Below are 119,303 nucleotides of genomic sequence, written 5' to 3' on the forward strand. Positions count from 1 at the left end.
TTAAATCTCCAATAATAATCACTTCCACATTAGTTATCTCCTTTTCTAGTTTTTCAAAGGCCGGACTGAGTGGCTCAGAAGGTTGAAGTGCTGGCTTTCTGACCCCATTTTCGTAGGTTTGATCCTGGCTCAGTCCGGTGGTGCTTGGAGATGTTCAAATACGCCAGCCTTGTGTTGGTAGATTTACTGGCACATGAAAGAACTCCTGTGTGACTAAAAATCAGCACCTCGTCACCTCCGAAAACTGTAAAAGTAGTTAGTAGGACATAGAGTCAATAACATTATTATTAGTTTTTCAAGGAATTTCTCAAAATCCTCCTCTTTGTTCCCTGTTTGTGGTGTATACACTTGTATTAAGTCCTTCACTTCGTTTCTCATTCCATAAACTTTACTCCGAGGGAGTTACAAAGTTTTATTTCCCCAGCGACAATATATATAATACACTGTTGTTATTATTGGGGAACAGTATGATGTAGTAGCTTAGCTGCTTGCCTGTCATCACGGTGACCATGGTTTGATTCCTGGTGTTGCTGGGGAGGGATTTTCAGTTTTCAAGTATGGTATGCGACCTTACATGCCTGGCTGCAGCTCTTTCATGTCTCAGTCCATGGATGGACCCTGAGCAATCAGGATAAGCTGCAGAAGATGATGAGACAATGGTGATTATAGTTAATATAATTTGGCACCAAGCAACAATCGTTTGTTATTTCTGGTATAATCGCAGTATACTTGTCCTTTGGGAATACAAAAGTAAAATAATTGGATTTTGGGGGTACGCCAATCAAAAAGTTTGAATACCACTGGCATAGGGTATGCACAGTGTAACAGAATTTATAGGCTGGGCCAAGATAGGTGGCTGTATGAAGGAGTTGCATGGTCATAGTACAATAGGTTATAGGCGTATCTCACACGTGCATTTTGACCACTTTGAAATCTGCTCAAGGACTTGTTTTTATTATCATAGGTAAATTTAAGTAATTTGCCAGTATTAGTAGCCTCCTCTATGTAGACATTATATTCAACTGCCTTTACATACTGCTGACTGAATACTTTGGCCTTCTGAAAAGTCCTCATGTATACACTCCCCTTATTCATTAATGATCCCAGGAATGTCCTTCCAGGAACCTGTTTCTGCCTTAAAAGTATATATACATGTCCTTCCATTGCTCCCTAAAATTTATGTGTCTCCCAGTTATGTTTGCCATCATGTTATCCTTAGATGGTTGTGTTTTTTTGTTTTGTTTTTTTGCTGAAAAAAGGTTGACCCTCTTATCTATTTACTTCTTATAATTGCACTTCAATACGGAACAAAAATGAAATTTATAGCTTATAACCAGTGCAGCTCATTGGTTGAGCCTATGCCACACTGGGGGAAAATACTGATAAATTTTGACTGTTTAGTTTCCTGAATTTTATTTAGCTATCTCAATTGGAAGCCATATTTTTTGGCCAGCAATCACTCTTAGTGTATTAGTCTGTAAATTAAAGGAATTGTATCCTTGTTTTCCCTTCCACATTACAGTGAAAAATGTAGACTATTTTAGTTATTTATGAGATCTGAATAGAAATTGAATTAATGCAACATTGACGTAAAAAATAGCAATGAATTTATAGAATTGATAGAGAGGTTTTATAGATATATATTTACTAGATATTGTAAGAGGAACTGAATCATGGCTGAGCGATGATATTATGGATGCAGAAATTTTCCCCTGGAACTGGAGTGTTTATCATAGGTACAGGTTATGAACAAAAGGAGGGGAGTATTCATACTGATGAAAGAAAATTTTGTAAGCTACAAAAAGTTACCGATGAAAAACATGAAATTCTAGGTGTAAGACTTATCTCTAATGATAATAGGCAATTTGATGTTGTACAGAGCTGGCAAGGCTGGTGCTAATGCAGAATCATTTGATAAAATAATGGCTATGTGGGGAATGACACAGAAAGCAATGTTATTGTAACAGGTGATCTGAATTTACCAAACCTTAACTAGAAAGGGAATGCAAACAACAGAAAGGGCCAAAAAATGGACAGCTGAATCAAAAAGAGATGGAACAGAATAGAAGGAAAATTTTTCTAGATGTGATGCTTATAAAATCCAATGACCTCTGAAACTGAAGTGACAGATGGTATAAGTGATCATGAAGCTATTTCCGTCGTAGTTAAAAATAAATGTGATAGAAAGGAAAGTTGTAAAGGTAGGACTGTTAGGTAATACTGTAGGTTGATAACAGAGGGAGGAAGGAAATTTTAAAAAGCAATTATGATCAATGGAAAATTTGAAGAATGAAGGTATCAGCAAAAGGAAAGAAAGGGTGATGAAGGGCAGGAAAATGAGACTCCCTAGGCCTAATACCATCAGGTTCAGAAAAGAACAGGAGGTGACCAACGTGGCCAGATAAGGAAGATAAAGGTGATCCTGGCACAAGCGGAAGCAATGATAGACTCAGCTAGTGGACCTGTGGTCATGAACCTATGCTCAAGATGGAAGCCCCTGGGTTCCCTTTAAGTAGCCTTTTAGGGCAGGCAGGGGATACTGTGAATGTATTCTACCAACCCCCATCCACAGAAGGGGAAAAGAACAATAAATTGGGAGAATGACCAGAAAGAAGTGACTGATGTTATGAGAACAGTGGGATTGTCGGCCCCAAGCTACCATATCAGTTGTGTCATGAAATTGATGACTTCTTCAATCAATCGCTACTGATCTGCATTTAGGGCAGTCACCCAGGTGGCAGATTCCCTATCTGTTGTTTTCCTAGCCGTTTCTTAAATTATTGCAAAAAAATTGGAAATTTATTGAACATCTCCCTTGCTAAGTTATTCCAATCCATAACTCCCCTTCCTATAAACAAATATTTGCCCCAATTTGCCCTCTTAAATTCCAATTTTATCCTCACATTGTCATCTTTCCTACTTTTAAAGACACCACACAAAATTATTAATCTAAATGTAAGGCAAACAGATAAGAGAAAGAAGAATACAATCTAGTTACTTATACTTTACTGGACTTTATTATCAAATTGGCTGATGTTCTAGATCAGCAGTGCCAAAACGCTGCACAGTTCAATGCATACAGTTACCACACACTGACTTCGTATGCGTGAAGAGCTTGCTGGTGTGTCCACTCTCGGGGAGAGAGAGACGTAATGTGGTGGGGAGCACTGACCATAGAGCTGGCCAGGTGTACTGTATGAGTTTGATGGTTAGGGAACATAGCATACATGGTTCAGGATGGCACTTCGTTGGAAGTGCTGTTGCAAATGCGTTGCATTATGGAAAGTACATCAAAAAAGAGAAGTGGCAAAAATTTGTAATCCTTTAAAATGGATTGGGAATTGCATTTCTTTTTCACACCCAATGGAATCAATTCTAAATGCTTATAATGCCATCGGACTATCGGTGGACACCAGAAATTTACTGTTGAGCGTCACTATAATGTTGTCCACAAAGAAGAATATGACACATTAGGAGGCAAAGAACACGAAGCAAGGCTTAGGGATCTGAAAACGTGTGACCATAGTCAACTGGCAGACTTCGACATATGTTAAACATTTGAAAACATATTTTAAGATCCAATCTTCTGTGACACAACTGCAGTATGTTCAATAGTGTCCTTCTCTCCTCCTTTCAGAAAGATGATCTTGACATGCCGGCATTAAGAGCTAGTTACAACATAGTGCTGAAAATAGCTAGATTGGGAAAGCCATTTGCAGATGGCGAAATGGTGAAAGAGTGCTTGGTTGACACAGTAAATCTTCTCTGCCCCACAAAAGCCAGCACGTTGGAAAATGTCCGTCTTTCCCACCAAACAGTGACACGTCACATCTGTGCCATGGCCAGTAATGTACGTCAACAATTAATCAATGCGGTGAAGGATTTCTTTGCCTTTTCAATCACCTTGGATGAGTTCACAGATATATCGGATACTGCACAGTTAGTTACTTTTTTCTGAGGAGTGGACAGTAAGCTCAGCATGACCGAGGACCTTTTAGATATGGTGTCCATAAACAAAAACACCACAGGTATAGATATCCTTAGAGCCATAGAAGATGTCATCAATGCAGTCTATTTGGATTGGCATAAATTGGTATTGGTTATGACAATTTTGTAAGAAGTTCAACCGTCAGTGCGGATTTAACATGAGATTCATAGTCTGTAGATGGTGCATTGTAATGCAAGGCAATAAAAAAGGATTCATTGCCTTGTTATGAAATAAACTTGGGCACAATGAGACCCCGTTGCCCGGCATTCATTGCATGATGAGAAAGGGGGAGGGTTGTCAAGGGTCGCCGCCTTGATGTGAAATTGGCGAACCGAGTGGCTGCCGGTAGAAGCAACCTACCTCTGAGCTCTCATCTTTTGAGGGTGGAAAAATGGCTAGAGGATAGGGCACTTCCGTGATCATAGCTCCTGAGCAGCATGACAATGAGCCTGGCAAGGAAAGAAGCAGGGCTTCCCAGGTCATTAACAAGCGAAATCATTGCTTGAAAATAGGAACCTGGAATGTTCAAACTATGCTTCATATGGGCAAACTAGAAAATGTTTAAATGGAAGTGGAGCGATATGGACATACTTGGAATACCTGAAGCATGATGGAGAGAAGAAAGTGAATTTTTAAGTGGGAATTACGAAGTTCTATGTTCGAGTAGTGAATAAAAGGACAGGGTGGTGTTGCTCTCATTATAAATAAAGTTGCTTCAAATGCTCTCCTACTTGTTGAAGTGGTAGGCAACAGGCTAATTATGGCTCATTTTTCAGCAGCTCCTGTGGATATAGTTACCATCCAAGTTTATATGCCTACTTCAACCAGTGATGACGAAGAGGTCAAAGTAGTTTGAGTCATTTGAAGAGTTATTGTTGAAGACAAAGTCCAATGACAATGTTATAATAATGGGAGACTCGAACACTGTACTTGAAGAGGGAAAAGCTGGAAATATAATGGGTAATTTTGGTCTTGGCACAAGAAATGCACAGGGTCAATGCCTTCTTGATTTCTGCAAACAACAACATTATGTTATATCTAATACTTAATTTACAGCATCTGCAAGGTGTAGATATACATGGAAGATGCCAGGGGAGATCCATCACTACCAAATAGAATACATTCTAGTTAAGCAACAATATAGAACCCATTGCCATACTTTGACGGAACCTTCCGTCCTGCAATCATAAGGTGGTAACATATTTTGACCGACACTTCCGTCCTGGTGCACAGAACATTTATAAGTTCATTATCACGGGTAGCTGGTCAGAGAGATTTATTCTGTTTGTTTTGCAGCCTGCGCGATAGATGTCAGATTATACCTGAAGCTATTTTCTCTGTGTAAATAGTAACTCTGAGCTGAAATACGGAAAATAAATAGCACCTCAGTTTTCCGCTAGTTGTAAACAATCATGGCGTCATTCAAGCACGGCATGGATGAGGCTCTTCATAATTGACTTGAAAATAATGATGTTGAAAGTGGAAATGATTCTCTGGAGAGTGAAAATACTTCTTCTTCAACTGACAGTAATGAAAGTGATTTCGATTTCAGTTCCGAGATAATAGTGCCAATTGAAACTACTGAACAAAACCAGAATGCAATAATAGCTGGTGAGAACTCTTAGTAATGATACTTGGAATTGGGATCTTGTTGACAATAAGCCTGTTTCTGTAACATGCAAACCAGTTTCTGGAATTCACTCAATAGTGAGGAGGAGGTTGGGGAATAATCCAAAGGAAATGGACGTAGTAAATGAATTTCTTAACCCCACAGTTCTGGGATCACGTTACAAAGGAAACCGATGTGTATGCCTCTACATTTCTTGCTAATTTATGAGTTTCCCTTGAAACCAGTAATACTTACAAAAAAACATTGGTTTCCTGTTACTATAGACAAACTAAAAGCTCACTTTGTTTTCAGTATTCTTATTCTTATGTATGTGATTCATTAAATTTATGCTAAAGTGACTGAAAAATAAATGGTATGTAAGGGAATATTTTCTTTCACAAATATTGGTAGGCCAAAGGGTTAAAAAATCTTTAGCATTTGCTGGAACAGATGTAGCATCAGATGACTCTCTGGTAGTAATGTGTGCCCAGTTGAAATATAAAAGACCTTTTAGGGAAAAAATAAGGATGAAATGGAATCTAGATTATTTCGTGAAAAAGGAGACCAAAAAGGAATATAAATTGACCACTGATAAGGAAATATTAAGTGCCAATTCTCACCCAAGTGTTGTAAACCAATTTTGGACAAGGATCAACGTTGCAATAGAAAAGGCTACAGGCAAATTTGTGGGATCAGTTAAAAGAGGTAGTTTTAAGCCATGGATTATGAATGAGGTACTTCAGAAAATGGATGAAAGGAGGAAGTACAAGAATGATCCTTTTCAGATGAAGAGAGAAAGAAATATTGAATGCTGAAAAATGATAGTGACAGATCATGCAGAACACTGAAAGGAGAGTGGTGGAGCTTGAAGTGCCAAGAAATTGATCATCTGGAACAAGAAGGCAAATCAAATTTAGTTTACAAACAAATTAAGAAAACATCAAGGAATTAAAAAGGATTTTGCACAAGGTTGATGAAGGATAAAAATGGTGTAGTGTTACTGAACAGTAATGAAAATGAGTTATGGAGAATGTTTGTGAAGGATTTGTTCAGTGCAAATGTTCCACTTCCTTGGACACCAGTAACACTTGATGGCAGAACACTGGAAGAGGTTGGTATAACTAGGCAAGAATTTGAAGTTTCCCTGAAATATCCACATGAGGGAAAATGTCCAGGGGTTGATAATATTCCCATGGAGCTTATTAAGAACAGTGGAAAAATAACAGTAGAATAGCTTTTTGAATTAACTGCAAAAATGTACAAAGTGAATGGCCAGAGGACTTTTGCTCTTCAATCATCATACCTATTCAAAAGGAAACAACTCCTATGAGTTGTAAAGACTATAGGACAATAATTTTGATCACTCGCACATCTAAGATACTCCACCATATCATAAAATGCAGAATGGAGAGTTACATTGAGCAGAACCTTGGCAACACTCAATTTGGTTTCCACAGAGATTTGTCTACACGTGATGACATAGTTTCACTATGCTGTATGGGTGAAAGATTGTTGGGCTGCAGAAGGAATTTGTATGTATGCTTCATTGATGATGAGAAAGCATTTGATAAAGTGCCACTTCTGGTTGAGATAGGTTGCTCACATTCCATGATACAGCTGTTATACAATTTATATAAACATCAAAACGTAGTTATCAGATTTGGCAATGAACTAACAACCCCTATACAGATACTGAAAGGAGTGAGACAAGGCTGTCTGCTTTCACCATCCCTGTTTTATGTCTTTGCTGAGAAAATCATCAATGAATCTCTAACAAAAACCAAGCTTGGGGTGAAAATAGGAGGGAGACTAATGCAGACCATCAAATTTGCCGATGATCAAGCTATAGTTGCAGTTAGTCAAATAAATTTATCCAAAATGTTGCTAAAGCTGAATGAAAAAGCTAAGGAATTTGGTATGAAAATCAGTATTAATAAAACAAAAGTCATGATGTTTACTAGGAACCCATGTCTATTGCATGTAAGGATTAGTGGTAAGCCTGTACAACAGGTAGCACAGTTCAAATACCTTGCCCAGATCATAACAGAAAACTTTCAATGTCAAACTGAAATAAAAATACAAATAGCAATAGCAAAGCAAGCCTTCAGAGTTATACAGTAGTGATGGGCAGTCTGAGATGATGTCTCGAGATTTCTCGGGATTTCTCCGTAAATACGTGTCAACAAGCAACTAGAGTGTTCATTCTCATTTCTAGCAATGTCTATTTTGATGCAGCATAACATAGTTATAAAGGATACGCAATCTGGCATTGTATACAGTGGTAAGTACATGAATGAATAGGCTAAGTACAGAAACTGACGACGAGTGGAATGTGAAATCGCTGGCCCCGTGGTGTAGGGGTAGCATGCCTGCCTCTTGCCCGGAGGCCCCGGGTTTGATTCCCGGCGAGGTCAGGGATTTTTCTCCAGACCTGAGGGCTGATTCGAGGTCCACTCAGCCTACTTGATCAGAATTGGGCAGCTATCTGATGGTGAGATGGCGGCCCCGGTCTTGAAAGCCAAGAATAACGGCCGAGAGGATGCATCGTGCTGACCACATGACCCCTCGTAATCTGCAGGCCTTCGGACTGAGCAGCAGTCGCTTGGCAGGCCAAGGGCGTTAAGTGCTGTGGGGAGGGCGGGGGTTGGAATGTGTAATCTAAAATGCTTCAGTTTGCTCCAATTCTTTTGACAGCCTAGGTGTACATCGTTATCAGACCCCACATTCAGTAACATATGACCACTGCTTGTGTTTACCGATATTTTGGTGACAAAGGACATAATTCCTTACAATGTTATAGAGTATTTGCATCATATGTAAAGTTAGCATAATTACCGAACAACAACAAGAGTACAACAAGCAATTCCACGGAAAGGAAATATTACAAGAAGACTACTAATTTAACATTCTAAATCCACCATCATCATACACAGATTCAGTATTTCTAGTGCTTAACACTATCACTTACAATACTAGGCCTATAGGTTGAGCTTTTTACTAGCTTAACATTACAAGTGATAATAAAGTGAAGTTAAACCATCGTTACCCTACAACTATAACAACAACAACAACAACAACGAAAGAAAATATGACAAGAAATACTACTAGTTTAACTTTCTAAATCCGGCATCATTATACACAAATTCACACACAACTTAAGTATTTCAATTACCTAACACTATGGCTTACAATACTAGGCCTATAGGTTGAACTTACTACTAGCTTAACACTACAAGTGATATTAAAGTTAAAACATAACTACCCAACAACTACAACAACAAGAGTGTAACAAGCAATTCCATGGAGAGAAAATGTTAAAAGAAATACTACTAGTTTAACATTCTAAATCCAGCAGAAAATCACAAATTCAGTGTCCGTCGTTTACAGCTTTTACTTTTCACCTTACACTAGCACTAATCATCTTAAACAATTTGATACCGGAAGAGAATCTATCAAAGACTGCTGCAGGTAATTTATTCCAATCCCTTATGGTCCTGTTTATGAAGGAAAACTTGTTTATTATTGGTTATTATTGGTTATTATTACACTACTACAAGTGACCATTCCCACCGGAATATTTCCTATTTGCGATATATTTGTAAATAATAATAATTAGGTACTTTGGTATATGACAGTGCAATGTGTAATTGTGTCTAGTTGTACGCAACAACTGTGTTGTTTATTCAAAAGAAGTAAAATACATTGGAAGAAATACTTCTGGGATGATCCGACACTTAAAAACACATAATATAAATGAAGAGGAATAGTCACAGAACACCTCTGGGCCAGTCTGAATCACAAGAAGCTACCCTGCCGACAACGATTGTCAGCCATCCAGGTAGGTTTACATCCTAATAACAGTTATTAACAAATTATACCGGTTATTCAGCTAAGAAGTCCACCTGAAATATCTCGTGAACAGTTTAAGATACCGGAATTCTGTCTTCACTTTCGTTAATGGTATTAAGGAGCTCATAGTTCAACATGCAGTGCTTTCCTAGGCTTTTGACAAAATTTATCGTCACACAGTTTCCATATGAGAACTGCTGATGATAACTATCAAGCTTACACTCGTAGCTACTGTGATGTCGCACAGCTTGCAGCACACGAGAATCGGTCTCCAGAGTGTTGCCCATCACCCCTGCTGAAAGAATTGGAGCAAAGTCGGACATTTTAGATTACTCGTTCCTCTCATGTGTAATGGGGGATGCATATGTGGAAAGAAAAATTCCTTTCATTATTAGTTGACCTGTTCAATAGTATTCACCGCAGTGGAAACATTCCTCGAGACTGGCTCAAATCGACTTTCGTAATATTGCCTAAGAGAGCCAATTCAAAATTCTGCAATGAACATAGAACAATTAGTTTGATGAGCCACGTTCTGAAAGTATTCCTAAAAGTCTTGCATGCAAGAATTCATCATGAATGTGAGGAGAATATTGGAACCTCGCAGTTTGGCTTCAGACATGGTTTTGATACTAGAGAGGCATTATTCAGTCTGCAGGTATTAGTCCAACGGTGCCGAGATGTCAATGTTGATGTTTTTGCTTGTTTCATCGATTACGAAAAGGCCTTTGATACAGTCCGCCATGATGAACTTATGAACATTCTTCGAGAATTAGGACTTGATGGACAAGACATTCATATTATTGGTAATCTCTACTGGAACCAGTGTGCTGGCATAAGAGTTGATGGTCGTGTCTCGGAAGAAGCCTCAATTATGAAAGGAGTTCGCCAAGGCTGTATTCTTTCCCCCATGCTTTTCAACACCTATTCAGAAAAGATTTTTCGAGATGCTCTTTATGGAAAGACTCAAGGAATCATAAATAACATCAGGTACGCCGATGACACTGTGCTACTTGCAACCAATCTCCAGGATCTATAGGAACTACTTAATGCTGTCACTGAAGCCAGCAGCACAATGGGCTTGAAGCTTAATGTAAAGAAGACCAAGTGGATGGTTATAAGTAGGAAAGAAAATGGCATTCGAGGTAATCTCACAACAGCGAAGGAACAGATCGCGAGAGTGGCAACATTTAAATACCTGGGATGTCACATCAATGATAACTGGGACCTTACTCATGAGATCCTATGCAGAATTGAGCAGGCCAGAACTTCTTTTCAGAGACTTAGAAAACTTTTGACAAGCCGTGACCTTTCCATTTCACTACGGACACGACTACTCCGGTGCTACGTTTTCAGCATTCTGTTATACGGCGTTGAGGCATGGACACTAACTGAGACCATGTGCAAGAGATTGCAAGCATTTGAAATGTGGATGTACCGAAGGATGCTGAAGATACCTTGGACAGCTAAAATGACCAATATAGACGTTTTGCACCGTATGAACAAAGAACCAGAAATTCTCGCTACCATCAAGAGAAGGAAGCTAGAATACTTTGGTCATATGATGTGGAACTCTAAATACCACCTTCTGCAAGTAATACTCCAAGGGAAAATTAATGGAAAACATGATCCGGGAAGAAGGAGGACATCATGGCTCGGCAACTTGAGCCAGTGGTTTGGGATGACAAAGCTTACTCTGTTCAGAACAGCTATGAACAAACAACAGATCATGCTACTGATCGCCAACATTCTGCGAGGACATGGCACATGAAGAAGAAGATATGTAGCAAAGCACATCTTCCCCATCTCAAGTTCGAATAATGCACGTCTCTAGTATCCAAGTAGGTGTACATCTATATATATAACATAAGAGTTTTGTCTGTACATTGCTCAGAATTTGAAAAGGATGGTATTTCTGTATCGGTCATGTCCACAGTAACCAGGAAATGCACTTTTTACTTTTCTGTAATTTCTGTCTGTCTGTCTGTCTGTCTGTCTGTCTGTCTGTCTGTCTGTCTGTCTGTCTGTCTGTCTGTCTGTCTGTCTGTCTGTCTGTCTGTCTGTCTGTATGTACACGCATCACTAGAAAACGGCCAAAGAGAATTTAATGAAAATCAGTATCCGGGAAATAAGTCGCTACAATCTAGGCCATAAATAATTTTATTCACGCTGATAGAAATGGTAGTTTAGGGGAAGGCCTAAAATTTAATTTTAAAATATTTATGTTTTTAGTGGTCCTATCTTCATAAACGAGAAAATAGGTTAACAGAATTTAATGAAAATCAGTACACAGAGTCAGAGAATAAGAAACTACAGTCTAATTTATAAACAATTTTATTCACCCTGGATGAAATTGTAGTTTAGGGGAAGGCGCCTAAAATATTTTTAAATATCTATGTTGTTGGTCCTATCGAAAAGTACTACATAACAAAAGTTATAGAGAATACAATTTCCTGTCATTTATGTTTTTTTCTTTTTTTTTTCTTTTTTTGCTTTACGTCGCACCGACACAGATAGGTCTTATGGCGACGATGGGACAGGGAAGAGCTAGGAGTAGGTAGGAAGTGGCTGTGGCCTTAATTAAGGTACAGCCCCAGCATTTGCCTGGTGTGAAAATGGGAAACCACGGAAAACCATTTTCAGGGCTGCCGACAGTGGGGTTCGAACCTACTATCTCCTGAATACTGGATACTGGCCGCACTTAAGCGACTGCAGCTATCGAGCTCGGTTATTTTAGTTTTAACGTACCGATTATGATAAGAGTGGTATTTCAGAGTCGGAAGGAAACTGAATGCGAAGGCCTACAATGTCGAAAGCGCATAACATTGATCAACAATAACATTACATTGACTATTGTTTGTTGTGATGTTCTTTGTCTCTTATGCTGCCTCTCAACTTCGATAGATGGGATTACTGCTGCGTACCGAGTACAGTATAATAGCCTGCCTGAATATTGGCAGGAAATAGCCGGGGAGTTAGAAAACTTTCTTCTTTAGCATGCCATGCCTCTGGTTCATACATTTTCTGATACAGCTGGTACGTAACACACTGGTACATCATAGTATTCCAGCTATTCGATCCCTGCTCTGACGTGGTGTTTTGAATGAGCAGTGGGCATACGTAAGGCAGAGTAGGGTTGTAGTAGCCCTAGTCTAGAATAACATTTAGGGCTATTCCAAATTATAGCACCACAATTCACTAAATAACTCAAAATTCAACCCTGAAAAGAGCTGTTTCTTAAGAAAATCTTCTTCCTCTTCATTTTTATTAAATTCTACATTCATTTAATTCCAATTTAGCGATGAAGAGGGGGTTTCTCCTCTGGCTAGAGGGAAAATTTGCCTCCAGTTCAGATAGATTTTTCCGCCGCCAGTGAAGTCAATTGATACTTTCCGACTCATCGGGTACTCGTAGGAAAGGGCATAGTTTTTGCCCTGGGAGTCTCCACTATTCGATCCCCTCCCCGCCGAAAAGTGGCGAAGAGTGTTCACGGCTTACGGCAGTCTGTGGGATGGTCATTCCAGCTGTGGAACTTTGGACTGTTAGATCGACAGCTTAGTCCTGTTCGTTAAAAGTGAGAAAATGTATGGTTTTTCATTTAATCGAGTGTTTCATATGGAAGTATTGCTTTTAATCACGCCATTCCTACTGACTTGTAATGTATGTTCATTTCAGTTGGGAAAACCACTAAGACAGTCTTTTTGAGGATGTAAAAAGGCAGGTGGAGAGTGTGTGTCTACCATTATAATAAAGCTCCCCAACCTGATTGTGACTGATGGTATGCAAGCGGGTCTACCATTACAGTGAAAATTTCCTAACTCAGTATTCATATGAGAAAAGATGTTTGGTGACTTCCCCGTCCAGTTTCTAGGGCAATGTTAAGAGCTATACAATTTCATACAATCTTGCTCACAACGTGTACACTACCTAACCTAGACTTCTGTATACAATGTAGAATTCCGTAGCGAAGCACGGGTACATCAGCTAGTCCTATCTAGAGTTATTCACAAATTATGCACGGTTAGTCAGCTAAGATGCCCACCCCAAATAAGTCGTGAACAGTTTAAGATACTGACATTCTGTTTTCACTCTCATTAATGGTATTAAGGAGTTCATAGTTGAACATACAGTACTTTTCAAGGCTTTCAACAAAATGCATTGGCTCATACGTGTTCATATGAGAATATTATTTCATGCAATAACTGCCAATGATATACTATCACGTTTACAGTCGTAGTTATTGGTACGTCACGCAGCTTGCACTACAGGAGGATCAGTCTCGAGATCTGAGACGTCATTCTCGAGAGTCTCAAGCGAGAGCGTTGCCCATCACTAATATACAGTCCCTTCTACATTAGAAAACAATGTCCCTCACCTTATGTAAAAAAATAATAGAATCTTATGTTTGGTCTGTTGCACTGTATTTTGCTGAGACCTGGACATTAACCTAGAGTGATATTAAGAGGCTAGAAACCTTTGAGATGTGGTGTTGGCATCAACTGCAACAGATAAGAAGACCGACACTGAGGTATTGAATATTGTCCAAGAAAAGATACAGCTGTTGAGTCATATCAGGAAGAGACAACTTTCTTGAATGGAAAATAGGCTTCAACATAGGAATGTGTTGATAGACTTTTTGGAAGGCAAATTACCAGGGAAACACCTCCATGGAAGATCAAGAAAGACATTCATGATGACATTTTTTGTGAACTGAGGATGCAGGAGCTATGCAGACGCAAAACGTACTGCACAGGGTCGACCTAGTTAGAGAAGACTCATTGCAGGGGCAAACCAGTCATTAGACTGAATTACTCAAGGAAGAAGTGCTTTGTGCAAAGTCAGCCAAGTTAGGAGATGTCATGGAAGTTGTTGCACACACTGTAAACTATCTAAGGTCCCACGGCTTGATGCACCAGCAGTTCAGGAAATTTCTGAGAGGAGATGAAGAGTATGATGATATTATGTACTACAGTGACATCCGTTGGTTTAGCCACGGAATGGTTTTTTTTTTGCTGGTTGCTTTACATCGCACCGACACAGATAGTCTTATGGTGACGATGGGACGGGGAAGGGCTAGGAATGGGAAGGAAGCGGCCATGGCCTTAATTAAGGTACAGCCCCAGCATTTGCTTGGTGTGAAAATGGGAAACCACGGAAAACCATCTTCAGGGCTGCCGACAGTGGGGTTCGAATCTACTATCTCCCGAATACTGGATACTGGCCGCACTTAAGCGACTGCAGCTATCGAGCTTGGTTGGAATGGTTTCAAGCAGGTTTTCTAAGTTGAGACTTGCAATAGTTAACTACTTAAATGAGGAAAACGAACATTAGAAGATCCTCAGTGGATAGTACACCTTGCATTCCTAGTTGATATTACCAATCATATGAATGCTCTCAACATTGCTATGCAAGGTGAAAACAATGTAATATCTGATATGGTCGAGAAAGTGCAAGCGTTCAAGAGAAAACTTGTACTTTGGGAAAGGCAGCTCAAGTACGGGAGTGCATTGCATTTTCCAATGTTGGACTCTGCTCGTGAATGTGCTGCATTTGAAGAGTATGTTGCAATAATCATAGACATCAAGAGACAATTTACGATACAATTTCAAAATTCTCTCTCCTCTACAAACATTTGCAAGATCTTTCACTGTTTCAGTTGATGAGCTCCTGTTCATTTGCAGATAGGAGTTATTGATCTCCAGTCTACTGCACACCTTCAAGAAAAGTTCTTCCTCATCAAATGTACGAAAGAATTTTATGAACATTTCCTGCGAGTAGACTTTCCATGCCTCCATTACAAGGCTGCTAAAGCCCTCTCAGTATTTGGTTCAACATATGTTTGTGAGAGGTTTTTCTCTGTAATGAAACTTCACAAGCCACGGTTGTATGCGAGATAATCTGACAAAAGCTTGCTAAAGAGCTTGCGCTTGTCTAGGCGCTGTACTTTTGTATCCGACATTGGTTTCACCATTAAATAGAATGTATTGTCACACGTTTACTCAAACATGGACATATCGTATGGATTTGTATGTATTTATTTATTGTATATGACATATAAACCACAATAAACAATGAAACAATGTGCGTTGTGAAATTTTCAGACTCTGAAAGGGTGACTGCTACAACTAGATGGCTGGGGTGTCGTACTGTTGTTAATCGGTGGGAAGGGAGAACAGGATTTCCCTCCTGAATGGTTAGTTGAGTCGGTCACTCTGGGAGGAGCAGTTCCAGGGTGGTGGTAACCTTAATATACAAGCATGAGACCAGGTCATCCCACAGCATATCAGTGTGCTGCACAGTTGCAACACTCCTGGCCACTGCTGTTCTAGACCACGGGTCATCAGTTTGTTGCTCTGGGAAGCAGGCGCTACTTGCTCCACTTCCATTGGATCATGTGGAATGAACAGAATACAGATCATAGAGTATAACATGAGAAGAAAATGATTCATAGACAAAAGAAAAAATAATACAGTATTTCCTTAATAAATTTGTCATTAAGTTTACAGATCAAAGTTTTAGGACACTAATGGTATTTTTATTTCATGAAAATACAATTTGTTTACTTATTCTTAAACAAACATACATTTTAATGTCTTTTGCTCTGTTGAACTATCTTTCCTGGTGAATGAAATATTTTGTTCCAATTGGACTTTAACATAGCATAGCATAACATAACATGGATCACCACTGAGCTTCAGTACACATGACATCTCGAACTTCCCCTCTGTTTCTCACTGAACTGCTCCTGTCTCTATAAAGCACCAAGCAGGTTGACTCTGTACTGTAGGTATTTCACTCTGAGTTGATAATACCTCTGCTAGACAAGGGATCGATTCGACAAATCTGACCATTTTTGGTCCCTTAATTGGTCCGTATTAACTAGTTTCATATAATATACTACGGGTGATTGTTTGGTACGCCCTGTCAATATATTATCAATTTAGGAAACTTCCTTAATAAATATATATAATAAAACAATCACCTGTAGTGTATTATATAAAGAAAAAACAAAGAACTTGAATAGCTGCTGCTGACTTAATTCTTTGTTGTTATTCTGGTATGGGGTTCACAGTTTCTTGGGGTCAATTGGTCTCTATCAGACTATCTAAAGTGATTTTTTATTACAGCATCTTATTACATAATAAAGCTACACTTGAGACACTGAAATTTTCTTTATCTAAATGGAGCAAACTGATTATAGACATAACAGCTATGTAGATGAGAGATTACCTTGGCATTAACATTCAGGTTTCATTATCAGCAGTTTCATTATGAAATTAAAGACTCTGTATTATTCTTCTTATCTTTTTGCCTTACATTACAATCTAGTAGCTTATTTTTACTGGCTTTTATAATCAAATTGGCTGATGATCTAGATCATAGGTCATCAACTTGTTGCTCTGGGAATAATTACTCCATTCATGGTAGCTGCCTTCTGAGGGAGAACAGAACAGCAGACTGGTCTCTTGCATGTAGTGTAGGTACTTGCAGTAATCACATGGAGATAATGCTACCATATGAATTTGTTTATGCATGTTGTTGTTGACATAATAATTGAGCCACCCATTCATTAGAAGGACATCCTTTCTTTTTTTAATATATATAATGTGAAAGTTATACCCTGTAAAAAAAATGACAAGCAAGAAGTGAAAGGCAAGGCAGAGCAGTATGGTATAGTTTTGCACAAAAATTGAGCTGAAAATATTGGACCCTTCAGGTACATACATACATACATACACACATATCCCACATCGTTCCATCTATTCGATAGGTCGGCGAATGAAACCCCTCCACCAACTTCTGTCTTTGTACTTTTCTCCTTCTTCGATATTGTCCCAGTCCCCTCATCGTTGCTGAATGTCGTTTTTCACCATGTCTGTATATTGCATTCTTGGCCGTCTTCTTGGTCTTGAATATTTTAACTGCTGATCATACATTTTTCTGGGTATGCAATCAGGATCCATCCTTCGCATGTGACCATACCATTTGAGTCCATGCAGAGTTAAGTTATCCTGCATTCTGCCAACCTGAGCCATTTCCCTGATGTTCTCATTACAAATTTTATCTCGTCTTGTTTTGCCAACCATCGCTCAGACGAATCTCATTTCAGCTGCCGAAATCCTTGCTTCATCCTTTTTCCTCATGGTCCATGTCTCACTACCATATGTCAAAATTGGCATGTAATAAGTCAGATAAATTGCTCGCTTGCATTTCAGTGGTTTTGGGTTCCATATTAGGTCTCGGGCAACTCTATAGAATGTTCCTCCAGCTTGAATCCCGCTGGTAAGTTCCTCTTCAATGGAGCATGTTGCTGATATAATGCTTCCAAGATATTTGAATTTGTTGGACATCTTGTTTACCCTCTATTTCAATGTAACCAAACACTTCACTTTTTTCCTGACTGAATCTTAGGCCGTACCCTTTAGCTGTTACTGTCCATGCATTGATCTGATCCTGAAGTTCCTCCTTGGAATCTCCCCAGATACAGATGTCACCAGCAAATAGCATGACTTTCATTTTGTTGTCACTAACGTTTTGGCATACTTGTTGTTGAAACTCATTCATTAATGAAGAGAAGAGGTGACAGAACTCCACCTTGTCTTAGGCCCGTAGTTATTCTAAGGGGTTCCGTCATTCCTGATGGTGTCTTGACGCGACTACTGATGTTTTCATATAAATTCTATATTTGTTTTATTATTTCATTATTGATTCCACTTTTTCTCAGCACTTCCCAGACCTTGTCCCAGCTTACAGCATCAGAGGCCTTTCTCATATCCAGGAAGGCCAGCAAAAGGACCTTATTATGTACACAATACTTCTCCATATTGACGCAGTCCAAATATTAGATCAACTGTCGATCTGCCTTTCCGGAATCCAATGATGTTCATCTGATAACTTTAATTCTATCAATGGTCTTATTTTCCTTTCTAAAATCCTTTCATACAGCTTTCTCACTTGGGGAGTTAATGTAATTCCTCTGTAATTCAAACATTTCTTCCTGTCACCTTTCTTAAAGAGTGGAATGATGATACCTTTTTTTCAATCTGCTGGTATCTGCCCATCCTTCCATATCTTGTGAAAAAGTCTATACATCCACTGCTTTCCTGCATCACCCATAGACCTGACCATTTCACCTCACACTTCATCAATGCCTGGATATTTTCCTGTTTTGATGTATTTCCATGCATATTCTATATTATTCCATCTCAGATCTGTTATAGTGTCTTCTATCCTTCCATCATTAACTAATCTATCTAATGGAATGTTTGTGATATCATTCACATTTAACAGCTTATCAAAATAATTATTCCATTCTTCTTTGATCTCTCTGTCATCTGTAATGAGATACCCACTATCACTAGTCAGATAATTAGTCTATTCTTTGTCCCTCCTCCTATTCTTCATCATTCCATACAACATTTTTCTGTTGCCATCTACATCTTCATTTAGTTTATCACTCCATTCATTCAACCATTTTTCTCTTTCTGCTCTGACAACCTGCTTAGATTCTTTTTTTGCCAACTTATAGAGTTCTTTGTACTTATCTGTTCGACTTTTGAAATATTTTCTGTAGGTATTGTTCTTTTTAAGGACTGTGTCTCTTGTTTTATCATTCCACCATGGTGTCTCTTTCCATTTCCTTTTGCCATTTGTTCTTCCATACGTCTCCTCTGTTGTCTTGACCAAGCATGCCTTGAAATTTTTCCATTCTTCTTCAACTGTTCCAGTGTCTGCTTTTGGTATTCGCTGCTGGATTTTTTCTTGATATTCTCTGGTGGTGGTAGTGATTATTGTTTTAAGAGGAAGTACAACTTGGCAACTATCCTCTATATAACACTAATCAGAGAGAAAAAATGGAAGGGAACTGAATCTTTGAAAAATGAAGAAATTGGCCAAAGGAAGACAAGGGCCACGGGGGGCGTGAAAATGAAAGACTCCCTAGGCCTCCATACGTAATACCATCGGGGTTGGAAAAGAACAAGAATTGACAAAGAGATGTTGGATAGGAAAGTAGAAGGTGAGGAGCCAGGCACAAGTGAGTGGAAGCAATGCCAGGACTCAGCTGAGGGCCCCGTGGTTGCCAACCCACTCTCCAAAGTTCAGAGCCCCTGGGGCCCCTTTTAGTCGCCTCTTACATCAGGCAGGGAATACCGTGGTATACCACCCCCACCCACAGGGGGTTGATATTCTGTGGTCTTCTCTTTATCCTTCAATTTCCGTACCTTTAATTTCTTGTCCTGGCTGGTTCTTATTTCCTTCAACGTTTTAAACCTGAAACAGCTAACAAGGATCCTATGATCACTGTCGCGAGACACACTTGGGATCACTTTCACATCCAGCAACATTTCTTGTATATGTTTATCTACCATTATATAATCAATGATGGACTCCTGTTGCCCATTCCATCCATATCTGGTGATTTTGTGACTTTTCTGTTTGTGATACCAGGTATTATCAATAACTATGTTATTTCTCAGACAGAAATCTAGGAGTCCGCTTCCCTCAGTGTTCCTTGGTCCCCATCCATGTGAGCCCATGATGCTCTCATAACCTTGCCTATCAGATCCTGCTTGGGCATTCATGTCACCAATAACAATGGTTCCTTCACCTCTAACTTGCTCTTCCAAGGATTCTTCAAATAGGTCTTTCTCTGAACTATCACAACCTACTTGCAGCGGATAGCACTGAATGATACTAATGTTCTGGGTAGGGTTTAATTTTAGATTGACTTGGATAATCCTGTCAGATTTGAAGTTTATGTCTATTACATGCTGTTTCATTGAATGGTCGTCCGCCTCCGTAGCGTAACGGTTAGTGTAATTAGCTGCCGTCCTCGGGGGCCCGGGTTCGATTCCCGGTACTGCCAGAAATTTAAGAATGGGAGGAGGGCTGGTATGTGGTTGAAATGGTACGTGCAGCTCACCTCCAATGGGGGTGTGCCTGAAAAGAGCTGCACCACCTCGGGATGAGGACACGAGTTTACTTTTACTTTATTGAATGGTCCATTATAACACTCACCTCCATTCTTAGCTGAACTTCCTCCTGACCAATATAGATGGTAACCTTCTCTGAGTTCTTTTGACCCTTGTCCCTTCCACTTGGTTTTACTCAGTCCTAGTACATTAATATTCCTCATTTTCATCAAATCAATACACTCTTCTATTTTCCCTGTCAAAGTAATAATATTCAGAGTCTCTTGCTGGATATTGATGGAGCATCAAGCGTTGAGCTGTCATTAATATCAGTATCAGGAGAACTTGCGCCCTTATTGGGTTTGTTAACACTCCGAGGCTTCTTTTGGTTTTGAAAGCAATAAAAATTTCTCTCTTCCACTGACTTGCTAGGCCTAACGTTTCAGAGGATTTTCTGTCAGGGGTTGTCTCCCTTAGCCTTTGGCAGTCCCCTTCCTCACTGCAAGGCAACAGCTGATGAGTTTATGTGTCATTTTCTACACAAAAGTCTCACCTAACCTTCTAAGGGAAAACTCCTCCACCCGTAGCTGTTTGTTTTCCCCTAGTTTGTCGAGTTTGGTATCGGCCGCCCAACCCTCGGCCAGACAGTCGCAGGTAGTACTGTCTACTGTTGCATACGGTAGCAGAGTCCTTCCTGACCTGACCTGACCTGACAACCCTTCAGGTGATGAACCCAAATTTTACTAATTTACAGAAAGATATGATGATAATTCTACAAGGGGAACACACTTAGCTCAGTGGGTTAGCTGCTAGCTTCCCACCCAGAAGGTTAAGGTTTGGATCCTGACTACCGGGCGAGTTGGCCGTGCGTTTAGGTGCGCGCAGCTGTGAGCTTGCATCCAGGACATAGTGGGTTCGAACCCCACTATCAGCAGCCCTGAAGATGGTTTTCCGTGGTTTCCCATTTTCACACCAGGCAAATGCTGGGGCTGTACCTTAATTAAGGCCACGCCCACTTCCTTCAAACTCCTAGGTCTTTCCTATCTCATCATCGCCATAAGACCCATCTGTGTCGGTGCGACGTAAAGCAAATAGCGAATCCTGACTGGCCCTGAGTTGAGATTTCCATTTCAAAAACAACATGTTGTCAGGGTTTAAAGCCTTACATCCCAGCCAAAACCAAAATGAGCCTGGGTGTGTCTAGCAATCCCAGAAATACGTTGAAGAGAGATTTTTATGACAATAATTCTTCTAGACCAACCTCCTCCTCCTTCTGTCATGTCTGGGTGTTGATTTGTGCTCTTCATGTAATGTAGTGTACTGGCCCATTATTGTTTTGGTAATGTGTGTGTGTGTGTGCGTGCGTGTGTGCGTGTGTCAGCAGGTCTGCTAGGTCAGCAGAGCTAGTTGGATTAAAGTTTTAAATTCATAATGAAGGGTATTTGTAATTGAAATCCAAGTAACAGTGAGACATGAAGGAATTAATCAGTAAATGAAGGGTAATATTAAAAGTCCAGGCAGAAAAAAGTCCATTGGTGCTCCATGTTGTACGATGTCTGTATGTGATAGATCTCTGACTCGATGTTTACCTGACACAGATTGCCAATAAAGATCTGTTTATCTGCTGTCTGATAGAGTAAAACAAAAATTCAAAATCGATGTGTAGGCAACCTAAGTGTCATCAGATTAAAATGTCTGCACATGGTTGCTGAGGCCATATTATTATTATTATTATTATTATTATTATTATTATTATTATTATTATTATTATTATTATTATTATTATTATTATTATTATTATTATTATTATTATTATTATTATTATTATTATTATTATTATTATTATTATTATTATTATTATTATTATTATTATTATTATTATTATTATTATTATTATTATTATTATTATTATTATTATTATTATTATTATTATTATTATTATTATTATTATTATTATTATTATTATTATTATTATTATTATTATTATTATTATTATTATTATTATTATTATTATTATTATTATTATTATTATTATTATTATTATTATTATTATTATTATTATTATTATTATTATTATTATTATTATTATTATTATTATTATTATTATTATTATTATTATTATTATTATTATTATTATTATTATTATTATTATTATTATTATTATTATTATTATTATTATTATTATTATTATTATTATTATTATTATTATTATTATTATTATTATTATTATTATTATTATTATTATTATTATTATTATTATTATTATTATTATTATTATTATTATTATTATTATTATTATTATTATTATTATTATTATTATTAACTTTGGCAATATTGATTTGTTTGATATTCCCTCTGATGCCACTGGTAGCTGCCTTGGTAGATAGCACACATAGTATCCGCTAGATAACAGTACAGTCGGAACATCAAAATAGGCAGGCTTTAGTTGGCACCACTTCAGAAGGCCTGCACCCCTGTGGTTGAGGCCATTTTAACTCTCTTGGTGCCAGGCGGTAGTGCAAGCACCTGGCCTTTAAATTGCCAGAGCCGATCTGCACGTGATATTTTTTCAGCAGGTATTGATGACAATAAATTAATGCAGTATTTGGAACAGTGCGAAGTTAACGCTGCACCATCCTGAGGGGTAGTTTCATGCTTGCACCATATTGGGCGATCATTTTTAATATGAACATTAACTTGGGTAACAATTGCTCCGGCTATTTTTTTCCTCGATCTTCCATCATCCTAATAGATCATCTGATGGATGAGTGCACTATTAATTTGATGCTGAGTGTCGTTGGCTAAGTTCATTTTAAATATTCATTATATTCGCAGTTATTGCCTCAAGGAAATCTAGCGGAATCGTAACTTAGAATTCTCCTATCGGAATATATACGATATGGTAATCCTAACTTTGCCTGGTGACACCTCTCAGGGATAATGAAATTACTTTTTCAAAAAAAATACTATTTTAACGTGAGGTCAACTGAGGCACCACATCTCAACATCAACAAATTATTCTCGATACCATTCATTATCCAAAATCATTATTATGTTTTCCAAGTCCAGTCATCCGAATATAAGTGAAAAAAAAAAAAAAAAAAAAATATTTTTAATGGATTAATTCAAAAATTACCTAAATCATAATAATATCAGCCTATCTCCTAAAATAATAACCTCTAAATTAGAAAATCTATATTTTATTTCTTGATTCCGGAATCACAAAAGAAAATAATATTTATCATTATCAATTATCTTCTTCTTCTTCTATAATAAAGAAATCTTTTGGTTGAAAAATAAGTCTGAGTCCCTAATCCTAATTAAATTTCTTAATACCATTATTTAATTTAAGTCCAGCAGTTCTTGTTACTTTTATACATAATCAACTGGTAATTAAAAAATTAATAAAAATGATTTGAAGAAAAAAAAATGCTTATTTTCGTCACTATCATATCAACATTATTTCATTATTCACTCTTTTTGGCGTCTTAACGTTAGTAATCACAGGTAAGTTCCAAATTATTTTGGCCCAAAAATGGCTATTTCAAATATATTTTGTTCTTAAAATGAAAAATATTGGTCTCCTCGACGGTATCATTAGGTAAAAATACTCAAATACCACCTTAAATAAATGTAGGTATCGTTCAAAGTTCAATCATAATCGTATTTCTAATAGAAATTGTACCAAACATGTTTTAGGGTTTAGCATTTATTAATCAGGCATCCCTGATTCCGTAGACATGCATTTGGTTAATTCCTAAACGTAATCGCAGTAAAGGTTTTTGAATTATGGGATTATTATTTGAATTAAAATTCATTCTTGACAACAAACTTCCAATGACATTTATAACAACGTTGGTATGAATTAATTATAAAGACGACAAGTTTCCCTTCATATATTTCCTACCTGGATATTTCTTCCGAAGACAGTGTAAGGTAACCTAATTATATGAAATATGCGGTGTCTTGCAATGTACGCGTGTACCATTAACCCTAAATACCATTCATAATCATTTTATTATTCTGCCGCGAATAGTAATCATCACCATCGGCTCATATTACGTCGTATTTACCGTCCAAACTACTCATAAATACATCTATCTCTCCATCTACTACCGTTAATTACCATCATATCATATAATTCAATCTCATAAACACATTACGACGAATAATTATACACGTTTGCACATTAATGTGCCAATCAAACCATAAATTCTCTATGTAAACACATATCATCACCAACATGACGGCAAATCATTCCAACATCATATTACTTTACCATAATAGTACACTTTTGGGTTATAATTCATATATCATACGCGTAAACATGCTAGCTTAATAATAAAATGCATATATAAATTAAATAAGTTGATATCTACTCACTTTTCATTGCGTCGAATCGGCAAACATATTCAGGTTATACGTAAATCAACTATCTTCTTCAAGAATATTTAAGGTTACGTTATTCAAAATATGAAGTTTTCGTCCCATAATAGTTATAAATTCCAGTCCAAATCTCTCCTGGTTTTGCCTTACGCTTTCCTATATTATGTCATAGACTGTAGAATCTGGAAGAAGTACCTATTCCCCTATTAGTAATAATAGCTCAACATGGACAATTTCATTTCGAAGATAATAACGTCTGTGATTTTATCACGAAGAACTAGGTTAAATACCGTACCAAATATACACTATAATATCATTACAAATTTACTACATATCAATTTCAAGAAAATAAATATCTCTTTGGAACTTATCTTGTGATTACTGACGTTAGATGGTCGGCCTCGGACTGGATGTTGTCATCTAGGGACTGCGTCGAACGGCATCTCCCTCTGCTACGTCCCCATTTGGTTGTGACTCGGGATTCGGGATAGCAGTAACAGCTGGGCGGCTTCCGTCAGACAGTCGGCTCCATGTCCCGTTTAGCCTTGCATCATGATGTTGCGGTCGATCATAACAGAAAGAAATATTTCCAATCCATGCATTAGTTTCATATCCATACTCTCAAGAATAAATTTCAGGCTTGTAATTAATGTCAGGTTTTAAAATAATACTTCAATATTGATCTTTAGTAAGAACTTGACAGTTAAATTTTTGCAAGTTATTCCTGTAAATATTCTCTTTTCTATACGGCTAATCACTTTATACTTCGTAAAATTTAACTTGGTTACTTGTACGGACTTGAATATCCACTTCGACTACTGTTAGGGTATTTCCTAACTCCCTTCACGATATTCTTTTGTGAACGTCTGTTTTGCGAATATTCTCTTACTTCGCGAGCTCTCCAGCAAGTAACTTGTATAATATCTTCCTTCTGTCCAGACGAATACTGACTATATTTCGTGAGGATAGTTTATTTCGATTTTACGTTGCGGAATTTTTTTTATTGTTCAGCTTCTTGTTCTTCTTTTAACAATATTAAAACCTTCTATTATTTTTCCACGGCCGTATGGATCCTTGACAATTCCCCGTCTCGGTCCGTGATCTAGGCATCATTAATTTGTCGAATAAATATCTTTGCCGTCACGTGCACGGCCTTCTTGAATATATACACGCTCGTAAAATGTAAACACTTCGAAATCATGGCCTAATTTATTTAATATGTGCATTCCTTTGTGACGTATGGCCCAATTACGTAATCTTCGCGATTACTACCGTGCATGGCAAACTTATAGCTTCGTATGACGACCTTCATCCCGGAATTAGGACGATGAAAACGGTACAACGCGGATGATTTATCGGATAGCGATAGGGAAGTTAGTTCAGAGAGTAGCGACGAAATTATACCGGACACGTCCGTGGAATCACCGCAGCTAAAGAAGAGACGTTTAATTGTGTCTAACAGCATTAAAGCTACTCTGAATATGGTGGGAGATGAAACTAGTGATAATGAATATGATGATGTCTCTGGAGAACATTTTGTGAAAATTTGTACCAATGAACCCGACAATATTCCTCAACCTCCTGTGTCCTTCAAGGAAGTTCTTAGACCTAAACATGCCCTACCGTCTGATTCTCCGCCCATATCATACTTCAATTTACTTTTCACTTACTCTCTGCTAAACCTTATAGTCACATATAGTCCTCTATCATTACCTAAATGCCGGTCTCCGCGGGCCAAGTGTAGCGTGCCTGTCTCTCACCCGGAGGTCATGGGTTCGTTCCCGCCTAGGTCAAGAATTTTCGCCTGGTCCTGAGGGTTGGTTCGAGGTCCACTCAATCGAAGTGACCCTAAGTGATTGCAATTGAGGAGATATCTGAGGGTGAGAGGGCAATCCCGGTCTGGAAAACCAAAAATAATTACTGAGAGGATCCGTCTCACTGACCATGATTCACCTCGTAAACTGCAGGTACCGTACCGAACTGAGCAGTGGTGGCTTAGTAGGTCAAAGCAAATCACGGCTTTAGTGCCATACATTTCTTAATTTCGTAAATTCTGTTGTATTGTAAAATTATTTTTCTAATATATACTGCAACAGAAAAAACGAGAAACCATTTTTTGTGAAAACAAAAAACTATAATATCAACTACTATTTTTTACTTATTTAATAATTCAGAATTATTCTAATACTGTGTTGTCCGCACGTAGAAAATTTGTTGTCAGTATTTGCCAAACATTGATACATATACGCGAATTTTATCGGTGAGTAAAATTGTCTTGTTTTTACTAGTGACATATGTTTGAATTTTTATTTTTTACGTTTTTATTTTTCTCGTTCAAATTAGTTATTCTATAGATTTGTATTTAGAAATACATTATACATAATTACGTATATTCTTTTGTATCGTAAATTATTTTTTCAAAGTAGATATTGATAGAGAACTTGCGAAAATATTTTTCTCTTCCTAAAAATAAATGTTATCGTCAACTATAAATCAACAATAAAACGTCTTTGACTCTTTATATCACTCCAAACCAGTTTCTTATTCTACGTAGTCGATATGTAGAAAATTTTATGCCGGTATTTGCTATACACCAGTAGATATACGCGAATTTTAAAATACATGTATTTCCACTGAAAACGGCCTGGCACTTTACAGTAGTAGAGTGGAGGCGGAGCTCTGGCCTCTTCCAGCTGATGGGGAGCGGCTGACCAGATCGGCTCTTGGCTCCAAGAGGGTTAAATTTTTTATTTGCAAAATTATCACTGAGGATCAGGCTACAGTTTCATTTTTTCTTTGATGTTTCCTCTTCATCCAGTACTCCTTCATACGGACGCTATGCTGTTTGTTCTGTTCATCCGTCCAGGCTCTTCCTGTCTTTGCAGTACTTTCAACTTGAAACCCTTCCAGATTTTGAATCATGGTCCAAAATGCTCTCCTGTCTAACATCTGAACTTCCTGGATGTTGGACTTCTCTAGATCTTCACAGACTTCCTTAATCCAGGCCATCATTGTCTTCTTGTTCCACAGGTAGTTGAATAACTTTTTGGTTAGTCTGGTTTTGTCCATTCTGTAACAATGTCTGAAAAATGATAACCTTCTCTTTTTCACGGTCTCTGAAATTTTCTCCGCACTTTTGTAGATTTCATAGTTTTCTGAGGTTTCCAGCCAGTTTCTGTCTGGATTGGGCCCAAGATTTTCTGTATTATTCTTCTTCCTAGGATCTCCAGCTTCTCCAATTTGTAATTCATCGAGAGGCATTCACTGGCATACAGGCATTCTGTTTTTACTACAGCGCTGTAATGCCTTATTTTGGCATTCCATGAGATTCATTTCTTGTTGTAGATGTTTTTAGTTAGTCTGTAAGCTCTCTCCATTTTTGAGATGCGATCATTTACAGCAGCTTTCTCTAGTCCGTTCTCTTGTATAATTTCACCAAGGTATTTGAAAATTTTAACCCTCTGAATCTGTCCAATCTCTGTTTCAAGTAATTGTGGTCCATGTTTGTCATTCATGATGAACTTGGTCTTCTCTTTTGAGATCCTAAGTCCCGTCTTGCTAGCGATATTTTCTAGGAGGTTGATCTGTATAGGTGCTTCCTCTAGGTTTTCTGAAAGTATCGCAAAATCATCAGCGAAAGCCAAGCAGCTGACTTTGATTCCTCCTGATTTTCTTCCTAAGCAAATCAGGGTTATCCCCTCATTTTCAAGTTCAGAATTCCAAATTCTCACATTCTCCAGGACAGAGCTGAATAGTAATGATGATAATCCATCACCTTGTCAGACACCTGTCTTAATTTCAAATGACTGAGACAATTCTAAATATAATTACTTATAAAATATTTTATTCCACCCATTCAATACTATACATTATTTGCAATGCCTATGCTTATATCACAATGCATTGCTAGGTACTAGTTTCGACCTCAATTTAGGTCATCAGCCTAAAATAATTACACGTTTCTATCGGATGTCCTGGAACATTACCCTCTTATGAAGTAATAAAAACTAATAGGGTAAACTACATGTACATTGTGATAATGTTCATTATAAAATGTGGTTGAATTCATGAATGAGATTAAAATAGATCGTGATGCCGATGATTAGATAAAAACAGTCAATGAAAATGTCTAAGTTTAAAGTACAAAATATTGTCTATGAATCTGTAAATTCAAATGTACATTATGTTAATTTTACGATGATATTTAGGATATTACATAAACAATACTTAATGTTTATGTAATATCCTAATATCATTGCAAAATTGATGTAATGTACATTTGAATTTACAGATTCATAGACAATATTTTGTACTTTAAACTTAGACATTTTCATTGACTGTTTTTATCTAATCATTGGCATCACGATCTATTTTAATCTCATTCATGAATTCAACCACATTTTATAATGAACATTATCACAATGTACATGTAGTTTACCCTATTAGTTTTTATTACTTCATAAGAGGGTAATGTTCCAGGACATCCGATAGAAACGTGTAATTATTTTAGGCAGATGACCTAAATTGAGGTCCAAAACTAGTACCTAGCAATGCATTATAATATAAGCATAGGCATTACAAATAATGTATAGTATTGAATAGGTGGAATACAATATTGTATAACTAATTATACTTATGATCTCAGTTCAATACGAAACCGATAATGAAATTTATAACCCATGAGACGATTCTCCCATGAATTTCACCTTTGAACTTATGCCTGGTAAGGTTTCTCTGATAATGTAGCCAGTTTGGTTTTGACCCCAAATTCTCTGATGATCTTATCTAGGGTCTCTCTGTCCACTATATCAAAGGCTTTTTTGAAGTCAATGAAAGAAACCACTATATTTTTGCCGTTCAGCACTCTATGGTGAATTATTGATTTCAAATTAAGGATTTGCTGAGCACAGGAGTGGCCTTTCCAGAACCCATCCTGGTATTCTCCTAGTTGCTTATCTAGGATTCCTTCAATTCTGTTCAGAAGTATCTTGGAGAGGATTCTGTAAGCGACTGGGAGTAGTGACACGCCTCTGTAGTTGTTAACATCTTGTTTGTTCCCTTTCTTATGGAGTGGGTGGATTAGCACTGTTTTTCATGCATCTGGTAGCTTTTCTATCTCCCATATTTGCTAGAAAATATTGTGCAGGTCATCCAGGATTTCCGGTTCAGCCCATTTTAACATTTCTGCTGATATTGAGTCTTCTTCACTGGCTTTGTTGTTCTTGTGACTTTTTAGGGATTCTTTTATTTCTTCTTTTGTTGGTGGCATATCATCTTCTGGGTTCATACGAGGAGCCAGAAGTTCTAGTGTGACCGAGCTCGATAGCTGCAGTAGCTTAAGTGCGGCCAGTATCCAGTATTCGGGAGATAGTAGGTTCGAACCCCACTGTCGGCAGCCCTGAAAATGGTTTTCCATGGTTTCCCATTTTCACACCAGGCAAATGCTGGGGCTGTACCTTAATTAAGGACACGGCCGCTTCCTTCCCACTCCTAACCCTTCCCTGTCCCATCATCGCCATAAGACCTATCTATGTCAGTGCGACGTAAAGCAACTAGCAAAGAAAAAAAAAAGGAGAAAAGTTCTAGTGTGTTGGAGGTGGGCAGTTGAAGAGTTTCTCAAAATATCTGGTTAATATATTGCAATTTTCTTTATTGTTCAATCTAATTTTGCCTTGTTCGTTTTTGAAGCTTAAATTTGGAAGTTGGTATACTTTGAGCTCTTTCTGAAAGGTTTGGAAGAAATCTCTGGTATTATTATTCCTAGTGAAGTTGTCCTGGAGGTTTTGTAACTTTGCATTCTCAAATGATCGTTTGGTCCCGTGGAATATCGCTAATGTTTCTTTCCTTTGTTTTCTGAATTGTTCCAAGTGTTTCGTATTTCTTTCCATTTTCTCCACATGTCAGATCTCTTTTTGAGTGCTCTCTCACATTCTTCATTCCACCAGATTGTACAGTTTCTCTTTGCTAGGCTGAGTGTTTTCTTAGTGGCTTCATTGATCTCTTGACAGAGATGTTGTCAGGTCTTTGTTCTTGGAGAGCGGATTTCTTCTCTGAAGTTATTCTTTGATGTTCATGCAGTTTGTGTTGTATTTTTTCACTTTGGGCAGATCTTTCTTTGTTTCTTGGTGGAAGAAAATGTATTTTAACTTGGGAGAGATAGTGATCAGATTAAAATTTACTATTTCTAATCACTTTAACATTCATCACCTCCCTAGTGTTTGTCCTGGTTATTGCTACATGGTCTAATTGGAAATCTCCTAGGTTAGGATTTTGAGAGACCCCTGTTTTTGCTTTTCTTGGGAGTTTCCAAAAGTGAATTGACATTGGATTCAACTGGAAGGTTTTGCAAAGTTCAAGAAGCCTTTCTCCATTGTTTTTTGTCCCCCTGTGTGCTGCGTAGTCTCCTATTATGTCTCTGTATTTTCTTTCTTTCCCTATTTGTGCGTTGAAGTCTTCCAGAAGGTTTTTTTACATGGTTCACAGGTATCCAGGATATTTCTGTTTCCAAGAGGTCCCAGAATGCATCAAACTTTCTGTATGTTCTTCTTATTGTCTTCGTTGATAGGAGCATGGTAGTTTATGAGAGTAAACTTTTCGTTTTTAGACCTAATTGTCAATAAGGGTAATCTTTCAGTTTTTGATGAGAAGTCTGTGACACTATCTATTATGGTTTTGTTTACATAAAAGGCAGTCCAAAGGAGAGGGTTGTTAGCTATTATCTATATTGGTGGCTTTCCTTTGAATACTCTGTAATGTTGTGTATCCATGATGTGGTCATGTAGGAATCTAGTTTCTTGTACAGCCAAACTCTGGATTTGTTGGACATCCAGGAGCTTTTCCAGTTCTTTCTGTTTTCCAAGTCGGAAGAGTGAGCTGACGTTTATGGTCCCAATGAAGTATTTCTTCTTGAATTTCAATTTGGAAGGTGTTTCAAGAAGCTCTGACTCAGCTTGCACGCAGATCACTCCCCAGAATCCTAGGTCCCGATGCTTTGGGTACTGCAATGGTGGATTTCTCTTTCAAGTTGCCACCTGGGGTGGTGCTCTCATTTAGCGACATTTCCATTCTGTATATAAAATTGTGTCATGTAAGGGTAGGAAATAAATTTCAAAATAAGATTGGATTGTTAGTCCGAAATGAATGTTTCTCGTAGTTTACTTTACTAGGTTCTTCCACTCTCTCTGCCATTGGGAACTGAAATTCCTCATCCGCCTTTGAGACCATTGACCGTGTTTCACCCTCCTCCTTTCTCAACCGGGCTTGGGACCAGCTATGGTGGATTTGTTGTTATTATTATTGTTATTATTATTATTATCTATGTAGTTATGTACGGACTTTATTTGGTATAAATCGTGCTCGTATCATTTATTATTTGTGTGTTGTATGATCTGTCTTGTGAAACAAAACATGTGAGGTTATATCACGACATGTCTGCTGTATGTATATTAATATGACTTTATTTAATGTGAGAACACATAATTAATGGTATATAATTTATTATTATCTGTAAATATGATATATAAATCTAATGAAATGTTGTGTAACACAAGGTAATAGTCCAGACCAACGCATTTTTGTCACTAGAGGTTTATAGAATGTTCAATCCATTTGTACATAGATTATTGGAGACTCGAGAAGATTCGAGAAAAACATGTTAGGCCATACTTTTCTAGAAGCCTGGGCAGGCAATGTATATAATGGGGCAGTCTTGGGAGATGGTGTAGACTTGTTAGCGAGATTTGTTAGTGAAAGTCGTTAGTCGAGTGTGTGAACTCATTTTGTGATTTTGTTGTGTTGGTAATCAGTTGACATGTAGCAGTCAAATATTTGTCAAGATGGTGGTTCATTAATGTGTGTATAATGGGTATATCATTTGTAAATAAAATAGTGTACACAATTGCCTTATCTTGGCACCTCCATTTCACCCACAGTCCAATGGAGAAGCTGAGCACTTCATCCAGACGTTCATGAAGTCCATGAAGAAAGCTGACCACTCTGGTCTCCACAAAGACTAGGCTCTACTACAGCTTCCGGGAAATTACAGGACCATCCCTGGACCTGATGCTCTCAGTCCAGCACAGAAGCTGCATGGATAAACTCACAGAACTTTGCTTTCTCTTTTGCAGCCCGTCAAACGGAAGACATTCAGCACCAACCACAAGTTCCAACCTGGTGACAAGGTCTATGGCAAAACTTTCTGCCAGCATTCAGCCTGGGTAACTGGTGTCATCAGACGTCCTTTGGGAAATTGACTGTGTGAGGTTCAGGCAGCCAGCAGGATTGTATGTCAAAACCAAGGTCAGCTCCGCAGGCGCTACCCTCCAACTCCGGAGGTAGACTTAGCCCCTCTACACCGATGATCTATCTCAGAAAGAGCATTAGACCAGTTCATTATTATGGGTTCTTTTCCAGGCAAACCTGCACTGCTGCAACAGCACCACCATGCAGCCACCACAACAAAGATGGCCAGCGCCCCAGTCCAACAGCATTACCGCCGTAGACATCTGAGCCACACCTCGCAACCTGCTTGTCTTATTTTCATATTCTTCAGGTACCGCATTTTATGCAATGTCTTATGTCAGTCTGTCGTGGCTGCTTGGCATCATGTATGCCATGCCCAATGTGTAATTTATCCCTATTTAGACAGATAGCAACTCATGCTATGAGGATCGCCAAAGCATTTCTTTCTATCTTATCTGCATGTTGTGTGATCTTTGACAGTCGGATGGTGAGAAAAAATATAAGATGGAGACGGTGTTTTGTGATGTGACTTTTGTCTCTTACAGAAGGTATTATAAATGTTTTAAAATGTTATCCTGTACGACTCTCAGAGTTTGGAGTCGGAAATACAACTACTTTTTCTCGAGGTTATGTTCGTTCCTATCATTCTCAATTTGCCATAGTTATATGAACTTGTTTATAAGGAGGTCTCTTGTTATGTGTATTATTTCTTTTATATCTTGTTGTAGACTTATTTTCCGTTACCTCCCTCTCTTTACATGTCTGCTTATGTGTGCTCATTTCGGCTAAGAGTGAAAGGAGCCATTGGCCCAATTGTTCATGTGCATGGTGGCTTTGCTTGCTGTATTTGATTGGAGACCTTTAATTTTTCTTTATCTTCGATGTTTTGGATCAAGTTCGTGCTCTACATTGTGTTTTGTCGCTGATACTGTGTGATTCATGTTCATCTTTCTGCACGATATGAATACGTGTTATGCAGTGAGTATGTTGTTTACGTTGTGTATACTGGATGTGCCATACCCCTTTTGTGGTAATCCAGGTTTCTGATCTGTGCTTTCAGATCGAACTCATGAGCCATTTACCGAAGCATTTTATGCTGCACAATTCTTGTCGTTGTGTGTCGAATCATTGTACTTTATATTTCGTATGCTGAGTCTCTAAGTGTGTACATGAGTGTGATGTGGTTACCGGGCCTATGCTACTTTTCAGTACCTAGTTATTATTTATTATTATCATTGTTCCCATTTTGTCTTACTTTCATTTCTGGCCTTCCTAGCCAATTTATCTGTTTGTTTTAGATTTTAACCTCATTTTTATGCCTTTCTGCCGTGTGTTTATTAATTTCTTGTAGCTATGGCAACCCTTTTCTTTACTCTTTTATGTTCCATGATTGTTCTTTTCAGCCGGTCTTGATTTCGCTGGCATCTCTGATTTTATTGGGGATTTAATCTCCATGGGGATTGTCAAGAAAATCAAATAAAAGGGAGAGTATAGATTCTGATGATGTAAAAAGCCTGTTACCTTCTACCTCGGGATTATTATTTTTCCTATTTCGAGAAAGAAATACTTTGGAATCTAATCTTAAGCACTGTGCTTACTGTGGTGAGAGAAATATTATTTCACAAATCAGATTCCTCTACCATGCTTTCTAGAGGTATACGAAAGAATTACGAGAATGAGTAACACTCCCTTTGGATGGACCGTTGTTGAACATCCTGCATGTGAGTAACTGACTTCCCATATCCCTATTTATTTGTTCTTTTATGCCAGTCTTGGACTGATTTCTTCCCAGTTTATGTTAATAAATGTGTTTCATTTAAATTAACCCCTGATCTGCATTATTTTGTTATTTTTTTGGGACATTCCTCTTTCACTCTGTTTACAGTATGTCTAAGAGGCCCAGATTCAGCTCCTGGTGATTTCCTTAGCCAGTTAATAAGCATTATTTGTAAATAATGTACATAGTTATTCTTCATGGTCACTAGCAAGAACGACCTTTAGTTTCAGTGTAATTTAAAGTGAATGAATTCCTGTAAACTGGTGAAACAACAAAATTAAATTTGTGTTTGTACAAGTGTTTGTTTTTGTACACAACAGCTATGTTTCTAGAAAATAGAACTCAGAGAATTAGAGTAGGCAAAGATTTATCTGACCCTGTAATAATTAAGAGGGGAATTCCTCAAGGCAGTATTTTTTGGGCCCTTAGTTTTCTTTTATATATATATATATATAAATGATATGAGTCAAGAAGTGGAATCAGATGGATGGATGGTGTGCAGTCAATCACCACTAGCTTCCATCACCACAGCATTTTCCATGCTTTCTTCAGGAACAAGTAAAGCTCCATGTCAGCAGTAAAGGTTGCCCCATAATTATCCTTCTGCCAGTGTAAGTCTGCCTTTATTACTGTCAGTTATTTCCAATACTCTGATGAGTTTCTGTTGTCCAAAGAGGCCAGATTAACCTCCCTTTTCTCTTTTGCAAGGCATTTCATTTTGTTTGTATTATCAGACATACTTGTTTATACTTCTCAGACGAATTTTGTAATCTGAAAAAGCCTTCTTATAGTTATTATTTTCCTCCAGTATGTTGTCGTAGTCAGTGATGCTATTTTATCTTTATTTCTGGGTTTTTTGGCTCTCATATAACATTTGCAAATTAGTGCCATTAATGGACTCTGCTCAATTTTTCTGTTATCAGCAGTGATGGTGGTTTCCTGTGTAGTGGTTTGGTGTTTCCCCAAAACTAGAGTGATCAGATCCAATATTTGCTGAGTTAAGTGTATGCACATCCAGTACTTGTACTAAGTGAACAGCCCTATTTTTTTAAAAATAATATAGCTGGTCCTGAATATTCACCTTCGAGTATTTGAACAGGTGATCTTGTGTTGTGGTTTATGGTAAAGAAGGTGGTGTTTATTCTTCTTTGCCATGAAGGAGAGGCTGAGTTATTCCCTATCATCATAAATTTATTGTTCATTCAATATTTGCTTTACTGTGTCTATTACGGCATTGCTAATTCTAGCATTGAAATCCATCATTATGAGGATTTTGTGATCTGTCAGTAACTTGGAACAAGCCTATGCACAATGCATATTTGAGTTATTTCCAAGGTCTTATGATATTGAGGGAAGAAATATGATCATGGTTTGTTTGGAAGCCGTGAGATTCAGAGTTAAATATACTTGCCATAAAGTAGTTTTGTTGCACAACCAGAACATATTTAAAAGGTAAAGATCTTGGAAGTTATATCAGGTACTTGAAAAGTATCAGATCAGTTTATATTCATAAGATAAGATGTAAAGTATAATTGGGTGCTGATATTGCTCATGGTCAGGAACAAGATGTACAATATAATAGGTTAGGATCCACCTTTCAATACTCCGTAATAAGATGGTAAGAAGTAGTTACAACCTGTTTAATGGGACCGGTTTCAACACATTTTAAGTGTCATCATCAGCCAATTTTCGAAGATCTTAAAACAACTAGCACATTGAATACAGGCAAAAAATTAACAATGTATCATAACGTAGCAATTCAGTAAATGTTCAAAACACAATTATTGTGTTTTGAACATTTACTGAATTGCTACGTTATGATACATTGTTAATTTTTTGCCTGTATTCAATGTGCTAGTTGTTTTAAGATCTTCGAAAATTGGCTGATGATGACACTTAAAATGTGTTGAAACCGGTCCCATTAAACAGGTTGTAACTACTTCTTACCATCTTATTACGGAGTATTGAAAGGTGGATCCTAACCTATTATATTGTACATCTTATTTCTCTATTCAATACGGAACAATAATGAAGTTTTTAACTTTAAATGGTCAGGAACAGTCAAGCCAAGGCTATGGATCATGGGGGGAGATTTTTAACATGTAAAAGTAAATCTACTGATCACAATCACTTACAGAAACAGATTGTCATCATATTTTCAAATACTCCTACACCCTGAAACATTACAGTTCAATACTATGGCTAAACATCTTCTGTAAGGTTGAATTTTGTGCAAATTGTGTCAAAAAAAATTCTTGCCATGAATGGTATATCATTGGTCAGGATTTCACTGACAAGTTTGTGTAAGCAAATTCAACATTTTACAAATGATATAATTTCACACATCAGCTGAGTACAGTACCACAATACCATATTCCATCAAGTTAATAATAATGTTATTAGATGTCCAACTATTTTTATGGTTTTGAGAGCTGAGGTGCCAGAATTTTGTCCCACAGGAGTTCTTTAGTATGGTGGTAAATCTACCAACACAAGGCAGAGTGGTGGTGTTATTGTTTTAAAAGGAAGTACAACTAGACAACCATTCTCTACATAGTACTAATGAGAGAGAAAAAAATGGAAGGTTCCGACACTTTAAAAAATGAAGATATTGGCCAAAGAAAGTCAAAGGCCACTAAGGGTGTGAAAATGAAAGACTTCCTAGCCATCGAATGCTCTAATAGTGTCAGGGTGGGAAAAGAACAAGAGTTGACCAAGGGAGGTTGGAGAGGATAGATGAAAGTGACGAGCCTGGCACAAGTAAGTGGAAGCAATGCAAGGACTCAGCTAAGGGCCCTTTGGTTGCCAACCCACACTCCCAAGTTGAGAGCCCCTGGGGCCCCTTTTAGTCACCTGTTACGACAGGCAGGGGATACTGTGGGTGTTATTTTACCCCACACCCACCTACCCACAGGGGGACAAGGAGAAGTAGAACTGGGCAACCATCCTGTATTAACACTAATCAAAAAGAAAATGGAAGAGGTTTGACACTTCGAAAAATGAAGGTATTGGCCAAAGAAAGACTAGAGCCACAAAGGGCATGAAAATGAGGCTCTTTAGGGCTCAGAAAGCTGAATACCATTGGGGTTGGAAGCGAACAAGAGATGACCGAGGGAGGTCAGATAGGAAAGATGAAAGTGAGGCACCTGTCACTAATGCCAGAACTCAGCTAAGTTGCCTGTGGTCTCCAACCTACACTCTCAAGTTAAGAGCCCCTGGGGCCCCTTTTATTCACCTCTGATGACAGGCAGGAGATACTGTGTGTGATATTCTACCACCCCCACCCACAGGGGTACATGAGGCTAATGTGTTTGAGCACCTTCAAAATACCACAAACTCAGCCAGAATTGAACCTGCCAGCTTGAGCTTAGAATAGAAGGCAGGCGCTCCACCATCTGAGCTGCTCAACCTGACATATTTTTTCTATCGAAAACATGCTTCACTCTCTATTATCCATCCAGTATATTAAGAACAAGAATACAGATGAATAGATTTTCCATGAGTACCTCCCTATTACTCATTATTTCAAGTCATTTGGAAAGAGCTGTCAGTAAAAAACAATAATTCAAAAAAGCGTGAGGGGTGCTGTGTGGTATATGTCCAACCCTTGCCCATTTCTCTACGGGGTCAGGTATGAAGTGAGATGAATCTTCGTAGAAAATTTTTATGACCAAATGGCCTTCCTGATGTCAACCTCATCAGAGGAGTTAACGAAATAAAATGAATGCTGTGATATATGATAAAATGAAGGGAGGGAGAGGGTGAAACCCAGTGAATCCAGGTGTTAGGCATGCAGTCTAGTGATTAGCAATTATATATGACCACCTCTCCTACCCTGTTGGCCAATGTTCTGATGGTGAATATTTTTCCAATCAACGGGACTCAAACGGGAACCGTGGTGTCAGATCATGCAGACATGATGCTTAACAATCATGGCCACCATAGAGGCTTAGTAATAGACAGTGCATTAACAATTCAAAAAACATTTATGTACAATAGGCCCATTTACACAGACAGGATTTTTAGGTGCTTTTGAAGCATACACTCCAAGTTGCGCACCAGAACTACCACTTTAAATGTTCAACCAGCAGAGGCACAAGGAGCACAATTTTGTTACCCATGCCCGTACATGGAAATAAACAGCCAACCTTTCGGTTTAATGCATCAGTTCCATTCTTGGTGGTGTTTCTGATACATGAAAATAAATGACATAAACAAGGAAAAATACAAAATATGTTCATAAAGCTCCACAGAAGTCTTCCCTAATGAACTGAAAGTCATGTGAAGAATACAGAAACTGTAATTTACTGTGTTTATGAACTATTATCAGACTTTCTGAGCAAATAAAGGCTTCAGTATTAAAAAATCCAAGGCATTCTCAGATCCTTTTGTAGGAAACTAAGAACAATTAATGAAATGAAAAAGAGTGGTTGTGCTGAAGAAGATCCCATAAACCAAGTCTTAGGTTTTTTGACTTGCTACTGTAAACCGAAGACAAAGAAAGAACCTACAGACAGTCTAAGTAATATCGACAAAATAGGCAGCAATCTGATGGCACAGAGGGTTTTTTGCCATCGCTATTGAAGTATTCCGTATAATTATTTCAATTCTGAACAGCTTCCACAATCAATTAACTTAATTTTTTAATATTTTTTAATTCAGGATCAGCAACAGCCAAATTACAAAGATCCAAGCTATGTACAATAGATATTAATAAAAAGTGAAATGTATATAAATATTTACGAAGGACACAAATATACACAATAAAAACGTTAATTTTAAGGACACTTCCTCTAAAGCATTACTTTGTCAATTTATATATTTTTCATCTAAACAGTGTTATGTGGCTGAAGATGTTGATAATATACGAAACATGTACCACTTTTGACCATTAAAAATTGCGTTAAGCAATCATTGTATCGACTAGGTGGAAAATAAATAAATACTTAATTGTGAATCTATTGAAGTGCGATACGGACCATGAAGCTGATTTTATGTAATAAAGCAATTTGTAAAAAAAGCAATTTGTATATCTCTGAGGTTGTTGAAAGTGGGGTGTGTTAAAATCCCCAACCAGACCAGGACTCAAATCCAGGACACTGAACCAAAGGCCATGATTGCAACCTTTCTGTCATGGAGCCAGGCATGGAAAGTTGTTTTAAAGAAAAAATAACTGACTTTCCTCAGACAAAGATATCTTAGTGGTGCTTAGAATCAGCCTCGAAGACTTACAAGAAGTTGATATTTTCTCCAAGTTTGCCGAAAGAATATTCTTTCCATCTTCAAAATTCCGGATTTGTACTATCAGAGCAATGTCATGTAAGACTGATGTTACAGAAGACATTCAAGTCTTCTTTGTCATAATGGCTACCCATGTAAATGGAAGCAATTAAATTAATATAAAATAAGAAAAGAATAACTGATTTTATTGCAACCTTGTACCCCATTATTAGTTGTATTTTTTTTTTTAAATATGCATTAGGCCAGATTCAAACTTAGACCCACTACTTATAATCAGGTTGTTACAATTTTCAGTAAGAAGAGCCCTCTCAAGAAGCATGACGTTATAGTCGAGATAAGAGTCAACGATAATCTTGATAACTTTTTGTATCTCTTAATGATTTCCATTGTATTCCATTCTTAATTTATCAGTCCAGATCATTTCATATTTTTTTCCCCTAAGGATATCTTCTCATTAAGTTGTTATCTTGTATTATAAATTCAGACCACTTCCCCATTGAAACCTCATAGTCTTCACCATGGGCATCATTGTTGTTTCTATATTTCTCCTGTTGACACTTACAAACTCCTGGAGTGTGGTATGTATTAAGATGACTCCTTTATTTTTTATTTTTCTAATGATTAATTGAGACTGTCTAGCTAAGCTGATAAGGAAGTGCTTTGGTTACTCAGAAGGAGATGGGTTCGATTCCTTATGAGAATGATAAAAAATTTAAAAGAATGACTTTCATTTCTGGAAAGACTTGCTCAGCCTGCAAGAAAATTAATACCAGGTTAATTCCTGCAGGCAAAGGTGGCTGGGACAGAGAGCTAAATACTTTAACCCACTTAATTCTAGGCTTTCAGGATATTGCAATAAGCTGGTTTCAAACTTAGACCCACTTCTTCTAATCAGGTTGTTACAATTTTCAATAAGAAGAGTCCTCTCAAGAAGCATGACTTCTTGTAGTCGAGATAAGAGTCAACGATAATCTTGATAACTTTTTGTATCTCTTAATTAATTCCATTACATTTTTCTATGGGCATTCATGACCTGTACCAAGATGAAACAAAAAAGAAACATACATACATTATCATTAGAGACCATTATGCCTTTCAGCATTCAGTCTGCAAGCCTCTGTGAATTTACTAAACATCACCACAATCCTCTATTTGCAACTAGTGCTGTGGCCTCATTTAGTTCTATAATCTTTAAATCGTTAGAAACTGAGTCTAACCATCATTGTCTTGGTCTCCCTCTACTTCACTTACTCCCCATAACAGAGTCCATTATTCTCCTACATAACCTATCCTCCTCCATTCGCCTCACATGAGTCCACCACCGAATCTGCTTTATGCATACAACTTCATCCATTGAGTTCATTACTAAACCAGCCTTTATCTCTTCATTGTGAGTACCCTCCTGCCATTGTTCCCACCTGTTTGTACCAGCAATCATTCTTGCTACTTTCATGCCTGTTACTTCTAACTTATGAATAAGATATCCTTAGTCCACCCAGCTTTCGCTCCCGTAAAGCAAAGTTGGTCTGAAAACAGACCAATGTAAAGATAGTTTCGTCTGGGAGCTGACTTCCTTCTTACGGAATTCTGTTGATCGCAACTCCGAGCTCACTGCATTAACTTTACTACACCTTGATTCAATCTCACTTACTATATTACCATCCTGGGAGAACAAACAACCTAAATACTTGAAATTATTGACCTGTTCTAGCTTTGTATCACCAATCTGACATTCAATTCTGTTGAACTTCTCACCTACTGACATCTATTTAGTCTTCGAAAGGCTAGTTTTCATAGCATACTCATTGCACCTATTTTCAAGTTCCAAGATTTCATACTGCAGGCTTTCAGCACAATCTGCCATTAAGACCAAGTCATCAGCATAGGCCAGACTGCTTACTACATTTTTACCTCACTGAATCCCTCCCTGCTATTTTATAGGTACCTTTCAGCAGATGATCCATGTGAACTACGAACAGCAAAGGTGAAAGATTACAGCCTTGTCTAACCCCTATAAGTACCCTGAACCATGAATTCATTCTACCATCATTTCTCAATGAAGCCCAATTGTTAACATAAATGCCTTTGATTGATTTTAATAATCTGCCTTTAATTCCATAGTCCCCCAGTATGGCGAACATCTTTTCCCTCGGTACCCTGTCATATGGTTTCTCTAGATCTACGAAACATAAACATAACTGCCTATTCCTTTCGTAGCATTTTTCAGTTACCTGGCGCATACTGAAAATCTGATCCTGACAGCCCCTCTGTGGTCTGAAACCACACTGGTTTTCATCCAACTTCCTCTCAACTACTGATTGCACCTTCCCTTCCAAGATGCCAGTGAATACTTTGCCTAGTATACTAATCAATGAGATACCTCGATAGTTGTTGCAATCCTTCCTGTTCCCTTGCTTATAGATAGGTACAATTACTGCTTTTGTCCAATCTTTACCAACACTCCATGCTAATCTTACTACTCTATGAAGCCATTTCATCCCTGCCTTCCCACTATACTTCACCATTTCAGGTCTAATTTCATCTATTCCTGCTGCATTATGACAATGGAGTTTATTTACCATCCTTTCCACTTCCTCAAGTGTAATTTCACCAACATCATTTTCCTCCTCCCCATGAGCTTGGCTGTTTGCAACACTACCAAGAAGATTTCATTTTACGTTGAGAAGAGGTTCAAAATATTCCCTCTACCTCTCCAGTGATTCCCTGAGATCTATTATCAGTTCACCTGAATTACTCAAAACACTGCTCATTTCCTTCTTCCCTCCCTTCCTAAGATTCTTTATTACTGTTCAGAAAGGTTTCCCCGCTGCTTGACCTAGCCTTTCCAGGTTATTACCAAAATCTTCCCACTACTTCTTTTTGGATCAACAACTATTTGTTTCGCTCTGTTTCTCTCATCTACGTAAAATTCCCTGTCAGCCTCAGCCCTTGTTTGGAGCCATTTCTGGTAAGCCTTCTTTTCATGTTTCCAAGCTGCTCTCACTTCATCATTTGACCAAGATATTCGCCTTTTCCCATCTTTACACACAGTTGTTCCTAGTCATTCCCTTGCTGTTTCTACTACAGCATCCCTGTATGCCACCCATTCTCTTTCTATATCCTGAACCTGCTCACTGTCAACTGTTTGGAACTTCTCACTGATCGTATCCACGGTCTAATTTCCTCATCCTGGATACTTTCTATCCTTATTCTTTTGCATACAGATTTCACTTTCTCTATCCTAGGCCAAGAGATTCTTAGTTCACTACAGATCAAATAGTGGTCTGTATCATTAAAAAATCCCTGGTAAACCCATACATTCCTAACAGATATCCTTAATTTGAAGTTGGTTAAGATATAGTCTATTATGAATCTGGTACCCCTAGCTTCCCATGTGTAGCGGTGAATAGCCTTATGCTTGAAGAATGTATTCATAACTGCTAAACCCATACTGGCACAGAACTCCACCAAATGCTTCCCGTTTGCATTAGCTTCCATATCTTCCCCACATTTTCCAATCACCCTTTCGTATCCTTCAGTTATATTTCCAACTCTCGCATTGAAATCATCCATTAGCACTCTCCTATCCTTGCTGTTGACCCTGACTACGATGTAGCTCAATGCTTCATATACTTGTCAACTTCATCCTCATCTGCACCCTAACATGGTGAATACATGGACACAATTCTCACCCTAATTCCTTCAACTGCCAAATCTACCCACATCATATGCTCATTTTCATGCCTAACAGAAACTATGTTGCACGCAATGGTATTCCTGATAATCTGCCCTTCCCTTTCAAACATCCGTCAAGTACACTTTATGATGTCCTATCTCTTCCTCGTTATCTTCCCTTACCCTAATATCACTTACTCCTAGCACATCCAGATGCATCCTCTTTGCTCACTCAACCAGTTCTACTTTCTTTCTTCCATAAGCCCCATTAATATTGATAGCTCCCCATCGAATTCCATTTCGTTCGCCAAGTTGTTTCCAAGGAGTCCCTCGCCTGTCAAATGGGAGTGGGACTCCATTACTCCTATAGGTCTGAGGCTTGCTTAAAATGTTCTGAGCTTGGTAAGTTCATGAAGCAGGATGCTACCCTACTTACACATAGTCCAAGTGAGGATGTCTCCTCTAACGGGTTATGCACCACCGGTGAATTGTATAGTCCTAGCCGCCTGAGCAAAAGGAGGGCCATGACTCAGAATATGTCTGAGATGCCTACTCCCATTCCATAGCAACTGGTACCCAACTCTCAGGGTCACTTACTAGGCCACTCAGCCGTTGCCCTTTGTTCACGAACTAGAACGTGAGAAAAAAAATAAAAACAAAAAGAAAAGAGAAAGAAAATATTTAGATTGATGCTTTCACAGCCTGTATAGATAGACATGATATTATAGCTTTGGGCTTTTGCCATGTCAAGAAAACAAGGAGAAATTCTTTACATTTCAGAAGGAAAACTTGTTCGTCCATGAGGAAGACTTCTCTAATGATGATGGTTATATTTGAGAATACTTTACCATTGGTCTATTGTAAGTGATGCTCTCATTTGTCACCAGATGGCTCACTGTGTGCTAGCCTTCCAAGTGGGAAGCTCCAATTAAGTTGTTTCTTGTACCCATTAATTGGAGTTCCAATTCAAATTTTTTCCTTTTCTTGTTAATTAGAGCTAAGATGGGGACTCAACTTGCTAACCATAGTGTCAGATCACAGAGACTTGATGCCTTAACCATCAGGACCACCAGGTGCTCTTCTGGTGCAGAGCCTATTAATTTCACTGCCAGTAATGTCCTGATGGATTGGTAGCTGATGGCTGTCAATGGTCTGACAATATATGGTGGTGTTGTTAAATACTGTATGATAATTACTTCATCCCAAAACCCTACATTTCATATTCAACATCTGATCCAGCTCTCTAATGACATATTATATTTACCAAAGCAAGTAAAATTCTATGTAATTTGTTTACAAATAAAAACAAGGTCAGTGTGTAGTGCATACAGCTTACCAGGACAACTCCTGCCAGACAGTCTGCAGATGATGTGGTGTCTCTTAATCACTGTAAAATTTCCCTCACCTATTTTACTCATATTTCTTGACCAGTATTTATTGTACAGCTAAGAAAAATGCTTGAAATAGCTTTAATTTATTTTTAAAATATTTCGTTTCACGAACAATTTTAGGTTTTTGTATTCTTCATAAAATGATAATGACACACACTAAAATACAACATTTTTTTCATCTTCAACAATAAAGTTACTTATCTTTGAAGACATACAAATGCAAATGAAACAACTTTTAAAAAATTAAAGTTGTGGAGAAAACAACATGGTGTGATCATTGTTTTAAGAGGATGTACAACTGGCCAACCATCCTCTATTAATACTAATCATAGGGAAAAAGAGAGGAGGTCCAAGCCTTTGAAGAAAGAAAGAAAGAGAAAGACCACAAAAGGCATGAAAATGAGACCCTGTAGGCTTTGCAAACCTAATACTGTTGGGGTAGGAAGAGAACAAGAGTTGACCATGCAAGTGTGGATAGGAAAGTTATAAATGAGGAGACTGCCACATGTAAGTGGAAGTAATGCCAAATTCAGTTAGAGGGTTTGTGGGCAACCTAATCAAGAGGCTGTGGATGTCCTTTTTTCAGTCACTTCTTACAACAGGCAGGAGATATCATGAATGTACTTTACCACCCCCACGTACAGGGGAAGACATTCAAACTGAAATTATTCAGGAAAATAGGGGTAAAAGTGAAAAGAAAGAAAGGAAAAACTGAATCCATCAATTGATTGAGAAGATGAGGATGGCCGAAGAAATTCCTCAAAACAGAAAATCCAAGTTTGACATGCCCTTTACAAAAAAAAGAAAAAGATGGTGCATGATGCATAACTATTTCAAGCGCTATATAAAAGGTTCTTTCAAATATTGTAGATCAAACTCAGTCATCTAAATTGTTGACCTTCTATTGCTCCCTCTTCTGACATTGACCTGTCATTGTGTTTATCGTGTTACCTGCTCCTTTTCATGTTTCTATAAATAACCAGAATTTGCACTTGCTTGTTCCTTAAAATGCAGTTATGTTTCCTTTTGTTTTCAGGGTGCAGCAGACCTCCTTCATACAAAAGGTTCGTACATTATTCTCTGTCTTACATTCATACAGATTTCATTAACCTTCTTTTGTTGCTATTTACACTGCCTTATGTTAGTTTGTATTGTATACTGATATTCTGGAGGTCACAAAATACATGTCCCTCTAGCATTAGATTAGAGCAGGGCCATCCAGCTATTGCGCTCCGAGAGCGCGCCCGCGCTCGGGGAGCACTGGGCAGTCAGACTAGCGCTCCTTCCCCTACCACCACTACAGTGTGGCAGCGAGGAGACCTGAGACAGACGATGTTCGGACCGCGCTAACTAGATACGTACGTACAGTCGTTCGTCCGACGGCTTTTGTGGGTTTGTTGACATCATATTGATAGGGCTGTTTTGCCATAACAAATATATCGCATATACAAATCGAAAGATACTCCGATGTATGGAATATGCAGGAAACGAAATCAAGTGTTAAGTAAAGAATACAGTAATGCGATTTATTCAAAACTGAAATTTGAACATACCTGAGAGGAAAATTCAACAAAATTTTACCAATATTATACCAATATTCTTAAACAATTACGCGAGTTTCTATCGCTCATCGTTGCACGGTGTTTACTTTTGGTAAGCTTAAGAACCGGAAATAAACGCTCACAAATGTACATTGAGCCGAACATTGATAGAACTTTATATGCATGTATATATAAAAGGGGGTATTCTTCTTGCGGAAAGCCACTATAAAATTCTTCCAAACTTCGTGACATTAGAAAGCGGTCTTTAAGACGAACATTGCACTGCAGTTCAAGCTACTCTAATTGAAATAGCTGTGGAGCACTGTCTGCGCTAAGAGAAAATGTTCGAACAATTGCATCTAACACCGCTTGGGGTTCTGATAATTCAGAAAATCTCTTTTCAAACTCTTCTTGTAATTGGCGAATTGCCTGCAAGTACTCATCAATGTCGACACCTTATTTCACTGCTTCAACCAATGGAAAATGTCCTGTGTTCCTTGCACACAACTGGTTTTCCCACAAAATCAATTTTTATTTGAACTCTTGAATTTCTTCCACCAAATAGCAGATATTGTGCTTTTCGCCCTGAAGCGTTTTTTTTTTTTTTTTTTTTTTTTTTTTTTTTTTTTTTTTTTTTTTTTTTTTTTTTTTTTTGCTATTGGCTTTACGTCGCACCGACACAGATATGTCTTTATGGCAACGATGGGGCAGGAAAGGGCTAGGACTGGGAAGGAAGCGGCCGTGGCCTTAATTAAGGTACAGCCCCAACATTTGTGTGAAAATGGGAAACCACGGAAAACAATCTTCAGGGCTGCCGACAGAGGGGTTCGAACCTACTATCTCCCGAATACTGGATACTGGTCGCACTTAAGCGACTGCAGCTATCGACCTCGGTAAGCGAAGTGTTCAAGGTATTCAGATGGACAGTAATGTCACTTAAAAAGGCCCAGTCCGCCACCCACTTAAGATTACGCAAAATAATTTCGGGCCACCCTTTCATGTCATAAAAGGTATCTGTTGCATTCCGCAAGCTAAAAACTCGATGAAGCACCTTCGCCTTGCTCAGCCATCTTACTTCTGCATGGTACGGGATATCCGGATATTCCACTTCGATGTCATCCAAGAACTCTTTGACTTTATTTTTTGTTGCTATTTGCTTTACGTCAAACCGACACAGGTAGGTCTTATGGCGAAGATGGGACAAGAAAGGCCCAGGAATGGGAAGGAAGCGGCCGTGGTCTTTAAGGTACTAATTAAGGTTCAGCCCCAGCATTTTCCCGGTGTGAAAATGGGAAACCACGGAAAACCATCTTCAGGGCTGCCAACAGTGGGCTTCGAACCCACTATCTCCCGAATGCCAGCTCACAGCTGTGCGCCCCTAAGTGCACGGCCAACTCGCCCGGTATTCTTTGAATTAACGGCGCGTGAGTCCATGGGATCGAATAAAATTTACCACTCGCGCAACTGTTCCGATTACGTCTTTAAGTTTGTCGACTTTTGCACAGATTGCCTCCTGGTGTATCAAGCACTGGATCGCCGCCATTAGGGTAGTACCGCTCTCAGTCATTTTTAATTTTATATAGCTGAGGAACCCCGTGCGTAGACTACGTAATGCAGGAGCTCCATCCGTCGTTACACTCGTGAACCGCTCCCATTTTAATCCCATTGACTCAAAAACACACTCCACTGCTTTGAAAATATCGAAACCGGTAGTGGTGTCTTTGAGAGCTACCAAGTCTAGGAAATCCTCGGTGAGCCGAATATCGTCATCCACCCTCGAAAGAAAATAACGATCTGAGCTGTGTCCGCAATGTAGGTTGATTCATCGAGGGCGATGGAAAAGGATAAAAATTTGCTGCCTTCTCCATTAATTGTTGTTCCATATCAACGGCCATATTGTCTATTCTGCGAGGTACAGCGTGAGGAGAAAGAGAGATTTTGTGAAATTTCTCAACTAGCTCCATAGGACAAATACATGCCGCCGCGTCCATTAGGCACTCCTTGATTACATTCCCTTCCACGAAGGGTTTCCCAGCTTTGGCAATTTGCGACGAACATTTGTAGCTTGTTCGTAAAGTGGGTCCACCAACCTCACTCTCTTCAATCTCCTGTCAGACAAAAATACGGCAAGTCACAACTTTAGTGTTCTTCAGATAATTCAATCATTTATACATTCCAGTTTGTAAATAAGCATTTAAAAATTAAAACAATAATATCTACAGAACAGTGCTGCTTGAAATTTTCTTTCAATTCTTCCAACTTCGATTAGCGACTGGCGTCTGTCAAATCACCGTAATAATCCGTGTGGTTGGCACTGTAATGCCGTTACAAATTGTGTTTTTTTAAACATAAAATCTCAGTGGCACACTAAAAAATCGGATGCTCTCTTCGGCCCGGCGGGCAGACCGCTCGCTCAGCTAGCCAAGCTCCTCCCACCACTACCGAAACTACCTTCCCTCAAAGCGCTCGGAGCACTGGCTTGGAGCGCTCGGGGAGCGCTGTTTGGATGGCCCTGGATTAGAGGGATGCTTTATTTTATGTAACAATATTTCAAAGCATTAGAATTGCCATGTTGTTTTAAATTTAACAAGTGGTACATGAAACTGTATTTTATAAAGTTCCTAGAATTGTATATTTTCTACACTAAACATAATTTTTTAAAATACCTCAGCCTTCTGGGTTTCACAGAAATGAGTGAATGCTATCAAGTTGATCACACATTTGAACAAATACATTACAGCTCAATGTTCTTTTTTATCATATCTATCAGCTAGTATCAGTGATTGTGTAATTGCTCAGTAAATTTGGCTGAATATACCTTGTTAATATTTTGGTTCATTATATAATGTTTGATGGATATTGGCAAACTATTTAATTAAAATCCTTTGATGTTAGGTAACATTGTCCAAGAGATTGTTTTATTTTTAATTTATAGAATTAAATAATGGTAGCAAATTATACAGGCACTTTCTTTTCCTAGTGGTTTAATGTCACGTAAACACACTTAAGATTTTCAACAATGCAAGGATGGGAAAGGGTTAGGATTGAGAAGAAAGCAGCCATAACCTTAATTAAGGTATAGCCCTGGCATTTGCCTGGTGTGAAAATGGGAAACCACGGGAAATCATCTTTAGGGCTGCATGGTGGGATTTGAACCACTATCTCCCGAATGCAAGCTCACAGTTGCTTTCAGCTGTCTTTATCAGTAGTTCATGTCAGCACATTTGTATTAACAGGGGATTATAATCTCAAATACATTAATATTTCAGAAATTTGTAGTTGTTTCAAGATACAGATAATGTCAAATGTACTTTAATCAGAGGATGAGAATAAAATGTATCAACTCAGAAGTCCTGAATAGCATGGATGAAGATGTTTGACCCATGAGAGATCCTCTAAGATGACAAGTCTTTATTGTTTAACTCAGAAGGTTGCATGCCAGGGAAAAGACTGGTGTTTTGTTAAAGTTAGTATCACTACAAATATGAGTGACAGATAATGATCACCCTCTCATATGGGTGAATAGCTGATAGTGGTATTTAGGAAGTGATGGCAGCAAATATTTCATGGGTATGGTGCTTTAGACTGTGTGAGAGCGCCTGCATACTTATTTTGTACGGTCATTTCCACCACACGCGACTTCTAAAGTGACAGGAATTATTGACAGAAATAGATGAAGACAGAATATGAAAATTGGTGGACAGTGTCAAAAAATAGCTTCATTCATTCATTCATTCATAGGTTGTTCTGCCATCCGGCAGGTCCAGTCATGGCTGTGACTTCCATATCTCTCGATCTTGTGCCCTTTTCTTCACTGCTGCATAATCTTCCTTTTTTTTTCTAATGCTGTCTAATAACTGGTATCGTGTCCTTCCCCTTCCTCATTTTCCTTTTATCATCCCTTCAATTGCTACTCGTAGTAAAGTGTTGTGTCTTAGATTATGCCCTATCCAATTTTTCTTCCTATTTTGGATTATGGACATCATGCTCCTCTCTTCTCCCACTCTCTTCAGAACTTCCTCATTTGATATTTTATCTTCCCACTTTACTCCTTCAATTCTTCACCAAATTCACATCTCAAATGCCTCTATTCTTCTCTGTTCTTCCTTCCTTAATGTCCATGTTTCAGCGCCATATAGAGCTATACCCCATACGTAACACCTTGCAAGTCTCTTCCTCAGATCTTTCCCTAGTGGGCCACAAAGCAGTTTTTTCTTCTTGTTGAAGCTTTCCTTGGCTAAAGCAATTCAAGCTTTTATGTCTGTTATAGAGTGAAGGTCTTCAGTCACAATACTTCCAAGATACTTAAACTTATTCACCTGTTCAATAATTTCTCCCCCTATCTTGATTGTTGCTTTTTCACCTTTACCTCCAAGTATCATGAATTTGGTTTTCTTTTTGTTTATGCTTATTCCATACTCTTCACACTTTTTGTTTAATTCTCTCAGCATTTTGCGGAGGTCCTTCACATTTTCAGCTATTATTGAACATCCCTCTTGGTAAGTTATTCCAATCCCTAACTCCCCTTCCTATAAATGAATATTTGCCCCAGTTTGTCCTCTTGAGTTCCAACTTTATCTTCATATTGTGATCTTATACATTCAATTCTCTTGCCTCCAACGTTGACACCTCTTTTACCATCCAAGCATTCACAAATAATTTCCTCCAAGTAAATATTAAACAAAGTTGGTGATAAGCAGCAACCCTGTCTAACACCTTTTCCCAGTCTGATTTCTTCTGTTAATTCACCTCGTATTCTCACTCCTGCCATTTGGTTGTAATATAATTCCTTGATCAATCTTCTCTCTCTCTCTCCATTCCACTCCATGTTTTTTAATTATCCCCAAGAGTTTATCCCACCTCACTTTGTCAAATGCCTTCTCTAAGTCTACAAACACTGTGTATACTTTTCTATTCTTCTCTATGTACCTTTCTCCTATGACTTTCAGTAAACCAATGGCATCCCTTGTGCCTACTCCATGCCTAAACCCATTTCGTTCTTCACTAATATAATTCTCCATTCGTCTGTAAATCCTTCTGTTTATTGCTCTTAATAGTATTTTAGCTGCATGAGAAATTAAGCTTAGTGTCCTGTGTTCTTCACATTTCTTACTATTTTTCCTTTTTTCTATTGGTATTATTATATTTTCCAGAAAATCTAAAGGTACCAAATAGACTATATTATGATACAACAAAGATATAGGAATGGCTTAAAAAATGCAAAATATTATCCAGGAGCAGACATATGTTCTGATCACAACCTAGTTGTTGCAGAACTGTGCATTAAATTAAAAAGAGTTAGGATAAGTAAGAGCAATGAAGTCAATCAATCAATCAGTACTGATCTGCATTTAGGGCAGTCGCCCAGGTGGCAGATTCCCTATTTGTTGTTTTCCTAGCCTTTTCCTAAATGATTTCAAAGAAATTGGAAATTTATTGAACATCCCTCTTGGTAAGTTATTCCAATCCCTAACTCCCCTTCCTATAAATGAATATTTGCCCCAGTTTGTCCTCTTGAGTTCCAACTTTATCTTCATATTGTGATCTTTCCTACTTTTATAAACGCCATTCAAACTTATTCGTCTACTAATGTCATTCCACGCCATCTCTCCGCTGACAGCCCGAAACATACCACTTAGTCGAGCAGCTCTTCTTCTTTCTCTCAATTCTTCCCAACCCAAACATTGCAACATTTTTGTAACGCTACTCTTTTGTCGGAAATCGCCCAGAACAAATCGAGCTGCTTTTCTTTGGATTTTTTCCAGTTCTTGAATCAGGTAATCCTGGTGAGGGTCCCATACACTGGAACCATACTCTAGTTGGGGTCTTACCAGAGACTTATATGCCCTCTCCTTTACATCCTTACTACAACCCCTAAACACCCTCATAACCATGTGCAGAGATCTGTACCCTTTATTTACAATCCCATTTATGTGATTACCCCAATGAAGATCTTTCCTTATATTAACACCTAGATACTTACAATGATCCCCAAAGGAACTTTCACCCCATCAACGCAGTAATTAAAACTGAGAGGACTTTTCCTACTTGTAAAACTCACAACCTGACTTTTAACCCCGTTTATCAACATACCATTGCCTGCTGTCCATCTCACAACATTTTCGAGGTCACGTTGCAGTTGCTCACAATCTTGTAACTTATTTATCACTCTATAGAGAATAACATCATCCGCAAAAAGCCTTACCTCCGATTCCACTCCTTTACTCATATCATTTATATATATAAGAAAACATAAAGGTCCGATAATACTACCTTGAGGAATTCCCCTCTTAATTATTACAGGGTCAGATAAAGCTTCACCTACTCTAATTCTCTGAGATCTATTTTCTAGAAATATAGCAACCCATTCAGTCACTCTTTTGTCTAGTCCAATTGCACTCATTTTTGCCAGTAATCTCCCATGATCCACCCTATCAAATGCTTTAGACATGTCAATCGCGATACAGTCCATTTGACCTCCAGAATCCAAGATATCTGCTATATCTTGCTGGAATCCTACAAGTTGAGCTTCAGTGGAATAACCTTTCCTAAAACCGAATTGCCTTCTATCGAACCAGTTATTAATTTCACAAACATGTCTAATATAATCAGAAAGAATGCCTTCCCAAAGCTTACATACAATGCATGTCAAACTTACTGGCCTGTAATTTTCAGCTTTATGTCTATCACCCTTTCCTTTATACACAGGGGCAACTATAGCAACTCTCCATTCATCTGGTATAGCTCCTCCGACCAAACAATAATCAAATAAGTACTTCAGATATGGTACTATATCCCAACGCATTGTCTTTAGTATATCCCCTTAGTATATGCCTTGAAAATTTGAAGGAAAACAAAAATGTTGTAGAGTTAGAAGAGAGGCTTGTTGAAAGATTACAAACTAAGAATGAGGCTAACTGTGTTAATGAAAAATGGGAGAGATTTAGAAACAATCTTAAAGAGACAGCAAAAGAAGTTCTGGGAACAAAACGGAGGAGGAAAATAAGAAAGGAATGGGTAACTGAAGAATGTTGGACAAAATGGAAGAAAAGAGAAAATGGAAAAATGTAAACACTCAAGAAGGAAGAAGGCAGATAGAAAATTAAATAATGAATTAAGAAGGGAGACTGAACAGGCTAGAGAAAAGTGGATCAAAGAAACCTGCAGCAAAATAGAACGGTTGGAAAGCGAAGGTAAATATGACATTATGTACAAAGAAGCTATGGAATTAACATTCAAGGATAAAAGGAATGGAAGTGGAATGACTGAGATTAAAACATTGGATGGACAGTTAATAAGTGAGCCTGAAAAAGTCAAGGAATGATGGAAAGAGTACATAGAATGGTTATATGATTGGAACAGCAGACCAGACAAGAGTAGTATAAATTTGGAGAAGGAAAATGAAATAAATGAAGATCAGATTGGGTTCAGTATATTAGAAGAGGAAATTGAGGCAACTATTAGGGAAATGAAGAATGGTAAAGCAGTTGGTGTAGATGAAATACCAGTTGAACTACTCAAAGTACTGCAGGGGAAAGGAAAATATATATTTGTAAAACTTTGTCAAGAAATATACTTAAAAGGGAAAGGGCCAAAAAAGAGCTGCAGGAGAATAAACATCTGCAAACTAAACAGGATTTGGTTAGAAGACAATTTTTCAAGTAGAGGAATTCGAGGAAGATATAAATTTACCTGAAGAAGTAGATGATGAGACTGATAATATAGAAATTAGTGATCATGACATCGCTTCTAAAGAGTCCGCGGAATCCGAGAATGAGAGTGCTCGAGTGAACACCCAAAGAAGATCAACTGCTATTAGAGTACACTGGTGGAAATAGTGAAACAAGATGGCATTATTGTCCGAATTCTAGTACTGATAGGAGAAAGGCAAGAAGAAGGAACTCTGCAATGCATCTGCTAGGACCGATAGATCAAGCTCAACATGCCAAAACTGTATAGGAATCTTGGGAGCTACCGTATTTTTCCCTAACAGCATCTTAGAGAAAATTGTGAACTTCACAAATATTTGGATAAGAAAAAGCAGGGAAAATTACTCTAGGGAGAGAGATGCTGGTGATGTAACATTGGCAGATATAAAAGCTGTGATTGATCTCTTATGCTTGGCTGCAACAATGAAATGTCCTCATACAATTTTCAAGGACTTGTGGCCAACAGATGGAATAAGAATCGAGTGCTTCAGAATTACAATAAATATACAAAGATTTCAGTTTATTTAACCCCTCAATGCAGTGGATTTAGATGCCCAGTCATCTCTGTGCTGCAGGGAGTGCTCTGAGTGTGGTGTTTAAATTTTCTCAGATTTGTTCAAGACTTTGTTCAAAGCAACATAACTTTGGTACCACTTTACGGATTTCGATAATACTTTCACATGCATGTTTAGAAAACTACATTCTTTAAAAAATATAATGCTATCTTACCTTAATAGTTGAGTTTGGTGTGGAACATCTTGAAACATCTCTCAATGCAGAGATCTGCTTTGCAGTCTGGTCACCAAAACACTGTCTCTCTCTGAATTTTCTGCTTGTAGCACATGACACATCATTTGGATGGCCTACTCTTTCTCTTAGTTGGTAGAATTCTCTTATGGAAATGTCTTTAATTTAGATGGAGCACATTTTTGTCCAAAGAATGACGTCCAGGCACCTTTCTTTCAAATGAACCTGAATGTTCCGTAAGCAGTGCCTGGGCGACATCCACTGTAAATTTCAAATGATCTATTCTAGACTTTGGTGAATTTCTCTGGCAAATGATCATTGCATTTAGAACGGCAACATTCATTAACCTCCTGAATAACTTGATATACCACTTTTCCCTCTTGCAGATCGACTTCACCTATGTGATCACTAAAGCCAGCAACAGAAACAGGCTTTTCTTTTTCCTGACCTTGCTTTGTTTTCTTTGTAATGGTAGAAATATCACACCACTTTAGGACAGAAACCTGGTTGGAATGTTGAGTTATAAGTTCCCCCTTCTTTAGTTTTGTGTTGATCACATCTTATGGGATGTCCTTTCTGTTGAGGCGCAAAATTCGTACACAGTCCAGGTTTATATGATTTTTAACTTACGAGCTAAAGCACGTTAATTTAAAAGTTATCCATCCACAATATGTATCCTTTGTTGAGAAGTGGCTCCACAAGCGATAAAACAATAGCATAAGTTTTTGTTGTGTCTGTTGATGTATGGCTTGAAGGGCCATGGCCTACCAAGAGACCACTGCTCAGCCTGAAGGCCTGCAAATTTGTATGCATTTATGCCAAATTTTGCAGATTTTAGAGGTATATATTGCCTAAAAGACAACATACCCCGCCATAGGATTAGTGAAATGAAAATGTTAAAGGTCCACCTTTTCAATACCATGAATGTTTATTGAAGTTAATATATATCACATAACGTCTAGAGAAGGTTGGTACTAGTTTCGACACTCATTGCGCGTCATCATCAGCCAACAAATCAATTGAGCAAAATGCAACTTATCGAATAGCAATATATGACACATGATAGCACCTACAAGACAAATGTTAAACTATGACTAGTTGAAATATAAAACACATGACAGCAAATACAAGGATTAATGTTGAAAGCTAAATTGTCAAAAGTTTAAACAATGAAATCAAAACAGAGAAGGTAACAATAGTTAGGGTATGATACACGAGAAAGTAGTCCAGCTTGAGGTTTGTAGAACATAAGGCATATCTATATACAACATTTAAATGCACCAATTAAGGCAAATTTTAAATGTAACATTAAAATATGAGGGTATGGTGTGTATAACCATCTAAAACATATGATAGCACCTATAAAGTCACTGTTGGATTATAATCTAATCCCAGTTCAATACGGAATAAAATGAAGTTTCTAACTTTCAATAGGATTAGTGACTCATCAGCTGCGATGTTCTGTTCTGGTAAGTACAAAGTCTGGAATTTATTTTTGTGGTAGGACATAATCAGATAAATTTTGAAAAGTTTAGAAGGTCCCTGATATGTATCATCTGACTCATTGTTGTTAAAATGCATAAAATGACTAAGTGATTCAAATCTATCCATTAAAATAACAGACCCCAAAATTGGCATAGACAAAATAGAGTTTTTAGAAAAATAGCTTTGTAGTTTAGGCTTTTGTATTATACCCATAAGCATAAAAGAACAATTACAACTTATATCTCATCCTTCGTGACTGGTTTGCAATCTTGCATTCTGGAACAAAGTGGTAAGCCCCTAGATGGGATTCTTTCCTCAGCATACCGTATATATTTGTTTCATGAACTATTAGTTTCACTAACTCATCCGTAAAGAACATCTTAAAACCTTTACACACAACTGCTTCAATCTGAGGTCCTGGGTTCCTTATAAACTATTCTACATAATTAGACATATTTTCCCATCGACATGTATTAGCCGTGTCGTGCACATTGCCATTCTGTGTACTATCACTCATATCTGATTCCGAACCAAGGACTTCACGTACAGTGACATCATCCATATCACTCAAATCACCATCTGAATCTAACAAACTTTCATCAGAATCATTCAACTGTTCTAAAACATCCTCTGTTTCCACACTCGATGACCTACACTTGCTTGTAGAAGCCATCTCCGTTTACAGAGGTTCCAACTATTACGGATTATCCATAATTATTACGGGTTTCACCCCACGATTACGGCATCACGGTCAAAGGGGAAATTATTACGAAAAAATGACAATATCACAAAAAATAATTTTCTATGGGACAAAAGAGGAAAGCAGGAAAAATGAATTCTTTTGAGAAATACTGCTCAACCCTCCTCGTTTCAACACTTGTGAGTGGGCAACGATACTTCGATTGTCACTTCCTTTTGCTACCCGTGAGCATTGAAAATTCATTGTGATTGAAAGAGCTCTTCTCCATTATGAAACCTTAGGTAATATTTGTATTTGCATGTTAACTCTTCCACAGAAAGAGTTTTCAGTGTTGATAGGAAAAATCGGAGGGAATTCAGGCTTACATTGAGCACATCTACACTGGAAACTCTTATGGTTCAGAAAGCAAAAATGCCATGCTTCGAGAAAATTCATACTGAAAAGCTGCTGAAGGGTGCAAAACAAACTACAAAGGATGTTTTATGACAGAACTAACTGGTAATGTGCAAATTTCGTTGTGTAATATGAAATACTTCGGAATAGATTGCTGTTGGGAAGGGCATAGGGGGTGTCATTATCCAGAAGGTAGGATATACTTTGGATTTGACTCGAAAATATGCTGCCGTGCAGGGGAGATTACTGAAAACCTACTTCAAAGGTTGGCAACTCTGCATTCGTGACCGACGGAATGTAAGATACCAGGTGATAAGGAAAAAGGATGGGAAAAAACAGTCCCAAGAGAGCCTTGAATAGACAAAATTTATGATTATGTTGATAGTCTGGTTCTTCCCCAAGAGGAAAGAAAGTGAGAAAGTGCTAGAAGTGTGCATAGTAGCCACCAGATAGTAGCCAAAAACAATGCTTACTCCTAGTGGCAGAGATAAACATTCCTTGAAATATTGAACACAGTATATATATCAATCAGTCACTACTGATCTGCATTTAGGGCAGTCGCCCAGGTGGCAGATTCCCTATCTGTTGTTTTCCTAGCCTATTCTTAAATGATTGCAAAGAAATTGGAAATTTATTGAACATCTCCCTTGGTAAGTTATTCCAATCCCTAACTCCCCTTCCTATAAACAAATATTTGCCTCAATTTGTCCTCTTGAATTCCAACTTTATCTTCATATTGCGATCTTTCCTACTTTTAAAGACATCACTCAAACATATTCGTCTACTGATGTCATTCCACGCTATCTCTCCGCTGACAGCTCGGAACATACTACTTAAAGTCAAAGAAATATTAATGTTTATTTTATTCCACCTATTCAATACATAAAGAGTGATTTTAATTAAGAATTAAAACTTATGAAGAAAATTGTAGGGACATGTTTTGCCCTTTATTTAAGGGCATCTTTAGCCTTAATCTCAAACCTGAAAGATAATAAATCAGTATCCTGATTGTTCTTAATTGTAGTTTTTTTTTTTTAAAGATAAATTACAAATTATAAAAGTGTGGATGATGTAGGTATATGCGTCAAAAGATGAGCGAGAGGGATGACAGTATTTAAGATATTCTTATAATAAAGCCTTAATAAAGCCATTTCATCCCTGCCTTCCCACTATACTTCACCATTCCAGGTCTAATTTCATCTATTCCTGCTGCTTTATGACAATGGAGTTTATTAACCATTTTCCCACTTCCTCAATCATAATTTCACCAACATAATTTTCCTCCTCCTCATGAGCTTACTTGTTCACAACACTAACCAGGAAGATATCCTTTTATGTTGAGAAGATTTTCAAAATATTCCTTCCACCTGTCCATTGATTCCCTGGGATCTATTATGAGTTCACCTGAATTACCCAAAACACTGTTCATTTACTTTTCCCCTCCCTTCCTAAGATTCTTCATTACTGTCCAGAAAGGTTTCCCTGCTGCTTGACCTAGACTAAAATGTTTCCATGACTTCTTTTTGGATTCAGCAACTATTTGTTTTTCTCTGTTTCCTTTATCTATGTACAGTAACCTGTCTGCATCAGCCCTCATTTGGAGCCATTTCTGATAAGCCTTCTTTTTATGTTTACAAGCTGCTCTCACTTCATCATTCCACCAAGAGGTTCACTTTTTCTCATCTTTACACACAGTTGTTCCTAGACATTCCCTTCCTGTTTCTAATACAGCATCCCTGTATGCCACCCATTATCTTTCTATATCCTGACCTGCTCACTGTCAACTGTTTGGAACTTCTCACTGATCGTATCCACGGTCTAATTTCCTCATCCTGGACACTTTCTATCCTTATTCTTTTGCATACAGATTTCACTTTCTCTATCCTAGGCCAAGAGATTCTTAGTTCACTACAGATCAAATAGTGGTCTGTATCATCAAAAAATCCCTGGTAAACCCATACATTCCTAACAGATATCCTGAATTCGAAGTTGGTTAAGATATAGTCTATTATGAATCTGGTACCTCTAGCTTCCCATGTGTAGCGGTGAATAGCCTTATGCTTGAAGAATGTATTCATAACTGCTAAACCCATACTGGCACAGAACTCCACCAAATGCTTCCCATTTGCATTAGCTTCCGTATCTTCCCCATATTTTCCAATCACCCTTTCGTATCCTTCAGTTCTATTTCCAACTCTCGCATTGAAATTGCCCATTAGCACCCTCCTATCCTTGCTGTTGACCCTGACTATGATGTAGCTCAATGCTTCATAAAACTTGTCAACTTCATCCTCATCTGCACCCTAACATGGTGAATACACTGAGACAATTCTCGTCCTAATTCCTCTAACTGCCAAATCTACCCACATCATATGCTCATTTACATGCCTAACAGAAACTGTGTTGTGTGCAATAGTATTTCTGATGAATAGCCCTACTCTGCACTCTGCCCCTTAAAACAAGAAGCATCATCAGCAACCCTTTTTAACACCCATTAAGTACACTTTATAATCTCCTATCTCTCCCTTGTTATCTCCCCTAACCCGAGTAGCATTTACTCCTAGCACATCCAAATGCATCCTCTTTGCTGATTCAGCCAGTTCTACTTTCTTTCTTCCATAAGCTCCATTAATATTGATAGCTCCCCATCAAATTCCATTTTGTTCGCCAAGTTATTTCCAAGGAGTTCCTTGTCTGTCAAATGGGAGTAGGCCTCCATTACTACCATAGGTCCGAGGCTTGCTTAAAATGTTTTGAGCTCGGTAAATTCATAAAGCAGGATGCTACCCTACTTACACATAGTCCAAGTGAGGATCTCTCCTTTAACCGGTTAGGGGCCACCAGTGGATTGTATAGTCCTAACCGCCTGAGCACAAGGAGGGCCATGACTCAGAATATGTCCGAGATGCCCACTCCCATTCCATAGCAATTGGTATCCCGACTCTCAGGACCACTTACTACGCCACTCAGCCGTTTCGCATGGTTTGTGAACTAGGACGTGACTACAGTAAGCCACACCATTCATTCATTCATTCATTGAAAAACACGAGACAATTACAATTTATTTTTTGGTGTAGTTTCCTGCTTTGGAAATGTATTTGTCCCAGTGTAGGGGCAACTTTTCGATGCCCTCATATTAAAAAAGAACAGGGTCGTGTCACCAGCCAGTTGCACATGAAGACTTCCACACTCTCGTCATCTTCAATTCATTGCCCTCCAAGTGCTTCTTTAAGCTGTCTGAACAAATGGAAATCGCAGGGCGGTAAATCCGGGCTGTAAAGAGAATGATCAAGTGTAGTCCAGTGCATTTCCTTTAGCTTGGAGACAGAGCTGCAGTATGGGGCTGTGAATTGTCGTGGAGGTGGATGACCTGTCGAATCGGTTGGTCTCATCTTTTGCGGCGATATGCAACCCTTGCCTTGTTCAACAGCTCACAGTAGTAAGAAGCATTGATTGTGCGTCACTCATGCAAAAATTCAATCAGCAAAATGCCTCGCCGATAGAAAAAACGGTTGCAAGGGCCTTGCCAGTTGACAGTCGAGTCTTGGCTTTCACTGATGCTCCATCTCCTTCCCTCCGCCACTCCTTACTGGCTTCTTTGGATTCGGGAGTATAGTAGTGGACCCGTGCTTCATCACAGGTGACAATCCAACTCAAAAATGCATCACCTTCTTCCGCAAACCTTGCTGTAAGCTTCTGACAGACGTCCAAACGTCTCAATTTCAGATTTTTGGTCAAAAGGCGAGGGACCCATCTGGAACACACTTTACGGAACTGTAGGTCGTTTGTGATGATTGCTTGACAGCTCCCATAACTGATTCCGACTTGTTCTGCAATTTCTAATACTCTTGCTCATCAATCATTGTCAATAATATCTTTAATCGCACAAATGTTTTCGTCTGTAATGCTGGTCCGAGGACGGCAATCGTGTTGCTGATTTTCCACATGTTCTCGTCCTTCCTTGAATTTTTTATGCCAGGCAAGCACACACGTCTTTAACAATGTTTGATCACCAAACCATGCAGTCAATCTCTGGCAAATTTCCGCTACTGTAACTCCTTCACAAGCAAGAAATTTTATAATTATGCCTTGCGCAGTGGAGGGGTGCACCTGTTGCTCTGATATCGTGAGCGTTACTGGTGAAACGGCGGAAAATATCTAACAGCACGCTCTTCCAACTCCTAATGGTCCCACCTAAGCATAGCAGAAGCGCAGGGCCTATCCTATCAATTGTTGATGTTCAGGAACAAGAAAACCTGTATATAGTCTATTTGATCGACCTTCATACAATATAATGAAATGTTTATGATGAAGATGAACATATATAAATTAATTACTCTAGATACACACACACACACACACACACATGCATAAATGATGAAGTTACATGAATACACACTTATTAAAATTGATTACTGAATACATACAGCTTTCATGTCGTCTAATGACTGAGATGTTGCATTATGTAGGTATGAAAAGTTTTATTAAATGTGACCTGTTATTTGTTTAGGAGGTGCTGAGCATCCCTGCTACCGGGCATGTGATGGCATTCCACAAACCTGTACATACAACTTCACTGTGCGTGAAGTGGTTACAATGAGTTCAAAGTGTGGAAGATGTCCTTATGTCCGAGAGAACTGTTTCAATGCGGGGTGCATAACTGCAGGGGGGTATGTTCGACCGGTTTCTGTCATAAACAATGAGCTGCCAGGGACAAGCATTCAGGTAATTCATCTATACTATTAATAAAAAAGTGTTAGTGTTTGTTTGTTTGTTTGTTTGTTTGTTTGTTTGTTTGTTTGTTTGTTTGTTTGTTTGTTTGTTTGTTTGTTTCCAATTGACTCAGAAATTATAGGACCAACTGAGCTGAAAATTGGTAAGAATAAAGCTTGAAATGCTGAGTCATGCAAGGGATACTTTTGATTTTGATACATTTCATAACTTTGAACTAGTAGGAGATTTTACAGAAGAATGTTGCAAATTTGAACAATATTTGCTGTACATCAACTAAAATAATGGATAAATGACTAGCCCCATTGAAAAATGAAGTGCACCATATGGCCTTGAAATTAAATTTTACAAGAAACATGATATGCATTTTCTTTGGAACTCTAATCTATGCAGCTAAATCTTTGAAATTCTTAGAACAGCCTTTAGCTACTGTTGTAAGTTTACTGTACAATGATTAACTGAAATTTATGTTCTGAGTAAGATATATGTTTCTCTTCTCCTTTCAAGCAATGTGTAAGAACATAAATATACTAACTGACTTATTGTCAAAATTTGGCAACATACGGTATTTCAAAAACTAAATGAATGCAGGTAAGAAAGCCAACAATAGCGATATACTGTATATAGGAAACAGATCAATCAATCAATCAATCCTGGTCCTAAATTTTTCAATAGTTCTGCGATGATTCCGTATTCTCCTGATGTCTTTCCATTCTTGAGTTTTTTGATGTTATGATGAATTTCTTCTTGCATTGGTGGTTTGGCTTCGGGTCTTATGTGTTCTGGGACTGTGTTTATGAATCGCTCAGGTGGTTCAGGGCGATTGAGGAGGTCAGAAAATAACATGCTAGTTCTTCACAGTTTTCTTAGTTAGTGAGCGTTTAGACTTCCGTCTTGTTTCTTGAAGGTCAAATTTTGCGGTACGCAATCTTTAATTCTGTTCACGAAAGTTTTATACAAAACTCGACTGTTGTGATTTCTGAAGTCATCCTCGATTGATTGAAGTTGCTTAGTTATATAATTATGTTTAGTTGTCCTGATAGTTCTAATTGCCTGTTTGCGGACATTGAGAAAGTGTTGTAGGGCTTCTGGAGATTTATGACTATTGTATTTTTGAAATGAAACTCGGCAATCAATAATAACTTGATCACAGTTGGAATTCCACCAGGGGTGTTTTGCTTTCTTTTTTAGTGGAATCAGTTCTTTGGGTTTTCTGACAATTTTGCTGCAGAAGTTGGTCCAATTGTTCACTGGTTCTTTATCCCATTTTTCCGCAATTTTTGTTTCTTGAATTTTTGATGCGTCAAATTTTGGGATGTAATGTTTTTTTTATGGATTATCTTCAGCGAAAATTTCATTTTGATTCTTGTAAGGTAATGATCCGAATCAATGTTTGCCCCTCATCGGACTTGAATGTCATGGATGGTTCTGTTATGGGCATGGGAGATGGCAAATGATCAATCTGGTATTCACCGAGATGTTGAATGGGAGATCGCCAAGTTTTCTGTTTGTGTCCAGGTTTCCTGAAGTGGGTAGACATAACTTTGAGGTTAAATTGATGACGAATGTGTACCAATCACATGCCATTGGTGTTTGTGTTTTGGTGTGTGGAAATTTTGCCGATGATTTTTCGATAGATTTTTTTCTTTGCCAAGTTGAGCATTGAAATCTCCCATCAGGATTTTCACGTCATCTCAATGAATGTTATTGATAATTTTCTCTAGTCTTTTCCAAAAATTTTCAACATTTTCAGGATTTTTCTTATTGTCGATATTAGTAGGTGCATGAGCATTTCTTGTTGGCACACTGGATGCGCATGGTCATGATTCGATCATTAATGAGTGTGACTTCTTTGACAGAGTTAATGATGGATTTGTGGACAAGAAAAGCCATTTCAAAGATTGGTGTACCTTTCGTGACTCTCTGTAATGTTTTGCTCTTGAAAATGTGGTAATTTCCGTAGTCTATAGTTTCATTGTCAGACATCCTAGTTTCTTGAAGAGCGAGAATGAGAATATTTTGTCTGCCAATTTCTTGTGTGAGATTGTGTAATTTTCCTGTTTTCTGTTTGTATGGAAGGTGACCAGAGATCTCCGACACTCTCATGTGTGCTTGCCTGGACTCCCCAGAATCTGAAAGTCTAATTGCCGCCCGTTGACAGGTGGATTGTGTACCATCTGGGGTAGAGTTGTGTTTGCTTGCACAGTTCATGTTTGCTTGTACTTGATTGGTTTGGCCTGGTAACTGCCAGGACCAGATAGGACAAGAGGTTGTTGAGGCCTTTGGAACATGGTATTTCCAACTGAGCTCACTGAGCTAACAGATGCTGACTATTAGCCGCTGGATACCAGTACAGAAGCTAATGAATTTAAGTTGCATCAAAGATAGTTCTTCCACCTTCTTCGCTGTTGGAAATTATATTCCTCTTCCACCGTTGTAGCTGTTGACTATCTTTGCATTTCCCCAAAAAGTAATCAGCTCGCCGACCTGGCTTACCGCTGGGATTGATTACCCAACCTTCCACTATTATTATTATTACTTAATAATTGATTAATATTATGCACAAGTATAAAAATCATCAATGTTAACATTCATGTACACCTTCCTATTGTGTTTCCCCTCTCCTCACTGGTCCAGCTAGATCTGCAGTGCACTGACTTTGGCATCTGGTCAGCTGGCTTGTTTACCAGCAACTTTGTGTTATGTCACGTTCCGGTGATGTCATGGGCTTTTGCGGAACTATACATGTAAAATATCAGCTAAGGATAACATGCAGGCAAACATAATTGGCAATAATATGAATTTTAGGGAGCTATGGAAGGATATTATAAATATTTTAAGGCGGAAACAGGTTCCAGGAGGGACATTCCAGGAATCATTAATGAACAAGGATCGTGTATATGAGAAGACTTACAGAAGTATTCAGTTAGCAGTATGCAAAGATGTAAGTATAATGTCCAGATAGAGGAGGCAACTAATACTGGTGAATTACTGAAATTCACCTATGGTGATAAAGATATTTACAACAAGATATAAAAATTGAAAGCTAGAAAAGCAACTGGGATTGGGTAGATTTCTCAGGATATATTGAAGGCAATGTGTTAGGATATAGTGCCATATCTGAAATACTTATTTGATTACTGTTTGATGAAGGAGTGATACCAAATGAATGGAAAGTTGCAATAGTAGCTCCATTTTACAATGGAAAGGTAGACAAACATAAAGCAAATAATTACAGGTTAGTCAGCTTGACATGTGTTGTTTGTAAGTTTTGGATAAGCATTATTTCTGATTATATGAGATATATTTGCAAAATTACTAACTGGTTTGACAGAAGGCAGTTCGTATTTAGGAAAGGTTATTCTAGTGGGGCTCAACTTGTAAGATTCCAGCAAGATTTAATAGATATTTTAGATTCAGGAAGTCAAATGGTCTGTATCACTATTGACCTATTCAAGACTTTTGATAGGATAGATCATGGGAGATTACCGAAAAAAATGATGGCTATTAAACAAGACAAAAGAGTTGTAGAATGGGTGGCTAATTTTCTAGAAAATAGAACTCAGAGAATTAGAGTATGTGATGTGTTATCTGATCCTGTAATGATTAAGAGGGGGGGGGGGGGTCCTGCAGGGCAATATTATTGGATCTTTATGTTTTCCTATATATAAATGATATGATTGAAGAACTGGGATCATAGATTAGGCTATTTGCAGATGATGTGATACTGTAGAGAGTAGTAAATGAGTTGCAGGATTGTGAGCAACTGCAGGGTCACAGCCCCAGCATTTGCCTGGTGTGAAAATGGGAGCCCACGGAAAACCATCTTCAGGGCTGCCGACAGTGGGGATTGAACCCACTATCTCCCGGATGCAAACTCACAGCTGCGCGCCCCTAACTGCATGGCAAACTTGGCTGGTAGGTAAACAGTTGATAGGGAATCTGCCACCAAAGCAACATCCCTAAATGCAGATCGTTGGAGAGTATTTAGGGGTTGTAGCTCGCTGAAATGAATTCATGATGATGAATAAAAATGTAAAGGAGAGGGCGTATAAGTCCTTGGTAGACCCAATTAGAGTATGGTTCCTGTGTATGGGATCCACACCAGGACTACTTGGTACAAGAACTGGAGAAGATCCAAAGAAAAGCAGCATCATTTTTTCAGGGTGATTTCTGGAAAAGGAGTAGTGTTATAAAAATGATAAAAACTTTAGGCTGGGAGATAAAATACTTGATTATGTGGTATGTTTCAAGTTGTCAGTGGAGAGATAGCATGGAATGACATTAGTAGACAAATAAGCTTGAGTGGATCTTTTAAAAGTAGAAAAGATCAAAATATGAAGATAAAGCTGGAATTTAAGAGGACAAATCAGGGAAAATATTCATTTATAGGACAAAGAAAGGGATTGGAATAAATAATCAAGGGAAATGTTTGATAAATTATTCACAAGTTCTTTGAAAACTTTTAAAAAAAGCTAGGAAAACATTTTTAAAAATTTGCTTTACATCACACTGACACAGATAAGTTTTATGGCGACGATGGGATAGGAAAGGCCTAGGAGTGGGAAGGAAGTGGCCATGGCCTTAATTAAGGCACAGCCCCAGCATTTGCCTGGTGTGAAAATGGGAGCCCACAGAAAACCATCTTAGGGCTGCCGACAGTGGGGCTTGAACCCACTATCTCCCGGATGCAAGCTCACAGCTGCATGCCCCTAACTGCATGGCCAACTCAGCTGGTAGGTAAACAATTGATAGGGAATCTGCCACCAAAGCGACATCCCTAAATGCAGATCATTGGAGACTGACGATTGATTAATCTACATTGAGGAACTGGATTAAGGAGAGTTAACTGTTAATTGTGCATCAATTTAATGTGAGACAAACCTAAAAGCCAGAGAAATAACAAAATATAACTACAGTATGTTCAGTCATTCCTTTTTCACATTGATAGTGAACTCTTGTAATCACAGGAAGTTAATACAAGAGGTTTTTGTAAAGTATAGCAGTATTTCTAGGAACAGCAGAATAAACTCTATGTGGATAGGAACAAAAAAAAATAAAAATTAAAAATAAAATAAAAGATAAACATGAAAGAGCATGGACAATCTCCACACCATCATGCACAGATGAGTTCTAAGCTCATCAGCCCCAATTCTTCTTCTTCACCCATTTATCCTCGGCTCCAACTACTTCATTTCTGCTTCCCTGCAATGTGTGTTCTGATGTGTGTCCCTATTCTATTAGAGCTCTGGAAACCCATCACATTTTCCCATCTGATCTTGCTTACTACATGTGCTAGGGGCTTATTTCATCCTGTTGTGAAGCATGTGCTGTCCTTCCTGTACTGCCTGCCCCTACACCATGATTTCCCTTCATTTCCTGATCCTGCCCATCCTGTATATTTTTATAGTAAGAGGACAAAGGTGATTGTGAGTAGGAAGGTATTGATTTGAGGTGATAAGAGATATATAAAGCTGTTACCAAAGGGAAGTACTCATTTTCTTATGTATGTCACTTGGATGCATAATGTTTGAAGAGTTTCTTTATTGATTTTAGAGGCAAAACCACATTTAATATCATGCCCATCCCTTTATAATGTTTAATGTTTTAATTGAGGGTACCGGTACTTTGAAAACATATACTGTCACAGTTGTCATGAGTATCCTCTATCCTGTCAAAATTGCTATACAGTTTTCCATAAACATAAGACCTAGCATCGGTCCTGCTCATACATCGCATCATGTCCTACAACCAAACTGGTCATTACAATTGAGCTGTCCTGTCTTATCCTGCACTAACCCGCTTTCTATCAGCCTATCCCATACCCATTTCTGTGAAATAATGGGCTGCTTCAAGATGAGTACAGCCCACTATGAGATCCCGTGCAGACCTCTAGTCCCTATTCAGGTTCTTATCTTTCTATGCGTGTCTTTAATAACCACTTGTTTGTCCCTTTTCATTACTGCAAGAATAACAAGTGGCAAACATTTTACAGTGATAATAATGGTAGAATAGGCTTTGAGGATAAGAGTACTTGATGTAAAAGAAATCCTAAATATTTGTCATTAAACAATGTATGTTGCACTTGAGAAATAATGTGGTCGTATATTGTCAATCCAATTAAAGGAAGTTATTTTAGTCAGTCAACTTGCTAGCTTTGACAGCTGTTCAAAGAAACATGCATGTAGGCTGACCCAAAACTTTCCTTTCTTTAATACAAGGTAATACTGAAAACTTATCACCTGTCTATGATTACAGGTTTGTCTTGGTGATACTGTTGTAGTGAACATGATGAACAGCCTTCCCATTGAGGGCATTACGATTCATTGGCATGGTATTCATCAGAATGAGAGACCCTACATGGATGGTACTCCATATGTTACTCAATGCCCCGTGTCTCCTCATGACACTTTCCAATACAAGTGGAAGGCTGATACTCCTGGAACACATATGTGGCACTCACATGTTGGTAAGCTCATTGTTCGATGAGACAAGTATTAAATTGCCATTAGAAAATGTATTCATGGACATTGTTTTATAATTCATATGCCTAATTTACACAATGCCAGTGACTGGTATGCCAGGTGGACAGTATTGGATATGCAACTTGCATCCAGCAACTGGGACGTCATAGTGTAACAGTTAAAACTGCCAGACTTTAAGATCGACAGGTTGGTAAGTATCTAACTTTGAAGCTACACCCGGTCTGTCCGATGTATGAGGAAAAACAGTTACTGCATTGAAAACGGTAAACACCTGACTTTGCGTAAATGTTGGATCTGTTAATTGATTTGGAATTGTGAACTATATCTATGTTTCTATTGCTGGTTCTGTACGAAATTTTAATATTATGTTTCTTGAAAACGTTCGTTACACTGTGTATGTTTTCATTAAAGGTGAAGGTGGCGAATAGGGCAGGGTTAGGTCTTTCTTTGGCAAAGTCAGGTGTTTACCGTTTTCAATGCAATAACTGTTTTTCCTCATACATCGGACAGACTGGGCGTAGCTTCAAAGTTAGATACTTAGAACACGTCAATGCCATCAGGTATAATAGATTTTCTGCAATAGGCCAACACATACATGACTTAAAGCATAATTTTACTACCATAGAACAAGACCTAGAAATCCTCAAAAACATAAATAAAGGTAGGTAAGTAGTTAAAAAGGTACATATAGCTTGCCTCCATTGGGGTTGTGCCTGAAAAGAGCTGGATCACCTCAGCACAAGAACACAAATTTACAATTTGAAGCTCCCTCTGTGGATTAGTGGTAGAGTGTCAACCTCCAGATCCACAGATTACGAGTTCAAACCCAGCAGAAGTAGTTGGATTTTTGAAGGGTGGGAAAAAATCCATTCAAAACTCCATGTCATATGATGTTGGCATGTAAGAGATATCTGATTACACATTTGATGTGCACCCGATAAAATTCATTTTTGAAAACTCAGCCACAGTTGCCCAAGATAATGTTGAAATTGATGTGTAGCCAGCCTAGATGTTGTCAAATTAAAATTTGTTTACATGGTAGCTGAGTAATAATAATAATAATAATAATAATAATAATAATAATAATAATAATAATAATAATAATAATTGTTATCATCATCATCATCATCATCTGGAACAACTGTTAGACTGGCCATCACTGTTTACATGGTTCCAGCAAGATCAAAGACCGAAGAGCTGGCATTCATGTGAACTTCGTTCTACTGTCTGAAGATCTGAAGACAGAAGAGAATTATTCTGCTTTGATATTGTATGATGAATAGAGCCTCCATGGCTTAGGCAGCAGCACACTGTCCTCTCACTGTTAAGTTCTGTGGTTGTCACTCCATGTGAGATTTGTGTTGAACAAAGCAGAGGCGGGACAGGTTTTTCTCTGGGTACTCTGGTTTTCCTTATCATCATTCATTCCAGCAACACTCTCCAATATCATTTCATTTCATCCGTCAGTCATTAATTATTGCCCCAGAGGAGTGCGACAGATTTTGGCAGCTGGCACAATTCCTACCCTCACCGCTAAATGGGGGCTTTATTCATTCCATCCCTGACCTGGTCGAATGAATGGAAACAGGCTGTGGATTTTCAATTTCATTGTATGATGAGGTATTGGATTTGTTGACTGAAGATAGAGGACAAAAAGACAAAGAATATGAGTATGAGACTAGATGTATAAAATAATTCTGGGAGCTTCAGAAGGTAAGAGAGCTACAAGGTCATGATCCTTAGGAGAATAAAGCTGTGACAAGGCTTATACCAGTCCAGTTTCAGGAACCATTGCACTCAACAACAACAATTATTATATGTTCTGATACTGCAATGCACCACGCATTGCCAGCAAGAGTGAAGTTAGACATTTCAGTAGCTTTTCTAGCTTCAAGAACCAATATATAAGTGTTATCAGTATTTTTTGGTTCTCTTAATCATTTATATCAAATGTAATTCCTGGAAATGTTTACACGAGACCAGTCACTAGTGTGAACTTGGGATCACTGGTGGAGGAAGGAATACCAGTTTGCACTCAATTCAAACATGTTTGATTTCACCAGTCTGGACAGTTGCACAGTTGCTGGCACAATGGCTTTTCCAGTGGCTGGACCCTGCTGGCTTTCAGTGACTGGCAACAACAATGACTGGCATCCTGTAAATTAGACTTAAGTTGGGCAAACTCCTTATAATATTTTGTAATGTTTTGATTTATGCATTCATGACCTGGAATAATAGACGTTACAGTCTTATGAGTTGATGCTGTGTGGGAAAAACTAGAAATTGTTTGTGAATTTGTTTTTCATTGAATAATTCCCGTTCGTATCAATATACTCATTTTATTATATCATATTTGTCTAATTCCCTGCCAAGGAAAGATCAAATGCCATGCAAATATAGCACCGTGAACTACTTCTCTGTATATAATGTTGAATATTAAGTCATCTGGTGACAAATGATGCTGTCATCTGATCTGAGGAGAAACAATGAAATTGAATTAAAACCTGTTCTGGATGATTTCCGATGTGGAGTAACATTACAAAAATGTTGCAAAGTTTAGGCTGGGAAGACTTGTGAGAAAGGAGATGAGCTGCACGACTAAGTGGTATGTTCTGAGCTATCAATGGAGAGATGGCCTGGAATGACATTAGTAGATGAATAAGTTTGAATGGTGTTTTTAAAAGTAGGATAAAGTTGGAATTCAAGAGGACAAATTGGGGCAAATATTTATTTATGGGAACATGAGTTAGGGATTGGAATAATTTACGAAGGGAGATGTTCAATGAATTTCCAAAATTTTTGCAATTTTTTAAAGACTAAGTAAACAAGAGATTGGCAATCTGCCACCTGGGCTGCTGCCCTAAATGCAGATCAGTGGTGATTGATTGATTGATTGATTGATTGATTGATTGATTGATTGATTGATTGATTGATTGATTGATTGATTGATTGATTGATTGATTGATTGATTGATTGATTGATTGATTGATTGATTGATTGATTGATTGATTGATTGATTGATTGATTGATTGATTGATTGATTGATTGATTGATTGATTGATTGATTGATTGATTGATTGATTGATTGATTGATTGATTGATTGATTGATTGATTGATTGATTGATTGATTGATTGATTGATTGATTGATTGATTGATTGATTGATTGATTGATTGATTGATTGATTGATTGATTGATTGATTGATTGATTGATTGATTGATTGATTGATTGATTGATTGATTGATTGATTGATTGATTGATTGATTGATTGATTGATTGATTGATTGATTGATTGATTGATTGATTGATTGATTGATTGATTGATTGATTGATTGATTGATTGATTGATTGATTGATTGATTGATTGATTGATTGATTGATTGATTGATTGATTGATTGATTGATTGATTGATTGATTGATTGATTGATTGATTGATTGATTGATTGATTGATTGATTGATTGATTGATTGATTGATTGATTGATTGATTGATTGATTGATTGATTGATTGATTGATTGATTGATTGATTGAGAAAAAAAGAAAATCTAATTATTACACCTAGAAGATCCTTTACTGAAAAACAGCAGCTAGAAGCTACATTTAAAATCAAATCAATATTAATATTAGGGTTTTGATTCTTAGCTTTGTTGTTTTTATTATGTAGTTTATGTTTTAATTTTATGTCATTGTCGTGCTACTGTAATTAAGCATTGCCCCCAGGATATCTCCCAACTGCAATGCGTTTGTTGTTATTATTATTAAATAATAATAATAATAATAATAATAAAAACCAAACCCAATGGCGCAACAGCCCTGAAGGGCCTTGGTCTACCAAGCAACCGCTGCTCAGCCCAAAGGCCTGCAGATTGTGAGGTGTTGTGTGGTCAGCACAGCAAATCCTCTTGGCTGTTATTCTTGGCTTTGTAGACTGGGGACGCTGTCTCACCATCAGATAGCTCCTCTATTGTAGGCTGAGTAGACCTCGAGCCAGCCCTCAGGTCCAGGTAAAAATCTCTGACCTGGCCGGGAATCGAACCCGGGGCCTCCGGGTAAGGGCGGGGTATTGTACCCCTGCACCATGGGGCTGGAAATAATAATAATAATAATAATAATAATAATAATAATAATAATAATAATAATAATAATAATAATAATAATAATAATAATAATAATGTAGTACTATATTAGTTTTAACCCAGGAGTGGTGGCGCAGGATCTTTGGTGACCTGGCGCAAATTTATTTTGTTAGATTGCAGGTATTTTTAAACTTTGGCTGCCCTTTCCCCACTTCCTTGCCTTTCGTCTGAGGTCATTGACTTTGTAGAGAAGGGTGTTGATTCTTAGAAAAAGGGATTATTGTCAAGGGGTGTAATAAAGTGGCTCATTAGACCCTGTGCCGCCAGTCCCATTTGTCGGAAGGACGACAGTAGCAGTGTTGAGTGTACCCAGTGAGTTACTTGTGTAATCATGTTAGGGCTTCATTCAATCAATACCTTATGACTGAAATGAGTTATGAGTATGAGGCAAGGGCGTTATCACATTTACAGACAGTGGAAGAGGAAGAAGTTTAGTGAGAATGAGGATGAATTAGAAGTAGTAGACTCTAACAGTGATACGGGGCAGAGTGCTAACGAAGAAGTAGTAAATATTAGTGATGATGATCTTTCTCAATGGTTTTCGACCATAATGAGAAAGGATGGTGTTACAAAATGGACATAAATTTCTCCTCCTAACAGCTCACGTACTCGAACCCACAACATTGCGCTCATTTACCGCGAGTGATACTCGTAGAAGCTTGGAGCATTTTTTTCACAAATGATGATATGTTGGAAATCATTGTAAACTCTATGAACCTGAAAACTGAAAGAGTCAGAGGAAATTGCAAACAAATTATTTATCACAATTTTATGGATTGTCATGAAGAAGATAGTGATTTCCAGTAGTATAATTATTTTGCGAGGACCCCTCCCCATCACCCAGGGATATACTGCAGGAATTACATTACATAGTTAAGCGAATCTGAGCCTGTCAGCTGAATTCAGCAAGATAAGGTGTTCAATAAAGATTATTCCTGTGCATGACATATTTTTACTTTTACAATACTCATATGCTGTGAAGCTAATTAGTATTTGATATATACGTTTAGTTTTGAAAACATATCATGCTATTGAATTAATAAACCTAATACATCAAGATATGATACATAAAAATTAATAATTTTGTAATTAGAACAAGTTCAATCATAGTGGTCAGAAAATACCCTCACGCCACCTCTCACGTTGCATCAATGAGCATCACTTGTCCAGGGTTAAAAACAAATGCTGAATGTGGGAAACAAATCAAAGATTTCTCTTGGTAATTTGTTCAACTCTCATATTCCTCACTTAGCAAAATAATATATTTTATCCAAGTATTGCTTTCAAATGGCACTAATAACTTGTAATAACAATCTCATTTTCCTAAATATATTTGTTCCAAATAAACTGTTTCCTGAAAAAGTACTTTTCTATGATTTCTATCCAGCAACTGTCCTATACAATCCAATAAGCCTTGCTATTTCCCTTCTAGTTGTTTTTGTTGCTTGATAACAAACAACATTCTTACCCTATTCAGAGATTGCCATGGTTCTTTCCATGACAGTTTCTCTATCATTATCTCCACACTACTCTCTGGCCTAAAATCACCCACTACAAATCATGCTGCCTTTCACTGTGCAGTTTCACAGTTTTACATTTCATATTATAAACTAATTCCTGATCATTCCATGTAATAAATTAAGCTTAGTTTTCATTAATTCTGTTTCTCAGGTTTTGAAGAATCTGATGGTATGTTTGGTTCACTGATAGTCCGTCGACCACAAGACGAGGAACCCAATTCAAAACTTTATGACTATGATCTACCAGAACATGTTATAGTGGTATGGCACCTGTTTTCAAAGCCTACAAAAGAGGTGTTGACTAAAGCATTATTTGTCAATCAGCAGGTTTCTGGAGAAGGTCTTATTGTTAATGGAAAAGGACACATAGTGAATTTTACTGCAAATGGCACAACTCATTCAACGCCACTAGAGATATTCAATGTTACCAAGGCAAGTGTACTACTTTCTCTTTTATGTTAAGTCTTTTTTTCGAACTATAATATTTAAGATCTTTTTAAACCTGTCGTTAGTTGCTATATGAGCATTTTGCTCACAATGAATTTTAAATTGCATTTTACAGAAATGGTAAAGGTCACAACTTTGTTTTTCTTCTATCTGACTTTTGTAATGTTGTCATCTATTGTTAGGAATGTATCAAAAGTGAATAGCTTGTCTTCAGAATGCTACTTGTTTCAAATGGAGCAGATGTGCAAACATTTCACTCATGATGGTATCATTTTACTCATCACGCGATCAGTGGTATCACTATCATCCTGCTTCATTATTTCATGTTGAATGTGTAATTTATTTTAATACTATGCATCCAGAAGTAGCAATATTATTACAACACTTTGCATGCCAGTGTGCCACTGTTAGTAATACTACTACCACAAAATCTGAAGACTTCATTTTGCTTCTGGATGAAAATTTGTTGCCAACAAACCAGTCCTTCTTCCATAGCCTCCAGTTTACAGAAGTAAATCTGTCTACGAAACTCTGAATACTTACTTAAGTAATAGAAATCCTAGTCATCATCATCATCATCATTATCACTTTCTTTCATATGTGATTAAGTGCTCTAAACATATAAGTAACATTTCCTTTTTCTCAGTTGATATGTCTTTTCCACATTGTAATTTTTCAAGTGTAAAAGGGTTGTTCATATTGTTGCTCCTGTCCTTCTTAAATTATATAAGTGATTCAGTAAATAATTTAGAAAGTACAACCTACATCAGTACTGAAATACAGCATGTGGAAAGGGAATCAGTTCACAGTGGTCAGATACACAATCCTAGGAAGGCACCAAAGACATTAGTAAAAATATTAGCTGAACACTTTAGAGGATATTATCAAAATGCTAATGCAAAATGCAAACCAACTGAACTCAGAATTTATGTTTAACTGATTATGACTTTTATGATGTGAATAAAAAACAAAGTTACATGATGAAATTGGTGACGAGGAACTAGGACTTGAGACATATTCAGTTTTCAGATGTGACAGATCTTCTTTAATGAGAACAAAAGCATCCCATGTGGGTGTTGATCTATATTAGTGTGAGGTTTAAACCTATTGTGATACCATATAATAGCACAGTTGAACAGTTGTTTGTGACCCTGATTTTTAACACCACAAAATTAATCACTGATTCTGTATACATTCCACCCACATCTCCTGTCTGAAAATATTTTGACCGTTATGTTGTTGATTCATCAACCTTTGATGAACAGGGCTAATAAAGATCTGCCTGTTATACCACCATCGTACATGGTCAAGAAATAGATCTGTTCTCTTCTTCAGCAATAATAAAATATCATGTCAAAATCCCTAAAGAGATGCTTGAATTTACAACACACAAAACCTACAAATAAAATATCTACTTTAAAAAGCACATTAAAATCCCAACAGTTCTATTCTTGTCATTGTCCAAAACATATTTTCATTTTTTTTCTTCAGGAAAATTGTTCAATGTTACGAGAATACGGTCATGAATCATTTTCTCGAAACATGTATAATGGCGGTACAAATTAAATTAATAAGCAGTATATACTAATTGTATAATCAATTGTATTGATGGGCAGACCTTTATTAGCCCTGTTTCTCACAGGTTGATGAATCATTAATAGTTAATATGAATCTAATAAGAACCAAAAATGGTCAAATTCATTAATACATTGTGTTGCTGTCAAAAACATTGTCTCAAATATCAACAACCATTCATTACTCCTTTTTGTGGAGACTACAATCTACCACATATTAATTGGAAAGAAACTAAACCAAACCCCATGGCACAACAGCCCCGAAAGGCCATGGCCTACCAAGCGACCGTTGCTGAGCTTGAAGGCCTGCAGATTACGAGATGGCATGTAGTCAGCACGATGGATCCTCTCGGCCGTTATTCTCGGCTTTCTAGAACGGGGCTACCATCTCACCGTCAGATAGCTCCTCAATTGTAATCACGTAGGCTGAGTAGATCTCGAACCAGCCCTCAGATGCAGGTAAAAATCACTGACCTGGCTGGGAATCAAACCCGGGGTTTCCGGGTAAGAGGCAGGCATGCTACCCCTACACCGCGGGGCCGGCTAAATTGGATAGTAAAAAATGAAACATTTCCTGCCCTTATATCAGTAGGTAACCACACAGTGCAATCCAGTTTAGTTATAGACATATTTTCTCATCTCTGTTTAAATCAGTTTGATAATATCCCAAATTTTCTGAATAATTTTGTTGATTTTATTTTCAGTAACTCCAGTTCCATTGAATTAAAATCTAGTAACGAAAGCATTTCTCCACTTGATAAACATACCCAGCATTAGAGATTTCTTTACCTTTAAATGAGATATACAATTCCTTATCCACTAATCGTTATTATTTTTACTTTTTAAATGGAGGTAGTCATGGATTAAATTATTATCAGTCACAATTCAGCTGCATGGTGATGTTCAGAATGTATCAATTGATAAAGCAGTAGAAATCTTCTCTTCAGTACTACAGTATGACATGGAATTTTACATCCCTCAAATTCTGAAAGTGATACAGTCATAAATTAAAATCACTGATTATTGAAAAGAAGAAAGCACATAAGTTATAGGCTACAAAACATCAGGTCTTAATAGTCATTATGAGCATTTTTATATTTTAAGAAATGAATGCAAGTCTGAAATTAAATCTTGCTATACAAACTGTATCTCCAACTGTGAATAAAGTATTTGTTCCAATCTGCAGAAATTCTGGCAGTATCTAAGTTCTAAAAGGTCAGGGAATAATATTCCTTCATCATTACATCTTAATAAAGTTACAGCAGACACTAGTGAGAAGATTACCAATTTTTTTGCTGAAGACTTTTCATCTGTTTCTTCTACTTATCAGAATAATATGGCATAAGATTATACTTTTTTGGTCAATGTGTCAGTTATCAACATACATAAGGCAGAAATTTTCAACAAACTGATATGTCTTGAATTAAAGAAAGCTGTAGGTCCCGATGGTGTTTCAGCTTACCTCAAGAATTGCACATTTATTTTATGTGAAGCACTCTTTTATCTGTTCACCTTATCATTAAACCAAGGTGTTTACCCTTAGGAATGGAAGAAAGGATTCTTTACTTCAGTATTCAGAAATGGTGATAAAACTGACATAAAACTATATAAGGCAGTTATAATTCCTTCTCATATTTCCAAAAATTTTACTCATTAATTCTCGACAAAATCACACCTATCTGTAGAAATATCATAATTGATGATCAACCTGGATTCTTTTTGGATGGTTAAATTTACAAATCTTCTTTTATTCTATCAGTTCCTCCTAGATGCAGTAGAGAATCATTTTAAGTGGACTGCATTTATCTCGACTTCTCAAGAGCTTTTGACACTATTGACCATGATATCTTGCTGCAAAAACTAACAGGTTATGTAATTAATGGAACTCTCCTCTCTTTATTTGAATAATACCTTAAAAATCAATGGGTTGAAACTTCATCATGGCAAATGTAAAATAATATATATTTTTAAACCAGAAGAAAATATAATTTCAGGAAAAATTTAGTAATTTACTTCTATTTCACAAGTTAACGATGTTTTTTAGTGTTTTATTGTTATAATCTATCATTCAATGAATATATTAGAAATATTTGTAAGAAATCATTACAAAGACTGGGTTGTATTACTAAATATTCCAGAGAATTTTCTAACTTAGCTACCTATTGCTTTCTGTATGTGTCTACAGTATACCCTATACTTGAATACAGTACACCTGTATGAAACCCTTCTCATCACACTTCTATCCATAGATTAGATTCAGTACAACATAAAATTTTTAATTTACATTTATTTAGAGCTGGGTTCCTGTATGATAATGTTGATTATATAGCCCTATAACAGTCATTGCATGTGCACAATCTGTCACAATGCCATAAATTCCTGGATACACTTTTCGTTTTTCAATTTTTCCACTCCTCGATGAATTGCTCACAACTGCAAAAAAAAAAAAAAAAAAAAAGTGAACTTGCAAGTACCAGACAAGCACACAAGGTTTATTCATACTGTCTACAGATTGGCACAGAACTATGCATTCCATGGACCAATTAATTGAAAGAATGTCAAGGTTGCAAAAAAACAAAAAAACAAAAAAAAAAACCTGGATATTGATCTATTTAACTGCTCATTGTAAAAATTCAGAAATCACTTACACAATCTCCCGATGTTATTGTTACTTTCCTGTGTTTACTTGTACTATAATTTTTGTATTTGTACATTTTTTAAAAATTATTCTTCACCGATTCTTTTCTTCCTTTTTTTTCTCTTAAGTTGTAAAATGGTTTTACTGTTAATAAAGTGTTATTAATAAAGAGTAGAATTCATATAATCTCTATCTTATTGTCTCTTTTCTCTTAACCAGGGTAATCGTTACCTATTCCGTGTCATTTTCAATTCGGCTCTGCCCTGCCCAGTCCAGATGTCAGTAGAAAAGCATTCTCTGCTTGTGGTTGCCAGTGATGGAGCAAGTGTTGCTCCATTTGAGGGTAAGTAGAATAATAATTCAATGAAATTTTGTATTTCCATGAAACTAATACTAAAATAGTGACATGTTCTGTGCAGTTGACTCGATTATGGTGAATGGGGGTGAGCGATATGACATTGTTCTGAATGCTGACCAAGAAGTTGGTAATTACTGGATAAGATTCCGTGGAGCTGGTACCTGCTTTGCTTCTCAGGTTCACCAAGAGGCAGTGCTGCATTACAATGATGCTACAGATGTGCTACCAAATGGAACGCCCACTTACCAGGAAGCAGCAGTTCCTGGGAAGGTGAGAGGAAGATCTTTAATGGCATGAGTTACCTTATTTTATTTTATTTGATTTCATTTTGTTTTATTTTATAACTGTTATCCTCTTCAGTCTGCTGAAACTAACTTTGCTTAAATAAATTTATAAACTACCAGAAAGAGAAAACATATGATGGTAACAGTAGTATATATGCAAAAGAAATAAACAAAAAAAAAAAAAAAAAAGAATGATGTTTCATATGGTTCATGTTTGTGGGTTACTGTAGTCACGTCCTAGTTCGTGAACCATGGGCAATGGCTGAGTGGCCTAGTAAGTGGTCCTGAGAGTCGGGATACCGGTTGCTATGGAATGGGAGTGGGCATCTCGGACATATTCTGAGTCCTGGCTCTCATCGTGCTCAGGCGGCTAGGACTATACAATCCACCGATGGTCCATAACCCGTTAGAGGAGAGATCCTCACTTGGACTATGTGCAAGTAGGGCAGCATCCTGCTTCATGAATCGACCGAGCTCAGAACATTTTAAGCAAGCTTCGGACCTATGGGAGTAACGGAGTCCCACTCCCATTTGACAGGCGAGAGACTCCTTGGAAACAACTTGGCGAATGAAATGGAATTCGATGGGGAGCTATCAATATTAATGGGGCTTATGGAAGAAAGAAAGTAGAACTGGCTGAGTCAGCAAAGAGGATGCATCTGGATGTGCTAGGAGTAAGTGATATCCGGGTAAGGGGAGATAATGAGGAAGAGATAGGAGATTATAAAGTGTACTTGACAGGTGTTAGAAAGGGAAAGGCAGAGTCTGGGGTAGGACTCTTTATCAGGAATACCATTGCACGGAACATAGTTTCTATTAGGCACGTAAATGAGCGAAGGATGTGGGTAGATTTGTCAGTTGGAGGAATTAGGACTAGAATTGTGTCCGTGTATTCACCATGTGAGGGTGCAGATGAGGATGAAGTTGACAAGTTTTATGAAGCATTGAGTGACATCATAGTCAGGGTCAACAGCAAGGATAGAATAGTGCTAATGGGCGATTTCAATGCGAGAGTTGGGAATAGAACTGAAGGATACGAAAGGGTGATTGGTAAATGTGGGGAAGATATGGAAGCTAATGGGAATGGGAAGCGTTTGCTGGACTTTTGTGCTAGTATGGGTTTAGCTGTTACGAATACATTCTTCAAGCATAAGGCTATTCACCGCTACACATGGGAGGCTAGGGGTACCAGATCCATAATAGACTATATCTTAACAGACTTCGAATTCAGGAAATCTGTTAGGAATGTACGAGTTTTCCGGGGATTTTTCGATGATACAGACCACTATCTGATCTGTAGTGAACTAAGTATCTCTAGGCCTAAGGTAGAGAAAGTGAAATCTGTCTGCAAACGAATAAGGGTAGAAAATCTCCAGGATGAGGAAATTAGACAGAAGTACATGAATATGATTAGTGAGAAGTTTCGAACAGTAGACAGTAAGCAGGTCCAGGATATAGAAAGTGAATGGGTGGCATATAGGGATGCTGTAGTAGAAACAGCAAGGGAATGCCTTGGAAAAACTGTGTGTAAAGATGGGAAAAGGCGAACATCTTGGTGGAATGATGAAGTGAGAGCAGCTTGTAAACGTAAAAAGAAGGCTTACCAGAAATGGCTCCAAACAAGGGCCGAGGCAGACAGGGAGTTGTATGTAGATGAAAGAAACAGAGCGAAACAAATAGTTGTTGAATCCAAAAAGAAGTCATGGGAAGATTTTGGTAATAACCTGGAAAGGCTAGGTCAAGCAGCAGGGAAACCTTTCTGGACAGTAATAAAGAATCTTAGGAAGGGAGGGAAAAATGAAATGAACAGTGTTTTGAGTAATTCAGGTGAACTCATAATAGATCCCAGGGAATCACTGGAGAGGTGGAGGGAATATTTTGAACATCTTCTCAATGTAAAAGGAAATCATCCTGGTGGTGTTGTGAACAGCAAAGCTCATGGGGAGGAGGAAAATGATGTTGGTGAAATTATGCTTGAGGAAGTGGAAAGGATGGTAAATAAACTCCATTGTCATAAGGCAGCAGGAATAGATGAAATTAGACCTGAAATGGTGAAGTATAGTGGGAAGGCAGGGATGAAATGGCTTCATAGAGTAGTAAAATTAGCGTGGAGTGTTGGTAAGATACCTTCAGATTGGGCAAAAGCAGTAATTGCCCCTATCTATAAGCAAGGAACAGGAAGGATTGCAATAACTATAGAGGTATCTCACTGATTAGTATACCAGGCAAAGTATTCACTGGCATCTTGGAAGGGAGGGTTCGATCAGTCGTTGAAAGGAAGTTGGATGAAAACCAGTGTGGTTTCAGACCACAGAGAGGCTGTCAGGATCAGCTTTTCAGTATGCGCCAGCTAATTGAAAAATGCTACGAGAGGAATAGGCAGTTGTGTTTAAGTTTCGTAGATCTAGAGAAAGCATATGACAGGGTACTGAGGGAAAAGATGTTCGCCATACTGGGGGACTATGGAATTAAAGGCAGATTATTAAAAGCAATCAAAGGCATTTATTTTGACAATTGGGCTTCAGTGAGAATTGATGGCAGAATGAGTTCTTGGTTCAGGGTACTTACAGAGGTTAGACAAGGCTGTAATCTTTCACCTTTGCTGTTTGTAGTTTACATGGATCATCTGCTGAAAGGTATAAAATGGCAGGGAGGGATTCAATTAGGTGGAAATGTAGTAAGCAGTCTGGCCTATGCTGACGACTTGGTCTTAATGGCAGATTGTGCCGAAAGCCTACAGTCTAATATCGTGGAAATTGAAAATAGGTGCAATCAGTATGGTATGAAAATTAGCCTCTCGAAGACTAAATTGATGATATAGATGTTGATTCCCAAACGGAATCTAAAATGTTTGTCCTGAATGAGTAAATTTATAATACCAATATAAATGGTCCATTATTGGACATTATAAATTTTCCAGCTAACTCATTCTTGGTTGCCAGCGTTTCGCCCTTGTGTGCTAGGGTGAGCTCATCAGGTGGTACCTAGCACACCTACCAATACGCTGGCTAGTGCATACCAATAACGGACCATTTATATTGGTATTAAAAATTTACTCATTCGGGACAAACATTTTAGATTCCGTATGGGAATCAACATCTATATCATCTGATGGCCAAGCAGGCATCAATTTTTGGTAATGAGACAAAGTCTCTTAGTGCATTGGCACTGCAGGTGGCTCCAAGTAGCCTACGCAGTGGCCTCCACGGTATGCACTAGCCAGCGTATTGGTAGGTGTGCTAGGTACCAACTGATGAGCCCACCCTAGCACACGAGGGCGAAATGCTGGCAACCAAGAATGAGTTAGCTGGAAAATTTATAATGTCCAATAACGGACCATTATATTGACTAAACTGATGTCAGTAGGTAAGAAATTCAACAGAATTGAATGTCAGATTGGTGATACAAAGCTAGAACAGGTCAATAATTTCAAGTATTTAGGTTGTGTGTTCTCCCAGGATGGTAATATAGTAAGTGAGATTGAATCAAGGTGTCGTAAAGCTAATGCAGTGAGCTTGCAGCTGCGATCAACAGTATTCTGTAAGAAGGAAGTCAGCTCCCAGACGAAACTATCTTTACATCGGTCTGTTTTCAGACCAACTTTGCTTTACGGGAGCGAAAGCTGGGTGGACTCAGGATATCTTATTCACAAGTTAGAAGTAACAGACATGAAAGTAGCAAGAATGATTGCTGGTACAAACAGGTGGGAACAATGGCAGGAGGGCACTCAGAATGAGGAGATAAAGGCCGTTTAGGAATGAACTCGATGGATGAAGCTGTACGCATAAACCGGCTTTGGTGGTGGGGTCATGTGAGGTGAATGGAGGAGGATAGGTTACCTAGGAGAATAATGGACTCTGCTATGGAGGGTAAGAGAAGTAGAGGGAGACCAAGACGATGATGGTTAGAACGGTTTCTAACGATTTAAAGATAAGAGGTATAGAACTAAATGAGGCTACAACACTAGTTGCAAATCGAGGGTTGTGGCGATGTTTAGTAAATTCACAGAGGCTTGCAGACTGAACGCTGAAAGACATAACAGTCTATAATAATAATGTATATATGTATGTATGATGTTTCATTCTCTGGAGTAGAGACAAAGGAGGCATAATGTAAGAGAAGTTCAGATTTCAATCAATCAATCAATCAATCAATCAATCAATCAATCAATCAATCAATCAATCAATCAATCAATCAATCAATCAATCAATCAATCCCGATCTGCATTTAGAGCAGTCGCACAGGTGGCAGATTACCTATCTGTTATTTTCTTATCCTTTTCTTAAATGATTGCAAAGAAACTAGAAATTTATTGAACGTCTTCCTTGATAAGGTACACCAATCCTTAAATCCCCTGCCTATAAATTATTTGCTTTTTTTTTTTTTTTTCGCTAGTTGTTTTACGTTGCACCGATACAGAGAGGTCTTATGGCGACGATGGGATAGTGGATAGGAAAGACCTAGGAGTTGGAAGGAAGCGGCCGTGGCCTTAATTAAGGTACAGCCCCAGCATTTGCCTGGTGTGAAAATGGGAAACCACAGAAAACCATCATCAGGGCTGCCGACAGTGGGATTTGAACCCACTATCTCTTGGATGCAAGCTCACAGCTGCGTGCCCCTGATCACATGGCCAACTCGCCCGGTGCCTATAAATTAATGTTTGCCCTAATTTGTCCTTTTGAATTCCAACTTTATCCTCATATTGTGATCTTTCCTACTTTTAAAGACACCACTCAAACTTATTCGTCTACTAATGTCATTCCACATCATCTTTCCACTTACAGCTCGGAACATACCACTTAGTCAAGCAGCTCATCTTTCTCCCAAGTCTTCCCAGCCCAAACTTCGCTACTCTTTTGTCGGAAATCACCCAGAACAAATTGAGCTGCTTTTCTTTGGATTTTTTCCAGTTCTTGAATCAAATAATCCTGGTGAGGGTCCCATACACTGGAACCATACTCTAGTTGGGGTCTTACCAGAGACTTACATGCCCTCTCCTTTACATCCTTACTACAACCCCTAAATACCCTCATAACCATGTGTAGATATCTGTACCCTTTATGTACAATCCCATTTATGTGATTACCCAATCAAGATCTTTCCTTATATTAACTCCTAGGTACTTACAATGATCCCCATAGTGAACTTTCACCCCATCAATGCAGTAATTATAACTGAGGGGATTTTTCCTACTTGTGAACTCACAACCTGACTTTTAACCCCTTTTATCATCATACCATTGCCTACTGTCCATCTCACAACATTATCAAGGTCATTTTGCAGTTTCAAATAATAATAATAATAATAAATTTACAGTAAAACACAGTTAAATAAACTTAAGGTTCTACCAAAGCGATGTGCTATAAAACGTAAACAACAGGTTGGGAAACATGACAACTACAAAATGGATGTGGAAATTGGCACGGACCCTACGAGATAAATGGAAATTATCCATTGCAAAGGTCAAAATATGATTTAATTTATTTAAAGTAAACAAAACAAAATAAAAAGACAAAAACTCAAAGATTTTGTTATAGTAAATGTAGGTGTTAATTGCGCCTGAAGATATGTGCATTGTGCCAACAAAATTTAAACTCCCCTTAAGTATCCAACTATACATGATGATTTAAATGAGGGCTAATCCCAGTCTACACAAATTAGGAAAAAAATAAAGAAATAAAATCCTAACACAAAGGCACAGAAAACTTCCATCACTATCTAAAACGCTTCCAGTAATGAGAATAGATTTTAAGTGCATATGTTAGGTGTCGCAGAAGTACGGAAGGCAAACCTGAGAAAAAGGTTAAATTACATGTTAGTTACAAGGTTAAAAAGAAAAGGGAATTGCCTCCGAAACAAAATGTAAGTTACATGATCTTAACTCAAAAGCTAAGTCATTTCAACAATCTTAGTGGTGAACGTGAATCTCAAGGATAAACTCCTGGTTATTACATTTAAATGAAGTTAATGTCCGAAATAAAAGAAGAAACAGTGCTTACCCCGAGACAGGTATCCCAAAACAGGACCGATGGTGAGCGTGTCCGCTCTCTAGGATGCTCAAGAATCAAAGACGTTGCGACTACCTTGCTCCCACCAAAGGTCCCCCTGTGGGTGGGGGCGGTAGAATAACACCCACAGTATCCCCTGACTGTCATAAGAGGCAACTAAAAGGGGCCCCAGGGGCTCTGAACTTTGGAGTGTGGGTTAGTGACCACGGGACCCTCAGCTGAGTCCTGGCACTGCTTCCACTTACTTGTGCCAGGCTCCTTGCTTTCATCTATCCTATCCAACCTCCCTTGGTCAACTCTTGTTCTTTTCTGACCCTGACGCTGTTAGGTTTTGCGAGGGCTAGGGAGTCTTTCATTTTCACGCCCTTCGTGGCCCTTGTCTTTCTTTGACCGATATCTTCATTTTTTGAAGTGTCAGATCCCTTCCATTTTTCCCTCTGATTAGTGTTATATAGAGGATGGTTGCCTAGTTGTACTTCCTCTTAAAACAATATTCACCACCACCACCTCCCACCAAAGGAACGGATGAGATCAAGAAACAGGAAATGGTACAACCACCAAAGTAGCCAATCAGGATACGGAATTACCCTTGACTTTCATATTCGCCAATTGTATTTGATCTTATTTTCACCAATCAGAGGTCTATTCATTTTTTGCTGACAAATATTCAAGAGAGTTCTTTTACGCAACAGGAAATTCGCTCTAGAACGGCACATGTAGGTACACATTGTCTTGCAATTTTAACAACAAATTTAAAATTCACAGATAAATGATCCAAAACAGAATTCTTCCAAGTTCAAAGGTCCAAAACAGATAATATCTTATACACACCAAAAATTTTTTTAAACAATAAATTAAGAAATTTCCATCAATTCCTCACTGCTGTCTTAATCCTGCCACAATAAGAAAACAGAAGTCCAATAATATTGCCTTGAGGAATTTCCTTCTTAATTATTACAGGGTGAGATAAAGCTTCACGTATTCATAAGTATTTAAAAAGAAATAAACATAAATACCTGGGTGTAATTTGATAGAATCTGATGATGTTCTTTAAAGAATGAAACATGTCATTCTATTTCAATTATGTTGTTTCTTTTGTGGGTGTAATACTGTTACCATATGTCTTCTCTTTCAGATAGTTTATAAATTTATTTACTAAAAGTTAGTTTTGGCAGACTGAAGAGCCTAACAGTTATAAATTAACTGAGTCAAAACCAAAAAGAGATGGTTTCAGATTTTTTTTTTTTTAAAGTGCTACCTTATGCGTGAAGTTTCTGAAATGCAACACAGTTATACAGCCCATTTGCTATAAGCAAATAATATCTGATATAACATACCTACCTGGATATATTAAAAGAATGCATTAATTTATATACCATAAATATGGTATACCTGTAAGGAATATAACATGCATTCACAAATTACTGAAAAACAATGGTGAATTCTGTCATACACCACTATTGTAGGTTTACAAGTGAAACACATTAAGTAAAAATCTTATTTCTGAAAGTCGGGTTGAGTACAACTGGGCAACCATTCTCTATTAACCCGCCAGGACGCACGCTCTCTGTAGAGATGCAGTGGTGCACGGTGGGTGAAAATGACCAACAAGCAAAAATCTCCTTAATTCTAAATTGTAATTATTGTAAACCATGTAAATGATGATACTTTTATGTAGTAAATCAATTGTAATAATTTTGGAGTAATTATGGCAATATGCAACTTGTGATAATATGAATGGATACTGAAATATTTATGTTCCCATAACTTATACACTGGCATCACTCAGTTGTTTATATTACATTATTTACTTTGTACACACCTTTTCTGTATCAAAAGAGTCACATATGATAAACACCATTAGGTATAGAGGGGAGAGCAGAGGGTAAGAACTGTAAAGGATGTTCAAAGATGAGACTTGATTTCACTTCACTCCTGGTCCATTACTTCCTGTTGCGCGTTCACTTTTCCACACATTCTCCACACACTGGCTTCACATGCTTCCAGCAAATTAGTTTTTTGCACATTACACAACGCATTGTGTTTTTTTGGGTCTTTTTTATTTCCGTGGTCTTCCCATCATCCTGCTTGACACTTTCTGTGGACTGTACTTTTCCTTTCCTCAGATTTTCCAGAAATCCACTGAACATGACTTCAGAGATTTGTTGGTGGAGTGAGTATTTTACTTCTTGATGTCAAATGTTCCTTTGAGAGATCAAGGACAGCATTTTCAAGCTATTTCAACAGAAAGTATGTTCAGAGTTGAATTGACATTGTTTGCTTTATAGATGACTTGAGCATTTGAAATAGGATACAATTGTCAATTACTAATTCCTACAGAGAAAATAAACATATGAGGAACATACCTGATCAATTTCTTTGACACTGTCAATTTCTCAGTCATCACTAGTCATGATGTTGCTGTCTGTCTTGGGAGCAACAGGTTTGTAATTTCGTTCTGTGTCATAGACTGATACATATTCAGTTTCTGGAATTCACTAAATGTTGTGTAAACTTGCCAAAAAACTGCTCACGTACTATAAATTAAAATTGTCTAATAATAATTTCTGCACTGTTTGTTTGTCTGTAAAAACAAAGTAGTTAACAATAAACAAGAATGACATTATGAAATGTATGAGCACGCGTACAGATGAAATTTACCCAGTCAATGTTTTTCTCACACTATGAACGGAACCAACAAAGCCAAGAAGCTGATTCAAGGTCATAGCATTTGGAAGGAACCACTCGAAAGGTGCTGAGAAAGGAGGCCTGAAGAGCATATTAGGAATAACTGAAGTATACTGTACATTTCAGTTTCGCCTGGGTAATTTTTACCCATATGCACGTCCTTATATCAGAGGAGAATATGGAAGAGTGAAGATATCGATAAAGGAAAGGGAAGGAGGGCATAAAAATGAAAGACTCCCTAGGCTTCACAAACCTAATACTGTCGGAGTTAGAAGAGAACAAGAGATGAAAATGAGGAGCCTGACACAAATAAGTTTAAGCAATGTCAGACTCAGCTAGGGGACTGTAGTGGCCAACCCATGCTCCCAAGTTAAGAGATACTGGTCACCCTTTATACCCAAACCCCATGGCACTACAGCCTTTGAAGGGCCTTGGCCTATCAAGCGACCACTGCTCAGCCCGAAGGCCTGCAGATTACAAGGTGCCATGTGGTCAGCACGACGAATCCTCTCAGCTGTTATTCTTGGCTTTCAAGACCGGGGCTGCTATTCCACCATCAGATAGCTCCTCGATTTTAATCACGTAGGCTGAGTGGACCTCGAACCAGCCAGGAATCGAGCCCGGAGCCTCCGGGTAAGAGGCAGGCATGCTACCTCTACACCACAGGGCTGGCGGTCACACTTCATGCATAATTTAATATCCTATTTATTACCTTACAAACAAAGAAATAGCCCATATTTATAAAATAAATAATGAAAACTAATACAGTTCATACCAGCATCTATACAGTAGACAATATGATACATACTGAAGGATGTAGAATTTGTCACTGTACATCTAAAGTGAGCTACTTATTAACATACCCTTTTCTTCCAATTCTCATGTATCTTTTCTCAATTAACAATATAATTTTTTTTTAATTTTTTTTTTTTTTTTACTAAATTTACTTGGTGTTGTTTCCAGTTATTAAACCCATCTGAATCAACAGTTTCCACTGCCAATTATACAAATAATGAGCTCATTTACTTGAGTGAACTTACAAGTAATGAACAGGGACGTCTTGATATCAGTGGAGTACCTGACTATGTCTTCTACTATGATTTGACCGAATTAGTATATGGTAAGTGTTGAATAATTATTGCAATCATTTATATTACTTTATTTCATTAATGTGTGTTATACCATTGGTTTATCTGTTGAACAGCCGATGCTGAGTTTGCTGCAAGATATCCACAAGTTAACAATGTAACATTTGCATATCCAAGTTTTCCTCTTTTCACACAACGTGAAGAAATAACTCCTGGTGCTTACTGCACCAATGAAGATCTGCCTAAGATATGCAAACAAGGTCAATTTTGTCAATGTCCATATGTGTTTGAAGCTAAGAATGGCAGCTTAGTGGAGGTTGTCTTTGTGGATTCAGGTCAGTGTTCTTTAAAAATTTTTTGTCCTTGAACAATTACTCATTACACATTCAGTTGATAATTTATGACACTACACTCAATACTGTTAAATTTAATTTGTTGGGGTGTAACATTAGAGTGACTATCATTGGCAACTGATGCTCAGAACAGGATCTCTTTAGGATCTGTAGTTTTGCTGCTGGGTTGTTGTACAGTTAATTATGCTTGCTGATTAAAAATTTAAAATGTTGGTGATTTAAATTAGTACCATTGTTATTCTCTTAACCACAGCCTCTGCAACTCCGGTGGCAGTGTGCCAGCCTATCACCTCTGGGTTCTGTGGTTCAAATCCCTGTCACTCGATGTGAGATTTATGCTGGATAAAGCAGAGGCAGGACAGGTTTTTCTCTGGGTACTCTGGTTTTTCCTGTCATATTTAATTTCAGTAACACTCTCCAATTTCATTTCATTTCATCTGTCATTCATTAATCACTGCCCCGGAGGAGTGCAACAGGCTTTGGCAGCTGGCACAATTCCTATCCTTGCCACTAGATGGTGGCTTCAATTCATTCTATTCTTGACCTGGTTGAATGACTGGAAACAGGCTATGAATTTTCATTCATTTCTTATTCTCTTAACCCATATCTGCCTGAAGTATCTCTTTCTTTAAGAGAATGATAAATCTAGTATCAACTAATTTATTTGAATGTCATGATCTTGAAATAATTCTACAGAGCTACAAACTATGAGTAATGCCCAAAATACAGATAATTAAATATAATGTAATGTTAGGTAGAACATGCGTTTTAACTATACACACCAAAGTGCGTATGTGTATGGACAGTCCACAGACTTAAGGCTGGTTGGATCCTCAACAGCTCCGCCATCAGCTGTCATAGATGGCCCAGGCATCATTGAAGAGGCGTACTAGGGAAATGAGGAGTGAAGTAGCTTCCCGTTGCTTTACTTACCAACGCTAGAAGTTGCTATTACATATCATATATTATTATTATTATTATTATTATTATTATTATTATTATTATTATTATTATTATTATTATTATTATTATTATTCAAGATCGACATCTGCATTAGTTACCCATGGGTGAGAGAATATTGTTTTCAAGTTATACCTGTCATCGCACTTGTGTCAATATCCCCCCCTCTCTCATAACTTGAAACAATATCCACACTTTGTCACACTCCTCAACATTGCCTTGGGCGTAGATTGTATCTTCTTTCTTCCTCGATGTCGCTGGATGTGCTCTCCTCCTCTTCTTGACCAGCTTGTGCCATGTTGGGGGTTGAGGTTGCCTCGCTGCCAGCCTCTTCCTCAATGATAGTGGATGTCAATGTGTTCTCCTTCCGATGACCAGATGGTGCTGTGTCATTAGTAGCCTCTCCTCCAGGCTTACTCTGTATGCGCAGCGGTTGGGTGACTCCCCGCAACTCCGATGCATGGACCTTGACAGGAGGGTTGATCTTTAGTAAGTAGACCCCATGGCCCAGCTGTTTATCCACCTTGATGGGACCAAACCACTTAGGTGTGAGATCTGCGTGAAACCCTCCATTCTTATTACTGACTGGGAGGTTAAGTCGCAGTACTTGTTGGCCTGGTAGGAAGATCTGCATCTCTTCAACATCTTGAGCCTTGGCCTGGCTAAGGAATCTCTTCTCAGCCAAAGCTTGCTTCTCCTTGATGTTCTGCTGCTGCTGCTGCTGCTGCTGCTGCTGCTGCTGCCACTGCTGCCACTGCTGCCACTCTGCCAGGGAAACAGCTGCATGATCTTGACCCGAAGTGGATGGTGGACGAATCTCCCAATCTCCAGTGCCGTACAGCTGTCGACTAAGAAACAGCTCTGCTGAAGAATAGCCGGTGACACAGTTGATGCGTCGTCACAGGGCAAAGAGTGACTGTGGTATCTGACGGTCCCACATTCGATGTTCTTTGTTTATAAGGTGGACGCACAGCATACTTTTCAGTTCCTGGTTCTGTTGCTCTCTCGGATTTGCCGTTGGGTTGTAGATAGGGGTGGTCCAGTGCTCCACACCCCATTCTGTCATCATTTGCTGCCACTTTATTAACGTGAACTGACTCCCGTTGTCTGACAGAATGCACGGTGGATAACCGTAGCGGCTGAATACCTCGTCTTGTAGCAGGCTTCAGGTATTGGAAAGGCCTCATTCCATCTTGTGAAGAGGTCAGTGATTACAAGGAGTCCTGTTTTACCCCGTGGTGTTCTAGGGTAAGGACCCATCAATTCCATGGCTACGACCTCCCATGGGCATTGTGGATGTCTTCCTCATTGGCTGGAATCTGCCTTTCTCTTGCTCGCCTTGGTGCAGCCACAGATGTAGCACTCCTTCACGTAGTCCAAGATGTCTTTCCGCATGTTGACCCAGAAGAATCTTCGTCGGATGGACTGGTATGTCTCTTCGCCTCCTGGATATCCGGCTTCCATGCTGTTGTGGAACTTCTCGAGGATGTCCGTCGTGTGTTGTCTGGGAATCACCACTACTGCAAGTGTATCGGCGAGGTGCGACCTGTACATCAAGAGTCCTTTGTCAACCCGGAAGTTCTTATAGCACATCTTGAATTCCCTCGGGACAAGTCGACTATCGGTGTTCTGTCTCCTAATCCACTGCATCATGGTCCTACAGGGCTTATCTTGTTCCTGTCACTGTTTGATCACTCCCAGATCAAGTTCCTTCTTGATGGTCATAAGGACAAGTTTCTTAGGCTCACTCTCAAATTTTTGTGGTAACTCCCTCTCGACAATGGTGCTTCTAGCTTCAGGTTCCATAGCCGGGTGTCGAGATAAGCTGTCTGCTTCTATGTTCGTCAGTCCTGGGACATGACACACATCAAAATCAAATTCTGCAATTAACAGAGCCCATCCCATCAATTTAGATTTTGAGCCAGAGACTGAGTTCAACCATTTGAGAGTGGCATTATCGGTGTAGAGCTGGAACTTCCTTCCCTCCAAATAGCCTCTGAATTTGCCCATTGCCCGCACCATGGCCAAGGCTTACTTCTCGGCAGTGCAGTAGCATTGTTCAGTGGGGGATAGCTTCCTGCTGGCATACTCGATGATGTCCCTTCCGCTGTCACTCCTCTCCTGGAATAATACTGCTCCTAAGCCGGAGTCGCTGGCGTCCGTCTGCAGGCACATCTACCGTTGAGGGTAAGGATGGGCTAAACTGGGAGCGTTGCATATTGCGGCCTTAATGCCTTCGAATGCTGCATCTTCCTTGCTGGTCCATCAGAACAGGCGGTGGTTATGGAGTAGATCGGTGAGTGGTATAGCCTTCTCTTCAAAGTGTGGCATGAAGCTACTATACCATCCACACAAACCAAGGAACTGAGATATTTGTCACTTGGTCTGTGGGCGTTCAGCTTCTTCGATAGCTCGGTTCTTCTCCGGTTGCCTTTCTAAGCCTTCAGAGGTTAGAACATGGCCAAGATATTCTACACGGGACTGGGCGAAGTGGCACTTCTCCATTTGGCAAGTCAGTCATTAATCTTCAGCCATTCCAGCACTTTCCTCAGACGAACAAGGTGTTCTTGAAACTTCTTGCTGTGAATTAAAATGTCGTCAAGACACACTTGGCAAAAATCTCCAACATATTCTGATAATACTTTATCCATCAGTCGTATAAAGGTGGGAGGAGCATTCTTCAATACAAAGGGCATTACTGCAAACTGGTACAATCCTCCAGGTCTCATGAAAGTGGTCAGTGGTCTAGAACATTCCTCGACCTCCACTTCCCAGTATCTGGAGTTGAGATCCAGCGTGCTGAAAATCCTAGACCCACTTACTTGTTTCAGCGAGTCTTCCAGGTCAGGCATGGGGTAGGCATCACTAACGGTCTTCTCGTTCAGCCTGCGAAAGTCCACACATACTCGATACTCCCCATTCTTCTTCTTCGGTTGGATGATAGGTGAAGCCCAACAGGATGTAAAGGGTTCGATGAGACCTTGCCCTTCCATCTCTTGAATCTTCTGTGTGACGAAGTTGCATTTATCCGGCTTGATTAGTTATGGACGTTGTTTTATAGGTGAGGAAGAGCTACGTTCAATGGTGTGTGTTACCATAGTAGTCCATCCTAGTTTATTGGTGATAACTTCCAGAAAGTCCTTCAGGGTGTGTCTCAGCTCCTCTTCTTCACTCGGTCGAAGATGTGTTAACTGGATATCTCCCAGGTTTACGTCAACTTCCGTATCCTTGTGAGTCCGGAGATTTCCATCGTGCCAGGCGACCCTCAGACATCAGTTTTTCCCAAAAAGACTTCATGAGCTGCATAGTCTAGGATCATCTTGTATTCTACCAGAAAGTCATGACCTAATATGATGTCCGGTATCAGGTTCTGAATCATTGCAACATCAATTACGATAATCATGTTCATGCATTTAGCGGTCAAGTTAGTCTGTCCTTGGATGGAATAGGTTACACCGTTCGCTGCTCCCACTACCCTTTTGAGATGGTGAGACTTCATATGCGGTAGTAATCTGGCAACAGTCCCATTGACAAATGAATGGCTTGCTTGGCTGTCGAGTATGGCTGAAAACATCTCGTTGCCAATCCTTAAGATGATAGCTGGGCAGGGTTGGCCTATTCTACTCACTATCTGACCAATCCCTCTCCTACTGGACCAGGGTTGCTTATCTGTCAGGTCTTGAGGAACATTCCTGTTCCCGGTCGCATCCCCCCTCAATCCAGAATGGGCCGGACATAGTTTTCCGACGTCAAGGCTGGGCACTTGTTCTTCAGGTGTCGCGCACTTCCACACTGGTAACACTTCCTAACTGCGCTGGGCTCTTCCTTATTAGCTTTGCTCTTATGTTCCTCCTCCAGCTGGGCGATGATTCTGTGTAGATCATCAAAGGATCTGGGTTGTGATTTTTTTTTTCAAGTTGCTTTACGTTGCACCGACACAGATAGGTCTTATGGCGATGATGGAACAGGAAAGGGCTAGGAATGGGAAGGAAGCGGCCGTGGCCTTAATTAAGGTACAGCCCCAGCATTTGCCTGGTATGAAAATAGAAAACCATGGAAAACCATCTTCAGGGCTGCCGACAGTGGGGTTCGAACCTACTATCTCCCGATTACTGGATACTGGCTGCACTTAAGCGACTGCAGCTATCGAGTTTGGTTGTGATATTTTTATTAGGGGCCGAAAGGGCCGAAACTTATCATGGAGTAGCTCTGTGATGTCTGGTAAGATCTCGTTTTCGCTCTCTTCCGGATGCAACGCTTGAAGAGTTGGTACTTCTGTAGGACGAAGGCGCTAGCTCTCATGTCAGTGGGTTGTGCCTCAGTCAGTAGCTTCCTTTTCACGGAGTTCTTCACCCCTTCGTAAATAAACCTAGCAAGGAATTCCTCTCTTGAAATCCGTCCAGTTTAGACTTAATCCCTTTAAGTTGTTCCACCAAGTAGCGGCTTACCCCTTTAATTGTGGTGTGATGAGTTGCACAAAGATGTCCTCTGGTATATTAGTCCTTCCCAATAGATTGACCGATCCCTCGACAAAGCTAGTTAGTCGGGTTCTCCTCCAGTCGCCTGTGGAATTCCGGAAGGCTCCCTATAATCACCTTCGGGTTTAGGTGTCCTGTATTGCCGGTTAGGTTTGAGGAGGTTAGAGGTGGGGCGGTATGTCCTGTTTGAGTCAATCTATTTTCTACTGTGTGAAGGATGCTTTCCCTTATATCCTGCACATCTCCCTTGATGGTCGAAATCTGGTTTTCTATACTTCCTTCAACAGTAGAAATACAGCTCCCAAGATTTCCCTCAATGGCAGATATACGGCTATAATTTGCATACAAATTTGTATTTTTTATTTTTCTATTCCACCTTTTTAATACAATTGATTTTGTGTTGTTAGAAGTTCACATTGCTACAACACTACATTAAAAGGGACATTTTTTGCTTGGTTTCAAGCACCCTCAGCCTTTGTAATTTATCTCAAGATTAAGACCTGTCATTGTTAATTTGCTTATAACTAATTTGTACTTAATTATGATTCTAAAAACTAAGTGGTAAAATACATAAACATAGGCATTTGTAAACACATTGGACAATTTAACAATTTAAATGACAGTGCTAAAATTGGGATATTCGTTAATTCTAATAACATTGACGTCCAAAACATAGTAATATATTCACAATAACGAGATTTGGCTAAAAACATGTCAAGTTCTTTGTTTTTTAAAAACAATTGTTAGTTGACTTATTGTATTAAAATTTGAGTCATAAATTCCATTAAAACTCAATAGTGTCTAAAGCTTAAAATCTTAAATGCATCAGAAATATTCTGCTTCATGTGTTGATTTGAGGCATACTTCTGCAATCTATTAGTTGTAGACGGTGAAATGCAACTATTAGTCGTTGCCTCGAACTAGTCTTGATTTGACGAGCAGATTTTACATTGGAAGTAGATCATTTTTATGAGAGCTTAGTCAAAAGGGTCATCAATCTGAGAATCTTGAGGTGTTGATGTTTTCTTTTTACAATATTTAAATGATGGTGCGTCACTTTGACTGCTACACAGTGCCTCGTGGTACTTGTTACATTATGGTGACTGCTTGCTTGCACTGAAATAAAAACACGTATCACTTCAGTTTCCCTGAAGAGTTCATCTGGTTTTATCAACACAGTATTCAAAATATTCTTTCTAGTTGGCTCCATCACTTTCTGATTCAGCTGTCCGTCCCATATTAACTATTTATCATTTGTTGGTGATGATTCCTGTCATTTGCATTAACATCCCAATTAACATTTGGTAAACTGAGGTCATTCATTACAGTCAGGTTCCTTTCTGTGTCCTTTTCCACACAGGTGACTATCTTCTTTGATAAGATTCCACATCAGTGTCTGCACCACCTTTCCAGATCTGTACACTTCAAATACATCAAATTGCCTTTATCTTTAGAAATGAGACTTATACCTAGAATTTTATATTTCTCACTCTTAAAATTTCTGTAGCTTAAAAATTCTTCTTTCACCAGTAACAATACTCCCCCTCTTACCATTTCCATCCTGCCTATATGATAAACACTCTAGTTCTGTGAGAAACTGCTAATAAATTGTACAGCTCCAACATATAATGGATCAATGTTTTAATGAACAAACAAAAGAGTATTTTAATGTGTTTGTCTTTGTATGAACTTTTCAATTTTGAAAGCAATGCAATAGAATCACTTTGCCATTAATTCAAGGATTTTTGGATTGTATGACATCACTTTATTGCTTGTCTTTGCAATGGCAGTTTCACATCTTCTTGATTAATTTCTATAACTAACATGTAAACACATATGAAATGTAGTATCTTCAAAATGTTTAAATATAAACAATTTGTAAAAATGAATTGTTTAATAATGTTATGCTTGGATATTATTTGCAGGCCGAACAAGCCTTTATAGTCACCCTATGCATTTACATGGTTACAACTTTGAGGTGGTGGCAATGGGTGCTTCCAACGACTATGTTTCACTGGAGGAAATCCAAGAAGCAAATGAAAAAGGGCTCATTGAAAAGAAGTTTACTGGAGCTCCTGTGAAAGACACAGTATCTGTTCCAAACAGAGGATATGCTATCATCCGTTTCTGGGCAAACAACCCAGGTAAGTCAACTTTTAAGTATCATACAATTCAATAAAGCTGTTTTCATAACTGTGTCTTATGAGGAGATAAAAACCATTAAGTTCTGTAGTTCAAGTCCAGGCCATAGAAACATTTCTCAGTCTTTCTCGATAGACTTTCCTTGCACACTCTTAACAAAGACAGCAATTGTTCCTTGTATGAGGTCAGAGGACTTCAGGACTCAGATGGCCTTCACTTGAACTGCACTGGTACATATAAGTAAGGGTGATTGTTAAGAAGAGTTATAGGGAGGTACATTCAGGGAAATGGGGTGGACTAGCAAGCAGTGATGAGAGTATGGGCAGCTGAAAGTCAGGAAAGGATGACATAAAGTTGTTAGTGTTAAACAGCAAAAGTACTGTAAAGTAAGGAAGAGAATTAAGTATTATATGTATAAAAGCCAAATACCACTCACTGATCATGAAATCTCCAGATTCAAGAGACCTAAAAAGCTGAAATTAGGAACATAGGTTCATTTTCTGCCCTGGAGGTGCACTAAGAAAGGATTTTACAAAATTCAACTTCTGTCCTAGATTTAAGCCTTTTGCACAGTAGCATAGGCTACTATAGGCAAAAACTGAATTTGTCGTACAAGGACAAGACAAACCTCATTTTAAGTCTTAGGACGCAAAGAACAAATCTCGGTTTCCAATTTTCATACCAGGCAAATGCTGGGGCTGAACCTTAATTAAGGCCACGGCCGCTTCCCTCCCACTCCTAGCCCCTTCCTATCCCATCATCGCCATAAAACCTATGATCAGACGTGCTTCTGCGTGCTGTAGTCTCATTTACAGCAATAAGATCAGATGTGCTTCTGCATCCTATCAGACAGCATTGAACTAACATTTATTCATCATACACATCTTCTTTTCTTCTTTTTTAAATATCTTCCTTCTGCCTTCTATTCTTAATACTTTCCACTTTTCTGACTCATTTTGGTCACAATGCGACGATTGTTCTACCAGGTATTTCTAGAGCTCCTGTATACTGTAGTTCCTGTTTCTCATCACGCTCCATCTCTGTAGCATATCGGTTAGTTTCTTACAAAATTGTACAAAAAGCTATTTTAATCCTCCTAGTCAATACTATATTGTCGTTGCCAGGACAAAACCTCCTATGTGATAATATGTTTGGAGATACGCTGACCCACAGCACATACATTATGAAGAGTGAGAATGTCTTGACAATATTCACACAGTATTGCACTTTAGATGACAGAACCTTATGGACCAAAGTTCTAAGCTAAAATATTCCACATAGGAGGTTTTGTCCCGGCAGCGACAATATATTTTTACGTCCAATGAAGATGAAAGTTCACACATAGATAGACATGTTTCCACTCAGCATTGGGTCATCCTCAGTAAGACATGTATGATGCATTAAAAACATAGGAAACACACCAAATTAAATGTTAGTTAAAAAGTTTTTTAAAAAAGCATGATGAAAGTTAAAAAACTGAAATGTTGATCGTTAAAACAGTCTTGAGCCTGAAGTCTTTCTGTTTCAATGCTTTTTGTTATCCTTTGATGTGGATCAACTGGTATCTGTATAGTACTGTTGGCTTGGTTTTTATGTTCCGACATGGGCTGATGTACATAAGCATTATTGAAGTTGAACCGTCTGATTTTGGTGTTATATGGCCCGCTTGTATCACCCGTGTTTTCTGATTATGGAGTCCAGCTCAGTTGAGAGCATTTGCCTGGTGTGAAAATGCGAAACTATGGAAAACAATCTTCAGGACTGCCGACAGTGGGATCCAAACCCACTATCTCCCAAATGCAAGCTCATAGCTGTGCAACCCTAACCGCACGGCCAACTTGTTCAGTGTTTTTTCTATTCCCTATCTTACTTAATGTACTGTACAGCACTCACTCGTTCATATCCCAGGTGTGGGTTAGTGTCGTACAGCACGTTTGTAACAGCTGGCAATGGTTTCAAGTATTTACTATGATGCCATATACAGAACCATCGTCGAGTACCATGCTTACATGTTCTTTCCCAGCTCATATGTCAACCACTGAAAAATTGTGGCTGCTGGTGAAGTATCATATATTCTTGAATACCACCCGCCACCGAATAAGACCCGCATCCTTATTTTGAAAGAACAAAATTTAAAAAAAAAAGTAAAGTCAAAATTATTTAAAATCTTTACTAACACACATCAAATGATTAAAAAATACAAATAAAAGTAAATAAACATTTCCAAAACAATATCCAACGAGTTCATTCATCATCTTCATCATCAGTACCAACTTCGGAACTTTCATCACCATCACCTTCCCACAAAATGTTGTCATCGCTGCCATCCATAGCATTAGAAATGCTTCATTTCCTGGAGCTCTTCCGTATGAGATCTCCAGGGATACGATTCCATGCCATCAAAATCCACGAACACAGCAGCTGAACTTCCGGATGCTGAATGCGACCAGTTGGTGTCAGTGTGTGATTAACAGCTACCATCCATTCTGTATAGAGCTGTTTCAAGGCTGCTTTAAATGGACGGTTCATGCAGACATCCAGTGGCTGTAGCATAGACGTCATCCCACCCGGAATTACTGCTAGGTCGATTTTCCCATCCTTGATATATTTCTTCACAGCATCTGTTGTGTGGCCGCGGTAACTGTCGAGAACAAGCAAGCTCTTTTGTCCCAATAATGCACCAGGGCGACGTTGCCAGACACACTTTACCCAGTCTTCCACAAGTGAACTGTCCATCCAGCCAGAGTTCTGAGATCTGACGATAACACCTGTGGGTAGATTTTTAGGAAGCGTCTCTTGCTTGAGAACAATGTATGGTGGCAATTTGGTTCCATCGGCGAGAATACACAATATTATTGTACACCGTTGTTTTTCATTACCACCTGTTCTAATGGTAACACTTTTCGCACCCTTAACATTCTCAGTTCTGTCCACTGGCATTTCAAAGTAGACTGGCGTCTGATCTGCATTGCCAATTTGGGAAAGCAAATATACATTTTCCGTCTGCAACCGAATTATGTGATGCTGAAACGACAATAACTTCTCATCTTAGGCACCAGGTAGACGCTGTGAAATTGAGGTACGCCTTCATACGCTCAACCCATTTCTTTTATAAAAATTACAAACCCATCCTCGGTTTGCCTTAAACCCTTCTGATCAAAGTTCCTTTGCAATCTCTAATGGCTTTAGCCGACACATTTCGGTTGACACACTATATCTCATTCCTGCTGTTCTGTCACATATTTATAAAGTTTTTTTTTTTTTTTTCAAATTCTGGAAACTGTACACTCAGTCCATGAAAAGCTCTACGATCACCACTACATGTTAATAGCACATTTTTTTTCTTTCTCCAATTGCAAATACATGACTTGTCAATATCGTATTTCCTACCGGCGGCACGATTTCCAATAAAGGCTTCCCGAACTACTTTCAGTTTCTCACTCGCAGTAAAAGATCGCAAACGCTTTGTGGAATTCATGTTGATAATCCGAGAACATGCGTGAGACTGACGCCAAGCACGAAAGTACCATATACTGCGAGTGGAGAGAGCATTGTTGCTAAGCCGCACCGGCGGTGATGCCCGATTTACACGCATTTGGAAAGATAAATTTCCCAAAATTTTAAATAAGACTCGCACCCAATTTTGGAAGCGATATTTTCGATAAAACAGTGCGGGTGGTATTCGAAATTACACGGTATACTCTTACCATCTGGTGGTGTATCAGGAAGATAATGTGCTAATATAGCCTGAAGAACATGTTGAGGGAAGGATTATATTATGTTTAAAGTGTTCTGGTCCCATGATGTATGAATAATCGCATCTTGAAATACTCGTACCTCAATATGTCCCTCCTCATAAACAACCACCCGCTATCATTAGCCCTGTCCTTATACCACTTAATGTAATCAGCCCTGCAAATTTTTTTATCCAGTGCTCTGTCAATGACAAAATCAACAATTAATTTTCTTTCACTGATTATCATCTTTTTTCCTAAAAACAAGTGTATTTCTGTTGTGCCTGATGGTGATCTAAATTCTCCCTCTGACACAAAAAATGGTTCAAAAGGACCATCATCTAATGAAAACCAAAGAGAAAATAAGTGATGCACTAGATTCACTGATAGCATTAAGGTAAAAATCATAAGGACTCTACACAAAAATAATTACTAAAAGAAAACCTGATGTTATTAGGGAGGCTCCAGGAAATACACAAAGAAAAATCCTGAAGTCATTCCATAAGCTGTTAGGAGATACAATGAAAGTAAATGACTGATCCCATGGAAAACAAGATCTCTATTGGGATTGAAGCATGACTGCAATACAGATTACAGTAATGAGATGGTTGTTGCTATTGGCCAGAAAGTCGATTGCAAGTGGTGTCACGCAAAAAAAAAAAAAAAAAAAAAAAAAAAAAACAGGAAATAAGAAAGGCCCGGTTTGTGTTGTAGAAAGAAAGGTACATCTTCCTCGTATTGAAAAGTCTCATCCTCTACACAACCTCGTTACTAATGATCATCCTGAGTCTGAATATTGTTTTGAGAAACATTAGGAAGTATAATGGATGTTTTCAAATGACGTCCTTTGGAACTAAGAAGGCACATGAGGGAAATTTTCCACCAACTTCTAAAGTTCAAGATCAAGTTTACTTCAGAATAAGAAGTTTGTTACCTTCATCAAAAGAAAAACACTCATTTTTGAAATATATTTTGTTAGCACTGGTGAAAAAGAGTTAGAAATTTGGTCCACTAATATCTTCACTGTTGTAAAGTCTTGGTTAATTTTAAAATTTCAACAGCTTATGCATAATCACAGTCCTTACGTACAAAATTTTAAAACAGCATTGGAGAATGCCCCAGAAGGTCAAGAGTTTAAAGTTGTGATCCATCTGGACTGACAACTATCAGCTGAACATAGGGGTTGATATGATGCACCTCTAATGAGCGAAGTGGCTTTGTTTATTGTAGGACAGGAGTTTGAAAACGAGGACTTTGTTCTTCACAGCAGAGACACAAAGTTGGTGCGGATGAGTGAAACTCCCTGTGCTTTAGTACCCTCTTATGTTCTGTCATGGAGAAGATGAGCATTGGAAGGATAGGGTCAAGAAAACTAACCTTACTCCAGGGCAGTCTCCTTAATCAGTATTTAATGTAAACTCCCCCACTGGATCGTGACTTCAACATCAACCTTGGACAACATAATTTGAATGGCAGTAGGCAAGGGGATCTGTATTTATAATGACAGCAATGCAACTCAGCTGCGACTGGCCTTTATAGTAAAAACTGCCCATATCTTATTGTGACTGGCAGTAGACAAGGAGACCTGCCGTTATGATCTAAACTCCCAAAGTCGACCGTGACTGGCAGTAGGAAATGGGATCTGCCTTTGTAATGAAAATTCCCCAACTCGGACTTTATGTGAGAAATGACATATGGGGATCTCCCTATGGTGTTTCCTGGGTAACGCTAAGAGTAATGCGAACTAATTAAATCTTACTCACAACGTGTATAGCATTTTACCTAGAATAGAATTCTGTAATGAAGCATGGGTACATAAGCTAGTTTAATGTGTATATATATTTTCCAGACATTGTAACAGGAGTTGGATCATGGCAGAGAAGTAATTTTATGGATGATAGAGACAGGATAGGAAACATGATTGGCAGTCACATGAATTTTAGGGAAAATTGAAAGGTATGTATAGGTACTCTAAGGCAGAAACAGGTTCCAGGAAGGACATTCCTATATCCATAATCATGAGATAAAAATTTATAACTTACAAAATAGGTTACGTATGAGTGAGAAACATGAAATTCTAGGTGTAAGGCTCATCTGTAAAGATAATAGGCAACTTGATGTTTTTGAGATGTACAAACTTGGGAAGTAGAGTGCTGACACTGATGCAGAATTTCTTGATAAAAAATAATCAGCTATGTCAAGAATAACACGGAAAGGAATGTTATTGTAGTGGGTGATCTCAGTTTACCAAAATTATCAAATCAAACACTATATGTGATGATCTGATGATTAATGATACTAAACATTCTAAGCAACAAACTAGAACAGGAGTACCACAGGGCTCATTACTAAGTTCTATTCTATTTCTGATGAATATTAATGATATACAATCTTTAACACTAAAGGAAAAATGTAAATTATTTGCCGATGATATCTTAATAAATTATAAAGGACTAAGCGAAACACAAATTATGGAGAATTGTGACTTGAACAAGTTATCAGACTGGGCTTTATCTCAAAAATTGATCAAAAATATGAGTAAAACAAAATATTTACAAATGATCAAAAATGTGAGTAAAACAAAATACTTAATCTTACATAAAACAGCCCGTAAGATCACAACAACTAACACTGTTACCCTACACAGTCAAGTAATAGAGAGAATCAACTGAGCTGTGTATCTTGGTATACTATTAGACTCAACACTTTCCTGGAAAAGCATATTGATTATGTAATGAGCAAAATTACCCCTCTGATAGGAATAATGGAGCCAGTAATATCTCTCACAACAATTGACGTGTATATGTTATGCAATGATACACCCACATCTAACATACAAAAGCTTCATTTGGGGAAGATGTAGGAAAGATTATATTAATAATTTGGAAATCCTACTAAAATAAGCCATCAAAATCATGTATGGATTCCCCTTCCTCAAACTGTCACATGAAGTTTTTTCAGAGTCAAATATTCTGCCATTCCATAAGCAAATTGCATGTTTATCATTAGGCTTTATGTATAATCTAGACAGGAAATTAACCCACTCTGCTGCTAACTTCTCCTATTTTAGTGAAATTCATAGATATGAAACTAGAGGATCATTAAGGATATATCCCTCTCACTCCAACTTAGTAAAGTATGGAGTGAAAGGCATGGAATCATCAATGTTTAGAGAATATAATGTATTGCCTCCTGTTATAAGGGATTGTAAATCGGTTAAATGTTTTAAGAAAAAACTGAAGGAATATTACTACTATACAGATCTTAATATAACCTCTAAATAACTTACTTTAATTGATACATTGTCCATATTTAATATCTTATAGCCATGCAATATCTGAATATACTTCTGAGAAACTATGATGCTAACATGTTAAAAAAATCTCTTAGTTTCCAAAAATGTACAGTACTTCTCACTTTACGGACAAAGGCTATACATACATATCCCACGTTGTTCCATCTTAAGTGATGGGTCGGCAAACGAGGCTTCTCTACCAGTTGCGGTCTCTGAACTTCTCTCCTTCTTCGATGCTTTCCAAAGTATGTCCTCTCTGTTGAATGTCAATCTTCACCATGTCCTTGTACCTGAGTCTTGGTCGCCCTCTTGGTCTTTTGTCTTCAAGTTTTAGATCGTACATATTTTTTGGTAATCTGTTATCACCCATATGTCCATACCATCTCAATCGCTGCACTGTTATTTTGTCCTGCAGTCTCACAACTTGAGCCTGCTTGCGGATTTCCTCATTATGGACTCTGTCCCTCCGTGTTTTGCCGATCATGCTACGGACAAATTTCATTTCTGCTGCCTGGATTCTACTAACATCTTTGTTTCTCATGGTCCATGTTTCGCAACCATAGGTCAGGATTGGTACATAATAGGTTTCATATATGACTCTCTTACATTTTGTTGGTATTTTCTTGTTCCATATTATCTCTTTAACTATTTTGTAAAAGTTGCTACCTGCCTGAATTCTGTGGGAAATTTCCTTGTCTATAGAACCAGTATCAGAGATAACACTTCCAAGATATTTGAATTGATGGTTCATCTGTAGCTGTTTCCCCTCCATTTCAATGTGTCCCATTGGTTGTCCGTATCTCTTCGTGACCATAACCTCACTTTTCTGTTGGCTGAAAATGAGTCCATATTCTTTAGCAGATTCTGTCCAGGAGTTTATTTGTCCTTGAAGATCTTCTTTAGAGTCTCCCTACAAGCATATATCATCCACGAACAATATAACTTTCATTTTCTTACCTCCAATGGTTTGGTGAACTTTTCTCTGAATCTCGTTCATCACAGTGATGAAAAGAAGGGGAGACAGAACACCACCCTGTCTTAACCCAGATTTTATATCAAAGGTTTCAGTCATTCCTACAGATGTTTTGACTTTACTTCGGGTATCTTCATACAAATTCTTGATCCGGTGTATCATGTCATCCTGTATTCCAATTTTCTTCAGTGTTTCCCACACCTTCTCTCTGTTTACTGCATTAAATGCTTTCTTGATATGTATGTACGCTACTGTCCCTATCACGGGCCATAGGCTCATGGGATCTTTTGTCACATATAAGTAAGTAAGTAAATAAATAAATAAATAAATAAATAAATAAATAAATAAATAAATAAATGTAATGCAAATGACAGCATTCATAACCAACAAATGGTAAATAAAGTTAATCTGGAAATAACAAATGAATCAAAAGTGATGAAACCAACTAGAAGGAGCAATATCCTAGACATGGTGCTGATAAATTCCAATTTTCTCAACAGATAGAGAAACTGAAAGGCTGGATGGTATAAGTAATTACGAAGCTGTTCTTGCCATAGTTAAAAATAAATACAATAGAAAGGAACTTGCAAGTAGGAATATTAGACAATACCGTATGGTGACCATGATCGTTAAGGCGCTGAAGTCTAAACGGTCTGACACCGAGGTTAGCCGGTTTGAGTCCCGTTGGTCGAAAAAAAAATTTCACCATCAGAATGTTGGCCATCAGGGTAGGGGAGGTGGTGGTATACAATTTCTAATCACTAGAGTGCATGCCAAATCCTGGATTAAATTCCAAACCTCTCCACAGTACTCATATGGAGTGAGCGCATATGACGCTGTTGATGGTAATTCGCCCGTCGGATGGCGACATTAAGCCTTGAGCAGATCCCTTGGTGCTATTCGACAGGAGTAGGCCATGTGTCGGCACCAGGTTTCACCCTCTCCCTACTATCATATATCACGTCATTCATTTCATCTCAGTAACTCCTCTGACAAGATTGACGTCAGGAAGGGCATCTGATCATAAAAACCCGCCATGACAGATTCATCTCACCTCTTACCCGAGCCTGTAGGGAAACGGGACAAAGGTTGGACAAAACAAACAAAACCGTATGGTTGATAAGAGAAGCAGGGAGAAGTTTTATAAAAGTAATTATGATTATGGTGAATAGAAATGTAAACTGCCTATGGGATGGGTTTAAAGCAATTGTTGAGGAATATGAAAACAGGTTTGTACTTTAAAGATGGTAAAGAATGGGAAAGACCCAGTATATTATAACAGAGAAATAAAGAGGTTAAGGAGGTGCAGCTTAGAAAGAAATAGGAATGGTTGTGGAAATAAAGAGAGATTGTAGGAACTTACTAGGAAATTGAATTTAGCAAAAAAATCAGCTAAGAATAACATGATAGCAAACATGATTAGCAGTCACATGAATTTTAGGGGAAAGTGGAAGCTATGTAGAGGTACTGTAAGGCAGAAAAAGGTTCGAGGAAGGACATTCCAGGGATCATTAATGAATAAGTAGGGTGTACGTAAATGTGAGGACTCTGAGAAGGCAAAAGTATTTAGTCAGTAGTGTGTTAAGATAGTTGGATAAAAGGATAATGTCCAGGTAGAGGAGGAAACTATTACTGGCAAAGTAACGTACTTAAATTTACCTATGATAATAAAGACATTTACAACAAGATACAAAAGTTGAAAGCTAGCAGTAGCTGGGTTTGATAACATTTCTGGGGATATACTAAAGGCAATGGGTTGGGATGTAACACCATATTGAAATACTTGATTACTGTCTTCTATCAAGCTGGTTAATAATTTTGTAATGCAACACATGTCAAGCTGACTGGCCTGTAATTATCCATTTTATTTATATCATACTTTGTTTGTACACTCGGGCCAATATAACAATTTTCCATTCTTTTGGTATAGCTCCTTCATGCAAACAGAAAATTGTTATCCAGCTTCCTTCTTTTTCTAAGGAGCTTTGTTATTGTGAGCCTCAACAATTGGCTGGAGCTACTGTTTTACTAGCAGTTGGCCCCACCCACTTTGTTGCTGCTGCCCACTGGCACTGTAGTTTTCTATCAGCCCCCAACACTCTTGCCCTTCGTTGTTACATTAACTCATATTCAGGAAGGCACAAGAGAGTTTATCAAAAACTTCCTAGTTAATCATAATAATGAGAATAATAATCATATGGTCACAGCTACCATATGCAAGCATTTTTATTGGATGCTACTGTTGACTGTGATTATGTTATTTGGTATATTAAAATATATAACCTTCATGTATTCACACAAAGTAAACTCATTTAATAGCATTGGGTATCGTAAGTACAACGAATTTTCATCCTAAAATAAAGTAGAGGCATGATGAGTATGAGATATTTGCTAATTAGCTAAATCTTCTTCTTCTTCTTCTTTTTACAATTTCCTTTACGTCACATCGACACAGATAGGTCTTATGGCGACGATGGGATAGGAAAAGGCTAGGAATGGGAAGGATGTGGCCGTGGCCTTAATTAACATGTAAAAAATGGGAAAACCATATTCAGGGCTGCCGACAGTGGGGTTCGAACCCACTATCTTCCGAACGCAAGCTCGCAGCTGCGCGACCCTAACCGCACGGCCACTTGCTCGGTATTACTGTAGCTAAATCAGTTCACAGAGTGTGCATATGTGACACACATGTAGCATACTGGGCGTTGAAAGGTTTCCATGGATGGTACAGGCACAGTTTATGGTTAAGCACAAACATTGAGTTCAAGGGGAAATGGATAAGAAGTTCTTTCCAAATAACAAAGTAATGTATTAGCAAAATATAAAATAGCACAATTCTTATAGAACTTTACAAAGTTCAGGTACCAGTACAGAAGTCTTACAATAGTAAACAAGACTAAGTGAGAGACAACCTTTCCCTCCCCTGCCCATTGACTTTCTTTTTAAAGGAAAATTAAAAATTATTTGTTTACACACCTACTTAAAGCAGGATTATCTAAAATGAGAAAATATTAACAATGAGAACCTTAAGAAGGACTGTTCCTAGATCACTTACAATCCCAGGAATAATAAATAATTGTGAAGAAGACAGTAGCTAAACTTTTACAAGCCATGGTAAGTTACTTAATTACTATCCATGTATTTAGGATAATATTACAATAGAGGGGAAACATAATTTTGATAAACCAATAGGGACATTAACCATCTATATGATAGAAGAAAAGGGAAATAAATTACAAGATAGGTACAGAAAGAAAGGTAATTGAACGAAGGGCTCACGAGAACATAAGTCGCCCGAGGAGAAAGGATTTTTATAGATATCAAGGATCCAAGTTAGATTAATCTTAACAGTAAAAAGAACAATAAATATCCAAAATTAAACACAACACATCACATGTCAAATTCCACAGCTAAGTGAATTTTAAAGAATGTTATAAAAGTCTTACGTGTCCAGCACATGCAAATTAAACCCTGTCGTTCCAATATATATTGAGGTGAGACATGAGAGAAAAGCTTGGCCAGAGAGAGGGTGTTGCCCTTTAGGTGGCCTGCCCTATCCCATCAGGGTGGGAAATAAAAGCTTTATAATTATAATAAAGAAAAGGGAAGACCAAAGGTGGAGTGCACAATACTTATTTAAGAAAAGTTATCTTTGACTCACCAAAAGAACAAAGAAAGCTCCACAGTCAAATTTCCCAAAGTAACAGGGAGTTTTAACATGGTGAGTGCCACCCTCCAGCCAGCATCGATAATGATTGCAGACTGCTTGTCGATTGGAAAGGAGGGTCCATTCATATTGAATTTCATAGAAATATAGAAAACACACGATGAGGGTGTAAACAGTTTTGAACACACTAGATTGCTGTGATGTTAATCAATGACATAGAAGGTTGAATCATAGGATAGCAATGAGTCCAGTCTGTGAATAGCATAGGCAATGGATAGTCATGTTGCAATTTGACGAAGGTCCATGAAGCTGAAGTACAGCAGATTAAAAAGGTAAGATGCAATCATTACATGACTTAACCAACAAACGTTTAGTAATTCAATAATAATAATAATAATAATAATAATAATAATAATAATAATAATAATAATAATAATAATAATAATAATAATAATGTTATTGGTTTCATGTTTCAATAACTTCTTTTATGATTTTTGGAGATGCTGAGGTGCCAGAATTTTTTCCCACAGGAGTTTTTTTATGTGCTGGTTACTCTACTGACATGATGATGGAATAGTGGAGCACCTGAAGTACTATCAGTCACAGGAATTAACTACACATAATTAAAATCCCATGACTGGACCAGGATTCGAACTAGGAACTTCATATTTCGAAGTCCACAATGCTGACTATTCAGTTACAGAGTCGGACACTAAAGACATGCTATAATGAGGCACATAAGATAAGGAAGAGGTGTGTGGTAGTTTGCCATTGCTTTTTAAATCTTGGAAGACAGGCTATTGTAGCACCACAGCTTCCACAGGTACTGAATGTCATAATTCAGAACCATCAATAGTTCATCTGTTTCCATACTAACACAGCCATGAATAAGATTGATACATGAGTACATTATTTAGTCATTTTCAACTGACAAAGGAAAAAATATATGCATCCATCAGTAAATGAGAACAGTAGGAATGTTAGCTTATTTCCTTGAATGTCATGACTAAAGCCTGGAAGTTCAGGCATTTATTTTTGCTAAAATAGGTAGGCAAATAAGCACTTAACATTTAGGAAATAGGCAATAAATTAATTAAAATAGGCATTTATGACAAATTTGGGCACTAAGATAATAAAGATACTTTATGTAAGCTATTCAATACACACCTTTTACATGCCAGTAAATCTACCGACATGAGGCTGACATACTTAGTACTCAATCTTACATCCCCTTGTGGGTGGAAATGATTGAATCATGTCAATGGCATCCCCTCTCTGTCGTAAGAGGAGGAAACTAAAAGGGGGACCAAGGTCACTCAACCTGGGAGTGTGGGTTGGTGACCATGCTTCCCCAAGCTGAATCTGGTGTTGTTTCCACTTACTTGTGTCAGGTTCCTAACTCTTACTTTTCCTGTCTGATCTCCCTTGGTCAACTCTTGTCCTTTTCTGAACCCGATAGTATTAGATTTGCTAGGCATAGGGAGTCTTTCACATTCGGTCCTTTCCCTTTTTATTTTTGCCAATACCTTCATTTTCTGAAGTATCGGACCTCTTCCATTTTCCTTCTCATTAGTGTTAATAGAGGGTGGTTACCAAGTTGTTCTTCCTCTTAAGAAAATAATTACCACCAGAATTTAATTTTACATAGCAAGGAAGGGACCTGGCAACTTTCTTGACCATTTAGATTGTGGACTTTACAGTAGAGATTTGTATATAATATGAAAATATTGTTTATGGAAATGTTATTTTTTTTTATTAAGTTAAAATGAAATCTTGTCTGTATTATTAATACAGTGCATTGGAATGATGTATTTTTTCTTTCCATTGATTCAATTTAACACATTAATAACAGCAGAAAATATCCACAACAACTTAAAAAAGGTAAAAGAAGGCATCAAGCTAAATAGGCTATGGAAGCTAAAATAGGCAAAAGAGGCTAAATAATAACTCATTCTACCATTCCCAAACATACTAAAACATGTTTGTCTCTATGTGACTCTTCGATATATACACTCAGATTAAAAAAGGCATTTTGTCTAACTTCCGGGCTCTATTCATGATATTTCTATTTATATGCAAGATCAAGGAATGAAATTGTAAGTATATAGTGATTTTTTTATTTTACAGGATACTGGATCTTCCACTGCCATATCTCTAACCATGCTGAATTGGGCATGGCAACCGTCTTGAAAGTTGGTGACCATAGTGAAATGGTACCTGTTCCAAGGAATTTCCCTCAGTGTGGGGACTGGAAGCTTGACAGCTAAAGAAACAATATTTTATGATGCATATTTATGTTTTACTTATAATTATTGTGATGCCTAGGCTATCTATGACAGCTGATGGTGGAACTGTTGAGGATCAAACTGGCCTTCAGTCTGGATACTCAACATACCATATTTATTATATTTATGTGTATTTGATCTGTTTTTTAGTTGGATGACTCATTTTGGTCTTAGGCAGGAAATGCTTTTGTCCATAAAATGGTCCCATACTTAACAGTAATACTGTATAGTTACATGCACTGTGCGAAAATGTGTTGTTTTGTAATACTATGTTGAAAAGGAGAATAAATTGTCTATTAAAACATAATCAAAGTATGTATTTTGTTTAGCATCTTGAAAGATATTTCCAGCTTCCTCTCAAAATTAATGATTATTATTTACAAATGCATGGTAAATAAAGGAATGAATTATGTTTGAAAGTAAATAATATACAGTATTCAATATATGTAACAGAAGACCATTGTATATTTACCAGTTTTAAGAGTCCTACAAAGTATGAATCTGCATTTGTATCATAATCCTTCTAATGATATAATAAAGTATCAGCATCATTACTTTCCTTGATCAACTAATCTTTTATTAGACTGTGGATCATGTATATCTATCTTATTTAATTCCAACACTTGTACATTTGACCATCATTGTAGGTCATGCACAATCTGTTTTTATTTTTTCTGTTTTCCTTCTTCTTTTCCGTAAGTGTTCCCTTCAGTCTTTTCCTTCAACTTTCAATTGACTTTAGAATGTAACAAGTATAAAATCTCACTAAGATGATATTTTATATACTTGGATTTAGATTTAATGTAAAATTCCTTGCCAATGGATAAGCTGAAAATACACATCTGACCACCAAGAACCTCTGATGAGGGTGGGCAGTGTCTGTATGTTAAATAATCAGTGTGCTAAGAGTGGCATGTGAGTTGGTATTAGGGACAGAATAAACTCTGATCCCCAGAGCTACAGGAAAGAAACCCTATACAGTAGTTAAATTTCACACCTCGGCCAGTGACCAAACCCAGAAGCCAGTGGTCTGAAGGCCAGAACGCTAAACTAGTCATAGATTCAGACAACATATAACACTGAAATTTCAGGTTCATGAAGAGGGTAGTGGGAGAAGAAGTTATGCTCAGTTTATGAGCTTATATTATTATTAATTTATTTATTTACTTATTTAACTTATTTACATTTTATGGCCTTCATTGGACTATTTTAGTAAATTTTATATAAAAGATTTTTCAGTTTTCTGTCAGCCCAGTACTTCTTCATTCTCTCGGATCTTAACTTTCTTTTTTCATCTGAAATCACCCATCCCATTGTCTATTGGTTGATCTTGGTTTGCTTGTTTGTGAGTTTCTGTTTTGTTTTGTTTGTCTGTTTTGTTTTAAAAACCCTTTATTGTAATTTATAGTTCCCTCATATCTTTCTTGATTTCTTTAATCCATCTAATAAGCCAACGGCCGTAGCTATGTTGAAACACCGGATCCCATCAGAAGTTAACTAAGGAAGGATTTTTGGGTATTCCATCGCTGAGGGGGTGAAAAGGGGGGTGAATTTTTAAAATGAGGATATCCATATCTCAAAAAAACTTTAAAATTTACAGACGTAAATGCTGGTATTTGGAATCTCCTTTAAAAATAAAGAAACACATACCTTTTTGTTTTCAGAAAAGCCCATTAAGGGCAATGAAAAAAGGGGGAAAAGGGGTTGAACACCTTTTATGAGGAGACTTATATCTCAAAAACTGAAGATGTTACAGACATGAAAATTGGTATTTGGAATCTCCTTTGAAAACAAAGAAATACGTATTATTGTGGTTTTGGATAATCTGATGAATAGGGGGTGAACAGGAGTGACAAACAGGGAGTTTTTTAAAAGATTATATCTGTAAATTTCTCAGGCACATAACATATTACAGATTTGAAAACTGGTATTTGGAATTTCCTCTAAAAGTAAAGAAACATACATTTTGTTTTAGAAAATTCACTCAAGGGGAACTGAAAAAGGCTGTGAATTTTTAAAATTAGCATATCTACAGTATATCTCAAAAACTTAACATGTTGCAGACGTGAAAATTGGTATTTGAAATCTCCTTTAAAAATAAGGAAACACATACTCTTTTGTTTTCGGAAGAAACCCTTAACGGCGAAAGGGAGGGGGGTGAAATATTTGAAAAATTAGTTGAATTATTTGTATGAGAATATATATACCAAAATAATCTAAAGATGTTACAAACGTTTAAACTGATATTTAGAATCTCCTTTAAAAATATTTTTTTTTTTTGCTAAGGGCTTTACGTCGCACCGACACAGATAGGTCTTATGGCGATGATGGGATAGGAAAGGCCTAGGAGTTGGAAGGAAGCAGCCGTGGCCTTAATGAAGGTACAGCCCCAGCATTTGCCTGGTGTGAAAATGGGAAACCATGGAAAACCATCTTCAGGGCTGCCGATAGTGGGATTCAAACCTACTATCTCCCGGATGCAAGCTCACAGCCGCGCGCCTCTACGCGCACGGCCAACTCGCCCGGTTTTAAAAATAACGAAACATGCATTTGGTAAGGGGGGATGAAAACGGAGATGAATTCCTTTTACGAGGATACATATATCTCAAAAACCGAAGATGTTACAGTCATGATAATTCGTATTTGGAAGCTCTTTTAGAGAAATGGGTACTGTTTGTTTTTAGAAAATTCACTTAATTGGGCAGTGTGAAAGGAAGTGGAAAAAAAAAGAATTATTTTTCTGGAGAAACTTATATCTCAAAACTGAAGGTTACAGATGTGGAAATTGGTATATGGAATCTTTAAAAGTAAAGAAACATGCATTTTTTGGGTGGGGGGGAAACCAACTTAACGGGCAGGGGTGGAGTGGAGTGAAAAAGGTGCTGTATTCTTTTCATGAGGATACTTATATCTCAAAAACTGAAGATGTTACAGACAGGAAAATTTGTATTTGGAATTTTCTTTCAAAGTAAAGAAACCTGTAATCTTTTGTCTTTGGAAAATCCACTTAAGGGAGTAAATTAATTGCAAAATTACTTGAATTCTTTGTATGAGGATACTTATATCTCAACAACTAAAGATGTTACAGATGTGAAAATTATTATTTAGAATCTCCTTTAAATAAAGAAACATGCATTTTTGTTTGTGGAAAATACACTTAGATGGGGGTGGGAGAGGGGGTGGGGGAAGGACCGATCAAGGGGTTGAATTCTTTTTTGGATACTTACGTATATCTCAAAAACTGAAGATGTTACAGATGTGGAATCTCCTTTAAAAATAAAGAAACATGTATTTTTTTTCGACTAGGGAGAAGACTGTTTCTCATATGTACAATTCAGTGTCGCATGGACGTCTTAGCCCCAAAAGCTAATACCACAAACATGGTTTACAAAGAATTTCTGGGGTTAATGGAACTCAGTTTTTAGGTGACTTATTATACTTTAGGAATTTTCAGATAATGTCTTAGTACAATGCGAGGAATGATTACTTTGATAAAATTATGAAATCCATGCGAGCCAAGCCGTGGGTGATTGCTAGCTTTTTTATAAATCTTCTGATGATGCTGTTTTCTGGTGTCCTGAGTAAATTTCCAAAGAATGAGATATATTTATTTTTATTTGTACTCATTTTCGTTTCCATTTCCTTGTAGACTGTTTCATTAGGAGATAAACTCAAGTGTCCATTTACTAGGTAGTTTTTGTTGATTATTTTCCTTTCAAGTCTGAATGTTCTGTATATTAATGCAATGTTGGTTGTTTAGAAAATGGTTTCACTTGAGTATATTATTTCTGGTTGTGTAAGTGTTTTATAGTGTTTTAATTTTGTGGCTATTGAGAGGCCAAAATGAATCAAATTGATAGAACTCACTTTAACCAACACAAAATTTAAAGTCAATTTCAGAGAGTAAATTTCTGAGTCAGTCCTCATAAAAACAGGTTTACAACAGGGAGATTGCCTGTCACCACAACTGTTCAACTCTGCCTTGGAATATAAAATGAGAATGGTACAAACACATTAAAATTGGAAGATCCAAGAACAACATAATTTTAAACTGCCTGGGATTCACTGATGGCCTTGGTCTCCTGTCCAACAACGTTCAGGAAACCCAACAACAAGTTAAATCACTACAGGAAATAGAGCAAGAAATCAGCCTCAAAAATTCTTTGGAAAAGCAGAAATCATGTTAACTGACCCACCACTTGTAAATAAAATCACAATTGCTGAACAGACAATCAAAATCTTTGACAAATTTAAATATTTAGGAGAAATAATATATAATCTCAACAAAAGGCAGACATGGCATAAGAAAATTAGTAAACTGACCAGAGCACCATATATGTATCACAAAGAACACATATCCTGTCCCATCATCGTCGTAAGACCTATCTGTGTCAGTGCGATGTAAAGCAAAAGAAAAAAAAAAATTGTGTGAACTTTTCCCTGATATTTTTGAGGTTGATGGCATTTTCTTCTGTTTCCTTGATTTAAAATTTTAACCATGCCTGATGTCTTTCTTCATGAATTTTATCACATTCTGATGTTCATCAGGCACATCTTTTACAAGGGTTTAAAGGGGCTAGCTACATTATTAGCTTCTTGTCTGAGAAATAGTATCAGTTTTGTAAAATCATCAATTAATTTTATGCTTCATTTAGTTTCTTGATATTTGTTATTTCTGATTAATTTGTTGTGGGTCATAATTCCTTTTTTCTATTTGTTGGATTTCTGTTTCTTCTTCTTTAGAAGTGTGAATTTAATTTTTGATTTTGACTATATAGTTGTCTGAACCAGTGTATTCCTCTTAATACTTTAATGTTGTAGATATCTCTGTGAGAGGATTTGTTCATGCATATGTGATCCAGCTGCCATTCCCCATTTCTCCAATCAGAATTATTATTCAATGTCCCCACAAGATTATAATGAATTTAAAAATTATACATACTTTTTTTACAAGTTGCTTTATGTCACACCGACACAGATAGGTCTTATGGTGACGATGAGAAACAAAAGGGCTAGAAGTGGGAAGGAAGCGGTCATGGCCTTCATTAAGGTACAGCCCCAACCAGCATTTGCTTGGTGTGAAAATGGAAAACCACAGAAAACCATATTCAGAGCTGCCGAGAGTGGTATTGAAACCCACTATCTTCTGATTGCAAACTCACAGCAGCATGCTCCTGACCGCACGGCCAACTCACTCGGTTTAAAAATAAATAGATTCTATAATTGATTTTCAAGCAATATCACCAAGAATTGCAACTCAGACCTTTAAAACAACAAACAAAATTGATCTATATATATAAAATAGCTTGTCCTGACTGACTGACTGACTGACTGACTGACTGACTGACTGACTGATTCATCATCGCCGAGCCAAAACTACTGGACATAAAGAAATGAAATTTTGGGGATATATTCATATTAAGATATAGGTGCTCGCTAAGAGAGGATTCTTGGATATTCCATCGGTAAAGGGGTGAAAAGGGGGGTGAAATTTTGAAGTGAGTGTATCTATATCTCAAAACATTAAAAGTTTACAGATGTAAAAATTAGTATTTAGAATCTCTTTTAAAAATAAAGAAACACATAATTTTTTGTTTTCGGAAAATCCCAATAGGAAGGGTGGAAAAGGGTGAAAATGGGTTGAATGCCTTTAATGAGGCTACTTATATTTCAGAACCTGAAGATATTACAGACCTAAAAATTGGTATATGGGATCTACTTTAAAAATAAGGAAACACGAATTTTTTCGTTTTTGGAAAATCCAAATAATGGGGGGTGAAAAGGGGGGTGAATTTTTAAAATGAGTGTGTCTACATCTTCAAACTTTAAAAGTTTACAGATGTAAAAATTGATATTTAGAATGTCCTTTAAAAATAAATAAACATGTACTTTTTTTGTTTTCGTAAAATCCTAATAGGAGGGGTGAAAAGGGGTTGAATGCCTTTAATGAGGATACATATATCTCAGAAACTGAAGATATTACAGTCCTGAGAAAAGGTATTTGGGATCTCCTTTAAACATAAAGAAACATGTACTTTTTGTTTTTGGAAAATCCAAATAGTGGAGGGTTGAAAGGGGTGTGAATTTTTAAAATGAGTGTATCTGTATCTCAAAACTTTCAAAGTTTACAGATGTAAAAATTGGTACTTAGAATCTACTTTCAAAATAAAGGAACACGTATTTTTTTGTTTTTGGAAAATCCCAATAGGAGGGGTGAAAAGGGGTGAAAAATAGTTTAATGCCTTTAATAAGAATCCTTATTTCACAGAAAATGAAGAAGTTACAGACCTGAAAATCGGTATTTGGGATCTCCTTTATAAATAAAGAAACATGTATTTTTTGTTTTTAGAAAATCCAAATAGTGGGGGGGAGGGGTGAAAGGGGGCGAGTATTTTAAGAATGAGTGTATCTATATCTCAAAACTTCAAAAGTTTGCACATGTAAAAATTGGTATTTAGAATCTCCTTTAAAAATAAAAGAACACACATATTTTTGTTTTCGGGAAATCCCAATAGGAGGGGTGAAAAGTGTGAATAAGGGGTTGAATGTCTTTAATGAGGATACTTATATCTCAGAAACTGAAGAGATTACAGGCCAGACAGTTAGTATATGGAATCTCCTTTAAAAATACAGAAACATTTATTTTTTGTTTTTGGAAAATCTAATTAATGGGGGTTAAACAGGAGTGACAAATTGGGGTGAATTTTTAGAAAGACTATATCTACAGTATATCTCAGAAATGTAAAATGTTGCAGACATAAAAATTGTTATTTGGAATCTCCTGTTAAACTAAAGAAAGAGGTATTCTCTGAAAATCCAATGATGGTTGGAGGGGGGGGGTGAAAAATTGAAAAATTTATTGAATTAATTGTATGAGGATACTTACATCTAATAAAAGCTAAAGTTGTTACAGACGTGAAAATTGGTATTTATATCTTCTTTAAAAATAAAACGACGCGTTTTGGGGGGGGCGGGGGGAAAATCATTTTTGGGGGTGAGTGTGAAAAGGAGTTGAAATCGTTTCATGAGGACACCTATCTCAAAAACTGAAGATAATCGGTATTTAGAAGATCCTTTACTATTAAAGAAACAAGTATTTTTTGCCGGAAAATTCACTTAAGGGAGGTGGGGAGTGTGAAAGTAAGTGAAAAAAGTGAATTATTTTTATGGGAATACTTATATCTCAAAACTGAAGGTAACACACGTGAACATCGGTATTTGGAATCTCCTTTAAACATAAAGGAACATGTTTTTTTTTTTTTGGGGGGGGGGGGAGGTAAATCAACTTAACCGCGGTGGGGTGAAAACGGAGGTGAGACCAATTGATTTTACTGTTCCTAATGTACTTATAAGGAGCCTCCGTGGCTCAGGCGGCAGCGCGCTGGCTTCTCACCGCTGGGTTTCGTGGTTCAAATCCCGGTGAGATTTGTGCTGAACAAAGCGGAGGCGGGACAGGTTTTTCTCCGGGTACTCCGGTTTTCCCCGTCATCATTCATTCCAGCAACACTCTCCAATATCATTTCATTTCATTTGTCATTCATTTAATCATTGTCCCAGTGGAGTGCGACAGGCTTCGGCAGGGCTTATTCATTCCATTCCTGACCCGGTAGAATGACTGGAAGCAGGCTGTGGATTTTCAATGTACTTATTCTGATCATAAACCGATCATTTTTAATCTCTCCTGGGTTCGTTTTCAAGAGCCATCTTTTCCTTTGGAGAACCTTCTTAGATTACAGTAGATTCTTCTGGCATATAAACAAAAATTTAAACACAGTTGAAATAAACGATAGATATATGATTGACCGTGCAATTGTT

General features: G+C 37.8%; 1 protein-coding gene across 1 annotated transcript; it reads left to right on the forward strand.

The window, feature by feature from the left end:
- Positions 1-40,502: 40,502 nt before the first annotated feature.
- On the forward strand, positions 40,503-111,800 carry LOC136858629 (uncharacterized). Its single transcript, XM_067138330.2, has 11 exons — positions 40,503-40,579; positions 46,104-46,131; positions 62,153-62,367; positions 68,632-68,842; positions 74,668-74,948; positions 79,395-79,518; positions 79,595-79,803; positions 89,477-89,633; positions 89,718-89,936; positions 97,318-97,536; positions 111,331-111,800. Exons 1-11 carry the CDS (start codon positions 40,520-40,522, stop codon positions 111,468-111,470), a joined length of 1,863 nt encoding a protein of 620 aa, XP_066994431.1. The 5' UTR covers positions 40,503-40,519; the 3' UTR covers positions 111,471-111,800.
- Positions 111,801-119,303: the final 7,503 nt, after the last annotated feature.

The sequence above is a fragment of the Anabrus simplex genome, chromosome 1, assembly GCF_040414725.1.
Source record: "Anabrus simplex isolate iqAnaSimp1 chromosome 1, ASM4041472v1, whole genome shotgun sequence".
Taxonomy (NCBI): domain Eukaryota; kingdom Metazoa; phylum Arthropoda; class Insecta; order Orthoptera; family Tettigoniidae; genus Anabrus; species Anabrus simplex.

What these genes read in the sequence shown, in the direction of transcription:
- LOC136858629 (XM_067138330.2), top strand. Translation starts at nt 40,520, where the DNA reads ATGGGCATCATTGTTGTTTCTATATTTCTCCTGTTGACACTTACAAAC. An exon ending in TTTGACCGAATTAGTATATG is followed by an intron (nt 89,634 to 89,717) that starts GTAAGTGTTGAA and finishes TCTGTTGAACAG; the next exon opens with CCGATGCTGAGTTTGCTGCA. An exon ending in TTTCTGGGCAAACAACCCAG is followed by an intron (nt 97,537 to 111,330) that starts GTAAGTCAACTT and finishes TTTATTTTACAG; the next exon opens with GATACTGGATCTTCCACTGC.